Source organism: Anabrus simplex, chromosome 1, assembly GCF_040414725.1.
Source record: "Anabrus simplex isolate iqAnaSimp1 chromosome 1, ASM4041472v1, whole genome shotgun sequence".
Lineage (NCBI taxonomy): Eukaryota > Metazoa > Arthropoda > Insecta > Orthoptera > Tettigoniidae > Anabrus > Anabrus simplex.
The window spans coordinates 9,571,629-9,715,807 of NC_090265.1; positions in this window are offsets into that span (position 1 = coordinate 9,571,629).

The following is a 144,179-nucleotide window of genomic DNA, read 5'->3' on the forward strand; positions in this document are numbered from 1 at the left end:
ACCTTGCGCCATGCGACTTCTACCTATTGCATGCACTGAGAAAGTATCTTCGGGGTGCTCATTTTCAAAGTGGTCAAGAAGTGAGCGGTGCAATTTCGTGTACCTTTAGAGACTATCAAGAAAGGGCTTCGCGGAGTGTTTTTTTATGGATGGCCAGACACTGTTACCTAGCAACTGTGCAGGCTGTGATGTATGATATGGATGGATGGCCAGACACTGTTACCTAGCAACTGTGCAGGCTGTGATGTAAGATATGGATGGATGGCCAGACAATGCTACAAAGCAACTGTGCAGGCTGTGATGTAAGATATGGATGGATGTCCGGACAATGCTACCAAGCAACTGTGCAGGCTGTGATGTAAGATATGGATGGATGAAGAGACTCTGTTAGCAAGCAACTGTGCAGGCTGTGATGTATGATATGGATGGAAGGCCAGACCCTGTTACCAAGCAACTGTGCAGGCTGTGATGTAAGATATGGATGGATGGCCAGACACTGTTACCAAGCAACTGTGCAGGCTGTGATGTAAGATATGGATGGATGGCCAGACAATGCTACCAAGCAACTGTGCAGGCTGTGATGTAAGATATGGATGGATGGCCAGACAATGCTACCAAGCAACTGTGCAGGCTGTGATGTAAGATATGGATGGATGGCCAGACACTGTTACCAAGCAACTGTGCAGGCTGTGATGTAAGATATGGATGGATGGCCAGACACTGTTACCTAGCAACTGTGCAGGCTGTGATGTAAGATATGGATGGATGGCCAGACACTGTTACCAAGCAACTGTGCAGGCTGTGATGTAAGATATGGATGGATGGCCAGACACTGTTACCTAGCAACTGTGCAGGCTGTGACGTAAGATATGGATGGATGGCCAGACACTGTTACCAAGCAACTGTGCAGGCTGTGATGTAAGGTATGGATGGATGGCCAGACAATGTTACCTAGCAACTGTGCAGGGTGTGATGTAAGATATGGATGGATGGCCAAACAATGTTATCTAGCAAGTGTGCAGGCTGTGATGTAAGGTACGGATGGATGGCCAGACACTGTTACCAAGCAACTGTGCAGGTTTTGATGTAAGATATGGATGGATGGCCAAACAATGTTATCTAGCAACTGTGCAGGCTGTGATGTAAGATATGGATGGATGAAGAGACTCTGTTAGCAAGCAACTGTGCAGGATGTGATGTAAGATATGGATGGAAGGCCAGACAATGCTACCTAGCAACTGTGCAGGCTATGGTGTAAGATATGGATGGATGAAGAGACTCTGTTAGCAAGCAACTGTGCAGGCTGTGATGTAAGATATGGATGGATGGCCAGACACTGTTACCTAGCAACTGTGCAGGCTATGGTGTAAGATATGGATGGATGAAGAGACTCTGTTAGCAAGCAACTGTTCAGGCTGTGATGTAAGATATGGATGGAAGGCCAGACAATGCTACCTAGCAACTGTGCAGGATATGGTGTAAGATATGGATGGAAGGCCAGACAATGCTACCTAGCAACTGTGCAGGCTGTGATGCAAGATATGGATGGAAGGCCAGACACTGTTACCAAGCAACTGTGCAGGCTGTGATGCAAGATATGGATGGAAGGCCAGACAATGCTACCTAGCAACTGTGCAGGCTGTGATGCAAGATATGGATGGATGAAGAGACTCTGTTAGCAAGCAACTGTGCAGGCTGTGATGTAAGATATGGATGGATGGCCAGACAATGCTACCTAGCAACTGTGCAGGCTGTGATGTAAGATATGGATGGAAGGCCAGACAATGCTACCTAGCAACTGTGCAGGCTGTGATGCAAGATATGGATGGAAGGCCAGACACTGTTACCTAGCAACTGTGCAGGCTGTGATGCAAGATATGGATGGAAGGCCAGACAATGCTACCTAGCAACTATGCAGGCTATGGTGTAAGATATGGATGGATGAAGAGACTCTGTTAGCAAGCAACTGTGCAGGCTGTGATGTAAGATATGGATGGATGGCCAGACAATGCTACCTAGCAACTGTGCAGGCTATGGTGTAAGATATGGATGGATGGCCAGACACTGTTACCTAGCAACTGTGCAGGCTGTGACGTAAGATATGGATGGATGGATGGCCAGACACTGCTACCTAGCAACTGTGCAGGCTGTGATGTAAGATATGGATGGATGGCCAGACACTGTTACCTAGCAACTGTGCAGGCTGTGATGTAAGATATGGATGGATGGCCAGACAATGCTACCTAGCAACTGTGCAGGCTGTGATGTAAGATATGGATGGATGGCCAGACACTCTTACCTAGCAACAGTGCAGGCTGTGATGCAAGATATGGATGGCTGGCCAGACAATGCTACCTAGCAACTGTGCAGGCTGTGATGTAAGATATGGATGGATGGCCAGACAATGCTACCAGCAACTGTGCAGGCTGTGATGTAAGATATGGATGGATGGCCAGACACTGTTACCAAGCAACTCTGCAGGCTGTGATGTACGATATGGATGGATGGCCAGACAATGCTACCAAGCAACTGTGCAGGCTGTGATGTAAGATATGGATGGATGGCCAGACAATGCTACCAAGCAACTGTGCAGGCTGTGATGTAAGATATGGATGGATGGCCAGACAATGCTACCAAGCAACTGTGCAGGCTGTGATGTAAGATATGGATGGATGGCCAGACAATGTTATCTAGCAACTGTGCAGGCTGTGATGTAAGATATGGATGGATGGCCAGACAATGCTACCAAGCAACTGTGCAGGCTGTGATGTAAGATATGGATGGATGGCCAGACAATGCTACCAAGCAACTGTGCAGGCTGTGATGTAAGATATGGATGGATGGCCAGACACTGTTACCTTACAATCGTACAGGGTATGTCTCGTGGCTGGTGTCGATTAGGATTTGGTGGCCGTTATTGGATGGTGATGACCGGAAGACAAATTTAAAAAAATGGTTTTACTATAAGGAAAATTGTTTGTTTTTCCTTTTCATAATACGGAAATTTCTACCAAAATATATTTTCCATAAGCCTTTGTTGGTTTTGGTTGGCAGTCAGAGTGGGACCAGTTTGCTTCCAATACGAGGGGCTAAATGTCAGCTGTCGTTGGCAAGTTCCTTCACACGGAATCAGTTTCATGTCAACCAAAGCGGAATACAAAGACCGTTACCACAAACCAGAATCATTGGTGATTTCTCCAACAGGTGTTCGGTGAAGAAATATTAGCCTCTTATTTCCCGACGATGCTCCCCAGAATCCTAAATGAGAGAATCAGGGAGTCCACAAAGACCTCATTATGACCCCATTCTTGTAGGATTTGCTGCAATCTTATCTCTCCAAGGATAATGGATGCTTCAGCCGTTTGGCGTGGGAGCCATTTAATATTCCGCAACGACACTTTGGATATGCCGTCATTTCTCGCGTAAATCCATTCCCGTACACTTGCCTCCTGCCGGATTTCATCTCCTCAGACGCCTAAATGTTGGACATGTTGACAGATATAGTTTTCAGTTTAGATGGCACATTTGCAATTATTCCCGATTTAAGGGGAAGATAGATTCATATTTGTTTGTCTTTAGAATAAACTTCGGTCATCAGCAGCTTCACTAATCTTCACAAATGCAACGAACAAAGTTTGCCTCGTGGTGGCACATTTTTGGGAACCAAATAGCATATGACTCGTTTCGCTTGTCGGGTACAGTAGTTCGATCTGAAAAGAAGGAAAGGCATGTAACTTTGAAACGTTTGTCGTAAACACTATCAATCAATCAATCAATCAATCAATCAATCAATCAATCAATCAATCAATCAATCAATCAATCAATCAATCAATCAATCAATCAATCAATCAATCAATCAATCAATCAATCAATCAATCAATCAATCAATCAATCAATCAATCAATCAATCAATCAATCAATCAATCAATCAATCAATCAATCAATCAATCAATCAATCAATCACACCTCAACTGCATATAGGGTGAACTTCCAGGGAATACATTCCGCATAAAATGTTCACCTTCCCCACATTTTCCAGAAAAAATTAAAATAAAAAATAACAAACCGCCATGACGCAACAGGCTGGGGAGGCTTGGCCTACCAAGCGACCGCTGACTGCAGGTTATGTGGTGACGTGTGGTCGGCACGACGAATCCTCTCGGCCGATATTCTTGTCTTTCTAGCCCGGGGCCGCCATCTCACAGTCGATGGCTCCTCAATTGTAATTACATAGTCTGAGTGGATCTCGAACGAACCCTCATATCCCTGGCCTGGTCGGGAGGATCGACGGCACACTAATCCTACATCGCGGCGTCGGCTAATCATTTCAAATAAGTTCTAAATGCTCATTATTAATTCACTGTCGAGCCATTTTGCGAACACATTAAGGCTTCCCCTCTTTGATCAGCTGTACCTTCTTTTTCATACAGCCGTCACCATCATATACATTATTTCAGTTCCCTTTTGCGGCGCTCACATGTAACCGATCGTGACAAATGAGCATTCAAAACAAAAACAATGGGCATTAGCATTGATGAATTTCACTCTAACTTCACAAATATCGATAATTTCCTTAAAAAATGAGTTTAAATTCCACTGACCTAGCAAACGTCATGGGATAGTCACCTAATAGCGTGTGGGGCCTCCTCTGGCCCTGCGAACTGCCGTGGAACTGAGTCGACAAGTCCCTGGTAGTCCAGGGACGCAGCTGACACCAAATCGTTTGCAGAGCGGCCGCCAATGCTGGTCTGTTCGTGGGTGCAGGATCCATGGCACGGAGCCTGCGTTCCAGGACATCCCAGATATGCTCGATAGGGTTCATATCGGGGCTCCTGGGTGGCCATGGCAGTCGTTGGACCTCCGCTGCATGTTCCTGGAACTATTCCCGGGCGACGTGGGAGCGATGTAGCGGCGCGTTATCATCTTGAAGCACCGCAGAACCGTCTGGGTGCTGGCAGGCCAAAAATGGGTGGAGATGGTCTCCGAGCAGCTCAACATACCGCGTAGTATTCAAAGTCTCTTCCAGAACAACTAGGGGGCCTATTCCGTACCAGGAAAATGCACCCCAGACCATAGCAGAGACACCAGCGCCCTGGACCACACCTTCGAGGCAGGCGGGATCCATCGCTTCATGTGGTCTGCGCCATACACGGTGCCTCCCATCGGCATGGTGCAGTTAAAATCGTGGTTCGTCCGACCATATCACGTTACGCCATTGTTCCAGTGTCCATCCCTGGTGACTGGCGACAAATGCGCGTCGTTGTGCCCGATGACGACAGTGGCACCCGTGTGCGGCGCCAGCTCCTATACCCCATAGTACCCACGTTCCTACAGATTGTCCACTGGGAGACGTGTCTAGCACGGTCTGTGTTGAATTGAGCCGTGATTTGTTGCAGGACTGCCCGTCTCTCACTATTGGCAATCCGTCTTAGATGTCGCCGGACACGGTAATCGAGGGTGGTTGGACGGCCGGTCGTTTGTCTGTTGTGGACGGTGACACCCGCATTCAACCATTCACGATACACCCTGGACACGGTTGATCGCGTGAAGCCGAATTCCCGCACCACTTCCAAAATCACACCTCCCATCCGTCGGGCACCGACCACCATACCCCGTTCGAACGGTGTCAGTTCACGACGACGTTCCATTTTACTCCTATCACATGCACAGCCACTGCTCACAAGGTCTCCTATGCAACTGCCGCTGGCACAGGAGGCGCATGGTACGCAGACAACACACCTGCAGATCAGTGCTCCGCTATCCCATGACGTTTGCTCAGTCACTGTAATTGTACGAAGTGTGCGATTTGCAAATACTGTTGCGCACCATCGTTGCTGTCTAGTTCACATTTTGGCCACTGGGTCGCCTGTTTTGTGTCATATAATATGTTGTAATTATCAGTTAAGAAAGGAATGATAGTAAAAGCAAAATGTACTTCCGGAACATTCGCCAGTGCAATAATGCCATCGCACTTGCTTCCGTTCATAAATGTTAAAAATGAAAGATTACATTAACGGCTAAGTAGATTGATTTGTGTATTCCTTATTTCACCAGAGAGCTACTCCACCACATACTTCATGAACACGCCAGATTTTTCGCACGGGTTTCCTAGTTTATGTATATTATGGATTTTAGTGCCGGGTGTGTCCAGGGACAGATTCGGCATGCCCAGTGCAGGACGCCCACCAGCGACTTAATTATATGGCAGTGTTGTAAGCAACTGGAAAATGACCTCGATAATGTTGTGAGATGGACAGTAGGCAATGGTATGATGATAAACGGGGATAAAAGTCAGGTTGTGAGTTTCACAAATAGGAAACGTCCTCACAGTTTTAATTACTGCGTTGATGGGGTGAAAGTTCCCTTTGGAGATCATTGTAAATACCAAGGTGTTAATATAAGGAAAGATCTTCATTGGGGTAATCACATAAATATGATTGTAAATATAGGGTACAGATATCTGCACATGGTTTTGAGGGTATTTAGGGGTTGTAGTAAGGATGTAAAGGAGAGAGCATATTTGTCTCTGGTGAGACCCCAACAGTATGGTTCCAGTGTATGGAACCCTTACCAGGATTACTTGATTCAAGAACTGGAAAAAATCCAAAGGAAAGCAGCTCGATTTGTTCTGAACGATTTCCAACAAAAGAGTAGCGTTACAAAAATCTTGCAAAATTTGGTCTGGGAAGACTTGTGAGAAAGAAGGCGAGCTGCTCGACTGAGTGGTATGTTCCGAACTTTCAGTGTAGAGATGGCGTGGGAGGACATGAGTAGACGAATAAGGTTGAGTGGTGTCTTTAAAAGTAGGAAAGATCACAATATGAAGATAATGTTGGAATTCAAGAGGAGAAATTGGGATTAAGGAAGGGAGTTAAGGATTGGAATAACTTACCAAGGGAGATGTTCAATAAATTTCCAATTTCTTTGCAATCATTTAAGAAAGGGCTGGGAAAACAACAGATAGGGAATCTGCCACCTGGGCGACTGCCCTAAATGCATATCAGTATTGATTGATTGATTGATTGATTGATTGATTGATTGATTGATTGATTGATTGATTGATTGATTGATTGATAAAATTAATAGGTATTGTCGTCAGATATGATGTAACTGAATTTCTTCGTGTAGACTTAATGCATCGTCGATGGTATGAGATTCATGATATCATAATAAGGATCCTCAAATAATTAAAATAAAATAATTGAGATTTGTTAGAAGTAAGGAAGTAAGTTCCTTTTTATGCGAGATAAGTACCCTTGTTTATCGAAAGTGTATGTTAAAACGACGATGAATTGGGAACCACGTGTGCTTGAATATATTTGTTTCTTCCTTATCTACATAACATACACTTTGAAGTGAGATTTTGATATTAAGTAAGAGCAAAGTAGTGTTTCGAATAATGTGAAATCATTATTGTGTAAAAGATAAATTGTGGCACAAATTAATATTTACTGAATGGCAAAATACCTGAATACGATTTTCGTATATGTGTCTGTGGGATTCAACATCACGTGTACAGGAGGTAATGGTTTCGAAAATCATAAAGTACAGTGATAATAATAAGAAAAATAAATTGATTTTCCGAGTAATTAAAACTCCAATTAACATATTCCGGGGATTTATTTAAGATATTATTTCTTAGTAGAACTGTTATGTAGTTATTTAATTTATATTTGCGTGGTTTTCTATGAATGTGTTTGACATGGACATGATCATATTTTGTGATTGCTCTTTGTTCAACCAGGAGCGTTGGGTGCTCATGTAGTAGTCGTGATATCAGTAACGTTGTGTTCTTTCTTTGATGGGGTTAATGTGGACAATTTCTTGCCAAGTATAGAGATTGCAAACGATTATCGATATATCGGAAATATCGATTTTTGAGAGGGAAATATCGATGTATCAACACCGATATTTTGAGGTGCGATATACTGTCTATATAGATATTTTCTGCCCAATATATCGATATTTCTGTGTAATTCAATACTTTTGGGTACCATTATTTTGATTCTTTATTTCAGGCCCTTTAAATATTTACATACTACTGTTACGAAATTGGATTTTTTATTTCTCAATTCGCTTCGGCAAATGCAGTGATAATATCACAACTGATTCATTGTGCATAGCTTGCAAGTCAATAAACCCGCCAGCCGCAGCATGCCCAGTCATTGTTGTCAGGGAAAGTTGTGGAATATTGTTGGCGGTTAGTGCTGTTCATACTGCATAGTGTTGTTTACATATTTTAGTGGTATATAGTTTTCAACGAGTAGTTTCATAAATGGTTCCAAATAAATGTGTTGTGTGGAGATACTTCACGAAAATCAATAAAACTGAAATTAAGTGTAATACGTGTGCCAAAGTTTGAAAAGTTCTGGCAATACCACAAATATGAGGGCTCATTTGTAGAAAAATACTATAAAACATGAAATACTAAATACTTGAGGCACGAAGGGAATGCTTAAGTCAGTGACAGGGTGCAGCAAACCGCTCTTTACATCTGGAGAGGCTACAACATCCTTAGCAGCGTCTGCGTCTGTACTGCCACTGGGGGCTTCCAACGCTGAGTACTTCTACGGCTATCCACCCATCTACCCGTCAATCATTAGGAGACATTAAGATATTTTCAGGTTAATTTTACTAAATATTCTGGCCCTTTATTGTAGCTACGCGGCGGGATTTCATTTTTAACCATTTTACCGTGTTTTACAAATAATTATTGTACTGTACTTTTCAAACCTATTATGAAGAATGTAGGCCAATATTTTAAATAGCCGTTAGTTGCCTATTTTAAATTCACTCTTCTGGTTTTGTTACAGAGGGTATTTCGCGGCGCTGTATTATCACTGAAGGACTTTTATACTTTATTTGCAAAGATGGCATGCCTCTTTGGGTGGTTGAATGAAATGGATTCCAGCGTCTCATGAAGGAAGCAACTCCACTCTATAAAGTGCCCACCAGAAATACTGTGGAGAGCCTGATTAACAAGCTAAGCAAAAATTTTAAGAAGATGACCAAACACGTAGAATACTTTAAAATTACAATGGATGTTTGGTCTGAGATGATGACAACCACCAGCTTTCTTGGCTTAACCGTTCATTTCATTGAAGAGTCTTCAATCGAGTCAATCGCACTCGGGGTGTTTCAGTGACAGTAATCTCATACTGCCTGCCTTAAATGATTGGGATATCCTCATAGATAAGGTCTTGTGTGTTGTTACAGACAATGAATCCGCAATGGTGAAGGCAGTGGGTGATGCGTTTGGGAAAAATAAGCACATGAGATGTTTGGCTAAACCCATAAATTTATTAGCAGAATCTGCTATCCAGAACACTGAGGGAATACACGATATAATATAAAAGATAAGAGAAATCGTTAAATGGATCAAGCGGTCAGTGAATGTTAACGATCAGTTCAGATAACAACAAAAAATGACAGGAACTTCTGAAGGAGAAGTGCTTAAATAAGTTCTTGACATTAGGCCAGGCTAGAAATCTACATACCCTACTGCATGATTGAACGATTTCTACTTCTGTCCATCGTTGTAAGCAGCGTTCTAGTAACCCGACCAGATTCTCCACCAATACTGTCTTCAGTAGAATTAGAAAATGCCAGAGAAGTAAAAACATGTTGTCTTATTTGGAACGTTTAACAAGAGAAATTTCCGAAGAGAGCTATATGACAGCCAGAATGGCTGTTCCACTGTTGACTTGCTTGTTGCAGTCAATCTCTTCTTCGTGACCGAAACAGCTCATTGGAAACAGCTTGAAAACTAGCATTATCAAGGAATTTGATACTAGGTTTAAAGAAGGAGGCCATGAGCATTTGCTAGCCTTACGTATATTTTTTGACGCTAGATTTAAAAATATCAACTTTTTTGGACACAGCGGCAGCCTCAAGAGCCCTAAATCACATTAAGGAAGTTTTCACTACTTTGTCAGAAAAACCATCGCGACCATCGGCTTCAGAACTCGAGACTGAGAAGGAATCAGGGTTAGATGTGACAGATATATGAGCCCGCTATAAGTCTTTAGCACATAAATCAACAAGAAAAACGGGAACAACAGAACACTCACTAGAGTTACAGTCAGAGACATTTCTGTGACAGGCAGAATGCACTCGAGTTGTGGGAAGACCTGAAGCCAGTTTATCCAAAGGTTTACACGTTGGCGAGGCAATACTTGAGCATTGTAGCGACCTCTTTCCCAGCAGAGAGACTGTTTTCAAAGGCCGATAACACCATCACGGCAAACTGTTATCCAAACTGCTTTTTCTAAGAAGTATTGCGAATTGACCTATAATCATCATCATTTTTTTCATGTACAGATGGAATTGCGGTGCTGAGGAAGAAGTAGGGAAGAAAATGTTTATTCATGTTTATTGATAATTATTAGATGTACTTCGTACACAGATTATACGTTTGTAGTTTCTTCGTAAGGTTTGACGGTGTAAGTTATTAGCTCGTAACTAGGCACCTTGCAGATACGGTATTTCTATGTTCATAACATCTATCGGCTGTAAATGTTTTGTAATGTGTCATTGTAGTGAAAGAATCACGTTACTTTGTCATTGTTTTGAGCCTGTTTCTGATCTGTGTAAAGACTAGCTGATGCACCCGCGCTTCGCTACGGGATTCTCAGAAAGACTGACTTTGTGGTTTCCCTAAGTGAACTCAACATAGGTAATTACAGAAACGCCAGTACGAAAGTAGCGATTAAAAGCAATTTTATCATATAAAATACTCGATCAAATGAAAAACCGCACATTTTCTCACTTTTAACGAACACTACTACGGGGCCGACCTAACGGTCCTAAGTTCTAGAGCTGGAAAGACCAGGCTTTAGACAGCCGTGAACACTCCTCTGCCATTATTCCGTTACATATGCACACTGCTCATTCCGATCAGTGCCTCATAGTAGGGATTGAATAGCTTGAATGCTTTGATGAACCAGTGTGTTACGTACCAGTAGTATCAGAAAATTTATGAACCAGAGGAATGGCATGCTTAAGAACATAGTTATCTAACCCCCAGCTACTTCCCGCCAAAATTCAGGCAGGTTGATGCACTCGATACGACCAGGCGAGTTGGCCGTGTGGTTTGGGGCGCGCAGCTGAGAGCACGCATCCAGGAAATAGTGGATTCGAACCCCACTGTTCGCAGCGCTCAGGATGGTATTCGCTTGTTTCAAATTTTCACACCAGGTAAATGCTTTGGCTGTACCTTAATTAAGGCGACGGCCGCTCCTAACCCTTCCTCTCCCATCGTCCCCATAAGACCTATCTGTGTCGGAGCGACGTAAGGTAAATCTGAAAAACACAATCGGTAAGCAGCACTATCTATGGGAGAGGGACACAAAGCACATTACAACAAACAATGGTCTTTCACATTAAATTATCTTTCGACTTTGTGATATTAGGGCATCTTCCAAAATTATTTATAGTGTAGTCCTTATTCTCCGACATTACATACCCATTTTCTTGTGACTCGGCGCTGATATGGACTTGGTAAAAAACTAAAATTTTCATGAATATCTCTGTGATAATATCCGGTACGGTAACAATGTTATATATATAAATGATCGGTAATTTAATACTATATAAGTTTGGTTATGTAGTATTTATATCGATACGACCACTAATAGCATGCATATTTCAGAATGAAATTTAGGCCTTACCCTAAAATACCATTTCACTTAGCGCGAATGAAATTATTTATGAGTTAGATTATAGTGACTTATTCCCCGAATTTGTATACCGATTATCGTTAAGAAAGGACCGATAATAACATCAATATTTCAGAACAAAATTTTAGGCTTCCACTAAACTACCATTTTCCTCAGCCTGAATACAATTATTTATGGCCTAGATTGTAGCGACTTATTACTCGATATTGCTACGGATTTTCATTAAATTCTCTTCAGTTGTTTTCTCGTGATGCATGTACAGACAGACAGACAGACAGACAGACAGACAGACAGACAGACAGACAGACAGACAGACAGACAGACAGACAGACAGACAGACAGACAGACAGACAGACAGACAGACAGACAGGTATAACGGAAAATTAAAAAGTGCATTTTCTTGTCACTGTGGACATGGCTGATTCAAAAATACCATGTTTATTTAATTCTGGTCAATGTACAGACAAAATTCTTATTTTATATATATATATAACGAATTCTGTAATCACTGTGTTAAATGGCAAACTGGACCAGTGTTTTAAAACGGATACATCGGTGATATATCGATATTTTGGAGACCGATATATGAATGACATCGATATTTTAATACCGATGTATCGAATAACCGATATATCGATATTCTAAAAGTTTGCTATCACAAGCCAAGTATACTTTTATTTGAAAGGAGTCTTTTGAATGTTGCAATTGATGCTTTCACGGTCGGTACATGCAGACATGTTCTGTGCGGCTCATGCCGTGTGAAGCTCTTTACGTTTGGCAGAGAACTGTGCTCTGCATCATCAGAAGAAAATCTCGACTGTCCACGAGAAAGGATTCTTAAACAATGACTTTTAAACATTTAGACGTTATACTAGAAGTGGAAATGGTACGTTCATTCGTCACCAGATGGCTCCCCGCACTTGGCACAGCGCTAGCTAGAATAGCGAATAGCGAATGAGCAACATCCTTCAATGAAGTTCACTATGGAGATGGAGTCGTACGGATGCCTTTCTCCTTGTACGTTCTAGTAAGATAGAAACGGGACGGCTCCTTTGTACATACCGTCTGTCGTAAGCCTATCCACACAATTTGCTATCTTCATGCATATTCTCACCACCATCCAGCATTCTCACAACACCCGCCAAGACGGTTAGACGAATTTGTGAGGCATCAAATATCCAGGTAGAGATGGACACGTTCAGCGGTAATAGCTACAGCGATTTGCAGATTCGGAATCCTTCATCCCAGAGAAACGACCAAGCAAGGCTCCCAGAAGGAAGAAGTCAAGGGAACTGCCTACTTTCCTTACATTCACAACACCACAGATCGAATTTCCAAGGTCCTCCGCAAACACAAGATAAAAGCCGTGTTTGGTACCGCCACTAAAATTGCTCATAGTCTAGGTAAAACCAAGGACAAATTGACCCCACTTTTACAACCTTGTGGTATATGATATTCCCTGTACTTGCGGCAAAGTATACATCGGCCAAACATGCCGGTCCATTGGTATCTGTACCAAAGAACACGAACGTAATATTCGTCTCAACCAACCTGACAAATTGGCAATAGCTGAGCACGCTCTATCGTCGGGTCATGATGCCATGTTCCAAAATGCTCGACATCTTACCCACACTAGACACTACAGGTCCAGGATTATACGGGCTGCTGTGGAAATACGTAGAAATCCTAACAAATTCAACAGGGACACTGGCTGTCAATTAAATAATACCTGGCTGCCAACCATCAAGGAATTATGTAGGTAGTTTCCTTCCCTGTCCCTTCACTATTGTTATTTCGTCTCCGTGATTTCCAAATTCGTACGTTCTTCATCGCCAGATGTCATAATATGTTACGTACACATGTTATGTGGCCCTCTTAGACTGATTCTGATGGCTCGGTGAGTTTCCGCTGTGCCACGACCGGGGAGCCATCTGGTGACGAATGAAAGTACCATTTCCACTTCTATTATAACAACTAAACTTCAAAATGTCATTGTTTAAGAAGCCTTTCTCGTGGACAGTCGAGATTTTCTTCTGATGACGCAGAGCAAACTTCTCTGCCAAACGTAAAGAATTTCACTTTATTTTCTTGACACGGCATAAGCCCAAAAGCCTATACAGTACCATGTCTATAAGTCTTCTTGATTTTAAATATTCCATATTTACTCGTCATTTCAATTGAGAGAGGAAAGACAAACTTATATCGAATGAACTTCTGGTATTCTTTGCTTTATTATTTTGCCCAGAATAAGGTAAATACATTTTTAAAGCCATCATTGGATTACCTAAATTTATTCTTGATTTTTAAGCACTTGACTAGATATCATTTCAAATTGACATGTAATTCCGAGTGAATATAATTTTAGTTGAAGTTTTGAGATTTTATAAAGCAATTTCTTTCATATTTCACTTAACATTAGATTAGTGTATGATTTTGAAGTTGTGAATCATGGTGGCGACATCTTTGAGTCATGCTCAGAAGTAACTCCACACAGTAAAACTTGCGATAAAGAGCATAGTTAATGGCTCTGTAAAAAAGCTGTATTTAACTTCGTACTTTGGCGGAATGCATTATATTAATTCCGAACGTTGATATGATGTAACTTCTTATAACTGGTTTAATCATAAATATTTACATTGGGTTTACATCGTACCGACACAGATAGGTCTTATGGGGGCGATAGGATAGGAAAGGGCTAGAAGAGGGAAGGAGGCGACCGTTGCTTTAATTAAGGTAGAGTCCCAGCATTTGCCTGGTGTGAATTAATCAATCAATCAATCAATCAATTAATCATTCACTACGGAACTGCACTTAGGGCAATCGCCCAGGTCTGTTGCTTTCGTAGCCTCTTCTTGAATGATTTCAAAGAAAATGGGAAACCGTGGAAAACCATCCTCAAGGCAGCCGACAGTGGGGTTCGAACCAACTATGCCCCGAATGCAAGATCACAGCTAGTCGTCCTTTAATGAATTGCATAAATCAACCTTTGCAAACATACCAACGAGTTTTTATTTCACCTACTAAGCAAATTTTGAGAATACTACAGCGTAGAATTTTACATCGATCTACAGTAAACCCCAGGGATAATAAGACTGATCCCACGTGAGTTACCGGGGAAGCTATGGATATAAATAAGCTAGGCTGGAGCGCTTCGACGGAACATATACATTTTAAAATCAACTCTAAAATATTTGGAAACGAAATCTTGAGCTTCGACAAGTAAACAAGAAGTATCTAATACAGGCAGAGTGTTCAGACGAAAACGAACACCCAGTCCCCCAGGCACAGGGATTGACATACACAGATGAAAATATCATCAACCAGGTCATGAATCAAACCCTGGGTCCTCTAAACCAAAGGCAGATAACTGACAATTCAGCCAAGTTGGCCGGCGTGATGGGTGTTTTTTCAGGAGTAAATACAACTGGGCAACCATCTTCTATTAAGACGCAGTAAACTTCGAAAAGGAAGGTATTAGAGAAAGAAAGGTAAAGGTCATGAAAGTGACGATCTCGGAGAGAACAAGATTTGAGGAATCGAGGGTGGATAGGAAACTTAACACACGCAGTTTCCATTTTAGTCACCTCTTACGACAGGCAGCGGATGCTGATGGTGTGTTCTACTGCATCGCCCCTCCCAAACCAACCTCCCCACACAGTGGGTATTCAGCCAATTGACCGGACTACAAGAGTGTTGTTGTCGGGAAAAATAAAAAAAAGCATTTTTTGTATAAATTCACCTTTAAAGTCCTAATCGTATGTTCTAGAGTTCCGGGTTGTCCGAAGTGTATCTAAACAGTGCCATGAGACAAAATGTGCAAGAGAAGTGTAACAATTGCAACTGTGCAGGCTGTGATGTAGGGTGTCGTTGGATGGTCCGACAATGTTACCTAGCACTGTGTTGGTTATATCTAATGGCTGATGGTTATCTGATATTAGCAGCCGTTGATTGATAGCCATGACCGGGAGATGTATAACACGTACAGTATTTAAAATCATTTTATTTTCTATGGGAAAATTGACACCTTTTAGTCATCACACTTTCATGGCGCCACCGTTGGTGTCCTGTGGAGCACGACATTCAAATTTCACGGACACAGACAGCAAAAAGCTTCACGTTATTACATAACAAGCTACTGTGCGCTGGAGCAACTACGCTCCCAGTTCGTACAGCTCCTTACAACTTAGTTCTTTTTCTTGGAAATGCGAAAGCTCAGATTGCGAAATGTAGAGGTCACATAAACCCCCCACATCAAGCTCTGTCTCCAGCGTCGTCCTACAGATGTAATTTCAGATCCAAGACGCCACGGAAGTACCTGAGCGCTAGTGTTACGGCAGGCGAGATAATCCGAGCCTCTCACACGAGCCATAAGTGAGATGAACGACGCGACGTCATGTCTTGTACACATAATTGTGCTCTAAGACACTTGAAATAAAGAGGACGTAATAAGTTTAAGAGTCCACAGTTCTAGCCCTTCAAGCAATCAACTCAATGCTGTCCCAGAGATTCCAGCTGCGATATTTAGGTAAATAAAAATAATAAATTATGAGAATATATTATTTAATTGGTCCTAAAAATTACAATCATGGCGACGATGGGATAGGTAAGGCCTAGGATTTGGAAGGAATTGGCCGTGGCTTTAATTAAGCTACATCCCCAGAATTTGACTGGTGTGAAAATGGGAAACCACGGAAAATCATCTTCAGGGCTGCCGACAGTGGGATTCGAACCCACTATGGCCGGGTGGAAATTCACGGCCGCGCGCCTCTAACCGCTCGACCAACTCGCCCGGTAATCATTTTCTTAATCATCCTTATGCGGTCAATTAGATTAAGTGTGTGCCTTTTTCTACCACTACGAGCGCTGATAGGTGTCAATGTATTCTTTATCTTTATCACCACTACGAGAGGTTATGTCAATCAATGTCTTGTTTCATATTATCACCACTACGAGTTGTAATGTGGGTCAAAGTCCTGTTTCATTTTATCACCACTACGAGCGGTAATGTGGGTCAATGTACTGTTTAACTTAATCACCACTACGAGCGCTAATGTAGTTCAGTGCTTCGCATACACAACGCAGTGGATACACTTGCTCTACTGTATACACCACAGAGCTTGATAGCTGCAGTCGTTACGTGCGGCCAGCATTCGGGAGATAGTGGCTTCGAATCCAACAGTCGCAGCCCTGAAGTTGGTTTGCGTGGTTTCCCATCTTCACACCAGGCAAATGCTGAGGCTGTACCTTAATTAAAGCCACGGCCTCTTCCTTCCCACTCCTAGCCGTTTCCTCTCCAATCGTCGCCATAAGACCTATCTGTATCGGTGCGACGTTAAGCAAGTTAACAAAAAATACTGTATACATCACTCGTTAAAAATACGATTGGTATTCCTACAGAAACTACGCTACTTTATAGCGAACACATTGAACACGCTGCCAATACGGCAGACTATTGCTGATCGCTACCGTACTGCATTAGATCATCTCAGGCGGTCATGTAGCAATATATCTCTCGGCAAATGAGTCGCCCGCCGTGCATGTTTCCCTGACACACGGAGCGAGCCAAAAAAAGGAAAAGACCCTGTAGAAACCTGTGCAGGCAATGTGTATAAAGAGGTAGTCTTGGGAGTTGTTAGTGAAAGTCGTGAACCCATGTTGTGATTTTGTTGTGTTGGTAGTTGGTTGATATGGTAATGGAGCAGTCTTCTCCTTCTTCCTGGCAGTTTGTTAGAGTGTGTAATGTGTAAATGAGCAGTGCACACAGCTGAGAGCATCTCGTGTGTGCGTGGTTACAAAAATGTATTAACTTGGATATGATTTGGTCCGACTTCTTGCCTGAATAGTCAGCGTTGAGGCCTCTTCAGCGGGTACCGGGCTCGATTCCCGGCCGGGTCGGGGATTTTAAACTCGTCTGATTATATTTTCTGGCTCGGGAACCTGGTGTTTGTCCTAACACTCTCCTCCTCATTATCAGACAATCCATTACTCTAACAACGACCAGAGAAACTCGCATTGTGATTAAACCCCTACATACCGGGTTACGTCAGGAAAGGCATCTGGCCGGGTAGTAGGGCCAAATACACATGTGTGATACAGTTCGCACCCGTGACCCTACAGGTGTAGGTAAAGAGTCAGAAGAAGAAGTAACTTGAACATAACTTTGGACTGGGGTCTATCTTTAACACTAGTGCCGCCAGAATATATTCTATACCTGGAAACGCTGATGCGATCGTTTTGAAAGCTATTGACATTATTATATTTTCGCTCTTGATACCCCACTTACTGATTATTATCCTTTTGGTCCCGTCTAAGTGCATTGCTTTATGAGGTTCAATATTTATTTATCAACAAAAAGACGCCACGCACTCGTTACACCAGAAGCATGCAGCTTTAAACATACAGTAAGTCCTGGAATTTCTTTCAAGAGGTATGGCGAGCAATACAACCAGGTTTCATCTTCCCAGTCTGCTGCTGTCCACTCCCGAATCACATCAGTTCCTAATAGCGCATTATCTGGCCATGTGAGGCTTTTACCTTGGTTGTCGAGCCCCTACGATACCGTGCTTTACTGGTTACTGTCTCTAAGGCTGTAATACAGTATAATAATTGTTGCTCTATGTACACTCGGTCAGTAGCGCCATTTTCTACTATGCGCTTCCTTCCTGTAACTATAGCAACCATTGTTGCTCTATGTACACTCGGTCAGTAGCGTCATCTTCACACTATGCGCTTCCTTCCTGTAACTAGAGCAACCATTGTTGCTCTATGTACACTCGGTCAGTGGCGTCATTTTCTACTATGCGCTTCCTTCCTGTAACTATAGCAACCATTGTTGCTCTATGTACACTCGGTCAGTAGCGTCATTTTCTACTGTGTGCTTTTTTCCTGTAACTATAGCAACCATTGTTGCTCTATTTACACTCGGTCAGTAGCGTCATCTTCTACTGTGTGCTTCCTTCCTGTAACTATAGCAATAATTGTTGCTCTATGTACACTCGTTCAGTAGCGTCATTTTCTACTGTGTGCTTTTTTCCTGTAACTATAGCAATAATTGTTGCTCTATCTACAGTCGGTCAGTAGCGTCATCTTCTACTGTGTGCTTTTTTCCTGTAACTATAGCAATAATTGTTGCTCTATTTACACTCGGTCAGTAGCGTCATCTTCTACTGTGTGCTTTTTTCCTGTAACTATAGCAACCATTGTTGCTCTATTTACACTCGGTCAGTAGCGTCATCTTCTACTGTGTGCTTTTTTCCTGTAACTATAGCAACCATTGTTGCTCTATGTACACTTGGTCAGTAGCGTCATCTTCTACTGTGTGCTTTTTTCCTGTAACTATAGCAACCATTGTTGCTCTATTTACACTCGGTCAGTAGCGTCATCTTCTACTGTGTGCTTTTTTCCTGTAACTATAGCAACCATTGTTGCTCTATGTACACTTGGTCAGTAGCGTCATCTTCACACTATGCGCTTCCTTCCTGTAACTATAGCAACCATTGTTGCTCTATGTACACTCGGTCAGTAGCGTCATCTTCTACTGTGTGCTTTTTTCCTGTAACTATAGCAACCATTGTTGCTCTATTTACACTCGGTCAGTAGCGTCATCTTCTACTGTGTGCTTTTTTCCTGTAACTATAGCAACCATTGTTGCTCTATGTACACTTGGTCAGTAGCGTCATCTTCTACTGTGTGCTTTTTTCCTGTAACTATAGCAACCATTGTTGCTCTATTTACACTCGGTCAGTAGCGTCATCTTCTACTGTGTGCTTTTTTCCTGTAACTATAGCAACCATTGTTGCTCTATGTACACTTGGTCAGTAGCGTCATCTTCTACTGTGTGCTTTTTTCCTGTAACTATAGCAACCATTGTTGCTCTATTTACACTTGGTCAGTAGCGTCATCTTCTACTGTGTGCTTTTTTCCTGTAACTATAGCAACCATTGTTGCTCTATGTACAGTCGGTCAGTAGCGTCATCTTCTACTGTGTGCTTCCTTCCTGTAACTATAGCAATAATTGTTGCTCTATGCACACTCGTTCAGTAGCGTCATCTTCCCACTGTGCGTTTCCTTCCTGGAACTAAGATCTTGAGGTAGTCTGGTGTCAAGTGAACCCTCTCCTACTCCTCAGTCCAGAATAAAAATCCTTGGAATAGTCGCAAAACGAGCCCAGGGCCTTGCAGTAAGAGACAGGCACGCTAATCTACAACGCAGGGATCGGTAATACTTACAATAGTGTTTAGATCACTATTGTAACCAGGCTTCTCCAGCCCTACTAATTTAATATAATATCATTTTACGCGATATCATTTGATATCAAGTTTATCCGCCATCGGCAATTTTTCGTAATAACATATTTATTCTACGTCAATCATTTGTAATCAAGGCCTTTTGTAATCATATTGTATATATGATAACATCGTTTTATTATTTAAATTATTATATTATGTAGGATAGGCATTCATTATGTTGTAAATACGGTCAATATGTTGAGACATAGTTGTTTTCATTTCATCTCGTATTTGTGTATACGGAGGGTTATTCTTGAAGCTGGGGATTTTGCGTGACTCATGGGTTTGGGGAAGACAGTAAACAGCGACCCGTGCGCGAGGCTTGCATACCAGCAGAGTACATCATCGCCACGCCTACTGCACTCCACAAGAAAGAAGAGAAGGGGAGATGATAATGCGATCTACGAATCAGATGTTTCGTTATATAGAGATCTGAGATTGAGCTGCTACCAAGAGTGGGGGAGCCCGGTGATATTATCAAGTGCGGAGCGAGATACTTACGGATACTCCATCACTAGTACTTCTACTGTGAACATCTACTTTGAACGACGTGATTTGATTTTTGAAACAGTATGTGGTCGCTCCGCGACATAGTAATTTTTGTACAATGTGTTATCGCTTCGATACAGTACTTACGTGCGGTAATGTTATCGGATCTGCGTGAGACGAAACAAGCTTACGGCTTGTGTTATTTTCAGTAAATATTGTGGACGAAGAACTATGTTTAGTTCAAGTCTACGGAAATTGGTACAAGTCTGTACCGTATAAATAGTATAGCTCAGTTGGATTGAGATTTCTACTAATATGGAAAAATTCATATCTCTGAATTTTCTCCTCATACGATCAACGCTGATCAGTTTTTACAAGTATAGGGCCAATGTCTAATTTAAAGACTAAGCAAGTAGGGAGTGCTAGTCCAGATAGCCCGTACCATATCAGAGAAGGAAGGAAGGATGTCCATGGAACAAATTCTACATCGAGAAGGAGAGAACGAGTAACCACGGAAAGCAGATGACTTCAACGGAAGCTGCAATTGGTGAGCTTCAATTAGATAAAGCAAGCAATATTAAATTCAGTAAAGTAAATTATAAATTCCTCCACGCTTTAAGGAACTTGTCCGATTCATCTAATTTTTTTGTGTAATAAATTAATTTGTATTTTATATTGCGTTAATTTTCTTTCTTAAGCGATACTTAATGGTTAATTATTTAAAATCCTGCCCCTGTGATTTAAGTATAAGTCTCTATGCTAGTAAATATAAATTTTGGTTTACAGTTTTATTTAAAACTGTAACCCTGGCGCCTAAACATTACATAGAGAAATGGGAAACCATAGAATGTTAATTGTTTTTATTTGCGTGGCAATTTGCGGGTAAGCCACAAATAGTTTATTTAATATTCATGTGTCCCAAGATAATAACTTTCATCTCCCCAAGTGTTTTGATGGGGGGACGAACAGTTACACTATTATATTCACAAGTTCTAGAATTTCTTTCATTTTCTCAAAATCCCTGAGCCTTACTATTCTTTAGTGGACGCACTAAATTTTTCTTTCGATTTTAAGGAAGATGTTATCTTCCTTGTGAGTTTGTGTTATCTGCACCCCATGCATGTCGTAAGATTACCCACTCCCTCCTCTCCTAAGCCCAAAACGTTCCCATTATTCCGTGTAGCAGACTAATTCTTCCATTGCTCACGAATTTATAATTACTTTTTCTCTCTGTTGTCTTCCTTTATTTATTAAATTCTTTAGTTGTCACTTCAACGGAGTGGAATACGTAAGGAAGAGTTTTACACGACGTATTGCTTGTGTTCTCCTCCTGTCCTGATCACTGTATTTATTAATATGGAATTAATTGTTCCTATTTTTTGGTTTCAGTTAGTAACTTTCGTTCACGAAAGCTCTGGCCATTTATTCTTCGATCTGTTTGTCATTCTCATAAACCTCTTTTCGATTCATATTTACTTAATTCAACCTTTTCTTCATCTTCCATCTTTGACTTATACAAATATCATAACTAGTATGAGGACTCTATATCGATGTGGAAGGAAGAATTGTATGAATTTTTCCTTCTACGCTTCCTGAGAAAGTTGCACGATATTTTTTTTCACTTAATCTCCAGACAAATAATAAACTATGTCATTTTCTTTCTTTCCAATAACAATTAGTGAAGAAGGCAACCGTCTCAGCAGGCGATGCAGTGGACCTAAACAGACTACGGGACAGAATTAACATACGCAAAGGAATAGTTAACAATCATCTTGAATTATATTAAGCAAATGAAACTTTATTTTCTTTTTCCGAATTATTTCCTAAATCTTTATTTCATTTCGTCCTTTCCTTATTTCTTAACGTACATTTCTTCCACTTTTCAGCATTCTATATATGTTTGAAATGTTATTTTCATTCCATCGTTCTGCCGGTGTACTGTCAATCCTTCACCTTCAACGGGGTCGTGAGCATATGGCGAAAGAACGCCGCTTATCGCTGCATGTCATCTAGTAACTGACCATAAACCTGTTGAACACTTATCTTGGCACCATCATTAATGATCAATAGGATGAAGGGAAGTCCCGCATCGGAAAAGTTAGGATCGTGTGCAACAAAATGGGAAAACTGTTTAAAAGTCGTGACTTAACGCTAGTAACAAAAATGTGACTCCTTCGCTCTTATGTATTTTCGATTGTCTCTTATGGTGTTGAAACATGGACTTTATCGAAGTCGCTGAGTAAAATATTAGAGGCCTTTGAGATGTGGCTATACCGTAGGATGGTAAGAGTGTCGTGGACAAATCGCATCACTTCGGAGAATGAGGACAGATAAGGAAAAGGGTACGATGCCTCAACACATCATGAGAAACAGAAGCAGGTAACATCTACTGCAAGAAATCCTGCAGGGAATGAGAGGTTTTGCTAGCAGACGAAACGCTCAGAGACTGGACTCTCAACATATGAGCAGCTCATAACAGAGGAAACACCGCCAAGATGGTTGCCTTCATCTCGAACGGATAGGGACCAGAAGAAGAAGAATATTCACTAGATACAGTTCAACTCTCATAGTCTATCTGGTGGTCTTCAAGTCGTCTAGTCTAACACAGTACTTACCCGGTTCGAGGTGGTAGTGGAGTATGGATCAGCAGAGTCCAATCACGAGATTGCCATGCGTTCAAATCTGTTTACTATTTGCTTCACGTAGCACCGACACAGATAGGTCTTATGGTGACGATGGGATAGGAAAGGCCAAGGAATGGGAAGGAAACGGCCGTGGGATTAATCAAGGTACAGCCCCAGTATTTCCCTGGTGTGAAAATGTGAAACCACATTCAGGACTGCCGACAGTGGGATTCGAACCCACTATCTTCCGGACGCAAGCTCAAAGCTATGCGCCACCAACTCGCCCGGTGGATTCAATTTTAACCATTCTACAACGTTCATAGTGAGTGTAGATATATGAAGCTGTTTATGATGGTTCCTCCGTCAGATGGAGACGTTCATCCAAGCAGACGCCTGCTGTTATTCGATATGAGTGGGCTATGTGTCGACTTCGGATTTCACCCTCTTTCCGCCTCATCATCATCTTGATACATCCCTATGTGCAGGTCACCCGTAGGAGTCAACTATAAAGACCTGAAGCAGGCCCCTCTGAAGGTCACACGACATAATCATCATCATTATGATCATCATCGTCATCAAGGATCACTGTACTTTGTAACATATAATTTCTACAACGAAACTCACCATCTCAGCAATAAGAGAACCTTGAAATCAACTCTCATTAGATGGTCCAAGTCCCATGCTCTCCCCTTGAAGTACTCTCACATTAATTGTCACCGTTTTCTTCATTAATACACAGCTTCAGCTCCTCTCATTACTTAACCTCCTCTCCTTTCTTAATTCAGAACACAGAGAGAATATGTTACTACTGAGCTGATCTCTGTTATCTCGCTTGTGAATACCGCTTGGATTTACTCTCATCTTTTCATTCCTTAGGAAGCCAAATATACTGGCTTCCGCTTCTTCTCTCTACACGTGAAGGTAAATGTAGAACGTTGAACGTCTCAGATATTGTCTGTTTAACATCCTTCCGTATTCCTCTCGCTCTCCCTTTAGTTCCATTCTCTCGTCTTTCTTCGTTTCTCTTCCTTCTTTCCCCAAAGTTGAGATTTTAACCATAAATGTGCTTTTTACTTATCAATACTAAGAAAAATGCGATTGAATGGGTGGATAAATGTGTAGAAAGTGGAAACCAGGGAACTGAACTAGGAGAAGCATTATCTCATGCTGTGGTAATTAAGAGGATAGTTCCGCAAGGTACTATTGTAGGACCACTGGAATTTCTTATATACGGATATAATATTTTTATTCTGCAACCTCTTTTCCCCCATCAGTGGGGTCAGGGGTGTGAACGGTGTCACACATATGTGTATTTCGCCATCTTTTAGGGCTCGATGCCCTTCCTGTCGCCAACCGTGTTTGGAGGAATGTAATCACTCTGGGCATTAGTAGTGTGGTGTATTGTCTGACTATGAACGTACCTTGTAGTGCTCCCAATCTTCGCCAAACAAAGAATCTCTTCTAGGACGGTGAATACGCTTCTTCTGTGGGACTGGGCATTGCAGCTTCTTATTTGATAAAGTGTAGCGTGTCGCCGTGCTGCCAGGAACCAAGTACGTGTACAAGTGTTTCAATTTCATTGAGGCATCCGCCAGAACGCTTGCAATTCCTGCTCCTAACGGGCACAACCTCAGCAAATCTCCAAGGTTTGTTTTTTATCTACTCAGATTATGACTCGCTTTCCAAATTCTGAAATTCACTAACTAAATTCACTAACTAAATCACTCAATCAGGAAAAAAGCAGGTGTATATTTTTTTTTTTTAATTTCTGCAGTAATCTACCAAGATTGATACTCTCGATCTTAAGACACTAAAGGCATAAGCCATTTCGTCATAGTATTGAAAAAAGGCAAATATTATTTCCAGATAATTCAGGAATACCAAACAGTCACCAGTGAGAACCAGATATGTTGAGTTATCTTGTTAATATTCTGAATATTGACAATAAAATTTGCTTCAATAAGGTAAGTCAGTTTCTCTTGTGTCTAGTATATTTTCTGTTGATATTGTGGACGTGGACTTAATTGTCTTGAAAATGAATCATTGGTAGTGAATTTACACAGTTGCCTTTGTTAAAGAGAGGTGTTATATCTTGCTAGCTAACACTACACAAAATGCGAATTACACCACTTTGGTTTTGACTGGTCCTCGTCAGAAAATAATGGCTCATTAATGTTGGACAAGTCAGTTTCATTCACGATCCAAATCATATACTTCATTAATATTTTGAATTGAACAAGATGAAACACAAACCACTATTTAATAGAAGTCGTAAAGGTCCGAATCGGGAAATTTTGACATTTTCACATTTTTACTTTATTAACATTTGAATCATTGTTTAATGTGGCATTGGTTTCATTAACGTGTTAGAATATTTACTATCTTAAACAATTTATTTAATATATTGGTGCACGTCTATTTCAAGACACGTATTGCGGGGACTGTTCACTCTACAAGGCTGTGGTTTGGCGCTGTTTGAGGAGAAATATCTGTTTTATTAGTTGTTCACCCTGCATGAGCTGCAATCACAAGATGCAGTATTGGTTTTGCTGATCTTTACTGAAATATTTACTTTTAAATGAAATTTACTCAAAATCACTATTTCCGAAACAAATGCTCCCTTTTCTCAGAAACTTCCGGGGTGCATTTCCATAAAATGTTTGTGATACTCTTGTGGCAGTGTGGATGTATTTTGGCTGTCATTGATTGAATAGTTTATGTCTTATAAAATAATACCTGCAGAAAAAATAAAAATGGGTATTATTAGAAAATCGTAACATTTTAGTACCACATAATTTCAAACTGTTCTACACCAGTGGATGCAAAAGACATGGGTTAATATCATATTAAAGAGTCGTACTTCTACACTTAATGGCTACTGAGGAAATGGTTCCTTTATTCAGCTGCATTAACATTGACGAAGTACAGCAATACGACTCCCCTTAAGGAGCTGTTTCATATGACACAGAATGGTTTGACAACATCTGCTGATTTCGTATTGCTTAAAAACAAACAATTATCCTCCAGAAAACTTTAACGTTTTTGTACTTATCTTATTATTGTCTGGGATGAATAAAATAAAATGTGATCTGCAAAGGTTATTTCAAATTTCCGAGTTATTATGTTTAGCCTCACCTTGTGATGACAATCCACTTTATGTCTCAATGATAAAACAAAATATGGATTATGAAGTCAGATATTTTTCTGTGCAAATTCTTATATTATTCCAGACGCATGCGAAAACAATATACACTAAGTACTTTCGCTCTGTCAAGTTATGGTAGTTTTACAGATTATCTGTTAAAACAGTAATGAAGGAAGCTATTTCTCAAGAAACTGTCATTCAGCACGATTTTTTAAATATTTATCCCATCACTGATCACGAGACATATAAAAGCTCGAAGAGTTGTTATTCCGTTGTTGTGTTATATTGTTGAGTGTTCCATTACAAATCGTGAGCAGATAGTTCACGGCGTGGAGCGATCACAGGAGTTCATCATATGAGTTATCGGTCTTGTCCGAGTGCACAGCAATAGTGCGTTGTGATAGCTGAATCTGAGAACATGGAACGGATGTGTAAGGCGACTTTCGTGGGTGCAAATCGAAGTGAAAGCAGAAAAACATTAATAAGATAACGGAAGGAACGCCCGCTCGTGGTAAGGACTGTCCCTGTGAGGACAAGGGACTTTTGTAAATATGCGGGTATTAGTGAAGTGTAATAATTAATTGTCGAGTATATTTGTGTATGGACTAACTAATCAACGTCGATTAAATAATATAAAATAAAACAATCAGTGTTTTATTCGTTACACTATGTTCGTAAATGGGGTGAAAATTTCAGCTGGTAAGTTTCAAAGCGAGGAGAAGTCCTGGTGCGCACTGACGTGACTGTGAGTTTGCATTCTGGAGGTAATGGGCTCGAGCACCACTGTTGGTACTGCAGCTGTACATTAATCAAAGCCACGGTCAATTCCTTCCCTTTCCTACCCCATCGTCACCATAAGGCCTATCTGTATTGATAAGCAAATGATGAAAAAAGTCCTCTTACCTTTAATTGTTAATTTGATTGAGTGATGGTGATCGCTGTATATATCTGCATTAACGATGTTGGAAGTAAAGTTTTATGTTGTGGCCCTCACCTGGAAAAGATTCAAAGTAAAGCAGAATTATGCGTTCTGGATGATTTTTCGACAAAACAGTAGTGCTATGAAAATGCTGCAAACGTTTGGCAGGGAAGACTTTGGAGTAAGGAGACTATATGCTTGATTAAGCGATATGCTTCGAGCTGTAGGTGGAGAGATGTTGTGGAATGACATTCGTGGAAGAATAACCATGAACTAAATTCTTGAACATAGATAAATTTGGAATGAAGGGGGACAAAATGGAGCATATATTCCGTCACCAGAACGGGAATTATTAATCGTCTTGTAGATAACTTTGTAGACATTACATCATTGTTCTGGTAACGTACACCAACATGGGTCACTGACGGGTGTTGTTGCTGGGAGCTCTCCCCTCCGGGACAATGGAACACTGCGGCAGAAGAATTAAACTTCCGTGTTTGGAACAGTCCTAAGAATTCCGGTAGAATGTAATATCTAGGTTTTCATACAAATATTTAAATTTTTATGGTAGGAGCCTCGCTAATACTCTAACATGAACGTAGTTTCCTGTTATCGAACGTAATGTACGAATTCTGCCTTAATGGTCTTTTGTTAAATACAAGGAAGCTCGAAGGACGTACACGCGTTAACCCCTTCACGTTTGAATTAGGTGACTAGTTTTTCTTTAATTTTAAAAATGTATTTCATTCTCTATTCAGTCACCCGGTTGAATGGAGTAGCCCGGCCCCTCTAGCCCTTTGTATTTTCCCTCAACGTAGGTTAATATTGTTTTTCTCTTTACGTTTGAGATGAAGTAAATATGGGCCTTCTGTTCTTACGGTTTCGGATCTGTTGATCCTTGTATTCATGCTTCCTAAATAGTGTACTCCAGCTTTAAGCAATACACTAATACCCCGGAGCGCAAACGGACCTGCTAGGTCTAATAATATTAAGGATAAAGTTAAGGCCGGCTGAAAGGAGCTAGGAGCTACGGCTCCATCTAGTATCGTTTGCCTTATACTGGCCAGCCGAACGGTACCCACTTAAGTATACTACTTAAAAACTGTTGTGTAAAATTTGGCAGAAAATTCAAGTGATTGTAACCACTTGGGGCGTCACCCCAAGGTGTTGGGTCCCCGTTTGTTACGTGTCCCACCCGAGGTTCTAACCTAGACTTTTTCTGAATTGTAAGTTAGTAGATGGGTTTAATGTGTAATTCTGTCACATCCATTCCATTTTATTCTGAACTGTGCCGATAGCTCACATCTTCTATCACATTACCACGTGATGGAAAGAGAAAGAAAACATAACCTTCTTCCAAGATTTATTCCGCTGCTTGTCTGCCCATTGAACCCAGGAGCTTCCTATTTCTCATTGAGCCCCGGAAACACTGCAACAATAACAATATTAATAATATATAAAATTGTTATAATAGTATATTGTTATTATCCCTCTCAGAAAGAAACCAGAATCTGTAACATTTTGGAGCAAGGGAGTCAAAAATGTCCACTACAAAGTGAAAGAATTACTTTCCACTCATAGTTCCTTTTATGCTATTTAATGCATTCTGAATCAAGTAAGCGATGTTAATTAAGTTTCTAGCAATGAAGGAATTCCGTTCACAAAAATACGCCATGAGAAAACATGCCACTCATTTTTATAATAAACTACAGACAGACACAAGATATACGTACGTAGTAACCTTCCATTGTTGATAAACTAACCATTCTCACATTTGCCAAATTTTCGACAACAAAAAAGCGCATTTTGCGCAAACCCTGAAATATCACAATGTATCTATACGTACTAAATCGAGTCTGTCCGTTAGTGATATAAATTTACACGTTTCCACTGATTAGAACCAAAATATGTTGCGCCAAGGCACACGAGGTGCTCACTGGGTCGTAGACGTAGTTACATAATCATAGATGTGGTCATAATATGTGTTATCCAGCGAGAAGAATTCATGTGTTCACGCCATTTTTCATACCGAAGCCCTTCAAGAATTGGCTGGACAAACGAACAGGATGGAATTTAAAACTCATGATACAATCTAGAGATTTATTCTCTGAAAAAACCACAGTAACACAAAATGTTTGTAAAGACTCATTTTTCATGAACCAAAAGAAACTTGCGTTTGTTGATTATGTCACTCACTTTGTGAAATATATCGGATAAGTTGGTGACAACAAGGACAGATCTGAATCACGGAATACTGGAAACACCGGTACTCTATATATTTTAAGAATTTTTATTTAATTTTTGTAGCATTTGGGCTTTCGACTGGAATAATGTATTAATAGAAGGCGTGAACGAAAAGTTGCGTTTAAGAGCGTTGCTCTAGGAAGATGCAACGTAGCGCCACTACGATACGGGTGCTTAAGCACGGTTATGTAGGAAAATCCAGAAAGAGGTAAGGCAAGGCTGCAGTTTTTCCCCTCTCCCGTTCAATGTTTACATAGAACAGGCTGTAAAGGAAATCAAAGAGGTATTTGGATAGGGAATCACAATCTAATAAGAGGAATAAAATTCTTGAGATTTGCCGATGATATTGTTATTTTATCTGTGACTGCAGAAGATCTGGAGAAATTGCTGAATGGTATGGACGGAGTCTTGGGTAAGCAGTACAACATGAAAATAAATAAGTCCAAAACAAAGGTAAAGGAACGAAGGCAGGTGATGGAGGATATATTAGAATAGGAAACGAGGTCTTAAACAAAGTAGATGGAATGAAATGGCGTATGGCTTTTAGTGCCGGGAGTGTCCGAAGACAACTTCGGCTCGCCAGGTGCAGGTCTTTCGATTTGACTCCTGTAGGCGACCTGCGCGTCGTCGTGATGATGATGATGAAATGATGATGAAGACAACATATACGCCTAGCCCCGTGCCAGCGAAATTAACCAATGATGGTTAAAATTCACGACCCTGCGGGGAATCGAACCCGGGACCCCTGTGACCAAAGGCCAGCACGCTAACCATTTAGCCATGGAGCCGGACAAAGTAGATGAATATTGTAACTTGGGTAGTAACTAACGATGGCATAAGAAAGGATGACATACAATGCAGACTAGCAAAAGCAAGGAAGATCTTTTTTAAGAAAACAAATTTGCTCATTTCGAATATTGATACAGGAATTAGAAAGATGTTTCTGAAGACTTTCTTTTACAGCGTGGCATTGTATGGAAGTGAAATATGGGCGATAATTAGCTGAGAATGAAAGAGAATAGAAGGTTTTGGAATTTGGTGTTACAGAGGAATGGTGCAGGTGAGGTGGATAGATCGAATCACGAGTGAAGGGATACTGAAGCGCATTGGTGAGGGGAGATCGATTGGGCTAAATTTGACGACAAGAAGGGATTGAATGCTAGGACACATCTTAAGACACCCAGGACTTGTTCAGTTGGTTTTAGAAGAAAGTGCATGCGGTAAAAACGGTTCGGGTAGAATACGACAAGCAGATTAGAGCAGATGTAGGATGCAATATTTAGTTAGAAATGAAAAGTTTACCACAGGATAGGGTGGCACGGTAGGGTGCATCAACCCATTCTATGGACTGATAACTCAAGCATCAGCATGTAGACAAAGGGGTTAGTATGGCAATCGTGTCGTGCTGGGACCACGTGAACTGTGGCGACGTTATTACCAAATGCGTCCAAACAGGACCAACGTGCTGTTGTTCTGTTCTTGACTGGCGAACGACAAACGCTGGTGATATCCTTCCGAGAAGGAATAATGTGAATGGAACTACATGTCTGTGGTCTGGTGCACCAATTTTCGTGCGGGTTGCGTTTCGACGCAAGACGCCGGTCGATCCGGCAGGCCAGCCTCATCCATTACGGACAACAACAAGCGGGCGGACCATACGTCGCTAGCGATGGATCTCGACGCCAGTGGTGAACGCTTGCTGTCAGACAAGGCGGTTAAGGCATTCCTTCACGCACCACGCACAGTGTTTTACCACACGGGTATCTTCAACCCGCTGAGGTGAGTGCCTTAATGCTCACGCCCATGTTGCCTGATTGGCGTCGCGACTCAGTAAGTTATTCAAATCCCTAACTCCCCTTCCTATAAAAGAATATTCGCCCCAATTTGTCCTCTTCTATTCCAACTTTATCTAATATTGTGATCTTTTCTACTTTTCAAGACACCACTCGATGTTTTTCGTCTACTGATGTCCTCCCCGCCAACTCTCCGCTGACAGTTCGGAACATACCACTTAGTCGAGCAGCTCGTCTCCTTTCTCCCAACTCTTCACAGCCGAAACGTTGCAAATTTTTTGTAACGCTACGCTTTTCTAGGAAATTGCCCAGAACAAATCGAGCTGCTTTCCTTTTGATTTTTTCCAGTTCCTGAATCAAGTAATCCTGGTAAGGATCACATACGCTGGAACCACACTCTAGTTGGGGTCATATGCCCTCTCTTTACATCTTTACTATAACCCCTAAATACCCTCATAACCAAGTGCAGAGATCTGCACCCTTTATTTACAATCATATTTATGTGATTACCCCAATGAGGATCTTTCCTTATATTAAGATATAGGTATTTACAATGACCACCAAAGGGAACTTTCACCCCATCAATGCAGTAATTAAAACTGAGAGGACTTTTCCTATTTGTGAAACTCACAACCTGACTTTTAACCCCGTTTATCAAAATACCATTGCCTGCTGTCCATTTCAAAACATTATCGAGGTCATTTTTCAGTTGCTCACAATCTTGTAATTTGTTTATTAGTCTGTACGGATAACATAATATGGAAAAGCCTTATCTCTGATTCCACTTCTTTACGCATATCATTGATATATATAAGAAAACACAAAGGTCCAATAATACTGTCTTGAGGAATTCCCCACTTAATTATTACATTGTTTGATAAAGCTTCGCCTACTGTAATTCGCTGAGTTCTATTTTCTAGAGACAGGGCCACCCATTCAGTCACTCTTTCCTCAAGTCCAATTGCACTCGTTTTGGCCAGTAGTCTCCCATGATTTACCCTATCAAATGCCTTAGGTAGGTCAATCACGACAAAATCCAATTGACCTCCTGATTCCAAGATATCTGCTATATCTTACTGGAATCCTACAAGCTGGACTTCAGTGGAATAAACTTTCCTGAACCCAAACATACTTCTATCAAACCAGTTGTTTAATTCGCAAACATGTCTTATATTGTACCGGGCGGTACACCTCGACGCCGCTAATTCAAACATTGCGCCAGTCGAAACTCCTCTACTGGAGAAAGCCTGAACTTCAATAACCATATTAATTCTAAGGTTTCTCGGAAGATGTCTCTACTGTAAATTTGGAAGTGTTCTGAACTATGTCTGTTTCAATGTGTATTTGTTCGCTCTGTAGTAAGAAGTGTGAACATTCTCTTCTAGATGGCACTACTTAAGAACTACAATTGTGCACCCTAGTGCGAAGTGAAGGAACTTTTTTTGCATAAATTTGGTATTCATAAGTTTGTTCTTTGTTAAATTTCTTTCAGTCATTGTTTGGGTTGGCAGTACAACCCTTCTCTTTCCGCCAGTTTTGAATTTGACCAATGAGTAATTTCTGTAATTAATTTTCCACCAATCCTAGATGTCTTCTTCAGTTTTGACTTGTAATCTTTAGCCGACCAATAAAAATTTTGTGGGCGGGTTGTAATCATTCACGAAACGTCTCGAATTTTCCGCGAGGGTATATAAACTGCAGATTTTCTGGTCTCCGGGCCACTTCAGTAATATCTCTCCTTGTGTGATTATGTAGCAGGGGGCGGGAAGCGCATCTTTCTTCGGGCAGCAGTTTATCTATAAGGTAATGGCCATTTTATAACTTCATTTCTTGCTAACTCAGCAGTTTAACCCGCAGGGCAGGTTCGAAACCTTTCTAATGTAACCTATCTTTAAAATGTAATAGACATTTGGTAAATTTTGGCTTTTTAACTATAAATTGGGATAGAGAGTGCCTAACCCTCTCGAGCTCCCACTCATGTTGTTCTGAGGTGACTACGTTTTCATTTCCATTTTTCCTCCCTTCGTAATGTAAATAAGTTTTCTTATCGTGTCACCTCCGTAGTATGGGATTAGCCCTTGCATAAGCGGCCTAGTGCCAAATAGGTTTTAAAATGTATTAGGAGTGCAAGTTACGCCTATATTCAACTCAGAATTTTGGGCCATGTAATTGACCTGTTTCTTTACTGAATAGGCCTCAGTAGGTTAGGTATTATTACCCCTGTTCTTGTGTGCCTGGAGGGCAGATTGAAGGTGGAGTTTGGTGTGGCCTTTGAATAGGCTTGAACTTTGAGAGCGGGTTTGCTCTTTCTTAAAAGTGGATTTTCTGTGTGCCTCGAGGAGGCTTTACTGGGTAATAGGGAGCAAGTGCTCCTTGGCATGATTGGGGTTTTCTGCCCCTTTGTTGAACTTTGTACATAGGTAAAGTTGGGCTCATTGCTCAAGGATTGCGTGTCTGGGGCTCGAAACCCAAATCCAGTAACAAACTGTAATTGTACTTTCTTAAATTGTTGATATGCTACTTGGTACCTGTTATATTCTGTTATTTCTTTATCTTGAAAAGAAAATATAACCTTTGTTAAAGTTTCAAATTAACTTTAATTTCGTAAGTTGAGACCTATTCCCACCCGCACCTTCTTTCACCTCTGCTGTTCCACAGATACCTCGGAACAGTGGAATAAACTTTCCTGAAAAACATTCTTCTATCAAACCAGTTGTTTAATTCGCAAACATGTCTTATATAATCAGAATGAATGTTTTCCAAAAGCTTACATGCAATGCATGTCAAACTGACTGGCCTTTAATTTTCTGCTTTATGTCTATCACCCTTTCCTTTATACACAGGGGCTACTATAGCAACTCTCCATTCATCTGGTATAGCTCCTTCATAAAAAAATTAATTAAATAAGTACTTGAGATATGGTACTATACCCCAACCCATTGTCTGTAGTACATCCCCCGAAGCCTTATCAATTGCAGCTGCTTTTCTAGTTTTCAAATATGTATCTTACTGCAAATGTCATTGCTGTCATAGGTAAATTTTAATACTTCTTTAGTATTAGTCACTTCCTCTATCTGGACATTATCCATGTAACCAACAATCTTTACATACTGCTGACTGAATACTTCTGCCTTTTGAAGATCCTCACATACACACTCCCCTTGTTCATTAATGATTCCTGTAATGTCCTTCTTGGAACCTGTTTATGCCTTAAAATACATGTACATTCTCTTCCATTTTTCACAATTTTTTTCGTTAGGGGCTTTACGTCGCACCGACACAGATAGGTCTTATGGCGACGATGGGATAGGAAAGGCCTAGGAGTTGGAAGGAAGCGGCCGTGGCCTTAATTAAGGTACAGCCCCAGGCACGGCCAACTCGCCAGGTTCACTAAAATTTGGATCGAGGAATATTACTTCCATTTCGATATAGGGTAAGGAAATTGAAACTAAATTTTAGGTCTTACTCTCGAAATATTGTACTATTTTCACGTCTCTATTTGATTCATATCTTTAGAAAAATTTTAATCATATGCAAATTACCTCACTTGAAGGATAACGAGGATAAACACACGGAAAATCTATTTCCAATTTCATCAAAATTGGTTAGAAATTAACGGAGATATGGTACCATAAAACAGTTTGATGCACAGGTATGCTAGCCTTTACATGTCCAGTGAAAGCCCCTCCCGAGTCCGGTGAAGGCTAGATTTTGAAATGTTCTCGCTCAGAAGGGTTAAAATATCATGGAATATCTATGATACAATGTTGTGATTTATTCTGTGTTGTTTTCAGTCGGCGGATGCTATTCTATGAGACAAGGTAGCGAGTTATTGTCTGGAATGAGTACTGAGTGATTGATTTCACGTGCGTATTACTTGCCTTAAGCGTATGTGCCATAATTTCGCATTCTTCTTTGTTTCTTCACTCTACAGTAAAATGATACCTGCTTTCATTACGTATATACGTGACTAAGTGCCGACATGTTTGTTGTTGCAGGGCGTATTTTACTCAGACCTTCCTATATCTTGTGCAGAGAGGTAACCGTGGTAATACACAGATCCGTTAACACTTGACCAGTGGCGTGATCTACCAAGGCTATCACTGAAGCCCAAACCTCAAATCCAATGTTGGAAATCTAAAGCACATTACAATGTAAGCATCTGACGCATTGTGTTCCATTTAGAACACTTAAAAGAGACGAGAAAAACGTCGCACGTATTTCTGAGAGCAAAGCACCGGAGATTGATATTGCAGCCCAGACTCTCGTCCCTCTCCCCTCGACTCTTCTCATTTCAATAAGTGATGCATGGGATGCGCTACAGCGTGCTGTATTTCGGATGTTGTCACTTTACTGCACATCTTCTATAACGAGGTGCATTCGTAAATACGCCGAAGATGCAGAAAAGAAAATATAATAACTGCATAACAGAGTTGTTTGTATGAAACAAAAACTAATACTGTTCGCCGAAGTTCGTCTGTAGAAGGCGGACGTTTGTTTGGACATTCGGCTGCATTCCGACCAGATTCTCCATAGATGAAAATGATGTCTGTGTGTTCGTCCCCGCTGAACACACCATTCATTGCAGACAGCAAATGTAGTCTTGCATGGTACAGCCTACTACTATGCGGTCGAAAACGAGGCTTACTAATAAAAGGGGCTTCAGTAGGCAGGTGTCCGACTCGTTGGCTGAACGGTCAGCGTACTGCCCTTCGGTTCAGAGGGTCCCAGGTTCGATTCCCGGCCGGGTCGGGGATTTTAACCTTAATTGGTTAATTCCATTGGCACGGGGGCTGGGTGTATGTGATGTCTTCATCATCATTTCATCCTCATCACGACGCGCAGGTCCCCTACGGGAGTCAAATAGAAAGACGTGCACCTGGCGAGCCGAACCCGACCTGGGATATCCCGGCACTAAAAGCCATACGACATGTGATGTCAGTAGACGGGTTGCTGTGCAACAGGCTGCGTCCGCTTGAGGTGACCTGCCTTCTGGTAGTAGTACCCCTGTGAAAATCACTTATTACACATCCCATTTAACATTAGTGCCTGCAGGACATTTATAATTAAAAAATACTTCGGTCGCGGACCGCCTGGTATTCTGTGTATCATCCGGAAAATCAGGGTATTTTTCGGGCAGGGTTAAGAACCCTGTAGTTGTATCAAATCGTATGCACAACACCTACACTACTTGACATACAATTCTGTATACAGTATATAATTCCGGAAAGAAGCAGGGGTTACATTAGCTAGGACAATTATAAAATTGTGGCTTGCTCTGTAGACTCTTATATACATTACGATTCTGAGAGGAATATTTGTTATTACATGGCACTTTAACGGCATATAACAAAATAGCAAAATACGGTCATTTAAATGCACACAAGAGGGATTACAGATATCTAGTTACAATATCCTGAAAATGGCAGTAAAATTATTAAAAGATGGATATGATTAAAAATATAGGAGTAGAATTATTATTATTATTATTATTATTATTATTATTATTATTATTATTATTATTATTATTATTATTATTATTATACACGTTATTTATCTGACTTTAATTCTGGTTATTGTAATAAGTGATCAAGAGCATGAAATGATCCCGAAAGCTTAACTGAATCACCAATCACCACTGATCTGCATTTAGGGCAATCGCCCAGGTGGCAAATGCCCTACCTGTCATTTTCCTAGCCTTTCCATAAATAAATGCGAAGTATTTGCAAATTTATTGAACATCTACCTTAATACATTATTCCAATCCCTTCCTCCTCATCCTACAAACGAATATTTGCTTCAATTTGTCCTCCTGAATTCCAACTTTATTTTGATCTTCCCTAGTTTTAAAAACACCACTCAAACTTATTCGTCAACTCATGTTATTGCACGCCATCTCTCTATTAACAGCTCGGAACATACCACTTAGTCCAGCAGCTCGTCTCCTTTCTCTTAACTCTTTCGAGCCCAAACACTGTAACATTTTTGTAACGCTACTCTTTCAAATGAAATCACCCCGAACAATTCGAGCTGCTTTTATTTGGATTTTTCTAACTATCAAGTAATCCTGGTGAGGGTCCCCTACACTGGAACCATACTGTAGTTAGGAGTCTTAGCAGATAGTGATATATCCTCTCCTTTACATCCTTACTACAGCCCCTAAATACTCTCCAAACATTTATTTAAATCCCATTTATGTGATTAACCCATGAAGATATTTGCTTATATTAACACGTACGTACTTAACAGTGATTCCCATAAGGAAGTTCCTGCCCATCAACGCAGTAATTAAAACTATTAGTGAAACTCACAATATGACATTTAACCCCATTTGAGGATCAATCTATCCATCTCTTTAATGTCTGTTTTCTTGTGTCTGCCAGCTTTCCAGTGTACTAACAGACTCCAATAAGCAGAATGCTATGCCTTTCATTTACTGCATCAATCTCTCAACTCACATTAAGGATGAAAGCAGTGTAAATATGTTTCGCTCCGCTTTACTGACGTTAGGTTGTAAAAATTTATTTCATTTGTAACCTTATTGTGTCATTTTATTTTTGTTCACTGATGTTGCGTGCTTTCATTTTGCTGAATAACATCGAATGCAGTGCAAATATCTGCTTGATTTTTAAAGCTAAATTACATTAATGTCACTTTTATTCAAAGCAGGTTCGTTTATGATATTTAAATGGACAGACTGTAAATAGGATTTAATATAAAATGGAGTGTATTTGATAGGAGGATATATATTAAACTGAGGTGGTTAAAAATGCTACTAATGTTGATCACTGATGATAAATTTCATTTCGGGCAATTGACTGCTTGACACTCTTGTGGTACATGGTGGGTCTGCGAATCTTTCAGTTCCCGTTAACTGTGTATCCTTATCGCCATTCTTAAAATTCGAAATGCCTGATTTAAGTGGCAGCGGCACGGGATGTACAGAGCAAGGCTATGCTCCTTTCAGAAGACATTCGCTTCAAAGTTATTTCGGACTACGATTTGAATAACGATGCGGGAATACATTTACTGTATTCTAAGCCCACAATGTGCGTAAGAGTAAAAATACATCCGAGGGAGTAATTCACAGTCCAGGGCATTTTTAAAGCAAGTATGAGTAGTATAATTGGATGGTTCGGCCGCCTCCTCCTCCTCCGGCTCTCGGAAGAGGCCTCCTCCTCAGCCAGTGGCCTTCCAGTGGCCACCTCCTCCTCCTCCTCAGCCAGTGGCCTCCCAGTGGCCTCCTCCACCTCAGCCAGAGGCCTCTTCCAGTGCTGCCAACTTAACCTAACTAGCGCGAGATAAACAAAGCCACGTGCTTTTTGACAGACAACAACGCATCGCTAACCTCAGTACTGCCATCTTGACGGGCCTAAACCTTAGTGGTACCAACTTAACCTCACTAGCGCGAGGTAAACAAAGCCACGTGCTTTTTGACAGCCACGTGCTTTTGACAGATTTGTAAACAAAGCCACGTGCTTTTTGACAGACAACAACGCATCGCTAACCTCAGTACTGCCATCTTGACGGGCCTAAACCTCACTAGTGCCAACTTAACCTAACTAGCATGAGGTAAACAAACCCACGTGTTTTGTGACAGCCACGTGCTTTTTGACAGACAACAACGCATCGCTAACCTCAGTACTGCCATCTTGACGGGCCTAAACCTTAGTGGTACCAACTTAACCTCACTAGCGCGAGGTAAACAAAGCCACGTGCTTTTTGACAGCCACGTGCTTTTGACAGATTTGTAAACAAAGCCACGTGCTTTTTGACAGCTGTCATCGACAACAACGCATCGCTAACCTCAGTACTGCCATCTTGACGGGCCTAAACCTTAGTGGTACCAACTTAACCTCACTAGCGCGAGGTAAACAAAGCCACGTGTTTTTTGACAGCCACGTGCTTTTTGACAGATTTGTAAACAAAGCCACGTGCTTTTTGACAGACAACAACGCATCGCAAACCTCAGTACTGCCATCTTGACGGGAATAAACCTTAGTGGTACCAACTTAACCTCACTAGCTCGAGATAAACAAATCCACATGCTTTTTGACAGCCACGTGCTTTTTTGATAGCTGTCATCTGCCATCTTTGAGCACAGTGCTGCCCTCTTTAGCTACTTACCTTTGAAATGTGGTGGCGGATAATTTGAAAAAATGCTTTTCGACATGCAGCCATCTTTAATCCAGAGAGAACAGTGCTACCCTCTATGTGGTGGCGGCAAATTCCACGTGCTCTTGTTTGAAAACATACTCACGTGCTTTTTTTTGACAGCTGTCATCCGCCATCTTTAATCCAGAGAGAACAGTGCTGCCCTCTATGTGGTGGCGGCAAATTCCACGTGCTCTTGTTTGAAAACATACTCACGTGCTTTTTTGACAGCTGTCATCTGCCATCTTTAATCTATAGAGCACAGTGCTGCCCTCTATGTGGTGGCGGCAAATTGAAAAATTCCACGTAGAAACAAAGCCATGTGCTTTTTTGACAGCTGTCATCTGCCATCTTTGAGAACAGTGCTGCCCTCTATGTGGTGACGGCAAATTCCACGTAGAAACATACTCACATGCTTTTTTTGACAGCTGTCATCCGCCATCTTTGAGAACAGTGCTGCCCTCTATGTGGTGGCGGCAAATTGAAAAATTCCACGTAGAAACAAAGCTATGTGCTTTTTTTGACAGCTGTCATCCACCATCTTTAATCCAGAGAGAACAGTGCTGCCCTCTATATGGTGACGGCAAATTCCACGTGGAAACAAAGCCATGTGCTTTTTTGACAGCTGTCATCTGCCATCTTTGAGAACAGTGCTGCCCTCTATGTGGTGACGGCAAATTCCACGTAGAAACATACTCACATGCTTTTTTTGACAGCTGTCATCCGCCATCTTTGAGAACAGTGCTGCCCTCTATGTGGTGGCGGCAAATTGAAAAATTCCACGTAGAAACAAAGCTATGTGCTTTTTTTGACAGCTGTCATCCACCATCTTTAATCCAGAGAGAACAGTGCTGCCCTCTATATGGTGACGGCAAATTCCACGTGGAAACAAAGCCATGTGCTTTTTTGACAGCTGTCATCTGCCATCTTTGAGAACAGTGCTGCCCTCTATGTGGTGGCGGCAAATTGAAAAATTCCACGTGCTCTTGTTTGAAAACAAAGCTTTTAATCCAGAGAGAACAGTGCTGCCCCGGTGGTGGCAAATTCTACGTGCTTTACAAAGCTATGTGCTTTTTTTGACAAAAAAAAATTCTGCTCTCGAGATACTTACCGAACTATACTCACGAAACTGCTCATCACCTTCTTTCTTCTATGAGTAATAAACAAAAACTCTATCCTGCAAATAAGGAGCGGGAGGAAGGTGATACCTAACCTAAAATAAAAGAATATGCCAATTCTACATTATTTATTTACATCTTGTATGTACAAGTTTTATCTCGAATCATTTCACCCTAGCGTACTTCTCGATGCAATTCTTGAATGTACAAGTTTAGACTTGCCGTACCAGCGTTCCTCTCCCGAATTGTGATGTAAGACAGCGTAACGTAAGTACACACACCTCTAGCATAATGTTTATGTAAAGTAGTACTTATCAATACTACTATGCCCCCAGGCTAGCGTGTTGGTAGAATTTGGAATGACAAACCGTTTACAATCATCGCTATTAAGGGCTACCTTACTAATTAAATGAGTGTACAACTGGTGCTTCTTGCTTCTAATGACAGACATTTGCTTATGCAAAACAGGTGGATTACTTTTAATGCAATTGTTATAGTTTTCAAAACTTAGCTGATTCTGAACGACATTCTTTTTAACCCCCTTCAATCTCTTTATTTGTAATTCATTTAAGAGTTTTATGCAATATGACTTGGATTTAGTACCTACAAATGAATCGATAATATTCCCAGCACATTCATCTTTCATTTTACCTAGAACCTTTTTGTTCACTAGCGGTAGATGATATTGATTATCTGCAGGATAGTTACTCGTATCAAACCTACCCAAGTCAGGCTTTATATCATTGTAATAGTCATCAGTTTTGATTTGATAAATAAACGAATCGGTATCTGTGTAGAGCAATTGCGCATTATGCGCGTACTTCTTCATCATATAATCGTAATGGAATTCATACATGAGTGTTTTAGCCAATTCAAGTACTGTGAAGCCGACGTAGGTAGGTTTGTCATACTTAACCTTGACACGATTCATCTGTATAATAACTAAATTCTCATGTATGATGGTGCAGCTGTGGAAATTTGGTTTACTTATTAAATAGTTAGCACCATACCTTTTCTTAATATTATCCCAGTTTGTAATCAATTTTACATCAACGCGTTTGTCAACATTCTCCATAGTCTTACCAAACACACTATTATTCATGAGCTTGTAGAAATCTTTTTCAAACTCGTTAACCGCATTCGTTCTTAAATTATTGTTCAGATCGATATATGGCTTTAGCCACGGTGACTGATTAAATTCTAGTACGCGATGAATTTTGGATAACTTCAAACCATGCTGCAAACACTGTTTTAAATTTCGGTAATGAATGATATACTTAGATTTATCGCATAAATTAGCAATGAGCATTTTCGTCGTTGATGCAATGTACGGGGACTTCATATTTTCAGGGCAGAACGGTAGGTCATTATGAGAAGTGTGTAACTCTTTCGGATACTGTAAGTCAACTTCGAGGAAATAACCTTTATCAGCTTCATCGCCTAGGGCGTGTAGCTGTAAAGCATCAATTTCGCACTGCGTCAGCCAGCGGAAACCACTCACCGGTAGATGCTGACTCATCGCCCACCCATACTGATTATTAGCATCCAGATAAACGATATACTGAGATTCCTGACTGGTATCGAAACTCGGCATGTACTTATTATTAGCACTCGAATACCGGCCGCTACACTGACTCAGACCGCCTCGAATGGATGCTTTTATAAAGTGCACCATATCGATATCCGTTAGCAGCTCCAAATTCACACGCGTGTATTTTAACATCGCGTCCCAACTTAACCCAGGTGCAGTAAAATACTGACATGGGTCAAGGCTGTAGGTGTTCATGCAAACACAGCGAAAATTTTCAAAAACATCAGCTAACAAAAGTACATCTGTCTTTAAATATAAATCGGAGTATTCACCTAGCGTTTGAATGTGGAACTGCTCCCAGATATGTTGTGCATGTAAATAGTCATCATCACTAATATCTGCTGAATTCAGCGAGCTGTAAAAGGATTGTTTCGATGGTAAGGCACGTTCTTCGAGGCGGTCTAAGCAGTCGAGATATTCGTAACAAAAAACACCCTTACGCCGAAGTAAATTAAACTGCGTTTCTTCAGGGAAAACGCGTCGAATTTCTGTAAATTGTTCAGGCTGTAAATGACTAGAAAGTTTATCGAGGCTACTCGCCATAAAGCGAAACGAGTCAAGGAATCTCAGTTTTATAGAATGCTCAGCATCTACTTTTACAGACTTTGCAAACGCAATGTACCGCTCTTTATTCTGAGGGATTATATCTACTTTTTCATCCGAAGCTCCAAATTGTGAAATGATGAAATGAGAGTCGTAACCAGATAAGTTATGAAAAATTACAGGGATAAATTTAGGAACTCTATACTTAAGATTACAGCTATAATGAGCGGCACATCTGTAGAAACCAGTTAAATGATCATGATCAAAAACTTTAGGGTCATTTTCGGAAAATTCCCCATCACAAATGCTACACTTTGTAGCACGTTCATGATCATTTAACTGAATGTCGGTGAGTGGCTTCATAGGAATATTACTATTCAGAATACGACCGAGACGAACTGCATCACTTTCAAGTCTTTCTAAAAATACTTTAGCAGCATCATGTCCTCGATACAGCTCTAACTTGTTAAGCGTACTATCGTAACTACACTTGATGTAATACGCGAAGCTATACGGGACATGCATGTGCGTAGTATTAGTGAAAGAGTTGTCAGGATTAGGTGAGCATGTGTTGCATGGCGTGAGGATGGCTTCAAAGTCTGCATAAATCACGAACGGTACCCACATCTGCTTGTGAAAATTTGTAAATTTTAAAACATTATTGCCTGTAGTAGGTATCTCTGTACGTACATGATTGCAGTCATTCTTGGAATGCTTCGTTAACTGATCTTCATTTCTGAAATACTGCAAGCATCCATCACATAGCCACTTTTTGTTACACCTGTTTGACAACTGACTGCCAACAAGTCTACTCAGATTTTTAATCCAGCAAAAGTGGCTATTCTCACTGTTTTCAATATAGAGTAAATTAACGTGAGTACTCTTCTTATGACATGTATAATACAGAGGACCTACTACAGACTTTTTCTCTACACCATACACATTAATACTAATGTTATTTAGTTCCTCAAAGCGCTTAATATCCTTTATCTGCACAGGAAATTCTATACTATCGAAATTTAGCTGCGTTGAATAGTGTGGATACGATGATGTTCTATACGCTACATTCGATTTAGCAGGATTTAAAGCCGACATCACCGCCCATGCGAAACATGCTTCGTCATTGTTTTGGATGTTTACAACAGCTTCTTTTCGCTGAATCCATGCCGGCAGCTCGATGTACGATGAACCTCGCATGGGATTGTACTTATTGATGTTAACTTCTAGATACATTATCTCAACTAAAGCCCACCCTGATTCCTTTTCCTGAAATTCCTCGCTCTTAGTTGAAATAATGTTAGAGACATCCCTAAGTACATCACCAAAATTAGTCGACTCACTTATGACAAAATTCTTCGTATTAAATGATTTAATGTCCGTTATTTCGGATTCATCCGTGCTTTTAATGTACAAGGCGAAAAGTTCAAAATTAACTTTAAATAAACTATGATTGGACAAAGATTTAGCAAGAAGCTGTTGTACATCCGGTTGAACGCAATTTAAAAAGTTTGAAGTGCTCTGAAACTTTTGACTGGTGCGAATTCGGTAACTAGCAATCCTACTTTTAAATGCTGTATTAATTTCCTCGATGTTTGCGTTACTACCACTTCTACACGCATTATTTTTATGCGCATTACTCCGTAAGTGTCCCTGAAAATGCGAAGATGGTACATCAGTGTTACAGTGCTCGCAGTGAATAGTTTGAAGTTCATTTTTCCTAGGTTTTTTACTACTAGTACTTTCTACAGCTACATCAGTAGCTGCACGCTTTTTCCCTACTACTACTACCTGAGGGCAAGTAGATATTTGATGTACCTCTGCTAAGTGAGCCTGGTATTGCTCTACATTAGCGAAGTACAGCCCGCAAACATCACATAAAGCAGATGTTATGCTAGGGTGTTTTGCTTTTATATGACGTGCGAGGTTATCCTGTCTTACGAACGTTGCCTTACACTGTTCGCAGGGGAACATAGTTGGGTTATAGTCGCAAGCAGATAGCTGATGATGTTTTGTTTTTACATGGCGTGCAAGGTTGTCACGTCTTGTGAACATTGCCTTACACAGCTCGCATGGGAACATAGTGTCTTCTCTTTCTTCGAATAAAGTGTTTAGGTGAACAGCGTATGCAACAAGTTCTGAAAAGAGAACAACCAATAGAGATTAGCCTAAAGTTGCGATGTTCAACCTATAGAGGTTGGACATGGCTGTGAGTTAGGCCTATAGCATGAGGATTGAAGAGAACGACTAAAGTTACGATGTTCGGAAGAAACCAAGTTTCAACCTGTTGAGGACAGACATAGCTACGTGTGCGTGTTTGAAATTATACCACGTCTATAGTATGTTGATTAAAGAGAACAACTATTTATGATTAGCTTAAAGTTACGATGTTCGGAAGAAACCAACTTTCAACCTGTTGAGGGCAGACATAGCTATGTGTGCGTGTTTGAAATTATACTACGTCTATAGTATGTAGATTAAAGAGAACAACTATTTATCAATAGACTAAAGTTACGATGTTCGGAAGAAACCAAGTTTAAGCCTGTTGAGGACGGACATAGCTATGTACGCACCTCGTCTATAGTATGTAGATTAAAGAGAACAACTATTTATCAATAGACTAAAGTTACGATGTTCGGAAGAAACCAAGTTTCAGCCCGTTGAGGGCAGACATAGCTATGTGTACGTGTTTGAAATTATACCACGTCTATAGTATGTTGATTAAAGAGAACAACTATTTATGATTAGCTTAAAGTTACGATGTTCGGAAGAAACCAAGTTTCAGCCTGCTGAGGTCAGACATAGCTATGCGTGCGTGTTTGAAATTATAAGATTAACCTCTTCTATGACATGCAGATTAAAGAAAATAACTATTTGTCAATAGACTAAAGTTACGATGTTCGGAAGAAACCAAGTTTCAACCCGTTGAGGTCAGACATAGCTATGTGTGCGTGTTTGAAATTATACCACGTCTATAGCGTGAGGATTAAAGAGAACAACTATTTATCAATAGACTAAAGTTACGATGTTCGGAAGAAACCAAGTTTAAGCCTGTTGAGGATGGACATAGCTATGTACGCACCTCATCTATAGTATGTAGATTAAAGAGAACAACTACTTATCAATAGACTAAAGTTACGATGTTCGGAAGAAACCAAGTTTCAACACGTTGAGGGCAGACATAGCTATGTGTACGTGTTTGAAATTATACCACGTCTATAGTATGTTGATTAAAGAGAACAACTATTTATGATTAGCTTAAAGTTACGATGTTCGGAAGAAACCAAGTTTCAGCCTGCTGAGGTCAGACATAGCTATGCGTGCGTGTTTGAAATTATAAGATTAACCTCTTCTATGACATGCAGATTAAAGAAAATAACTATTTGTCAATAGACTAAAGTTACGATGTTCGGAAGAAACCAAGTTTCAACCCGTTGAGGTCAGACATAGCTATGTGTGCGTGTTTGAAATTATACCACGTCTATAGCGTGAGGATTAAAGAGAACAACTATTTATGATTAGCTTAAAGTTACGATGTTCGGAAGAAACCAAGTTTAAGCCTGTTGAGGACGGACATAGCTATGTACGCACCTCGTCTATAGTATGTAGATTAAAGAGAACATCTATTTATCAATAGACTAAAGTTACGATGTTCGGAAGAAACCAAGTTTCAGCCCGTTGAGGGCAGACATAGCTATGTGTACGTGTTTGAAATTATACCACGTCTATAGTATGTTGATTAAAGAGAACAACTATTTATGATTAGCTTAAAGTTACGGAAGAAACCAAGTTTCAGCCTGTTGAGGGCAGACATAGCTATGTACGCACCTCGTCTATAGCGTGAGGATTAAAGAGAACAACTATTTATCAATAGACTAAAGTTACGATGTTTTAGAAGAAACCAAGTTTCAACGAATAGAGGTCAGACATACCTTAAAATCTTCGCGCTGCAAACTGTTACTCGGATGTATAAAATGCGTGCGTTCAAGCCTGAAACTCGAATGATAATATTCTGGTCGTACCTAAAAAAAGAAAAAACATATATGAATGTAGTGTAGGGTACATCATCTAACCTAATTATCTTTACAACTCAAAGTTCGAAAACATACCTTTAAAAAAAATGCACGTGCTGCAGGCTGTTACTGGGATGAATAAAATTGTTGCGTACTTTCGAACGGTACCTAAAAAGAAAAGAACATATATGAATGTAGATGTCTAGCGTAGAAGTTGCTTTGCAAATAAAAAAAAAAGTAATTAACAGTTCTACCTTACCTTAAGCTGAAGAATAATATTCACTGCAGACGGGAGATGCGTGTGTACGTAATAAACGCATACAGAGAACTGTGAGCACTTCGCGCAGACTGCTGCGGCTAAATATTCTGCTTGTTACCAAGCGGATATGATAATCGCTGAGCTGACAACTGCGGTACAGTCGGAACGAATGCAAACAAGAGCTCCTACCTGCAGGCTGACGTATTCAAACCTCCTGTTGATACCGAGGTGTCAGAATTTAAGAGTTCGATCCTTGGAAAGTTAGCGTGTGATGCTCGACTTCTCGAGGGTACATACGCGGTATTCCTTACCTGTAGGTATTGAGCTAAAGCTAGATCATGTAATGACGATCGCGCAGGCCCCTCGCCTAGCATTTACGGCTTCCAGTTCGAACCCGCTATCTTCCGAAGTAGCGAGAATGATTGAAGAGTGTTTGAGGGTGATTCATTTGTTGGATGGAGGCGTTAAGCTGCCTTCTTCGGTAGGAGTAGGCTATGTCGGGATATCGATTTAAAATCCTAGTCAGGAAGGGCAGCCGGTCGTATAAAACTATGGTGTGAGGCGGGGTGTGCAAAAAAAGCTAGCAATAAGTAAGGGCTGTTGATGGGGACGTTAAACCTTGTGCAGACTCCTTCGAAAATGATTTTTTGAGTACATGACTTGACGGTGATTCATTTGTCGGATGGAGGCAATAAGCCTTGTGCAGGCTTCTTCTAGTCAGGAGTAGGCTATGTATCGGTACCGGGATATCTAGTTATAAAACCCGCTACAACAAATTTATCGCGTATACTGCGATTTAAAATCCTAGTCAGGAAGGGCAGCCGGTCGTATGGTGTGAGGCGGGGTGTGCAAAAAACCTAGCAATAAGTAAGGGCTGTTGATGGGGACGTTAAACCTTGTGCAGACTCCTTCGAAAATGATTTTTTGAGTACATGACTTGATGCTGATTCATTTGTCGGATGGAGGCAATAAGCCTTGTGCAGGCTTCTTCTAGTCAGGAGTAGGCTATGTATCGGTACCGGGATATCTAGTTATAAAACCCGCTACAACAAATTTATCACGTATACTGCGATTTAAAATCCTAGTCAGGAAGGGCAGCCGGTCGTATGGTGTGAGGCGGGGTGTGCGAAAAAAAGCCAGCATTAAGTAAGGGCTGTTGATAGGAGGCGTTAAACCATGTGCAAGCTCCTTCACCAGGAGAAGCCTACATGCCGGTACCGTGCAGGTTCTTTCGATAGGAGTAGGCACTGTGTGTGTTTTAACCTCTCCGTACAATCATGATAGTTTACGTTAGGAACTTACATAGGCTAAATGCTACACATTCCGTGGCAGAGCCAGGAATCGAACTCGGACCTCCGAGGGTAGCAGCTAACTACTGCACTACAGAGGTGGACTATTTCAGAATATTTTACAACCTTAATTAGTACTGTGTTTTAAGAGCTTGAATAGTACTCACATAATAAGACGTTCGCGAGTTACAAGCCGCTTATCAGTGTCCTCGCTCAAGGTCGAGGCGGAAGATACGTATACAATTTCAGCTAACACATGCATTCCACACAACTCGCTCAGAATGACTGTGCCGATACTTCGAGGACTGTAGAACGAATCTATAGCCTACAGTATGCATGCCTCTCACCCGGTAGTCTCGGGTTCGATTCTCTTGGGGATAAAAATGTGTTTAAATCACATGAATGTGTTGAGTTGTCCTTCCTGATGCAAAACTAGCAGTATCTAACCTCATAGTTTTACGACCGGTTGCCCTTCCTGACAACTCGGATTAAGAATCTGTTTTACAACGTCTAACACGGGGAATCGGGGATTTACAGCTAGATGCACTTCTTAGATTTTAAATCACGAACTATTGTTTTACGGCCGGATGTCCTTCCTGACTAAGATTTTAAATCGCAAGAATTTGTTTTTAAGACTAGTCGCCCTCCCTGATGCAAAACTAGCAGTATCTAAGCTCTTGGTTGCCCTTCCTGACAACTCGGATTAAGAATCTGTCGAGAATCGGGGGATTTACAGCTAGCTTAGATTTTAAATCACGAACTAACAAGAGCACGTGGAATTTACCGCCACCGGGGCAGCACTGTTCTCTCTGGATTAAAAGCTTTGTTCCCAAACAAGAGCACGTGGAATTTGCCGTCACCGGGGCAGCACGGTGATTAAAGATGGTGGATGACAGCTGCACATGGCTTTGTTTCCACGTGGAATTTGCTGTCACCGGGGCAGCACGGTGATTAAAGATGGCGGATGACAGCTGCACATGGCTTTGTTTCCACGTGGAATTTGCTGTCACCGGGGCAGCACGGTGATTAAAGATGGCGGATGACAGCTGCACATGGCTTTGTTTCCACGTGGAATATGCCGTCACCACATAGAGGGCAGCACTGTTCTCTCTGGATTAAAGATGGCGGATGACAGCTGTCAAAAAAGCACGTGAGTATGCTTTCAAACAAGAGCACGTGGAATTTTTCAATTTGCCGCCACCACATAGAGGGCAGCACTGTTCTCTCTGGATTAAAGATGGCGGATGACAGCTGTCAAAAAAGCACGTGAGTATGTTTTCAAACAAGAGCACGTGGAATTTGCCGCCGCCGGGGCAGCACTGTTCTCTCTGGATTAAAGATGGCGGATGACAGCTGTCAAAAAAAAGCACGTGAGTATGTTTTCAAACAAGAGCACGTGGAATTTGCCGCCACCACATAGAGGGCAGCACTGTTCTCTCTGGATTAAAGATGGCGGATGACAGCTGTCAAAAAAGCACGTGAGTATGTTTTCAAACAAGAGCACGTGGAATTTTTCAATTTGCCGCCACCACATTTCAAAGGTAAGTAGCTAAAGAGGGCAGCACTGTGCTCTATAGATTAAAGATGGTAGATGACAGCTGTCAAAAAAGCACGTGAGTATGTTTTCAAACAAGAGCACGTGGAATTTGCCGCCACCACATAGAGGGCAGCACTGTTCTCTCTGGATTAAAGATGGCGGATGACAGCTGTCAAAAAAGCACGTGAGTATGTTTTCAAACAAGAGCACGTGGAATTTTTCAATTTGCCGCCACCACATAGAGGGCAGCACTGTGCTCTATAGATTAAAGATGGCAGATGACAGCTGTCAAAAAAGCACGTGAGTATGTTTTCAAACAAGAGCACGTGGAATTTGCCGCCACCACATAGAGGGCAGCACTGTTCTCTCTGGATTAAAGATGGCGGATGACAGCTGTCAAAAAAAAGCACGTGAGTATGTTTTCAAACAAGAGCACGTGGAATTTGCCGCCACCACATAGAGGGTAGCACTGTTCTCTCTGGATTAAAGATGGCTGCATGTCGAAAAGCATTTTTTCAAATTATCCGCCACCACATTTCAAAGGTAAGTAGCTAAAGAGGGCAGCACTGTGCTCAAAGATGGCAGATGACAGCTATCAAAAAAGCACGTGGCTGTCAAAAAGCATGTGGATTTGTTTATCTCGAGCTAGTGAGGTTAAGTTGGTACCACTAAGGTTTATTCCCGTCAAGATGGCAGTACTGAGGTTTGCGATGCGTTGTTGTCTGTCAAAAAGCACGTGGCTTTGTTTACAAATCTGTCAAAAAGCACGTGGCTGTCAAAAAACACGTGGCTTTGTTTACCTCGCGCTAGTGAGGTTAAGTTGGTACCACTAAGGTTTAGGCCCGTCAAGATGGCAGTACTGAGGTTAGCGATGCGTTGTTGTCGATGACAGCTGTCAAAAAGCACGTGGCTTTGTTTACAAATCTGTCAAAAGCACGTGGCTGTCAAAAAGCACGTGGCTTTGTTTACCTCGCGCTAGTGAGGTTAAGTTGGTACCACTAAGGTTTAGGCCCGTCAAGATGGCAGTACTGAGGTTAGCGATGCGTTGTTGTCTGTCAAAAAGCACGTGGCTGTCAAAAAACACGTGGGTTTGTTTACCTCATGCTAGTTAGGTTAAGTTGGCACTAGTGAGGTTTAGGCCCGTCAAGATGGCAGTACTGAGGTTAGCGATGCGTTGTTGTCTGTCAAAAAGCACGTGGCTTTGTTTACAAATCTGTCAAAAGCACGTGGCTGTCAAAAAGCACGTGGCTTTGTTTACCTCGCGCTAGTGAGGTTAAGTTGGTACCACTAAGGTTTAGGCCCGTCAAGATGGCAGTACTGAGGTTAGCGATGCGTTGTTGTCTGTCAAAAAGCACGTGGCTTTGTTTATCTCGCGCTAGTTAGGTTAAGTTGGCAGCACTGGAAGAGGCCTCTGGCTGAGGTGGAGGAGGCCACTGGGAGGCCACTGGCTGAGGAGGAGGAGGAGGTGGCCACTGGGAGGCCACTGGCTGAGGAGGAGGAGGAGGTGGCCACTGGAAGGCCACTGGCTGAGGAGGAGGAGGAGGCCACTGGCTGAGGAGGAGGCCTCTTCCGAGAGCCGGAGGAGGAGGAGGCGGCCGAACCATCCAATTATACTACTAGTATGCTCCTTACAATTTCCAATTGCGATTTTTGTCTTCAAACTTTTACAACTCTTTGCCATGCATAAGATTATTCTTGTGACAGAGTTTTCATGAGATTTACCTAAAAGTTTCAGAAAATATTTGAATACGTACACGAATTAAGAGTATTTCTGAATTTTAGTGTCAGTGGAACTTTACCTCCAAATTTTTCCTCCTAAATTAACACGAAACTAGATTTTAGATTATTTAATGAACAATGAGTAATTCAGAAAGCGATATCTCTCATATTTATACCTGACTGGAAATGCGGCAAAAGCGGAGATGTTCTTAAATATATGAGCAATTTAGAGAAGGTGGCCAAATCGTAACCCAAAAAGGTAAAAATTCTCTGGCATCGAGCATTTGTCAATAACTTTGCACTCAGTTGACAAATGGACTTCAAATTATGTTAATACGGGCTTGTGTTTCAAATTTGCATTTGATAATCAGTGGATTGTAGGAGTTCAACATTTCAGTTATGACTCGCATTTAGTGGAAGTACAACTGTGACGCCAAGTTCTATTTCTACAAATCAGAGTCAAGAAGTAAGAGGTCCAACTCTTCGAGAAAGTATCGGCTAAAGAAAGGGATAGGCCCTGAACGGCTCAGAAAGGAAGAAGGGTGGTGTGTTAGGGAATGACAGCTTCAGAGTTGTCAGAGCCCCTGGTAGCCCTTGTGACATATCGCAACTACTGGCTGCGTCTACTCCAAGAAGTATTATTATTGTTATTATTTCTTCCTTATGTCCATTCAAACAGCCCGTTTAAACTTGTTCTATGATTTTCCGCTTCTTAACGAAACCTCGACGCAAGAGCCCCGAAGGGCTATGGCCTACCAAGTAACCCCTCCTCACCCAGAGGCCTGAAAATTACGAGGTGTCGTGTGGTCAGCACGGCGCATCCTCTCGCCCGTTACTCTTGGCTTTTTTGACCGGCGCCACCATCACACCGTCAGATAGCTCCTCAATTGTAATAATGTAGGCAGAGTGGACCTCGAACCACCCTCAGATCCATGACCTGGCTGGGAATGGAACCCGAGGTGTCCGGGTAAGAGGCAGACACACTACCCCTACACAACGGGGCTTCGCCTCTTTATCTTCCCAAAATCTCTTCATGAATGCACAGTCTTGCACCTTGTGTCCCATGGACCACTTCCTACCAGTTTTCTTTTTGGGATTCTCCACGAATTTGTGCTTGTTCTAGAAGCTTCTGGATCTTTTATGATATTGATTTCTAGGAGATCCGCATTAGTCTCCTCTAGCCAGTTTATGTTCATCTTCTTTGAGTTAATTCCATTAAATAACCTTTTTTGAGTCTGTCGTTTTCCGTGTATAGCAATGGCCAATAGAATTTCAGGTGTCTCTTGCGTACGGCATCAGTGACTCTTCACTTAATGGATAGAGGTGCGCTGTTCTCCACTTTACCCTCTTGAGGGAACGCACATATTCCGGAGAATTTTCATCTGTTTCTTTTTAGTTTCTATAAATTTGAAGTGACCTCCAAGGGATCTGCGGCGTATAAAGCTTCCGGCAAAACAAGTGTTTTGTAATGCCGTAATTTTGTACAACGCGATATGACTCTCTTGTTAGTAATGCGAAGCTAATGGAGTTTAGTGGCTCTTTACATGTTTGCACTTCCGTCTAGTCCCGAAGGTATTATGTTTACTCCAAGTTACTTGCAGAGTGACACCTGTGAAATTGTGCCGTTTGTCATATCTAATGAAGTATTTCTGCTATGTTCAAGTAGATTTTAATGGTAGTATTTATTTCATTTATTTATTTTTTAAAGTTATTAATTTTTCTTAAATTATAGGTATAAGTCTAGGGTAGTAGATGCAAAAAAGATAGATGCACGGAAGTAAGATTTATAAACTAATACCAATTACTATACAACTAAACAGGCAAATTAGTTAGCGCTATCTCTCCGTTCTCAATGTTCAATCACACTATTGAATCACCTGACACTTAAAGTTTTAAGAAAGAAAAATATCTAGTGGTCCTTTCCTTCGCTATGTTGATGTAGATTTTATTACATGATGTTTTAGTTTGTTTATTTACATATTTACTTATTTATTTATTATGTCCTTTATTTATAAATACATCTCCCGGTCATTGCCATCCATCCATACATACGTTTCATCGCAGCCTGTACGGTTGCTATGGTTACACATCCCTCACAGGTTTTGTCACGTCACGTTACATGAAGTTTCGTATGACCCACACCTATAAGACATGCATATATCAGCTATTACTTTTACCTCGCACATTAGGGTGTATACCTAACTCCATACTGGGATCGCTCTACGATCGATATACCGTCCCCCACTACCACCGACGATCACAGATTGAAACACTGACTTTGGCACGCCGTTAATTAACTTAGATAACAGTAATACAGCGCAGTAGAGGGAGTTTAATGTTATCTGACAGCCTACCAGATGTTTCATGAAACACATATTGCATAACACACTCAACTGGCTGTTACAGCCTTCAGTGAAAATTTATAATGCCCACAACAATAACGGATAACCTGCGAATTCACTAGAGTAAGATGATTATGGAAGTTGTTTGGACATGTATTTCTTTTATAAAGTACAACTTTATCGTTCAGTTATTTCTATACACATTCACATCTGTTTTATCCCGACATTAACACTGATAACAGTTTCATCACTTTTCCTCAAATCACCTTGTAACTGTTCCCTCTCGTCATAACTTTTGGGGAGATCAAAGTTATGAATTTATTATACAAAAAATGAGATGAATCGGAAAAGTTTCCTTAAAGCGTGGAGGAATTTATAATTTACTGAATTTACTATTGCTTGCTTTATCTAATTGAAGCTCACCAATTGCAGCTTCCGTTGAAGTCATCTGATTTCCGTGGTTACTCGTTCTCTCCTTCTCGATGTAGACTTTGCTCCATGGACATCCTTCCTTCCTTCTCTGATATGGTACGGGCTATCTGGACTAGCAGTCCCTGCTTGCCTAGTCTTTAAAATAGACCATGGCCCTATACTTGTAAAAACTGATCAGCGTTGGTCGTATGAGGAGAAAATTCAGAGATATGAATTTTTCCATGTTAGTAGAAATCTCAAACCAACTGAGCTATAGTATTTATACGGTACCGACTTGTACCAAATTCCGTAGACTTCAACTAAACATAGTTCTTCGTCCACAATATTTACTGAATATCACACAAGCCATACGCTTGTTTCGTTTCTCGTAGATCCGATAACATAACCGCACCTAAGTACTGTATCGAAGAGATAACACATTGTAAAAAAGTAACTATGTCGCGGAGCGACCACACACTGTTTCAAAAATCAAATCACGTCGTTCAAAGTAGATGTTCACAGTAGAAGTAGTAGTGATGGAGTATCCGTAGTTAGGTTGTAAGGTTGTCAGGTCGTAAGGTCCCGTTTTCGTGTTGAGAATCAGTATATATCCGGGCTCACCCCCACTCTTGGTAACAGTTCAATCTCAAAACTCATATACAACGAGGTATCTGATTCGATAGATCGAAGCATCAACTCCCCTCCTCTTCTTCCTCGACAAGTCCAGAAGGCGTGGCGATGATATAGCTGACCAGCTTGCAAGCCTCGCGCACGGGTCGCGGTTTACTAGCCTTGGTCATAAAATAAACCCATGACGCACGCAAAATCCCAAGCTTCAAGAATAACCCTCCGTATACACAAACATGAGATGAAATGAAAACAACTATGTCTCAACATATTGACCGTATTTACAACATAATGAATTCTTATCCTACATAATATAATAATTTAAATACTAAAACGATGTTATTATATATACAATATGATTCCAAAAAGCCTTGATTACAAATGATTGACGTTGAATAAATATGTTATTACAAATAATTGCCGATGGCGCATAAACTTGATATCAAATGATATCGCTTAAAATGATATTATATTAAATTAGTAGGGCTGGAGAAGCCTGGACGGTTACATACGCCCTCCTGTTATTTACAGATATAACATACATGAATATAACACACTACAACAAAACGGCTGATATATACATCATTACATCTTACAAACACTTAATAAAAACATACATAATCAGATCTTGTATCTCACTGTAGAGTGTCTGTTTCAACGATACCAGATAACATTCGTAATAATTCCTGCCGATTTTCTTGCGAAAGTTTGTCAGCGACACACATAATACTTACAACAACAGGTAAATAACACTATCTTTGCACTTCACCATCAAAGTGTTCGGCAGTTCCAGGTTATAATAATATATACACCACACACACACACACACACGTAATCACACGTGGATTACCTCTCTTAGATGGCCGCAAGCAATTTCTTGTTTTAATTGCAAAAAATATATATACTACTTAGAAAATTATTGCATTAATTTCCTTCTCCAGTTTCAAAAGAAAATCCCAAGTTACTCATGGCTTCTACAATAGTGTCAGGTCTAGGCTGACAACCTATACATGAATTCACGTTTTCCATCTCAAGTACATTTAATGTTATCAAAACAACATCTGGGAGACATTACACTTAATTCGCAGAAATATATCGTCTCAGACAGCGAATATTATAAGTGGCCAACATGACACGATTACCATCTTTCAATCTGTATGCACAAGGACCAACCCGACAATGAATCTGGAATGGACCCTGATACAACAAAAAGAATTTCCTCGTCACCTTCTCTTCACTGGACCAGAGCATGGGAACACGTAACAGAACAGAATCTCCTACCTGAAATTCGTCTAACACCTGACGTTTCTGCTGTCTGCTACGCTTCTCAGCCGCTTTAATCAAATTCTCTCTCGCTAATCTGACATATATCTGAGAGTCCCGCTGAGGTTCCTGTGTAATACCTAGTACTTTTGTCAGCTCATTCCTTGGATTGCTGCCAAAATGAACCTCTAATGGGGTGAATTTCATACTATCATGCTGAACCATGTTAATCCACTTCTCAATCAACGCTAAAGAACCAACCCACGCAGTGTGCTTGTCATGAACTAAAGATCGAAACATCCTACTTAATTCCTTCATCGTGCGTTCACACATATTCCCTTGCGGATTCCTAATTGAGGAAAAACATGTGTGATACCCAACTCTGTCATCACAGCCTTCCACTTCTTCGATGTAAATTGAGATCCGCTATCAGATAATAAGCCGGCCCCGTGGTGTAGGGGTAGCGTGCCTGCTTCTTACCCGGAGGCCCTGGGTTCGATTCCCGGCCAGGTCAGGGATTTTTACCTGGACCTGAGCGCTGGTTCGAGGTCCACTCAGCCTACGTGATTAGAATTGAGGAGCTATCTGACGGTGAGATAGCGGCCCCGGTCTAGAAAGCCAAGAATAACGGCAGAGAGGATTCATCGTGCTGACCACACGACACCTCGTCATCTGCAGGCCTTCGGGCTGAGCAGCGGTCGCATGGTAGGCCAAGGCCCTTCAAGGGCTGTAGTGCCATGGGGTTTGGTTTGGTTTTTATCAGATAATAACCTACTAGGCGTACCTAATTCCTGAACATACTTGTCACTAATAATCTTACTGCAACTAAGACCTGTCGCTTTTCTCAATAAAAGATTGACACACAGACTACTCGAAACTTCAATAATGCCATCCTCTAACATAGCTTCAATTTGATTGTCTACTGCTTTAGCATATTTATGTGGTATCGGATATCTCGGTCCAGCGAATATACTTTTATCCAGCACTGAAAATGAGTGTTCATACACATGTGTTTTGCCAGGTTTCGATGAAAATACCTCCTTGTGTTCTCTCAACACATACAACAATCGGTCCCTCTGACCTTCTTCCAAATTGCTACTATCTACCGCTTCTCTCAAAGCATCATCGTGGTTCTCCTCTAACCACAATTCACATAACTTAAAATCCTCTCTCTTTTCTTCATCTTTTGAAACCTCATTAACACACCACATGTTACAAACCTCCACTTTCGTCTGAACTTCGGCATCCCACGTGACTTTAACATCCTCATTATCCCACCTTAAATATACTATCGCCTCATTGTAATCTAGCCGAGCTGAGTATAAACTTAGCCAGTCAGATCCCAAGATAACATCAAATATAAGATTCGGAATAACAAGACAGATCTGAATTTTCGACTTCCCGTTAATACAAATAGGTATGGCAACTTGTTTACATATTTGCTTGGATCTTTTACCTACAGCAGTGACGATCTATGTGGACTTCACAGGCATTTCCTCAATGTCAATATTCTCCTTCTTGCTGTCCTCATACCACTTCAAACTTACACATGATCTTTGACTGCCTGAATCCAATAAAGCCTGATACTGCGCCCTCCATATAACGATCGTAACAACGGGGTTATCACTTTTACTAGCAACTATGACTTGATCCGCTTCCACCTCCCGTAATAACTCATCTCTAACATCGAGAACATAATCCATGTGCGTCATTACACAATTTCTCGCAACATGTTCTGAAGACTGATAATCTGATCTCTCATTACCGTCTACTATCAGTTTAAATTACTGTGTCTCCTTGTATCCTGATTTCGGCTGGTACTTTCCTCTACATTGCGTTCCCTCTGAACATTCCTATTTTGCTGGTGTGACTGATTACCTACAGGTTGTTGTCTCGGTTGAAACTGACCTCGGTGATTGTGTTCTTGTCTTCTGGGTGGTGTCTGATTGTTTGTGTGCTCTCGTGTACTACTAGTATTTCCTAACGCATCGAAACTTGCCAGCAGTCTTTCCATTCCCTGAATAGACTCTATCTGTTGCATACAGCTGGCTTCGCGGATTTTGTTCGGAAAATGTCTGAGTAATAACTTTACAATATCTCTTTCCGCTGACATCCCATCTACGTTTTTACAAATCATTACGTGGGCTAAAAATTATTCGGTCATAGAAACTCCTTCGTGTGGCCTAAATTTCCCAAAGACAATGCGTTCTCTTTCTCCGCTTTGTATAGCTTCACTCCAAAATTTTTCCGTGAAATATTTCTGGAATTCTACCATACTGGTCATGTTGCTCTTATACACCGCAAACCATGATTTCGCCCAATAAAAGCTTTACCAATTATCTCTAACGCTTCTTCCCATTCAATGATTCCTTCTTCTATTCGCTTTTCAAACCGTTTCTTAACAGTGTTTAAAAAATCTAAAGGGTTTGTCTGCCTCCCATTGAATTTAGGTAAATCAGTTTCATATATGAAATTTGTACCATGGCACTGACTTCCTATATTACCTTGCTTTTCTCTGATTTCTTTACGTATTTGTGCCTCCGACCTAGCAATACGTTCATTAATTCTTTTCTCTCTAGTTTCTACGTCATTTGCAATGTGTTCCTGTCTTTCCTTGGTGGCTCTAATTTCAATAGCATATTCCTCTGCTTTCTTAAACTTTTCATTAAATATTTTAGCATTAATCTCTACCTTACCACACAGATCATCGTATTGTTGTTGTACTTCTTCTATAACTTTACTAACTTCTCCTACTTGTTCCTGAATTTTACAATTAATTGCTGTGATCTGCTGGTCTACTTCTCACCTATGTTCAGTTAACTTACTTTCTACCACTTTCTCATGCTGGCTACGTCTCATCTCCTGTTCCGCTAACTGATTCTCAAAAAGTTTCTGCTGCTCTAGTGCTTCATCTAATCTATGATCTAAAGCATCCATTCTAGCATTAACTTCTCTGCTAATTTCGGTTTTCGTCTTCTGTACTTCCTTCTTGATTTCATTCGTTTGCTCAAATAACCCTTGCATCATCACAAACAGTTGTTCAATATTCTTATCACTATTCGTATTACTTTTCTCGCCCTCCATCCTAGCTACATCAGATTCTGTACTATTTTCCATGTTCCCACCATTCTCTACCGATTTATCTACTTCAATACTTTCATCAACAACATTCCTAGAATTCAGCGTCTCGCCTCCCTTTACTAAGATTCGGCTACGTAATTTCATGTCCTTTTCACCTTGTGCAGCCATGATTCCCCCAAAATCACACATACAAATTATATGGACACTCACTTAAACCCCACAAACACAGACTCTACTTTTACTGACTTCTTTCCACGAATACTTAATGGTTTTCGAGCTCCACGTTGGTGCAACAAATGTAACTGTTCCCTCTCGTCATAACTCTTGGGGAGATGAAAGTTATTATCTTGGGACACATGAATATTAAATAAACTATTTTGGCTTGCCCGCAAATTGCCACGCAAATAGAAACAATTAACATTCCATGGTTCCCCATTTCTTTATGTAATGTTTGGGCGCCATGGTTACAGTTTTAAATAAAGCTGTAAACCAAAATTTATATTTACTAGCATAGAGACTTATACTTAAATCACAGGGGTAGGATTTTAAATAATTAACCATTAAGTATCGCTTAAGAAAGAAAATTAACGCAATATAAAATACAAATGAGTTTATTATACAAAAAAATGAGATGAATCGGAAAAGTTTCCTTAAAGCGTGGAGGAATTTATAATTTACTGAATTTACTATTGCTTGCTTTATCTAATTGAAGCTTACCAATTGCAGCTTCCGTTGAAGTCATCTGGTATCCGTGGTTACTCGTTCTCTCCTTCCGATGTAGACTTTGCCCCATGGACATCCTTCCTTCCTTCTCTGATATGGTACGGGCTATCTGGACTAGCAGTCCCTGCTTGCCTAGTCTTTAAAATAGACCTTGGCCCTATACTTGTAAAAACTGATCAGCGTTGATCGTATGAGGAGAAAATTCAGAGATATGAATTTTTCCATGTTAGTAGAAATCTCAAACCAACTGAGCTATAGTATTTATACGGTACCGACTTGTACCAAATTCCGTAGACTTCAACTAAACATAGTTCTTCGTCCACAATATTTACTGAATATCACACAAGCCATACGCTTGTTTCGTTTCTCGTAGATCCGATAACATAACCGCACCTAAGTACTGTATCGAAGCGATAACACATTGTAAAAAAGTAACTATGTCGCGGAGCGACCACACACTGTTTCAAAAATCAAATCACGTCGTTCAAAGTAGATGTTCACAGTAGAAGTAGTAGTGATGGAGTATCCGTAGTTAGGTTGTAAGGTTGTCAGGTCGTAAGGTCCCGTTCTCGTGTTGAGAATCAGTATATATCCGGGCTCACCCCCACTCTTGGTAACAGTTCAATCTCAAAACTCATATACAACGAGGTATCCGATTCGATAGATCGAAGCATCAACTCCCCTCCTCTTCTTCCTCGACAAGTCCAGAAGGCGTGGCGATGATATAGCTGACCAGCTTGCAAGCCTCGCGCACGGGTCGCGGTTTACTAGCCTTGGTCATAAAATAAACCCATGACGCACGCAAAATCCCAAGCTTCAAGAATAACCCTCCGTATACACAAACATGAGATGAAATGAAAACAACTATGTCTCAACATATTGACCGTATTTACAACATAATGAATTCTTATCCTACATAATATAATAATTTAAATACTAAAACGATGTTATTATATATACAATATGATTCCAAAAAGCCTTGATTACAAATGATTGACGTTGAATAAATATGTTATTACAAATAATTGCCGATGGCGGATAAAGTTGATATCAAATGATATCGCGTAAAATGATATTATATTAAATTAGTAGGGCTGGAGAAGCCTGGACGGTTACAACTTTAACACTGACAAGTTGAGTTTTGCGTAGTCGCTTCTCAGCCCCAGTGAGAAGTGTATGAGTTTTGAGACCAAACGACTTAATTAATATACACGTTGTTACGGTACTAATATAATATCATTAAGTGTATGGCTCTTAGCATTACCACACAGAGACGCCATACATTGTTTGTCATGTGAAGACAGATTTGGGGAGTTCTCATTGTAATAGAAAGCCCCTTGCCTACTAGTAGTCTCAGTCGAGTTTTAATTACAATGGCTGACATTCACTCTCCACCTGCCTGTCTCAGAGTTTGTCCCCAAGGGCTTAAAAGATCTGCCAAAGGACGGTACACGAACATGACAGCAATATTAATGCATTACTGAGTTTATAAATGCGTGTCTGCGTAAATACAAAGTAAGAAATGCTCTGATATGTTAATGTTGAACTATATAATGTAGGGGGCCCATGTTTTGTCCCCTTAGCATATTTGGACTTGCAGAAATTAAGCAATATTATGTACAAGGCTAGAAATTGGTACATATATTGCAGTATATATTCTCCACTTACGAGTACGTTACAGTGGAACTGTTATAACGTAAGGTAGTCAATATTTGACATTGTGCCACACTCAAATGGCACGCTAATAAGTATGATGTTTCTTATAGTTAAACGAAATCTTACGGCCTCAATTCAATTGACTTATGTACTTCTGCCGATGTACTGGTGTGGGCAGCACACTAGTTTGTAAAGACGGAAGGTCGTTGCTTTTACGAGACGAGTGTGTTATCTCTTAATTGCACTTCTTTGCCTTGTTTTATTTGTGATGTATTAACCATGGAGCCCTCGCCGATACAAGTAGCCTTCCTATGTTTTAAATGGCATTTTAACTTATTGAAATACCAGGTCATATTTGCATCCTACTTATTGTCTTGGCCTTTTAATATTGCAGGTACCTGCAAATGTTGTTTTAACTTTTATATTATGATGTTGTCCCGGTATTCTTCAGTTTTAACCATAGCTGATTGATATATACTCTTGAGCTCTGCTGCACGAATGAATGTGTGCGTGCTGATGTGTTGTGATTATGAAGTGTTGGTAACTGGGTCTCGATCTTGTTATATTAATGTGCACTGCGTGCTATGATATTTCGCCAGCTATTGTATGAATGCCCCCCGTCTCGAACTGAACTTCATTCACGTCGTACGGAGCGCTTGTGGTAATGAGTTTGTGTACGGGATTCCTACGATCTCGTTGTTAAAGTATTTGTGTGGTGCACGCTGTTACTTAATTTACACGAGGCCTGATTGGTGACCAGGTGAGTCACGGTGCATGAATTAATTTCGACTTTATAAGTGGAGAGGCCGCTCGTATTGTTGGTTGTTACCGGCGTGTGTGTGAATGCTGGGATGTATGTTGATGAGTGAGGAGGGGCGGAAAGATTATATATCAGCCAGCTCAATTTTTTTTAAATCTTGTTTCAGTACCTCATGTTTATTCTTGGTACGAGATTATTTATTTTTGCCATGTCCCCGCCTTGGGCTTTTATTTGCCCAAGGGGCCGCCGTGTTTACCTTTAGTAGTTTTAGTTACGCGCATGCCTGCGATTCCTGTGGTTCAGAGGTGTTGATCTCTGTCCCATGCTGATACCTTCATTCTTTTAATTTTCTTCTCCGTTTTGTACCCCATGACGGGCGTGGGAATGAATGAACCATGTCTATTGTTGTGTCGAGAATAAGATGTACACATTCCTACGTTGAAAATTAAATGAGTTTCGTGAAAGAACGACCGAGTTAGGCCGTGTTAATAGTAACAGTATTGCTGATAATGTAATGCGGCAGAAATTAAGACATGGAGCTTGTCACAATTGTCCTTATTATTCTTTGAGTGAGCTCCTACAACGTTGTAAAAACCACTGAAGAAGGTACGTTCACTTTGAAATTCTTTTCCCTTTTTAATCATTGGCTTCAATTTTCTTGTTTGTTTTCATCTTATTTTAATTTATAATAAACCCTTATTTAAATTTTATCGGTATTTCATTGGTTGTGTGTTTGAGTCATATCCTTTATTGATTGATGATTAAATCGTTTCCAGTTCAGGGCTGAGTCAATCGCCTTTCCTAGTTGCGATCCGGGCCTCGAATTATCCGACGTATGTGTTTAACGCGTAGGGTGTGCGTTGCAACATAAACATGAATACCACAAAAAATTGAACTACCAAAAATGTGTCCGTGATTTTTTTTCTCCATCAAATTTATGAAAAGTACAATTAATTTAATATATTTGTCCTTTGTAGCCTTACCAAACACTGCCTCTATAATAAATTACTTACTTGCAGGCTATTTATGAAGACTGTTTTATTTCTATTACTTTTAAGACAGTCTTATACATCGCCCGTGGGATGTTCAATGATTTACTTGCACAGTTTATTCCGCCGAAATAAACTACTATGTGAACCTCGTAGATAGAGAAGATGAACGTGTAACAAGAATACGTCGTTCGCGACACACCACACATCCTGAACGGAGTGGAAAGGTCACTACTACGTCGTTGTGAACAATGAATCGAAGTCGGAGGGGGCTAAATTGAACATCTAGTGTAATCTAACAATTGGGCGGACTGTTCCCTTCGTTCAGCATTTTATTCGATTTACAATGTGAAGGAATACAGAATCGTAGTGAGGCGGCGTTGCGTCTTGAAGCTTGTTAAATAATAAAGAACGTTACTGCAACCAACAGACGAGACGGGAAACGATCTGGTACATTCCTTGACTGAGAAGTGTGCGTTAATTACACTGTGTGTGCAATTACGGCTGTTTAATAAGCGAACTGTGGATATTACCTGCAAGAGACAAGGAGAATCCTGCGCGAGGACACCGAGGAAACATGTGTATACGCGCGGAGCATTATCTCTGTCTGCATCACACGCCGCACTCTCCCTGCCGCCCCTTCTCTTCCCTGAAGCATGTCACTGGCTTGCGCTCTGACACAGTAAATACAGAGAGTTCGTCAATTTGAATCGCGTGTCCAAAAGTGACAAAGTTACTTCATTCTCTAGAAAAGAAACATTTTCTCCGCCAGTCCGATTGCGCCATCGCTCTTAAGACGAACACTTGGTTTCCTTTTTGTCGGTATAGTTCTGATACACGCTGTAAACATACATATTGATAACAAACGGCAATGTTTTAGGGAATTCAATCTGAACACCACTGTAAGTTCACAGATAAACTAGCTAAACGACAGAAAGGGAATCTGCCACCTGGGCGACTGCCCTAAATGTAGATCAGTAGTGATTTTTGATATCAATCAATCAATCAATCAATCAATCAATCAATCAATCAATCAATCAATCAATCAATCAATCAATCAATCAATCAATCAATCAATCAATCAATCAATCAATCAATCAATCAATCAATCAATCAATCAATCAATCAATCAATCAATCAATCAATCAATCAATCAATCAATCAATCAATCAATCAATCAATCAATCAATCAATCAATCAATCAATCAATCGATCGATCGATCAAGATCTGCATTTAGGGCAGTCGCCCAGGTGGCAGATTCCCTATCTGTTGCTTTCCTAGCCTTTTCCGAAATGATTTCAAAGAAATTGGAAATTTATTGAACATCTCCCTTGGTAAGTTATTCCAATCTCTAACTCCGCTACCTATACATGAAAGTTTGCCCCAATTTGTCCTCTCGAATTCAAACTTTATCTTCATATTGTGATCTTCCGTACTTGTAAAGACACAACTAGAACTTAATCGTCTACTAATGTCATTCCACGCCATCTCTCCGCTGACAGCTTGGAACATACCACTTAGTCGGGCAGCTCGTTTTCTTTCTCCAAATTCTTCCCAGCCCAAACATTGTAACATTGTTTTACGCTACTCTTTTGTCGGAAATCACCCAGAACCAATCGAGCTGCCTTTCTTTGGATTTTTTCCAGTTCTTGAATCAAGTAATCCTGATGAGGATTACATACACAGGAACCATACTCTAGTTGCGGTCTTACCAGAGACTTATATGCCCTCTCCTTTACATCCTTAACTTGACCCCTAAATACCCTCATGATGGAACCGTCGCTTCAAGTATCACCGTATGTGAGGACTATCTACTTTATTCTCCTGATAAAACGAACAGGACCTAAGGTGGGTGCATTTAGTATCGCGATATACATAGGAAGACAGAGTTTGATTAAAATGAGGGGAAATTGTAATATTGATATTGGGAAACACTTCTCAAGTGTACGAAGTTTCATAACAATTAATTAGGTCACAGATAAGTCTGAGGTCTACTTGTGAATTTAGAATGTGAGGTAGGAAATAGAGCAATTTACTTTTACGTTGCGCCGACACAGACAGGTCTTGTGGCGACGATGGTACAGGATAGGGCTGTGGACTTGATTAAGGTACAGCCGGACAATTTATGTGGAATGCCACCGAAAACCCTCATCAGGGCTGCCGACAGTGTGGTTCGAACCCACTGTCTCCCGAATACTGGATCCTGGCTGAACTTTAGGAACTCCAGCTGGGTGTACGAAATGCAATATTATGAACAAAGACAGAAAGGAGTAGGAAATAAGACTCACTTTCTTTGAAGAACGACTGAAATTAAACACTCCCGTATTCGGTACTTATGTTTCATTTGTGTTCGGTGGTGCGGGCGTCGTCATATTCTCCAGTTTGTCGATTGCTCCCGTTGAAAGACATCAAAGGTGACATTCAATAGAAATAGCAGGCTTATTCCACTAAAATGAGTGAAAACTCGTGCGCCATCTACTAATTACTAACTGTGTGCTTTTAAACCTTGCTGAAAACATTTCTGTCGTGTACTACGGCATGAATTCTATATAACCTTTTTTAAATCAAATATTCGCTCACCTGGGTATATACGATCTTAAACACAGAATTAATAGGGAGAGCGGTATACAATCCTATCAAACTTGTATGCTTCAAGGAACGAAGAGAGTTCCCTCAAGTACAATGGCATTACTATTCTGTTCTCTGACAGAATATTTATAAATCAAATTTAATGAACTCTTTCGACGTTAATTTGGTCGCCAATAAGAACCAGGTTTCTAGCAAAGAGGAGGGCAGGTTTTCATATGCTCAAAAATGTGCACATCTTCTAGTGGCTGAACGGAATGATCCATATAAAGCTGGTGGTTTTAAAAGTGGCTTATCTTTTCTCATACTGTAGGAATTCTGACGAAAGATTTTTGTATTAAATTATTATTACTAATATTATTAATAAATACATCGCAATTGGGAAATATCACGGTAGCAATTGTTACTTACAGTAGTGTGATAGTAAGGCAAAGTTGAAACATAATTAAAGTACAACAAGAAATTCCAAGAAAGAAAATACGACAAGAAATACTACTGGTCTAACATTCTAACTCCAGCATCATCCTAGAAAATTCGCAATTTGCATTGCAACTTCGAGAGTTTACTTCTGAGGAGTATAGCCATAGTCAATGTGTCCTTCCCCACCCTCAATTCCGATATATAAGGTCATCACTGCTGGACAAAGAGAATGTGGAAGAGTAAATAGCGCACGCAATCCTCAGACGAGAGACACAATCGTATGCTGGAGACGACAAGTGCTTGGCAAGCGGTTCGTTACTGGCCAAGGGCTTTTGGGCGCCTTTTCAAAAACATTTAATGTTATTTCACTCTGCAATTGATTACATAAGGAGATGCACAAATGTAGCGAAGTCGAACTTATGAGGTGTGATATCCAGTTCATTATGGGTATAAATATTTTGCTCTCCTATTTTCAAGAAAACGGCAAAGGTTTTCAGAGCGCGGCACGGTGAAGCGCTCGGACTGTGGCAGCAGAGCCCTGAGGGTGCGCGAGGCTTCTCAGGGGAAGGAAGTGTACACCCCTCCACGTCTTATATTAATATTACTTACAGATTAATTCCAAAACATTTTACGAAACAATGAATTCCATTATACTGATTATTTAAAAGATTCACTTCTACAAAGAAGCCAAAATAAAGATTCGCAATATAACGATAACGTGACGGCGCTATTTCTAGCAATGCAAAGTCATCTCCGTACAGGCTACGAAGGCCCTGGGATGGGTTCAAGGTAAAGGCTTCCACTACCCTTAACCTCGGCACTTGATGGGGTGGAGTGGTTAGCTCTACGCCCGGCGGTACTATTTCCAGGGTGGTCAAACTGAATTGATAAATACTTTGTCGTGCTTTGAAATTTGATCAAGAAGAGATACAATTCGGGAGAGCGGAATAACAGTGCAGTGTCATAGTAGCCGGGATTGCATTAGCTGTTAGCCTGTTAATGTGTGGGCATAAATGCCATTGTATTGTAGTGTAGTTAATTAATGTTGTACTGCAAACAGATTCAGCCAGTGTCATCGTATTGTTATTATTATTATTATTATTATTATTATTATTATTATTATTATTATTATTATTATTATTATTATTATTATTATTATTATTATTACCGGATTTTGGTGGTTCCGCAGAGGTGAAAGAAGGTGCGGGATGGAATGGGTCTAACTACAAGTTCAAAAAATGAATTAAAATTTCAACAAAGGTTATATTTTCAAAACTTAACAATGGTAACATAGAATTTGAAAACTTAACAAGTCAACAAGAAGCCAAAATCAGGTACAAAGAAATCACAAGATTTCGGGGGTTATTACAAGATCTGGGCTTCGAGCCCCAAGTATAAATTCTGAGCTCTCAGCTCACAACAACAAAAATACTAAAGGGCAGAACACCCTTAATTTCATGGAGCATTAGCTCCCAACCTTACATCTCACGCCTCTCTGAGGCCCTTTGACCACAACACTATAAAGAGCTGTCGCGCTCTCTATCTGTCAGGCCTATTAAAGGCATACCCGACCTTACAAATCAATTGCCTCTACCGCACCAAATGAAACAGGGGTATTAGTACCCAATCTACTGAGCCTCGGCCGAAAAAGAACAGGATAATTAAATGGCCCAAAATACAAATTGACTGGAGGCGTAGCTTGCACTTATACATTACACTATTAAAACCTACTCGGCTCTAGGCCGCTTACACAAGGGCTAATCCCATACTAGGGAGGTGACTCGTATAAGAAAACTTTATTACATTAAGAAAGAAGAAAATCGGTTATGAAAAAGTAGTCACCTCAAAGCAATATGAGTGGGAGCTCGAATGGGTTAGGCACTATCACAATTTGTAGTTAAAGAGACGGAATTTTTACCAAATGTCTTTACATTTTAAAGGTAGGTTACATGAGAAAAGTTTCGAACCTGTCACGTGGGTTAAACTGCTGAGCTAGCAAGAAATAAAGTTATTAAACGGCCATTACCTTGTTGATGAACTGCTGCCCGAAGAAAGAGGCGCTTCCCGCCCCCTGCTACATATTCACACACTAAGCAAGATGTCGATGGAGTGGCAACGAGCCATGAACCTCAGTAGTTTTATACCCACAAGGAAGCTTCGAGACCTTCGAGACCCCCTCCCTTTATTGGCTAACATCAAAAGTTACACACAACATGAACAAGAAACCTAGGATTGGAGGAAAATTAATTTAGAAAATTCGGGATTGGCTGAATTCAAAACTGGCGGAAACAGAGATGAATATTGCCAACCCAAAACATGAAAGAAAGAAATTTAACAAAGACCAAACTTATGGATACAAAGTTTCTTCAAAAACAGTCCCTTCACTTCGCACCAGAGTGCACAATCGTAATCTTTTCTCTGTAGAGACATCTAGAAGAGAATGTCCACACTTCTTGATACAGGGCAAAACAAACACAAATCGAAATAGACACCGTTCAGAACACTTCAAAATTACAAAATTTACTGTGGTGACATCTTCTGGGCAACTATAGAGTTGCTTCAGTTATTAAAATTCAGGGTTTCTCCTGTAGAGGATTACTTGTAGGCGCACAATTTAAATTTGCGGGGTCGGGGTGTACCAACCGGTACAATTATTATTATTATTATTATTATTATTATTATTATTATTATTATTATTATTATACTTCATTATATATAATTCACAATTTTATAATTGGGTTTATGAGCTTCTTCGGTGCAATGTACATGGAAGAAGTACTATTTAGTACATTCGCATATATGCTTCATACATATCGGCATATACTTACATTGTTGACAAATAGACTTGATATATTTATGAGATATTTACTATATATAAACGGCCAAAATTTTTAGTGGACGAATTCCATTAGCCCACTGTATACGGTGGATGGTTCATGCCAATGGCAAGTGGCCAGGATTGCTGCTTTTTGTAATTCTCTGTAAGTGAGAAAGTGGAGATTAAGGGCTTCACTTCTCCTGTGTAGTGTCTTTGATATAATACCATTACATAGAATCACTACTGGAATTATGATAACATTGTTGAGTTTCCACATGATTTTTATCTCTGTGGCCAGATCTGTGTATTTGGAAATCTTCTCCGTGTGAGTTGATTCAAGGTTGTGAGTATTAGGGCATGCTATGTCAATTATGAAGCAGTTTTTCTTGTTTTTATCTACAAAAGTTATATCTGGTCTATTGCAGGAAATAGTTTTACCAGTGATGATACTTCTATCCCAGTAAATTTCGAAATTTTCACTCTCCAAGACTGATTGGGGTTTGTACTTCCAATATGCTGTGGTACAATGGATTAGGTTATTATTATTATTATTATTATTATTATTATTATTATTATTATTATTATTATTCTACTTATTATTATTATTATTCATATAAATCTATCAGGCTGCTGGTCAGTGAAAGCTGGACCGATTGGGCAGTAGAAAGAGATGGCCGTACAGCCCTGCCACAGTAATATGTCACGAACCGTCACTGCTACAGGCAAACGGATTGCTGCGAAACATGTTCATCTCCATCTGCAACAGTGTCATGGTAAATCACTATGTATGAGCCCACATTCGGAAGTTGGGCGGTTCGAATTCTACGGCCAGCAGCCCTGGAAAAGCTTTTCCTTTATTTTCCATTACCGCAGCAGGGTAATACTTAGTACTTAAATTAATTAAGGCCAAGGCCACTTCTTTCCCATCCTTGCCTCGCCGAGAACTTTCAGTGTGTCAGCGCGATGTGAAACTTGAATATTTCGATTGTCTCTGAAGACACCACACTTCAAATGAGTCTCTCGTCCTAGACGAATGTTTCAGTAACGAAAAATCTCGCTTTCAAGTTTACCCAAACTTACGCTGAAGAGTTTTCCTTGAAGGGTTACGTTAAAAATGGTGCTTAATTAAATTAATCTGCCAAGAACAATGACGAATTTTAGAAGTAATTATCAACGAAATGAACAATATTGACCCATATTTACTACAGCAAACTTTCAGAAACGTGCAAGTATATACATACATATGACGACCGCCGAAAACAGTGCGGGAAAGCAATTATCTCAGAGACACGGTGTGTTTTGAAATGTATTGAATGATCGTGACTATCATAAAAGAGAAATAACAAATTATTAAAAGCCAGCCATTTGTCTTGCACTGGAAATCTACATAAGCTATATGTTAAAAGAGTTTGCTAGAAACGACTTTGCCAAATTCGCCCGTCCGTTCCACCGGGTCGATTTCTTTCATTTGTGTTTCATTCTGCCCGGAATTACGTGCCGGTGAATCACGACACATTAATAGTGCAGCCAACGTTGAGTAATCACAAAATGAAATCATTAAAATGTCACTCCAATAACTGCAGGCGAAGGCTTACCCTCACCATAATACATTCAGTACTTAGCGGCTGACACTTGCGATGTTCGTCCTTAGTAATAGCATTGCATGCACCCATACGTGATTAGCATGTGTCAAGCCAGCGAGTATACACTTCTTGTGATCACGGAAGAATAATATTTTCTGATACATAACCCTACATACTTTAACTCTACCGAGCTTCAAAGTTTATTCAATAGGTTGCGGAATGTTCCTAGTAACTTTTATGGTTCTTACAGAGATAATGTGTACGTACAAAGGAACCCCATCATGATATTGATGTTAGGAATTGTCTGAGAACACCTATCAAAGAATAATCTAGCAACACTGAGTGTCATAAGTTCTCTACCTGGGAGATAGGCTCCTTGGAGACGAACTAATGAGCTCACAAAACATGCTTCTCTACAGGAGAACTGCCATTTAAAATCCCGTTGCTTTCTACGACACAACATCAAGCTCTACTTCAAGAACTGCAGGATAAACAAGCGAATGTATGGAAAGGATTTTACCAAAGAGACGGTATCATGACGTCAGAGTGCATAAATTCCCACTACGGCATACAAAAAGGACGTTTCTTATTAAATGTTCATAAAATGATTGAAAAGGGCAAGCAAAGCAATATGCATTTCAACCTGACCTATTTATAACGAATGCTGCTGAGTAGTGCGGGTCCTCTAGTAGTAGGGTGCTCGTAGGAAATGGGAGAATGCGTAAGCGTCACAACCCTAATGCCGTCGGCGTAGGGAAAGCACATTGTTATCCAAGGAAGTTCTGATACGAAATATGAAAGTGAGGAGGAATACCGGACTTTTAGTCGCTTGTAACGAGAGGCAGCGAATACTGTGAATGTATTCTACACACTGACTCTCCCCTCATATTTGCTGAGTTAGCATGGTACATTTCGATTGGTTGTACCGGCTTTGATTGTAATGTCTTTCCCAAACTTGGGATTTTTCAGGACGATAAACATATTCTGCTATATGGAACTGCTGGTAACTCCTCCCGCGATGTTCGTGTTTCAGAGTTTCGAAATATATAACACACATTTGAAAATATGTCAAAAGAGGAAATGGAAATAAATTCGTTTCTGTGTACTTTGGTAACTTTTTAAACTAATTGTGAATTGTTGATATCGAATCATAATTTTATAAATTAATCAAACTCTAAAATCATCGATAAGTGCCGTAGGATAAATAACATTACTGGTAACGCTATTGCGAGCATACATGTATAACTTTCTCGGACTTCCAACCCTCGAGATAGTTACATATAATTAACCATGATTAAAATATTCAGTTTCCAAATTAATCCGTTCTATGACTTCCTGTAATACTAGAGTTTAGGCCAAAGCTTGAATGCTGCAATGTACTGCTGTGGTAACCATATTGTCAAGAGAAAATTCCTTTGATTGTTGCTTACATGTGTTCAGAATTCAAATTTTGAAGGTAATCTGGTTGCAGTCACTTCATTTATTGATTTAAAAATGACGTAAGTTACGAAAATATGATGACCATAAGCAATCATTTGACACTGATTGATCGAGTTGAGGTTAATTCTCCAGAAAATTAATCGCTAGATTCTATCGTAGATATTCCCTGATATTTTAAGTTCCATGTTATTCGTTTTTCCAGTCTGCCCCTTAAGAATGGTGGTGTGGAAAATGAGTTCAAAACATAAAACGATCTACCCCTGTATAACATATGACCATTTTAATTTTATTAAATCTTCGACAAAGTGACTCCCTGCCCCATGAGCTATACTGCTCCTGTTCAGTAGATTTGTGTAACGAGCAAGCAACTTAGATATAGATAAGTAATCCAGAAAGGAGTGAGGCAAGGCTGCATTTACTTATTTATTTATTTATTTATTTATTTATTTATTTAGCGTATGGCAACACATTGGAATATGTAGCAATATATAAATCATATACATACTAAAATAACTAGAGCCTTATTACTATTGGACATGAAACAGAGTATACAATGACAGTGTATGCACTTATATAGTGGGAATCAATTTGTCTATCGAGTTAACAGCATCTGGAGTGAACGATAGAGAGTCCTTCAGACCTCCCGAGTACACTGCTGCACAATGTGTTGGATGGTCTGGGGAGTCGCTCCAAAAACACAAGATGGATCAGGAATTTTGCTCCATTTGTAGAGGAAGTAATTACATACTTCATGGTTTGTACGAATCCTGATGGCAGTTTTCCACGTACGTCGAGGCATATCAAAACCAGCTGGTTTAGTTTGCGTATTTAAAAAAGTTTACAATGTCTGGTGGTGCATGTTGCGTCCAGTTTTTCTTCCCAATGATCATTTATATTGAAGCCCGTATTGAAAAGTTCAACAGCAGATTTAATTGCTGGATGTCTGGATTTTAACCTGCCAGATATTGCACTTGGAATGTAGTCATGAATTGGAAGGTCTGGGTGGTCCAATATTTTCTTATATTCACGTGACAAAGCATCCTGTCTTCTCAGCGCAAGTGGATGAATGTGACTTAAAGTTGGAAGCCAAAATGTTGGTGTAGTTTTTAGACAATCTGTGATTGTACGCATTGTGGATGTCGAGTTTACTGGTATGGTTCCTGTTCAGCAAGACTGGATATTCTGCTGTGCTATAGACTAGTCCCACTGCAGAGCAACGAAGTGTTGCAGCTGTTCATCCCCATGTAGTTGTTCCTGGAACAGGCTGCAGTTTGTCCCCTCCCCTTTTCAAATTTTACACAGAATAGGCGATAAAGGAAATAAAAGTGGAGTTTGGAAAGAGAATCAAAGTCCAAGGAGAGGAAATCAAAACCCCGAGATTTGCTGATGATATGGTTATTTTATCTGACTCTGCAAAAGATCTGGAGAAATTGCTGAATGGTATGGACAGAACCATGGGTAAGGAGTAAAGGATGAAAATAAATGTCATAAAGCAAATGAATGGCGTGCAGTGGAAGAAAGTCACATGATGCAGGAAATATCAGATTAGGAAAAGAGGTCATAAAGGAAGTACTGTTATTTGGATATTAAAATAATTAACAATGGAAGAAGTAAGAAGAAGTTCCTTGTCATGAAAAGAAATTTGTTCACCTCGAACATTGATATAGGAATCGGGCCGATGACCTAGATGTTAGGCCCCTTTAAACAACAAGGCATTGTATGGAAGCGAAAAATGGACGATAATTAGCTCAGAAAGAAGAAGAGTAGAGGCTTTGGAATGTGGTGTTACAGAAGAATGCTCAAGGTGAGATGCACAGATCGAATCACGAATGAGGAGAAACTCAATCGAAGTGGAGAGAGGATATCGATTTCTCTAAATGTGACGACAAGGAGGCATAGAATGATAGGACACATCCTAAAGACACCCAGAACTTGTTCAGTTGGTTTTCGATGGAAGTCTAGGTGGCAATAACGGTAAACATAGGTATGAATATGACAAGCGGATTAGAGCGGATGTAGGATGTACTAGTTGTGCACAAATGAAAAGTTTACCGCAGGTTAGGTTGGCATGGAGAGTTGCATCAAACAAGAACAGATAAGTAAATACTCCTTGTTAGTAAAAAGTGGACAGCAGATCAGCAATAACTTCATTCACTTTTTATTTTGCCAACTGACATGTAGTCTAATACATTTCCGTAACATATAGGGTGCTTTTGTTTATGCAGAACACAACTAAATGGCCGGTGACGTATAGTTTTTGCACTTAATATTTAATATATTCATGTTAATCACAAATCTATGAAGTTGCCTTTTGCTTTGTGGCCTAGTGTAGGACGGTGTACCACTTCACTTTCGCAGTATCTGAACACTTCACATGATATGCAGCGTACTTGTCATGTTTGTAGCAGAGCGTGTGCGTGCAGGTCTCTTTCTCCTCGCCAAACATGAACTCACCCCTGAAGCCGGTTTGTTTGTACAATTTAATTCCTCCACTTCAGTGGGTGTACTACATTCTTTGCTCGTGTAACGATTCGAATCTCTTATGTTAGGATCTGTATTACCTGTTTGAATTAAAATTTTGTAGATATCTGTATTGTGAAGATTGATATTTCAGCAAGTCTTTTGCAGATTTAGAGTTACTCTTATGCGTTTAGTGTAAGCTTTAGTTTGAGGTTATTTAGTTCCCGTTAAGCTTCGTCGTTGTGCTAGCACAGATGACTTGGGAAGTATTCGAACCTTTGGAAGAAATAATAAAACTCAGGTTATTTATTTAAAAACTGTCTCCCATTGGAGATAGCCCGATGGCACCCAGATTACTCATAAAATTTACCTATTTATCAATGTATAAAATTTCCATTTATGTATGTCATGGACTAAAATTTGGTACGATTTCCTCAGCACCACGATGAAAGTTTCATCTCCTAAATATTGACGAAATGCGAATTTCTTCCGAAACGATTCCAAGATTTTCGGAATAACACTGCGGGACTTTTAGACGTTCAGATAACATTTTTCCTTGAAGTATTCATTTATATGCATTTACGCGTCGCGCTGTTGGTATGTACAGTACACCATTCCAATTGGGACTCTCCCCGATCAGCGTAGCGAACCAGGAAACTGTGGGTTCAGCGCTAATATCGGTCATTTCCTTTTCACACCTCCTCACATGGATGCCAATGAGGACTGATAATGACATCGGGAGTGTCACTGTGCATCTCAGAAGTGCAGATATCTATGGATTGTACATGAATATTGCTCCTGTCCTCACCAGTTTCCACTCCCGCCTCTAGGGGTGCAATGGGTGTCTTACCCCCACAGTACTTGTCATGTGTGTACCAAGTTTGGTTGAATTATATTTTGGAACATGCACACCTACATCTATAATCTCGGTCATTTTGGAAAATTTCTTTTCAGCCATGCCTATGGCGACTGAATTTGGACTGATCGACATCAGGAGTGTAACAATTAATCTCAGTTACCCGAAAAACTATGGATTCAAAACTATATTAATTTGTTGCTTATCACCCCATCCTACACTCACCCCTATGGGTGCTAGGGGTGTCCAAACCCCACAGAGTTTGACTGCACATAGTGAGCGATAAGTGTACCAGGTTTGGTTGAACTTGCTCTAGTAGTTTAGGGGAAGGTATGGAGTACACACGTACATTTATATACAGTAAATAATGAAATATCCAACTGTATGCATTTGCGCGTCACGCGGTAGATATGTAAACAGTCAATAGGACTGCCACTGATCAAGCTGCTGTCGTAGCTTCCATCTGTCTGAAGCAACAATCCATTATCGCCAACTTCTCATTCGTCATGTGCAATGAGTGACATAATAAATACCCTGAGCCGACTTACATTTCACTCCCTTACTGCAAAGTAGATCGAAATTCATATTGATGTAAAAATAATTGATTTATTTCTGACAGAATTACACTGGTCAGAGCTGCAAAATGTGTGCATTTCTTTTCCTCCACCTTGGGTCTCTTCTGTATTGACATCACATTATTATTATCATTATTATTATTTATTTTCCATAAATTGGACATGAACTTTCCAGGCGTGGTAGATACCACATATGTATTGTTACGTCCTCAGCATGCCGTAGCCCCTATCGGTGCATCCTGGAAGGGACAACCGGGGAGCTCCCACTCAGCCTGGAGCGCATGGTTGGCATTTCCGTGTATTGTTCTCGTCGCCTGGATTTCCTGCGAGTTTCTTGGAGATTTAACGGGAATGTTCCACCTCTGCTGGAGCTAGAGTCAGTGTTGTGCTCCGTATAGCATTCAGTGTGAGACTCAGAGTGTTGGTGTTCAGTCGCTGGGCTGACGGCTACAGAGGCCTTGGCTGTGTCTAGTGTCTCACTGAGGTCTAAACCAGAACCTGTTCGTGTGTGTGTCGGAGTATCCAGAGGGTGGCTGGCCTGGAGACGGCGTGCAGAACGGAAGACTGGGTACTAGCTGATAGTACTGTGTGTTAGTGTATTTTTGCGGACTGAGGATCTCTGTGAGTCAGCGAGTAGACCCAATATCGTTAGTGTGAAGATAAATGGAGCTGTGTGAATGTTCGCTGTTGTGAGTATCGTCCTGCTGTTGAATACTGTTGAGCTGTTTACTTGTTCACAGCAAATGACTGTGTGTATTACTGGTCTGTCTGTGGAGTGGAAACAAGCAGTAGTTATCATGTGTAGTTTAACCCGTAGGCCTGTCTTCAAAACCAGTGGTCTATACTCAGCTGCTATATTAGGTGACTAGACTTGGAGAACTGAAGGTAGGGTTATAACCATCCGAGGTATAGGAACGGACCGGACCCTCTGCTGTGCCATAAAGAAGAGAGACTTGTAAAAAGACAGTTAACAAATGTGGCCGTTCATACTTGAATAGAACTGTGTGCGCGCACTTATTGGGTCATCCTGAAATAAATTAGAGCAGTAAAGGAGATGCTGTTTCATTCGTAACAATATGTTTACATAAACTCTACTGAGGATTTACAGAACAATGTTAAACTGACACTCCAAACATTCTACTGTTAGAATATTAATTATCTCGAATTATACTACACATGTTAATGGTAACTATCGTTGTTTTACAATTTGCTTAAGGTCGCAGCGACACAGGTAGACCTTATGGCGACGATGGGACATGAAAGGGCTATCAGCGGGAAAGAATCGGCCGCGGCCTTAATTAAGGTTCAGCCCCAGCATTTGCCTGGTGTGTAAATGGCAAAGCAACGAAAACCATCTTTAGAGCTGCCGTCAGTGGGGTTTGAACCCACAATGCAAACTCAAAGCTGTGCGCCTCTAACCGCATGGCCAGCTCCAGAGTAACAAGACTCAACCATTCCTACCCTCACTCATTTTCCTGTACACACACTCTTCCGAGCTCATACTCGTTCATTACCACCCCCGCATTAACTATATTTGAACACATCATTCGTGAAATACCAATGTATACAAGTTGTACATACATCACATATGCGTAGTATTGGGAACGCTGATTAGCATATCGCATGTGATGAGTCCATTCTGTGTTAGCAGTGTTCTGAATTCCATCAACTGCTCTTTAGCCTGCCACATTTGAAGTATGACTTATAAATGACGAAAGTGTTACCGGTGTCGTGAAATACGTCGCCTATGTAGAATAATCCATTAATGGTCCTCCCGAGGAAGTCCAGTTCTGTTTTGAATACTGTACAGCTGCCGTTCAGATGAAACTACGGGTACATGTGGAATAGTAAATAAAATAGTATCTGAATGTAGTGAGGAGCTTTGTGCTTCAATCAACAGAGCGGACGTCAAGCGTCCCGGCACGTAGCAATAAACGGAGAGGGACGGTGATCTTCAAAGAGGCACTTTACTGACCTCCTAATTTGCAGAAGACTGCTCCTGAATACGGAGCGCTCCCTTCTCCCGTTCGCTCCAAGAAACATTCCGAACATGTGTATGGCTGCTGCTATACCTAGCAGGGGAACATCTCTTCGTAACATAGCTAGTGACAAGTTCGCAATGGTAAGATTTCCTCTGGGGCCACATTAATGGGTTTTCTCCAGAAGTTTTATTATTAATAGATTCCGAAATGTTAGTAAATTTGAATTAAAATTAACGTGGTTATTAGGAACTGTCATCTAGCCCGTTATTCCGTTACGTAGCAAGAGTAACATATGTTCTAGGTGTTCTGATGGGCCGTAACCCTAAAGACTCATAACACAATAGTTACCTAGGATAGACTATACTTGTTACCCGCTACTATAACTCATTACGGCCTACAATTCCGAAGTCTATTAAATACAACGAGTATACACAGTAGGCGTTATTTTTATCTCCATCAATTACAGAGATGAATCAGTACTTTATTTAGATAAAAGTTCCCTGTAAGTATAAACCGGTTTCGATGGGGTCCCATGTGAGTTGAATGTATGAGGACAGCTTACTAGGAGAATACAGTACACAATCATGAAGGGTAAGAGAAATTATCACAACGGCTAGACTCAGTTTCTAATGATTTAAAGTTATAGAACTACAAGGGGGCTACCGAAATAGTTACAAGTAGAGGATTGTGGCGGCGTTCAGTTAACTAAGAGGTGTTTACTGACTGAATGCTGAAAGACATAACAGACAATAATGAAGTTGTATGTATGTGAGATAACGCAATTAATCTCAGAATATTTTTATAATATTTTGATTGTTACTGGAAAATAATACAGACAAAATGTTATTGATGGTTAAATTCTAAAAATACGTATGTACCTTCACAGAATTTTCTCTGTATGCTCTTTTGCCCAGCAACTCTTCCAGAACAGAGAGATTTAACTACGCGGTTTTTAGGTCGAAAGACCAACTAATTCTAAATTACTTGGCTCTTTACGAATCTGAATACACTCGAGCAAAATCAAAAGGTGTTCCAGTACGATTAGTTTCACCGATTTTACTGACGTTACCTTTCAAAATCTGTGAGTTCCATAGAAAGGGTACAGTTTTAGAGTCACTCTCTCATTGCCTGAATATGCATTTACGTATTTCTCATGTTCACACCAGGAAAATCGTGGTCACTGTTCCTCTTTCCCAACTCCTAGACCTTTCCTATCCGCCGTCGCCACACGACCTGTCTGAGTCGGTGAGACGTGAAACATTGTAACAAAATGTATAGCAAAGCAAAGTCATCTCCGTACAGGCCATGAAGGCCCATGGAGGGGTGGAATGTAAAGGATTCCACTATCCGTAACCACGGAACTTGATGGAGTAGAGTGGTTAGCTCTACGCCCGGCCGCCTTTGCCCCCAGGAATTAACCTGGTACTCATTTTTGGTGTAGGCTGAGTGAACCTCAGGGCCATGTGCACCTCCGGAAGTGGAAATCTTTTTTCTTAAATTTTACGACTTCCTGACGGGGATTCGAATGCACGTCCTTCCGGGCGAGCCGAGCACGCCTTTACCGCCTCGGCCAGGCAGCCCCTAACAAAATTTAGGGAGTAATATAATTCAGCAGTCCTGATGTGCCAAGCTATCAGTGCTCCTCCCGAAGGCCTGCAGATTATGAGGTGATGCGTGATCAGCGGGTTGAAACTTCTCCGCCATTACTCTTGGGTTTCGAGACCGGGTCGCTACCTCGCGGCCATCTAGCTCCCCATTTTCTCCCATGCATGTTGAGTGGACCTAGAAACAGCTCTTAGTTAATGCCAAAATGCCTGACCTGGGCGAATGTCGAACACGAGACATCCCAGTAAGAGAACACTACCAACGCATAGACAGTGGAACCGGTTCGATATGAAATTGCTTCTTGTGACCTTTGAGTAGGTACCTTATCTATATTCATTTCATGTCTGCCTTCCCGCTACGTTCCAAAATGTCAGGACTAATTGGATCTATTCCTGCTGTTTTAGGGCACTGTAGTTTTATTTACTGTCCTCTTAACTTTCTCCGGTTTGATTTCATAGACAACATTGTTGTCCTCTTCATTAGCTACGTAATTCGTCGTTTACGCAAGTAAATTTCATTTGAGATAGATTTTCATTTAAATATCCATTTTTGTATTTATAGAGATCACATGATCACAATAAAACACTTATGTTTTATTTTATTTTATTTTCTACGATTCCGTATTTCTGTACAGATCCTGCTTTTTTATTCAAAAGATGCCCACCGTTGTATATCTAATAAGTTGGGATGAGTGTCTCAGACGTTAGAGGCGCTGGCCTTCTGAACCCAGTTTCACAGGTTCGATTCTGGCTCAGTCCGGAGGTATTTGAAGGTGCTGAAATACGTCACCTTTGTGTTGATTGATTTACCGGCACTTAAAAAAACACCTGCGGGATAAAATTTCTGCCCGCTGGCGTCTCCTAAAATCTTCAAATGTAGTTATTGGGACGTAGAAACAATCACATTATTATTAAAGTCCATCAGTGAAAGATTTCCTTGAAGGTTATACTCACTTAAAATTCAAGGATAGATATCTAATTTGTGTTTTCCTTCACTGTTGTGTCTGTTACGTCATCAGCCCAGAGGCAGGTTGGATCCTCAAATAGCACCACCAAAGTTTATGCGGTTATAAGGAAACCGCAAAAACCAATGGCAGCACCAAAATGAGGCGTACTAGGCAAGACGAGGAGTGAGGTAGTTTGCCATTGCTTTCCTCACTGCGTCAGAAAGTGGTATTGCAGCACGACTGACCCTATGAGCAACACCTTTCATGACACTCAGATGCACTAGTCGTGGTCTGAATGTCATTACTCAGCACCACCCACACCCCAGCAGCTTCCATATTGTCACAGTCATGGATGATAGTGAGACTTCCGTGAAAGCTACACTTTACTCTGGCCTGTGCCAAGGGATGGATACAAAAGTACTGTATCCATCAAGAAGTGGCAGCAGGCAAATTTTCCTTCACAACGCAATGCTTACAATAGATTCTCCGGTTAATAATTTTCCTTCACATGATACCATTATTAACCGGAGAATCTATTGTAAGCATTGCGTATCAACAAATCCTCATCCCCGTTAGACATTACGGTATTATAAATACAATACGGTTTGTTTTCCTGGATAAGCGTTTTATATTTTGCGTGAAATCTATTAATTTTGTACAACTAGCAAGTATGACACGCCGGATGAAATACGGGAATTGAATACGTAGGTAATTTATAAATATGTATTGCATATAATTAAGGGATTAACGTGTGCGAAGGGGAACACGACAAATCACTCAAAATACACATAATTATTACATCAGCATGGTCGTGTTCGGATTAACGAGTCAGTTATTTAATTTATCGCCAGTACAGGCTGGATCGAATATTCACCACCACATCTTTCCACGGGATGTTTTAAGGGGATTTGTTGTTGTTGTTGTTGCTGTTGTTGCTTGGGTCATCAGTACATAAACCGTTCTGATGCAGTCTCCATTCCACCCTATCATGCGCTAAACTATTCATTTCTCAGTAACTACTGCATCCTACATCTACTCCAGTCTGCTTGTCATATTCATACCTTGATGTACCGCTACCGATTTTACAGCCTTCACTTCCCTCAAACAATAACTGTACAAGTCCTGCGCCCCGTGTGTTGTGTCCTTTCATATGAAGATACTTGTCATAATTCGGATAAATCCTAGTGATTTCGTATTGAAGAATTCTGAGATAATTACTGTGCACAACCTCAATAGCTACAGTATATCGAGCTGCAAGGATTCCAAACAGCAGTAGCGTAATACTATTCGGGTTAGTGACATCTGCCTGACTGTAGAGGGGGTAGGGGAAGACGGAGGGGTTATAACTCAATGCAGAGGAGGGAGACAAATTGCTATATTTAATTGGTCTTTACGTCTATTAGAAAATGTATGAGAATGGAAGAAACGAACCGGATTCTTCGTCCATGAAGAGATACATGATTTAGAAGAGAACGCAAGCTCTCGAACGATCGATATAATTGCGTACAACAGTGTAGGATACATAATAACTAGAGGCACCTGTTTGTGTTGAAATTTTTTGCCTAATTTCGTCATTTTTAACAGTTATTCGGTAATTTGTAGCTATTTTTATGTTATTTCGTCAATAATATCGCTATTTTTTCCACTTTCCAGCAATAACATGTGAGCCAAAAACTTAGTTGATAACACATTTGCATTATAACAACGTTGTATATATACGTGAGTTGTGCTTCTGCTTAGAACAAATACAATATTGCACATTATATCAAAGCATGCAAATTTGGAAAAGATGTATCAGCTGTCACTTTAACAAGTAGGCCCTAGTCTAAGTATATAATTTACACACCAGTCTGAAGAAGGGGAGATGCCATGAGTTCCATATTTCCGGGAGTCAGAGCTGTTCTCCTGTCAGACATTACATTACAACACATTGAGAATGCCCTCTCACTATTAACATTACTGGCTGATCACGAAGATACTCATGAGTTCCACCCAGTGATCACATGAATAGGCAGGAGTTTAGCTTTAGTGGGTTTGTCTCCTTATTTGTATTTCAAGAATTTAATGTATACATGCTTTCACTTCCGTGTGTTAAGGAAGATGTATTTTGCCCGTACAACACATTGGTTCAATGCACTAAGTTTGAACCACACCCCCGCCCTTACCAAACGCTAACTTAGCACAAACGAATGTATCGGGAGATCTGAGATGTAGATTGAGACTAAAAAAGCCAAAGTACACAGCCTTGAACTGGAAAAGACCCTCATTACCAATGAGGAATGTTAAGAGACTATTACTACAAGGAATAAAATTCAATTAAACTTAAATGAGGGTTTATTGATATCGTAAAATAAAAACAAAAGTAAAGAATAAAGCCAATCAATTAAAAATATGAGGAAAAGGTACATACATGAGTAGACTTTGTTCAGTCGATGTTGTAGCATGGTCTAACTCGAGGTAAAGTTAAACTTACGACGAGCTCACTCGTTTATATTGAGAATCATAATGCAATATGCCACTTCCAATATATGACACAGAGATCAATTAGGTCTAATGGCCTCTTTCCACGAGTTCAATACCATCATTTACATACTCATTTCAACTCAATCATCTCATCAACATTGACCGTCTAAGCTCCCACACCTGTCAGATCGTCGCCATAAGACCTATCTGTAACGGGAGTTAACGTTATACAGTACGTTCTCGGAACTTTCAGATTACATTTGTGTGCTTTATTTCGTTATAAAATAATCAAGGTAATTCAACGTCTTGACAGTTTAAAATGAATCTTCCTCGGTTCGTAGACATCATTTCCCGACATCTCTCTAGTTTATTCTGGACTAGAAGAATTTCCATATTTTCCTTTCGATGATTACTGGGCTGACTTTACCCCCTGAGTATTCTGTCTTTTTCGGTGTTCTGCGGTGTTTGAGAAGAGTAAGACGTCATCCACGAACCTATCCTGTAAGAAGACTAAAACTCTTTGTGCTTTGAATTTCCGTACGAATATTTGAAGTACGATTTGTAAGAGGAATCGAGAGATTGGCTTGTCTTGTCATCGGAGAGTGGTCCGGTGATTTTGATTTACAAGGGAGTTTATTATGCTAGTTTCACAACTTCTTGGTTCAAAGCTCATACCTCCATATATCGGGGCTGCTTGGTTAAGGCGGTAAAGGCGTGCTTCTTTCACCCAGGAGGATGTGAGTTATATTTACCGCCAGGAAGTTGAAAAATTTATGAAAAGATATATCCACTTCAGAAGATGAAGATGGTCCTGAGGTTCACTAAGCCTACATAAAAAGTGAGTAGCAGGTTGAATCATTGGGGCACCACTCCACGCCATCATGTGGCGAGGTTACGGATAGTGGAAGACTTTAACTTCGACCACTCTAAGGGGCTTCATGGCCTGCACGGACATGAAATGTGAAATCATGTCCATCAGTCCGACCAACAGACGAGAGGAGAAGCGATGTGGTGCATTGACAAGTGTGTGTTCTTGCACTGTGTGCGCAGTTTGCCTGCAAGAGACAAGTACAATCCTGTGAGAGTTGATGTGCATGCGCGTGGAGCATTATCTCTGTCTCCATCATACACGTCATGCACGACAGCGGCTGCCGCTCTGGCACATCGCGCGCCTGGAAGTGGCCCTTTTCTTCCTTTGGCCGATACCTTCATTTTTCGAAGTGACGGATCCTAGTGTTATATAGAGGATGTTTGTCTAGTTGTACTTCCTCTTAAAACAATAATCACCACCACCACCTCATCCGAAAAGTTGTGCAACGCAACGCGACAAAATATGCGATGGAACTGTAACCATGGCAACCGTGCAGGCTGTGGTGGCAATCTGAAGAATGGCCGTCACCGGGAGACATATTTATGATCATTTGATCTTCGCTAAAGGGATGGAGGTTCCTTTTAGGCTATCTCTGTAGTACCAAGCCTCTTTTCATGAACTCATTAGAAACTGAGTCTAACCATCGCCGCCTTGGTCCTACCCTCCACTAACGGGTCAGTTATTCTCTGAAGTAACCCCCGTCATCTATTCACCACCAAAGCCGATTTGCCAGTAGGAATGGGTTTATTTTCAACTTAGCCTTCATGTCCTTGTCAGTATAGGTCGCATGTCCACCACCACGTGCGGTGCAGCTCCATTGTGTTGGAACCTTATCCAGGAGTAGCACATGTTCCAACAACGGAGGGAGTTCTTCCACGAGATCTAGCAGCTCCCGTCAGATGGCTCTCCAAGAAATGGGGAGCAACGAGGTTAGAACCCATGATGTCCCACCATACGGTTACGCCCCTTTCTACCTGAAAAGCTGCCTGTCGTATCCAATGGGGAATATGCACATTGCCAAGATGCATTGTATGGCGATTATGGGTTGCATACTGTGGGGCCGTAACTAACATGGTCACTAACATGCCGGGATCAGTGCCCATGAGCTGAAGAACGAGCAACCATTACCATGCGGATGGTACGGCCGCAACCGATGGGTGTAGAATAACAGTGGAACAAAGGTTCGGCTTGTTTTCTTGTGCAAGGCAATGACCTGAGTGGTACGCCGGATATCGCCCAGCATATTCAGCAGATGTCACGTGACGATATGTTGTTTCTATTCCTGGTACTCAGTTGCACCCACATGTTGTCCTGCCTGGCGGTTGTCGTTCAGCCGGATAATGTTCGCAATACGGGCGTTGGTGTGGTATGCATTCGGTATTTCCTTTTCATAGATATAACAAATATCCACATACGCTTCGCTGTAATACGTCACGGGGGAGTGTTGTGGTGTGTCCCCGATGCTATATACCTTCTTGTCGTACAACGGGGTACCTGTGTCATACGGAGCTTGCAACTCATACGACACAGCTAACTGCAATTTTAGCTGCACGTGTCCTCTCGAAGTTCAGCCATGCTCCATACACTATTCCATGATAGCGACGGCCAATTTCAACACCACTGCGGAAACTATTAAGTATGCAGCCTTGACACATCCTATTCAATTAGCGGTATGTCGATCATTACTTACGTGGGATTCGAACCTCCCTACCAGCAGTCCTATAACACTCCGACCGCGCCCCAGCCAATTTGCCTATTGCATACAGCGCAGTGCGCATTGTCCCTAATGTGTGTCTGTACGCGTTGTACGGGTCACTCCATAATTATTTAATAGTCGTGCCCAAGATTCTCATAACTTAAAAAACATGTGCCGTTATATAATACCGGATTAGGGACAGGGACCCATCTTTTATGGAATTGTAGTAAACACGGTGTGTTGAATAACGCTAGATCTCTAGGAACCCGGTGTATCTCGTGTGGAATGAACGTTTAGGCAAACACAAGCGAAAACAAAGGAGGCCCGAAATGGAACCCTGAGGTACGCCCACTAGACAATTTCATCGAAAACACCATAAAATGATACTAAACGAGATCTCCGTTTCAAGACTACTTAGATCCCAGAGAAAGCTGTAAGCTCTTGTATGCAATGTATGAAGTCTCTGAATGGGCAAAGCACGGATTGAACTAAAAATCATTAAACATTTGGGAAGGAAAACTTCAGGAACTGGTCGAATATTGCAACGGCTGGTAAGACCACTGACTGTAAGCAGAAATTTCACTGCTGATCTATTACCGTAGTCTTTTTCAGACAGATCATTACGAGGGAATGAGAGATACCATCTGCCGCAAGAAACGAATTTCATAGTTAAACCGTATTGTTGGCCTCAATAAGAAATAAGGTCTAAGTGATTGAGCGACTCCACCTTTGAAATACAAAACAATATTCCCTTACTTTTTTATTTCTTAATTTTTTATTTTCTTAAAAGAAAAAAGGGAATGCTGTATTGTATTTTAAAAGTGGAGTCACTCAATCAATTGGACATTGTTTCTTATAGATACCATCTGGCCAAGCAGACTGGGTATGCATGAACATAAATAATTCGATTATATTTTCAGAGTAAGATAAAGTAGGAGAAGTGAAATCAAATATATCGAGGTTCCTTTGGTTCATGTAACGACGAGTACCTTCGGGTATCCTGTAAGAATTTGTCACTGGTGAACATTTTCAAAAATATTCGGTTTATTGCTTTTCATAAATGAATGACGATGTAATTTGCGAACGCCTTTTTAGCATTTACTAGGGACGGTTTATGCCATAATGTGGACCAGGTTAGCAGTTTACTAAACATAGAGAGCATGTGTTAACTCTGGCATCTCGTATTACCAGTTCGTTTCAATTACGCAGGATGCAATACGTTTCATTGAGTTCAGAGTTTCTAGCTTTGATATTATGCGTTCTGTTTGCCACAGATATTACTTTGACTGGTTTGCTGGATGTTTCCCTCATGTTTCAAACAACTCAAAAATAATTAAATTTCGTGACTTAATCAGGGATGTTTTACTGAGGGAGTACCTCATACCAGGGGTTTTAATCACATCCCTCTGAAAGGCTTCGGAATTAGATTCCCTGAATTTAATCCATTTCTTTCATTTCTAAGCATGAATCACATCATGTCCATATCATGCCACTCGCTGAGTTCTGTCTTCATTTCTGCAGGGTAGCATTACAGTTTGAAGCTATGGTATCGAGAGTTGAATTGTAATATGCGGCGCGCTGTGTATTGTTGTCAGATTTCCGGGCTCCATGGCTAAACGTTTAGCGTGCTGTCCTTCAGTCACCACAGCGATCCCGCGTTCGATTCCCGGCAGGGTCTGGAATTTTACCAATCATTGGTTAATTTCGCTGGCACGATGGCTGGATATATGTGTCGTCTTCATCACGAAACACCTGCACTTGGATATCCTCGGGCCCTCCCGTCATTAAACGCCATACTCCATTTCATTTTTCGTTGTCAGATTGCATGAGTCAAGTGCATCGTCAATGACCGCATTGTTCAAGGATCATAGTCAAATATCACCTGCAAGTATTGAATAATAGTATGGGGGCGAGCACAATCATGCAAGAGGATGACGCCGTCCGACAGAATTTCAGGGCGTTTTGAATTTATGGCACGTCGCAATTTCTGCAAAGTGTCATGATAGTGCTGAGCCACCAGAAGATTAACTACACTTCTGTGCTTATTTATTTATTTATTTATTTCGTGTCAGAGTGTTGAGAAATTTAAAAATATAAATAAGGTATTATATACAAATAAAACAGAATACATTTTATGTCACAAAACATGTTTCACACAATGTCTGCCCAGAAATGGGTAACAGAAATTCCCTTTCCAGTGGCTTGAATCAAGTCTTGAAGTGTACTTGTGTGCTTGTCTCGATTTCTAGAGCTGGACGAACACACCAGGGCAGACTGCGCACCATCAAAGACATAACCCAACAACTGTGTGCTTCGCTGAGTTGCTACTGTGCAGTTCCCCTACCACAGTTATGACAGTATCGATAGGAAACAACAATGTTGCCAGCTTTCGCACGGAATGTATGTTATGGCAGGTGTTCCCCTTATAAGTATCCACTAGAAATTCATCCATGAAACCAATTTTGGGCGAATAGAAGATTCATACAAACAATGATTAGTAACAGTTCGTTCATGAAAGAAACTGTGACTTACGGCAGAATTAGGCAGGGGAAGCGTAAAACATTTTACATGTAATACAGCTACTCATCCTCTTCTCTTACACTCTCTATCGCTTTCTATCTAAATTAAATCCAGAAATAGAGATAGCATACTCAGGGGCGTAACGGTCCAGCCTGCGAAAATGAAACTTCGAGCCTCTTCAAGTAGAACGTAAAACATATGAATAACTTACTATACATTTCATTATAGAAGTAGTATAAGTTTTCTGAAAAAAACGGGTATTGTTGGTTATTTTCATATAATAAAAAATAATGTTTAATCGGTTTTGTAACGCTACTATGGAACTTAACCTTTCGAACTATTTGGAAATTTGTGTCAGTATATCATTCCTTAACTTACGAGGAAGTGCAGCTGAACTCTACCTGTTGGCCTGACTATTAAGAAAGCCTTCATCCGGTTTGTGGCCGCTATTCGTAACTGCGACAATGTGGAAAATAATCTGATACAAAAAGACTACTGACCTTTGTTGTCTTGAGTAAGATGGAGTCCATATAGAATTAATTTTCACGTTCATCGCGGAAGATGAAACACAAATGTTTGGATTATGATCCTGGTTAAGTATCTTACTAGAGTTCATTCTTGAAAAACCCTTTTCATGTGTGCTAGGCGCCAGAATGTTTTACTCAGTTTTATTTAACTTTGGGCAAATTGTTTTTCCTATGCCCTTGTAGTTAGGTTATTTCATTATGTTACATCAGATTAATTATGTAAGTATTGATTCCTGAACCTTAAATTTAATGACCTAGCATGGTTATTGTCATATTTTAAATCAAAAATATTATGTACATCCATTCCCTATGTCAATTACATCTGCATACGTATACAAACTATATCTCGAGTTCATAATTATCCCAGTGGGAACCCTTAATAACCCTTAGGACCAATTTTTTTTCTGTTAACATGATTCCTAGTAAAATTTTGAAGCTCTGTTATAATTCTAATTCTTGTTTAAAGCTTCTAAAACGTCTACCGATGTTCATTATATGTGAAGTTAGGCCTATTAATATATCGTCACATTCATTTCTACTGTATTTATATTGATGTAAATCATCTAAATTATCAGCTGTCTTAGAGCTAGTTTACAGTACATTGTATGATTCCTTGTGTATTGTTCACGTTTGTTGCCTGATACTGCCATTTATTTTGATGATGATTTGTTTTTCCCCATTCGCTTCTTTGTTAAGATCTACTGATGTTGCTGGTTGTAAAGGGTCATTAGCAGTTGACAAAGTATTATTCGAAGAAAACTATTAGCGATCTGAACTGTGATAACCCCTAAATTGTCTCCTCCCCGCACAACGTTTCGGCAGTGAGATTTGAATAACTATTAGCGATCTGAACTATGAGAACCCCTAAAGTGTTTCCTACCCGCACAACAATTCTGCAGTGAGATTTCCATAACTATTAGCGATCTGAACTGTGATAACACCTTAAGTGTCTCCTACCCGCACAACGCGTCTGCTGTGAGATTTGCATAACAATTAGCGATCTGAACTGTGATAACCAGTAGAGTGTCTCCTACCCACACAATACTCCTGCAGTGAGATTTGAATAACTATTAGGGATGGGAACTATGAGAACCCTTAAAGTGTCACCTACCCGCACAACACTTCTGCAGTGGGATTTCCATAACTATTAGCGATCTGAACTGTGATAACACCTTAAGTGTCTCCTACCCGCACAACGCGTCTGCTGTGAGATTTGCATAACAATTAGCGATCTGAACCATGAGAACCCCTAAAGTGTCTCCTACCCGCAAAACGCTTCTACAGTGAGATTTCCATAACTCTTAGCGATCTGAACTGTGATAACCAGTAGAGTGTCTCCTACCCGCACAATACTTCTGCAGTGAGATTTGAATAACTATTAGGGATGGGAACTATGAGAACCCCTAAAGTGCCACCTACCCTCACAACACTTCTGCAGTGGGATTTCCATAACTATTAGCGGTCTGAAGTGTCATAAGCCATAAAGTGTCTCCTACCCGCACAACGCTTCTGCAGTGAGATTTGCATAACAACCAGCGATCTGAACTGTGATAACCCGTAGAGTGTCTCCTAACCGCACGAAACTTCTGCAGTGAGAATTGCATAACTATTAGAGATCTTATTTATTTATTTAGCGTATGGCTAGTACATAACTCTACATACAAATATTCAAAAATATAACAAACAATATAACACCTTAAACAATCAACCAATCTCTAAAAGAGTTCATAAACTTAAATCCAAGCTGATTCCTGCCCGTGGTGCCCCTGCTAAGGTAGTTGGAATTAAATTTCCATTACTGAACTGAACATCAGAACTTGGCGATCAGACTGTCTCTCGAGATCTCCTGACCAATAGTACACAAACGAATTACAGCTCACAGAAGCTCTTTTCAGAGCCAATCAACCAACCCTTGGGTCCTGTGTTAAGAGTCCTTGAAATTAACATAGATGGCATGAGTAAATCTAAGGCCGACTATTTGTCCAAACTGTCATTAGAAAATAACATTAGAGATCTGAACTATGAGAACCGCTAAAGTGTCTCCTACCCGCATAACGCTTCTGCAGTGAGATTTGCATAACTGTTAGCGATGTGAACTGTGATAACCCCTAAAGTGTCTTCTAACCTACGTAACTGTACAGCGGCTAGATCACACTTGCGCCTTATTCAAATAATATTACATTCTAACATATTCGTGCGAATACCGGGTGTATGCGTCAGTCTTTTCCGGTCTCACTAAGAGATGGTGCCAGCGAACACTACGCAGCGTATGAAATTGACACATATGCCAGTTTGTTCGTCAGACATAACCGATTAACACACAAAAGTTGAGTCCGCCAAACTCTAGCGTCTGTGCTGCATCGTTCATTGACCATGTCGATGTTTGTGCCTGAAAAAGAACAATTGCAGCACGCGTTGATTTTCTTATTTAATTAAAAGGAAAAGTCTGTGGAAAGCCATCGTTTGCTGATAGATACATGGTGAACACGCTCCATTGATGTGAGACGTGGTTTTATCACGGTCCAAGTAGCGTCATTTTATACACCATAGGTTATGATTTTCATTTCCGTGTTGACGTATTCCTAACATACTAGGGTTGAGGGATGTTCCACCATTCAACACAATCTTAATTATTTGAAATTTATTAAGCGAAGACCGGTTTCGACTCCCTTGGAGCCATCATCAGTTCTTGCGGAATAAGTAAATCAAAGAGACATCTGATAATAAATAATAAATAATAAATAATAAATAATAAATAATAAATAAAATTTAAATTGTCAGAATATTCGAATATTGCACCGCGCAGGGCGCGAACTCCGTACTTTACGAGGACGTGACCCCATAGCGCAAGTTCTAGTCCTTGCGATTAGTTGTGGAGACCCCGAACGGGAAGCAAGCTTTATTTCAAACTTACTCGTGAAGATGCCCTAGATAGCGTTACCATGCAAGGCAGAGTGAGATAATGGAGATCGCGAGAGGGTGACAGAGAGGTTTGAATTTGTCACGTGAAGCGAGTAGTTCCAACTACACGTACCCAAGGGCGAGAACTTCAGGCCTGGCAAAACGCTGTTAGATCAAGTTATTTCCGTACGAGTAACAGTTCTATCATATGGAGAGCTACTTACACCAAGGCGGTGACAAGCAAGGCCGTTGGCGGCCGGTACACAAAGGCAGTCCGTAGAGAGAACGGGAATGCACTGGCCCTAACGGAAACGGGCATTTACTATAAAGGGAGGCTGGAAGGTTATGACTGAAAGACCGGCGCGGAGTGCGTGTCACGCGTATCGAATCTCGGGACAATGTGCGTATAATATAGTGCTTTAAACAAAGCAATTATAAAGTTGTAAATAGAAAATAGACTAGCTCCTCCTAGCGCATGCAGTGAGTAGATGTTACCTGAACTTGATCCAGTTCGTCATTTTAGTGCCGTTCGCGGAAAGTTAGCTGCCTAATGAACTTCTTGTGAGCGAGTTTTCATACCATAATAGGCTCTACACTCGATCGAACTTATATCATAAATAGGAGATTTAATTTAGCAGTCTCTCCTTGGTCGCAACACTCAGCCGCCAGTTTCCAGGACTTGTTGTTTAGCAAGAGAGAAAAAGACGGCAACAGCGATTGCGTTCCCTGGACTCGAGTGCCAGGCTTCCAGATTCGATGACCGCAGCTCTATGATGTGCTAACTCTACAGCGTGGCCCCGAACGATGTGCGGAGGCAATGGCGGAGGACATCAGATGAGTTAAACTTCAAAATAAGCATGACTTATAATTCTAGACTCGAGTCACGGCCTTTTCTTTTTAAATTATGTAAATATTTAATTACGTAAGTTTCAATGCCATAAGCATGTTTATTTCATGTGTAGATTATTTAATTTAACTTGGGCTGACGATAAGCGGCAGTCTTGTATTGTATTGGCTTTGTCTAAGATGGTATGAGGGTAAGAATAGTTTTATAGTCTTTACGTGTTTAATACGTAGTTCTTTTAAGCGCCAATTTGGACACTAAGGCTATTTGATGTGGTTGTCTTCAGAAATGTCTGAGGGTCAGCTCACCTCTAGAGTTTACAACGGGTAACTCGGTATCCAATACTAGATAGTTAATATTGTCAGGATGTGCATGATTTGCATGGAGCATGATTTTCAGCTTAGAGCCAAAGCAATGAGATATTTATACCGTTGTAAATGAGCGAGGATCTTTTAGAGTCATATACAACATACTAATCCGTAGCCGAGTGTGACTTTAGAAACCACAGAGGGTAGATGTGAGGCTAGAATGAGCCCAGATATGTGTGTGTATAACCGCCATGAGGTAATAGTGGAATTAGCTGTGAGAAGGCTTTGATAACAGGCACAGAGCGAACCGAGATATTAGTGGAACTAACCGAAAGAAGTCTAAGATACTGTGCCCAGAGCGAGCCAAGTTTCGATCTTGTATAATCAAGATGTGAGGCGCGAGAAGTGCTAATGAGTGTAGCCTATCCTCCAGAGAGAATCGCTGTACATGCGAAGTACGAGTTACTGCGAGCTCAGGTGTGGTGTATTATCTGACGCAATTTTATGGAATGCATAGGGGGTTTATTCGTGTTGCTTTCTGTGTCAGTGCGATGGTAGTTGTATCTCGTTCCGTGAACCATGTGGATAAAGGTCTGTAAGGAACGCAGGTAGTTTCCATGTCGACTGCCCGAGCCGTTGTAAATGAATGGGCTCGGGCAGTCGACATGGAAACTACCTGAACAAGGCAAAGTGGGTATTTTCGTATTGAAAGTTATTTCCGCTGGACACTCTCTCCCACAGCTCAGCTGATATCGCCAAGCATAGCCGGCAAAAACCTTCAACGTGCGCGGAATACAGATGCTGTTATCCAGAGATATCGAGGGCCCGTGTTCTAGACCAGGGCATCAACTGTTTTAATACGTTTTCCTCCTTCAGGAAGTGTGTTATTACACCTCGTAGGTTATTCTCGTGTGCAGCGTTATATAATTGGGTTACAGCGTGAGTTGGATTTTTGGCTGTGAGTTTCCACCCTCTTCAGATTATCCCGGCGGATGCCGTGATATTAAATACAGTGTTCTTTTTGGGGGCACATATTTCATTCCCAAGTCATTGTTTTGTTATGTGTTTACCGACTATCTCAGATTTGTTTATCCAGCCCGAGATGTGCGAGTCTATAATTATGTGTCACGCGCAGTGACGATCACGATCGAGGCTTCGTGCTAGCCGCAGATTTTACTAATTATTCCCTCCGTAAAACACAAAGATACCACCGTACTTCCACACATGATGTTTATAATTTGGGTTCGATTAATATTCTGCGACGATGGTTTCCCTTAAAATCTTGTATATTTAACTTTTTTATTTTATTTTCGGATTAATAATGCGTTCAAAAGCGATTTGTTAATAAATTTGTTCAACCCATAATTTGCACGTCTTCTCATTTATGAAATATATATCCTAGAACCACTCCTGTTGATTTAAGCTAATTTTTATTGACGTCGTGATCCATTTATTTCACCCGAACACTCCACACAGCTTCTCTGATGAACTAGGCCAACATTTTAGGGACAGGGGAAGGTACAGTTTCGATGATTTATATGTTGTGATTTCATTGAGACTGATATTGCGCGCTCTGGTAGACCACGAAAGAGTTATGAACTCTTGAAGTCCGACGAAACCGTTAATGCACAACGCCATCGCCAACATCAAAGGATGACCGTATTGGGCCAGCAGACAAGCCAAAGTGATTTTGGTACACGACAATCCGCCGTCTTACACAGCAAAGCCAGGGAAAAGCACCTTCAAATCGCTTGTGTGGGACATTCTTCCGCACCCGCCGCACTGCCCCGAATTGGCACCGTCTGACTATCACCTCTTCGCCTCAATGGGGCACGCAGTCGCAGAGCAGCACTTCAGCAACTTGGAAAATGGCTCGAGTAATGGTTTGCAGCAAAAGACACGCAGTTTTTCTGGCATGGTATTCATAACTTACTTGAAAGATGGGCGAAGTGTGTAGAAGCCGAGGGCCGATATTTTGAATAAGGGAGAAATGAATTTCGCTTGAAAGTTACATATTTTCTTTACCACAAACACCGGTACACCTGGTAATTCCCATTTGGAGAGGAAATTAATGGTTATGGCAAGGATGTATTGTAAATGGCAAATAAACCACTGCTAAGTCCAAAATTGGATTAGAGTTTCAGTGGATGGGACCCTCAGTGCTTCATTCGATAAGTGGATATAATACAAAATAGCAACTCGGGTTATTTGCGACAAACCAGTAGTGTTACAAAAATGTTTCAAACTTTGGTCCAGGAAGTCTTTGGAGTAAGGAGACCAGCTTATCGGCTAAGTGGCATGTTCCGAGCTGTCAGTGGAGAGATGGTGTGGAATGACACTTCTACACAAATAAGATTGAGTGGTGTTTTTAAAAGTAGAAAACATGAAATATGAAATTAAAGCTGGAAATCAAGAAGGCAAACTGAGGAAAGTATTCAGTTACAGGAAGAATAGGCGGTGTACCTGTAGTTTGCTATGGAATTCAACATTGTATAGACATGACGTAGTGTATGTAAACATTATGAGTAAGGTTTTATTAATTGCTTCATATCACAGGTATTTAAATATATTTTAGGCGCCACCACCTAAACTACCCTTTCATCTAGCGTGAATAAAGTTATTTTTATTCTAGACTGTAGTGCTTTATCCTCCGACTTAACATACCGACTTTCGTTAAATTCACTTTACTCACTTTCTCGTGGATCGGCTTGGATATTGATGTGACAACAAAAATGAAATTGATGAATATCTCTCTTATCAACGCCGATACGGTAAAAATATTTAAACATAAATGATCATAAATTTAATTATATATACGTTTTGTTATACAGAATTGATCGATGGGACCACCATGAACAGAAATTTTGAGAATTGTATTTTAGGCACCTTCCCCTAAACCACCATTGAAATAAGCGCGAATAAAATTACTTATAGTGTAGATTATATTGTTTCATACCGCCGACCTTACGTACCAATTTTCATTAAATTCTCTTCGGCCATTTCCTCGTGACGCGCGTACATACATACAGATAGAGATGACGGAACATGATGTAGTGTATTTCCTTGTTACCGTGGTCGCGATTGATTCTTCTTAAACTCTGACCAATGTGTAGACAAAACTCTTATTTTAATATAGGCATATGTGGATGACTTAGGGTTTGGAATAATTTACCAAGGGAGTTGTTTGATGAGCCCTAAATGTAGAGAAGTACCAAGATATTCTACAGAACAGAAGATCGATGCGAAGCGGTTGAAGTGTTCTAACACATGACTCAACTGAACGTGCGCCATCAAAAATATTTCCCATCAAGGAAGTGCTCATTACCAATCAAGTACGGTCCATGGAAGACCACTTCTCTAAATATCGAAGGGAACGAATTGCAATTTGTGGAATGTTCGAGAGAATTGCTCCATTGGAGGCAGTCAATTGTTCGATAAAGAATAAGAGAGAGATTCTGAGTTCCAAGTTCCGTCTGGATGATATTAGAGTTGCGAGCTCTCAAAGAAAATTGAATTATAAAACAGTTCGGTGAGCGACTGAGGAAGACCGTGACCGCCGTGGAATGGTGGGTTCACTCTAGTTTCGGACGATTATATTGAAAGAAGAGTGACTTTTAATACACGAAAAGATTTTTGTTCGAGAGAAATGTAATTCCTCTTTTCAATGTCGCAACGGGAAATGAAATGGGATCCATAAAACTTGATTTCACGGAAATTTGGTACAAACTTGACAACAGGGAATCACGAAATTTATACATTTAAGGTGGAACCCCCCCTTGAGTGACTTAGACGGGAATGGAAGCTCGGACGGACAACGAAACAGCCCGTTAAATGGACAATATTCTAAGGTTAAGGCTAAGGTTAGAAATACATAAATTAGTGCCTGTAATTTTGCTCTATAGCGTTGTGTGTTCACTAGCCGCTAGACGGCACCGTGGTAGGATTCAGCGTTTATCAGATCAGTACAGCTTGTGCCATTCTCTGTTTGTGCCAAGCAAGAACTGCGTTCCGTAATCACTTTTTTGTAGACTGAGGGTGTGAGCTGAAATTCATAGACAACTTTCAGCACAATACGGCGAAATTTCTGCGGAATATTTTAAGGCACATTTAACTGGTTTCATCTTTTTGTGCAAATAACACGTGAGCAAAATTCTCTGTGCTGTCACGATAATAACCTCAAAAGTCTATTAATTAATGGACGTTCGTGTAATTAGGACCGATAATATTTTTGATCTTCGCAAGTTTGGTCACCCCTTGTCTGAGGCATGGTCAGCCAGGAAGCTGACTTACGGTTGAAGGAGAAAGAGGAAAACAACTCACATTCCTTGTGCGGCGACAAATAAGTGGCCACTGAGACGCTGCTAAGTACCGATTAACTATGTAGTTGAGTTTTAACATTGTTTCATTTTTAAATACTTTCTATTTTATTTAGTGTTTGTTTAAATCTTTGCAGGTCTGAACTGCCAGAGAGTGTGTAATTTGGACCCTTGCAACAATTGTAATAATTATGTTTCTTGCTGGTGATTCTAATGTACCTTTATTTATAAACTGAGGCCGGCCCTGCGCTGAACGTGTAGCGTGGCTTTCTCTTACCCAGAAGACCAGGTTTCGATTTCCGGCCAAGTAAGGGACTTTTACCTGGATCTGAGGGCTGGGTTGAGGTAAACTCAGCCTACGTGACTACAATTGAGGAGCTATCTGACGGTTTTATCTTATAAGCGTTATAAAAGCAACCGGATTCAGTGCAATAATTGCAAAAAGAGGGCTCATGAACTGTGCGCCATAATTTAGGATACGGTACACACTTTTATTGTCCTACTTGACAAAATTCATAGTGTAGTAATTTATTGCATACTATTTCATGAAGATGAACATAGGGAAGACTAAGGTGATGAAAATAGGAAAAGCTTTTTGCAGATGATGTTATTCTGTATAGAGTAATAAATAAGTCACTACATAGTGAGCAACATCAAAATGACCTCGATAATGTTGTGAGATGGACAGCAGGCAATGGTATCTTGATAAACGGGGTTAAAAGTCAGGTTGAGAGTTTCACAAATATAAAAAGTCCTCTCAGTTTTGATTACTGCGTTCATGGGGTGAAACTTCCTTTTGGGGATCATTGTAAGTATCTAGGTGTTAATATAAGGAAAGATCTTCATTGGGGTAATAACATAAATATGATTGTAAATAAAGGGTACAGATCTCTGCACATGGTTATGAGGGTGTTTAGAGGTTGTAGTAAGGATGTAAAGGAGAGGGCATATAAGTCTCTGGTAAGACCCCAACTAGAGCATGGTTCCAGTGTATGGGACCCTCACCATGATTACCTGATTCAAGAACTGGAAAATTTTCAAAGAAAAGCAGCTCGATTTGTTCTGGGTGATTTCCGACAAAAGAGTAGCGTAAAAATCTTTTGCGAAGTCTGGGCTGCGAAGACTTGTGAGAAAGGAGACGAGCTGCTCGACTAAATGGTATGTTCCGAACTGTCAGTAGAGAGATGGAATGGAATGACATAAATAAACGAATAAGTTCCAAAGGCGTCTTTAAAAGTAGGAAATATGAAGAAAAAGATGGAATTCAAGAGAAAAAATTGGCGCTAATGTACGTTTATAGGAAGGGGAGTTAAGGATTGGAATAACTTATCAAGGGACGTATTCAATAAATTTCCAAATTCTTTGGAATCATTTAAGAAAATGGTCGGAAAGCAGAAGATAGGGAATCTGCTACCTGGGCGACTGTTCTAAATGCAGATCAGTAGTGAGTGATGAAAGGAGTAAATGCTGTTAGTGTAATATTACAGGGAAAGGAATTGGGTGAAGTAAAGTAGTCCACTTAACATTGAATGGAGGCTGTACAGAAGCATAATATCTTTGGGAAAGGTGAGAGGGCTATTGACATCTAACGCAATCTCTATTTATTTAAGAAGTGGTTCGCAAAGAGTTTTTGTGGAGTGCGATATCTGATGGAGCTCAAATATGGACATTAAGTAAGAAACAAACAAAGTATTTGCAAAGTTTTCAAAGATGTGGATGAGAATGGAAAAAAGTGAAGTTGTAACCGTCCAGGCTTCTCCAGCCCTACTAATTTAATATATCATTTTAGGCGATATCATTTGATATCAAGTTTATCCGCCATCGGCAATTATTTGTAATAACATATTTATTCAACGTCAATCATTTGTAATCAAGGCATTTTGGAATCATATTGTATATATATGATAACATCGTTTTATTATTTAAATTATTATATTATGTAGGATAAGAATTCATTATGTTGTAAATACGGTCAATATGTTGAGACATAGTTGTTTTCATTTCATCTCATATTTGTGTATACGGAGGGTTATTCTTGAAGCTTGGGATTTTGCGCGAGTCATGGGTTTATTTTATGACCAAGGCTAGTAAACAGCGACCCGTGCGCGAGGCTTGCAAGCTGGTCAGCTATATCATCGCCAAGCCTTCTGGACTTGTCGAGTAAGAAGAGAAAGGGGAGTTGATGCTTCGATCTATCGAATCAGATACTTCGTTGTATATGAGTTTTGAGATTGAACTGTTACCAAGAGTGGGGGTGAGCCCGGATATATACTGATTCTCAACACGAGAACGGGACCTTACGACCTGACAACCTTACAACCTAACTACGTGAACTCCATCACTAGTACTTCTACTGTGAACATCTACTTTGAACGACGTGATATGATATTTGAAACAGTGTGTGGTCGCTCCGCGACAGACTTATTTTTGTACAATGTATTATCGCTTCGATACAGTACTTAGGTGCGGTTATGTTATCGGATCTACGTGAAACGAAACAAGCTTACGGCTTGTCTGATATTCAGTAAATATTATGGACGAAGAACTATGTTTAGTTCAAGTCTACGGAATTTTGGTACAAGTCTGTACCGTATAAATAGTATAGCTCAGTTGGATTGAGATTTCTACTAATATGGAAAAATTCATATCTCTGAATTTTCTCCTCATACGATCAACGCTGATCAGTTTTTACAAGTATAGGGCCAATGTCTAATTTAAAGACTAGGCAAGTAGGGAGTGTTAGTCCAGATAGCCCGTACCATATCAGAGAAGGAAGGAAGGATGTCCATGGAGCAAAGTCTATATCGAGAAGAAGAGAACGAGTAACTACGGAAACCAGATGACGTCAACGAAAGCTGCAATTGGTGAGCTTCAATTAGATAAAGCAAGAAATAGTAAATTCAGTAAATTATAAATTCCTCCACGCTTTAAGGAAACTTTTCCGATTCATCTCATTTTTTTGTATAATAAATTCATTTGTATTTTATATTGCGTTAATTTTCTTTCTTAAGCGATACTTAATGGTTAATTATTTAAAATCCTACCCCTGTGATTTAAGTGTAAGTCTCTATGCTAGTAAATATAAATTTAGGTTTACAGTTTTATTTAAAACTGTAACCATGGCGCCCAAACATTACATAGAGAAATGGGGAACCATGGAATGTTTATTGTTTCTATTTGCGTGGCAATTTGCGGGCAAGCCACAAATAGTTTATTTAATATTCATGTGTCTCAAGATAACAACTTTCATCTCCACAAGTGTCTTGACGAGGTGGAACAGTTACATTTGTCGCACCAACGTGGAGCTCAAAAACCATTAAGTATTCGTGGAAAGAAGGCAGTAAAAGTAGAATCTGTGTTTGTGGGGGTTAAGTAAGTGTCCATATAATTTGTATGTGTGATTGTGGGGGAATCATGGCTGCACAAGGTGAAGAGGACATGAAATTACGTAGCGGAAACTTAGTAAAGGGAGGCGAGACGCCGAATTCTAGGAATGTTGTAGATGAAAGTATTGAAGTAGATAAAACGGTAGAGAGTGGTGGGAGCATATAAAATAGCACAGAATCTGATGTAGCTAGGATGGAGGGCGAGAAAGGTAATACGAATAGTGAAATGAATATTCGGCAACTGTCTTTAATGATGCAAGGGATATTAGAGCAAACGAAAGGGATAGATAAAATTAGGAAAGTGATAGGTGATATTAGGAAGGAAGCGAAAGGGATAAATGAAAGTAAGAAGGAAGTAGAGAAAAAGCAGACAGAGATTAAAGAAAATAGAAAGGAGATCGAACAGACTAAAACCGAAAGTAGCAGGGAATTTAATGCTAAGATGGATGTTTTAAATGGTAGTAGTAAACGTGAGCACACAAACTATCAGACACCACCCAGAAGACAAGAACACAATCACCATGGTCAGTTTCAACCGAGACAACAACCTGTAGGTAATCAGTCACACCAGCAAAATAGGAATGTTCAGAGGGAACGCAATGTAGAGGAAGGTACAAGCCGAAATCAGGATACAAGGAGACAAAGTAATTTAAACTGATAGTAGATGGTAATGAGAGATCAGATCATCAGTCTTCAGTACATGTTGCGAGAAATTGTGTAATGACGCACATGGATTATGATCTCGATGTTAGAGATGAGTTATTACGGGAGGTTGAAGTGAATCAAGTCGAAGTTGGTAGTAAAAGTGAGAACCCGTTGTTACGATCGTTATATGGAGGGCGCAGTATCAGACTTTATTGGATTCAGGCAGTCAATGATCATGTGTAAGTTCGAAGTGGTATGAGGACAGAAAGAAGGGGAATATTGACATTGAAGAAATGCCTGTGAAGTCCATATATATCGTCACTGCTGTAGGTAAACGATCCAAGCAAAAATGTAAACAAGTTGCCATACCTATTTGTATTAACGGGAAGTCGAAAATTCAGATATGTCTTGTTATTCCGAATCTTATGTTTGATGTTATCTTGGGATCTGACTGGCTAAGTTTATACTCAGCTCGGTTAGATTACAATGATGCGATAGTATATTTAAGGTGGGATAATGAGGATGTTAAAGTCACGTGGGATGCCGAAGTTCAGACGAAAGTGGAGGTTTGTAACATGTGGTGTGTTAATGGATACTGAATATCTCGGAAGAAGAGCGGGAGAGAAGAAGAGAAAGGATGAAGAGGCTCTGGGAGGAGAAGAAGAAAATGCAATCCGTGAAGGAGCTGTCCGTGGTCCTACAGAGGCCGTAACGCAAGAAGAAGAAGAAGAATGTGGTGTGTTAATGAGGTTTCAAAAGATGAAGAAGAGAGAGAGGATTTTAATTTGTGTGAAGTGTTGTTAGAGGAGAACCACGATGATGCTTTGAGAGAAGCGGTAGATAGTAGCAATTTGGAAGAAGGTCAGAGGGACCGATTGTTGTATGTGTTGAGAGAACACAAGGAGGTATTTTCATCGAAACCTGGCAAAACACATGTGTATGAACACTCATTTTCAGTGCTGGATAAAAGTATAGTCGCTGGACCGAGATATCCGATACCACATAAATATGCTAAAGCGGTAGACAGTCAAACTGGAGCTAAGTTAGAGGATGGTATTATTGAAGTTTCGAGTAGTCAGTGTGTCAATCTTTTATTCAGACAAGCGACAGGTCTTAGTTGCAGTAAGATTATTAGTGACAGGTATGTTCAGGAATTAGGTACGCCTAGCAGGGTATTATCTGATAGCGTATCTCAATTTACAGCGAAGAAGTGGAAGGCTGTGGTGACAGAGTTAGGTATCACACATGTTTTTTCCTCAATTAGGAATGCGCAAGGGAATATGTGTGAACGCACGATGAAGGAATTAGGTAGGATGTTTCGATCTTTAGTTCATGAAAAGCCCACTGCGTGGGTCGGTTCTTTAGCGTTGATTGAGAAATGGATTAATATTGTTCAGCATGATAGTACGAAATTCACCCCATTAGAGGTTCATTTTGGCAGCAATCCAAGGAATGAGCTGACAAAAGTACTAGGTATTACACAGGAACCTCAGCGGGACTCTCAGATATATGTCAGATTAGCGAGAGAGAATTTGATTAAAGCGGCTGAGAAGCGTAGCAGACAGCAGAAACGTCAGGTGTTAGACGAATTTCAGGTAGGAGATTCTGTTCTGTTACGTGTTCCCATGCTCTCGTCCAGTGAAGAGAAGGTGACGAAGAAATTATTTTTGTTGTATCAGGGTCCATTCCAGATTCATTGTCGGGTTGGTCCTTGTGCATACAGATTGAAAGATGGTAATCGTGTCATGTTGGTCACTTATAATATTCGCTCTCTGAGACGATATATTTCTGAGAATTAAGTGTAATGTCTCCCCGATGTTGTTTTGACAACATTAAATGTACTTGAGTTGGAAAACGTGAATTCATGTATAGGTTGTGAACCTAGACCTGACACCATTGTAGAAGCCATGAGTAACTTGGGATATTTGTTTTGGAAACTGCAGAAGGAAATTAATGCAATAATTTTCTAAGTGTATACATTTTTTTGCAATGAAAAAAAGAAATTCCTTGCTGCCATCTAAGAGAGGTAATCCACGTGTGATTACGTGTGTGTGTGGTGTATATATTATGATAAACTGGAATTGCCGAACACTTTGATGGTGAAGTGCAAAGATAGAGTTATTTACCTGTTGTTGTAAATATTATGAGTGTCGCTGACAAACTTTCGCAAGAAAATTGGCAGGATTTATTACTAATGTTATCTGGTATCGTTGAAACAGACACTCCACAGTGAGATACAAGATTTGATTATGTATGTTTTTTACTAAGTGTTTGTCAGATGTAACGATGTATATATCAGCCATTTTGTTGTAGTGTGTTATTTTCATATATGTTAAATCTGTAAATAACAGGAGGGCGTATGAAACCGTCCAGGCTTCTCCAGCCCTACTAATTTAATATAATATCATTTTACGCGATATCATTTGATATCAAGTTTATCCGCCATCGGCAATTATTTGTAATAACATATTTATTCAACGTCAATCATTTGTAATCAAGGCATTTTGGAATCATATTGTATATATGATAACATCGTTTTATTATTTAAATTATTATATTATGTAGGATAAGAATTCATTATGTTGTAAATAAGGTCAATATGTTGAGACATAGTTGTTTTCATTTCATCTCATATTTGTGTATACGGAGGGTTATTCTTGAAGCTTGGGATTTTGCGTGAGTCATGGGTTTATTTTATGACCAAGGCTAGTAAACAGCGACCCGTGCGCGAGGCTTGCAAGCTGGTCAGCTATATCATCGCCAAGCCTTCTGGACTTGTCGAGGAAGAAGAGAAAGGGGAGTTGATGCTTCGATCTATCGAATCAGATACTTCGTTGTATATGTGTTTTGAGATTGAACTGTTACCAAGAGTGCGGGTGAGCCCGGATATATACTGATTCTCAACACGAGAACGGGACCTTACGACCTGACAACCTTACAACCTAACTACGTGAACTCCATCACTAGTACTTCTACTGTGAACATCTACTTTGAACGACGTGATATGATATTTGAAACAGTGTGTGGTCGCTCCGCGACAGACTTATTTTTGTACAATGTATTATCGCTTCGATACAGTACTTAGGTGCGGTTATGTTATCGGATCTACGTGAAACGAAACAAGCTTACGGCTTGTGTGATATTCAGTAAATATTATGGACGAAGAACTATGTTTAGTTCAAGTCTATGGAATTTTGGTACAAGTCTGTACCGTATAAATAGTATAGCTCAGTTGGATTGAGATTTCTACTAATATGGAAAAATTCATATCTCTGAATTTTCTCCTCATACGATCAACGCTGATCAGTTTTTACAAGTATAGGGCCAATGTCTAATTTAAAGACTAGGCAAGTAGGGAGTGTTAGTCCAGATAGCCCGTACCATATCAGAGAAGGAAGGAAGGATGTCCATGGAGCAAAGTCTATATCGAGAAGAAGAGAACGAGTAACTACGGAAACCAGATGACGTCAACGAAAGCTGCAATTGGTGAGCTTCAATTAGATAAAGCAAGAAATAGTAAATTCAGTAAATTATAAATTCCTCCACGCTTTAAGGAAACTTTTCCGATTCATCTCATTTTTTTGTATAATAAATTCATTTGTATTTTATATTGCGTTAATTTTCTTTCTTAAGCGATACTTAATGGTTAATTATTTAAAATCCTACCCCTGTGATTTAAGTGTAAGTCTCTATGCTAGTAAATATAAATTTAGGTTTACAGTTTTATTTAAAACTGTATCCATGGCGCCCAAACATTACATAGAGAAATGGGGAACCATGGAATGTTTATTGTTTCTATTTGCGTGGCAATTTGCGGGCAAGCCACAAATAGTTTATTTAATATTCATGTGTCTCAAGATAACAACTTTCATCTCCACAAGTGTCTTGACGAGGTGGAACAGTTACAAAGTGGACAGATAAAGTGAGCAATTATGAAGTTCTAAGGAAAGTAGGAGAGAAGAAACACCTAATGAAAACTATAAGGAAGGCGAAAATATCCTGGCAGGGTCACATACTACGTAGAAATGGTCTTCAATACAGCATGATGGGGTGGAAAAGAGGAGGAAGAGGAAGGTTTGGAGATGTCAAACAAGAGTGAAGCTGCGAACAAGTGAAGCAAGATGCCTAGGACAGAATATGATGGAGGATATCCAGCTGATACCTGTCTCAAGACATATTCATAGAAGAAGTATTTCATAAGAAATACATTCAATAGAATATAAGTGTTTATATTTACCGGTCCAAGAAGTTACGCGATCACCTGTTTTAAGTTTCATGCTATCAGTCTAAATTACACGATTACAAATTATAGAATAAATGCTTCTTTAACCAAACCATTTTACTAGGTTGTGCATAGAATTTCAGAAATGTTCATTACAATCATTAGAGCTATAAACGTTTAAAGCAAGGTGGTCGAAATTTTTCCCCTACTAGCGAACTGCTACTTCAACTTATTATCCTGTAAAGATTGAGAAGCCGCATGGGAATTCCGCGACATGTGAGCAGAAGTGCGAAGTCTTAAAATATATTCTCATTATATATCTTCATTCAGTGACAGAAAATAAAATATGAACCAGTCCAAAGAATATGTACTTGTGTGACCCTAGAAACAGAATGGACTGACTGCGTAATATTTTAGTGATGTTTCGTCGCTACGGCTTTGGACACGCTCTACTACGAAAGTCAGATAAACAGCCAGCTACGTAGACTGCAGTTTTCAAACTAGAAATCAAATATTTTCCTGCGTACTACCAACGGATTTTTATTATGGTATTGTTATGCGGAAGATGTAGTAACATTTTTATTGCTTTGGAAAAAAATTTACAGAAAATGTGGAGATATTTAGCGCGATGTATTCGTGTTCCCCGATGCTTTTGTTTGTTTACCACTGTTACTTTATAAATCGTATAACCCGAGTCCAATTGTAGACTATTATCACGCTGCAATGTGGAAGTTCAGGTGAAGAAAAGGATTACGACTGAAATCTACATATACGAAGGAATGTTGAAAGTAATTAAACATGTGACGAAACTCAGAACTTGTAGTAGAAAATTAAAAGGTTGGAAACGTTGCCTGGACCCAAGATTCAGGTTATGTATCTTATCAATCGTACCTATCACATAATTCGTACAACATGATATAACATTTTTGTCTAATAGTAATTACGAGGATGCGCGCTAAGGCCAAGGTAATGTTTGTGTGCGTAGTCATTGCCACCGCATACCGCGTATGTATTGTTGCTAATTTAATAAGTATTTAGTTTATTTTCTCCAAGACAATGTTAGAACATTTATCTCACTTCAGTGTAAATGAAGTGCCGGCCCCGTGGTGTAGGGATAGCGTGCCTGCCTCTCCCCCGGAGGCCCCGGGTTCGATTTCCTGCCAGGTCAGGGATTTTCTCTCGACCCGAGGGCTGGTTCGAGGTCCACTCAGCCTACGTGATTAGAACTGAGGAGCTATCTGACTGTGAAATGGCCGGCCCGGTCTCGGAAACCCAGAATAACGGCCGACAGGATGCGGCCCCCCGCAATCTGCAGGCCTTCGGGCTGAGCAGCGGTCGGTGGGCAGGCCAAAGCCCTATCGAGGGCGTTAAGTGCCGTGGTAAATAAATATAACCGTAACGTACTCATTAGACGGACGAATCACCGTGAACAACGCCGAGAGGTTTCCAATAGGACCCGCACTCTATTGATTAGGAAACGTGTAATATCAGCTTTAATACCCAGCCGCCTAATGTTTAGAAGGTGAAATATCTTTGGATTGTTGGGACTCCAACCTATGAAATAAACAAGTAGCATTACCAAGAAATGACGTCGTAAACATTATGGCTACATATTGAGATTGTAGTTGAAGTGGTTGCGTGAAAGTCATGTAGTTAGCAGCAACAATTTGCTAGCTTGGGAAGTCTTTAAAAATTATGTGATAGCTGAACACGGAGCATGATATATTTTACAAATATATACATATAACATATAACATATAACAGATAACATATAACATATAACATATAACATATAACATATAACATATAACATATAACATATAACAAGTTATTTTTCGTAAAACATGATGCAGATATAAATTCATCACTATGTGTAGCCACCTTCATTCTTACAGCAGCGTCACTTAAACAAGCAAAGACCCAGCTCCAAGTTCGGACACAAACTAAAGGCGCAATACACGTCCAGATGCGTGAGGAAACTGTCGCATGAAGTACAGGCCCAGGGAAAAAAGTCCAATCGGAGATAAGCTGTTATTGCAATGTTTCCTGTTGTTACCACCAGTGTTCGTATTTAATCAACTCTGAATTCAGCTCGGATGGAGCCGTGGAAACTGCGAGTAAATAGTATGCATTTATTTTATTTGAATTTAATAAATCTGTTGTACAACAGAGCACAAACTTTCCAAAATACAGAACACCTATACAGACACATTCAATATTTGAGGTCTGCTCTGGTGGGCCACAATAATAACGTAAATGTGTGTCGGATGGTCAGCTGAGTATAGGGGAATTCGATTCCCTCCTCAGCCACCCTCAAAGTCGTTTTATATGGTTTCCAACTTCTCCTCCAGCTGAATGGTGGTACCTAACTTAAGGCCACGGCCGCTTCCTTCCCTCTTCCTTGTCTTTCCGTTCCAGTCTTTCCATCCCCCTGTTCAGCATAACAGGTGAGGTCGCCTGATCGAGGTACTGGTAATTGTCCCCAGTTGTATCCTCGACCCAATACCTCATGCTCCAGGATACTGCCCTTGAGGCGGTAGAGGAGGGATCCCTCGCTGAGTCCGAGGGAAAAGGCAACCCTGGAGCGGAAACGGATTAAGAAAGGAAGAAGAAGAAGAAGAAGAATATTTTAAGGAGAAGTATAAATTCGGTAATGAAACTAAATTCTACATTAAATCAAAATGTGCAGCGTATTATTTAATTCTAAGAATGAACAACATAATTAAAAATATTTACATATTACGAAATGAAATATCGTATGGCTTTTAGTACCGAGAGTGTACGAGGACAGGTGCAGGTCATTTCATTTTACGCCCGTAGGCGACCTGCGCGTCGTGATGAGGATGGAATGATGAAGACACATATACTCACCCCCTTGCCAGTGAAATTAACCGATTATGGTAAAAATTCCCCACCCTACCGGGAATCGAACCCATTTATCCATGGAGCCCGACATTATACTAAGTAATAACCTAATATATAGTTCTTACAGGTATATTAAAACAGTATTACATTTTCACATCAGGCAAATGCTGGGGCTGTACCTTAATTAAGGCCACGGCCGCTTCCTTCCAACTCCTAGGCCTTTCCTATCCCATCGTCGCCATAAGACCTATCTGTGTCGGAGCGACGTAAAGCAACTAGCAAAAAAAAAAAACATTATTACGTACGTCCTATTATTAAATTGCTCTTGAATTTGTCTAACTATTCCTCAAGCGTACAACCATTCAGTCAGCTCTCCTCACTGAGTAGTCTGAGCAGGTGACCTTTAATCTTGATAACGACCTGGGGTCTCTAACCAGAGCTGCCGGTGATATTATTTGCGGTGCGCACAGGAAGAGAAACAAATGAGGTAAAACGGGTATTTAGTCCGAGTACTGGGACTAAAAGTCTGATAATTGTACTCAGATTATGGAGAGAATTAACGAATGAACAGTCTAATATTCCTTTCACATTGGTTCTATTTAATTCTTCTTCTTTTGATTATTGTTATTAATCACAATAGTCGTATCAGTGCACTGTATTATAACATAACCTGTTTCGGACTCTAACGTGCATCATCAGAGCTAAAACTATTCACTGCACAGCATTTAAATCTACACTGACTGAGCAAATGTCATGGGATAGCGAAGCACTGATGCGCAGGTGTGTTGTCTGCGCGCCACATGGCCCCTGTGCCGCGGCAGTTGTATAGGAGACCTTGTGAGCAGTGGCTGTGCATGTGACAGGTGTAACATGGAACGTCGTCGTGAGCTGACACCGTTGAAACGGGGTATGGTGGTCGGTGCCCGACGGATGGGAAGTGAGATTTCGGAAGTGGGGCGGAAATTCGGCTTCACACGATCAACCGTGTCCAGGGTGTATCGTGAATGGCTGAATGCGGGTGTCACCGTCCACAACAGACGAACGACCGGCCATCCAGCCACCCTCGATGTCGTGACCGGCGACATCTGAGACGGATTATCAGTAGTGACAGACGGGCAACCGTGCAACAAATCACGGCTCAATTCAACACAGGCCGTGCTATTCACGTCTCGCAGTGGACAATCCATAGGAACATGGGTTCTATAGGGTATGGGAGCCGGCGCCGCACACGGGTGCCACTGTTAACTCAACGTCATTGGGCACAACGACGCCCATTTGCTGCCAGTCACCATGGATGGACACTGGAACAATGGCGTAACGTGACATGGTCGGACGAATCACGATTTCAGCTGCACCGTGCGGATGGGAGGCACCGTGTATGGCGCAGACCACATGAAGGGATGGATCCCGCCCGCCTCGTAGGTGTGGTCCAGGGCGCTGGTGTCTCTGTTATGGTCTGGAGTGCATTTTCGTGGTATGGAATGGGCCCGCCAGTTGGTCTGGAGAGAGTTTGAATGGTACGCGGTATGTTGAGCTGCTCGGAGACCATCTCCACCCATGTTTGGCCTTTCACCGCCCAGACGGTTCTGCGGTGTTTAAAGATGAAAACGCGCCGTCACAGCGCGCCCACCTCGCCCGGGAATGGTTCCAGGAACATGCAGTAGAGGTCCAACGACTGCCATGGCCACCCATGAGTCCCGATATGAACCCTATCGAGCATATCTGAGATGTCCTGATACGCAGGCTCCGTGCCATGGATCCTGCACCCACGAACAGACCAGCATTGGCGGCCGCTCTGCGAAAGATTTGGTGTCAGCTGCGTCCAGAGGACTACCAGGGACTTGTCGACTCACTTCCACGGCGTCTCACTGCAGTTCGCAGGGCCTGAGGAGGCCCCACACCGTATTAGTTGACTATCCCATGACAACTGCTAAGTCAGTGTACATGAGTGTGTATTAAAAATAAAATTATTTAAAATGGAGTTCTGTTGTTGTTGTTGTTTATTTTTAGTACTCGACCAACACGGCTCAATTCTAACTCATTCTCAATTTCAAGACAATCAATAGTTTTAACACTGATGATGGACCTTAAAGTCCGAAAACCGGCTATGTAATACGTAGGCAAGTCCATAAGCATCTGCAATGTTGCTCTAATTATCTTTAGGTTGGCTCTATGGCGCTGTGTGATCATCAGCCGCTAGATGGCACCGTTGTCTACGTCTGTGGTATCAGCGTTATCAGATCCTGCGCTGTTCCGATATTAAGATGGCCGTGCCGCTTTCTGTTTGCGCCAAGGACGAACAGCATTCCATAATCCGTTTTTTTTTTGTTCTGAAGTTATAGCAGGAGCGGAAATTCATATAAGACTTTCAGAGCAATATGGGGACAATGTTTTACCACAGCAAGACGTTCACCAGTGGACTGAACAGTTCAAAAGTGGTCGCACGAGCATGACGGATGAGAAAAGATCCGGGCGTCCATCTGAATAACAGACGAGTGACAGTCGATGACGTGGCAAACCACACGCACACTAGGCACGGTTTAACGTTCACAACATTTGTTCGAGATGGGTTCCAAAACAAGTCAATGAAGAGCAGAAGCGCACCTACCGGACGAACGTCAAACATTTTCGAAACGGATCATCACTGGAGATGAAACATGGGTTCACCAGTTCGAACCAAAGAGCAAACATAAAAGCGTGGAATGGAAGCATCGGCTGAGGTAACACATTGCCCCCTAATGTGCTGAAAATATTCTACGAAGTTTTCATCCTGGTAGAGGCTCAGTCTACAAGAAACGGATTACGGAATGTTGAAATCTACAACAGACGCAGTCAACGGTGCCGTGTAGGGACTGGTGAGCACACAACGCCAAACATAATGATAATAATACTATCATCAGCGCTGTTCTTAATATGGCTTAGATTTTTTATAATGATTATAATTGGTATCATATAGGAGTGTATGCATTTTAAATTTCTGTTTCTTCTTTCTTAATCCGTTTACCGTAGAGAGTTCGAGCTCAGCGAGGGATCCCACCTCTACAGCCTCAAGGACAGTGCCATGCAGCTTGAGACTTTGGGTTGGGGGATAGATCTGGGGTGGAGGACCAGTATTTCGCCCAAGTGACTTTTGGGGGAATGAGAAAATCGGAAGGGATCGACAAGGAAGCAGCCGTATCCTTAAGTTATGTACCATCCCGGCATTTGCATGGTGGAGAAGTGGGAAGACGCGGAAAACCACTTTGAGGACAGCTGAGGAGGGAATCGAAACACACCTCCGCTCATTTGACTTCCAGAGGCAGAGTGGACCGCGTTCCAACCTCCGTACCGCTTTTCATATTTCGTGGCGGAGGAGGGAATCGAACCCGGGCCTCCGGGTTGACACCTAATCACACTATCCACTACACCACACAGGCGGACTGAAATGTTACTGAACACACTGCACAATGTTGATCTGGATACTTCGTTTTCAAAAGTAACAGAATGCCGACAGTTAGCTCGAGGAACTTTGAAATTCATATCGAATAGAAAACATGTATTACCCATGTCGCAGTTATAGCATGTGAATTATTTTACTCCGAAGTTCTAAAGTAGTTATAACAACGTTACAGGTTATAAAAATGAGCAATTTCCATATTTCTCATAACTAAGATAACTTACGCCGGCCCCGTGGTGTAGGGGTAGCGTGCCTGCCTCTCACCCGGAGGCCCCGGGTTCGATTCCCGGCCAGGTCAGGGATTTTTACCTGGACCTGAGGGCTGGTTCGAGGTCCACTCAGCCTACGTGATTAGAATTGAGGAGCTATCTGACGGTGAGATAGCGGCCCCGGTCTAGAAAACCAAGAATAACGGACGAGAGGATTCGTCGTGCTGACTCCACGACACCTCGTAATCTGCAGGCCTTCGGGCTGAGCAGCGGTCGCTTGGTAGGCCATGGCCCTTCAAGGGCTGTAGTGCCATGGGGTTTGGTTTGTAAGATAACTTACAAATTGATTTTTGTTATCTCAGTTTCTAGAACATACACCTGCATCTTGGACTCCAGTTTGGCTCTAACAAGTTTATTCTTCTTTGCTTCTTCGAATGGGCTAGAAAGGTAAAAAAATAGCTTTTACCTAACAAGTGATTGGTTTCACGTTCTTAAGAGCTTTCTTCCTAACCCATATCTGCTATATTTTATGGATTTGTAGTTGTTTAGCTGCTTTTGATCTCTTTGGTCTCTGTCCTTTCTTATGTTAAATCCGTGCGTCTTCCTGTAGCATTTTCCGAAAAGTTTGTCTGTGCTGGATATGGGATTCAGAGATTTTGAAGGTTTGAAGATCTTGTTTAACTTGTTGTCAGGAGCTGGCTCTGTGGATGGCGTTGGTCAGTCTTGACAAGTTCATTCTGTCAAGGTGAACATAGAACTTGACCTTACTCTTGATGATGGTGTCCATTAGAGTTTCCTGCTTTAGGCATTGATCATAGTCCTGAGTGACCTTTATCCATTTATGATCCTTGGGCCTGAGATATTTATAAGGATAGTTCTTCCCTGAACTCTAGTTTCCGTACGGGTTTTGCTCCCTTGATGGTTAGGGTTTGAGCGGCATAGAGGACCTCAGGTCTGATTACAGCGTTAAAGTGTCTTAATTTCGAATTGATGGATATAGATTTCTTCTGGTAAACTTTTCTGTATTGGTTGTATGCAATATCCAGTATCCTTATCCTTTCTTCAAATGCTCCGTTTTTGTCGCCATAAGACCTATCTGCGACATAAAGCAACTAGCAAAAAAAAAAGAAAAAAAACAATGCTTCGTTTGTTTTGAGATCTTGACTGATCCATTCCCAAAATATTTAAATTCTCTGACTTTACGGACCCTGTTGCAGGAAAGAAGTTACTCTGGTGCAGTGTCACGAACGCTGTTTTCTCGTAAGCCAACTGAAGTCGAGTCTTGGTGGCTATGGACTGGAGTGTATTTATCTGCTATTTCAATCGAATCTGCTAGTATAGCTACATCATCTGCGAAAGCGATACAATCCACTCGGATATTGATTTTGTGTTTCCTGTTTATTACTCTTAGACCTGTTTCAGGGAGTGTTTTCCTCCATTCTCGGATTATTTTTTCTAATACCTAATTAAACAATATGGGTGTATTTCAATCTCCCTGCCTTACTCCCGTTTTAATCTCAAAAGGTTCAGAGATTTTTCCTCTGAACGTGACTTTAGATAGGGTGTTTGTTAGGGTGTTTGTTAGGGTGTTTGTTAGGGTGTTTGTTAGGGTGCACTTGACGATGTTTAATGTCTTACGATCAAGCCCGAGTTCTGAAGAGAACTGCTCTATCCACATAGTCGTAAGCTTTTTTAAAGTCAATATATGTGATCTAGAACTTTATATATTCTTTCCTTGTCTGCGTAGTGATGGGTTTAAGGTTGTGTATTTGCTCCATTCATGATGTGCCCTTCCGGAAACCTGCTTAGTATTCTCCGATTTATTTATATAGCAGACGTTCTAATTCCTTGAGAACTATCTTAGAGAGAATCTTGTGTGTTACCGAGAGAACAGAAATGCCTCTATAATTGTTAACATCGTCTCTATGCTCCTTTCTGTGCAGAAGGTGGATTAGAGGAGCGCTCTACTCTACAGGGAGTTCTTCCTTAATCCAGATGTCTTGTAATTTTTTTGTCAAGATGTCTGTTGTTCTGCTATATTTTGGTCTTCCCCGCTGGCTTTCTCGTTCTTGAGTTCTTTGATTCCTTGACCTCTCGATGTTACTGGAGAATCTAGTTTGATGTCTTCATACAAGAATACTCATTCTAGCGGGCCTTTGTAGGAAACAAAACACAGGTTAAAGTTACTGGCCCAAAAATCAAGATGATGCGGAGGTTTCTTGTATTCTTCTTCTTGAAGTCCTGTTCGATGGATTCAATGGTAACTTCATCAAAGGTCCTTTTCGTCTTTCGGATGACTTTGTAAGTTTTATTTCTTATTTCAATGAAGTAAAGCCAATTTTGTTGACTTTTGGTTTTGTTCCACCTTTCCCACGATTTTTGTCCCCCTCCTAACATTCCTGGTTCCACCATGGTTGCTTATATTTATTCTTAGGAGGGATTACTTCCTGTACGGTTGAGATTACTGCTTTTTGCAGCTGTTCCCATGTTTCAGGAGGTGAATTTCCGATGCGTCCTTTGAAAGTTATGTCTTTGAATTTTACTCTATCATATTCAGGGATGGGTTTCTGTGCTTTCCTCTCGTTAATTTAATGGTTTTTAGGGATAAGGTTTAGTTTCACTTTGGATATGTACTGATCAGAGTCCACTTTGGCCTTCCCGAGTGCTTTAACATACCAAATCTCTTTATCAGATTTGTATGAAATGGCTTCGTCTTCTGAACGTGAACCTGAACCCTGTGGATTTCATTCTGCAAGTATCTGTCAGACGCTTACCATTGTGGTTATTTCTCTTATGCGGTGGGGACTCGCCAACTACATCAGAATAATTATTTTCTCTACCTATTTGTGCGTTGAAATTGCCCATTAAAATGAGAGTATGGTGAAAGAGAATTCTGTGAATTGTTGATTGAAAGTCTTCCCAAAATTGTTCCATAGCCTCAGGCTTTCTGTAATTATCATAATTTACTGGAGCTAGTGTTTCGTTTGTTGGTACTTCGGAAGGACAGAGATGAGATTCTGCTTGAGGTCGAGGCGAATCCTGTGACACCGAGCGAGTTCCCCGTGCGTTTAAGAGCCCACAGCTGTGAGCTCGCATCCGGGACATAGTGGGTTCGAACCTCACTGTCGGCCGCCCTGATGATGGTTTTTCGTGGTTTCCCATTTTTACACCAGGCAAATGCTAGGGCCTTACCTTAATTACGACCACGGCCGCTTCCTTCCCATTCCTAAGACTTTCCTCTCGCATGGTCGCCATAAGACTTATCTGTGTCGGTGCGACGTAAAGCAAACAACATACATATAAAGAATCGTGTGTTTTAGTTTTGTGTCATCTTTGATGCAATAAATCTTGTTCCTAGCATGTTGGTGGCTTTGAGAATTTTCTTCCCTGGTTTGTACCCCTCTGACTCAAAGGAATCCTCGTCTCCAAACCAAGTCTCTTGAACTGTCATTCTTAATATCTGCAGTTGATTCATCAGGTCGGTGACCTCTTTCAACTTCCTTATCCATCTAAGTGAATTCGCGTTGAAAGTCGCTATGTAACGTATATTCTTTAGTCTGAATTGAGATACTTAGCATGACGGCGAGGGCTCCCCGTACTCGGATGGCCCTCTTACACCACCTTGGTTGGTGGCAGTGGATTGAAGACTATCCTTGTTACCACCCGGGGTAGTTTTGATTTCTTGATTGAAATGGATTTTATGTACCTGAATTTACTCAGGACTTGTGATACTGCTTAAGTTGTTAGCCCAAGAGATAGAAAAGTGTCGCCCACGACATGGGGAACAGACAGCGAACTGTTCGCCGTCCGATGCGGGTTCAGGCACGAACGGATTTTTTGACTGAAGACAGTTCCTTCGCTTTGTCAACCGCTGGCACAATTCATTCCGTCAGCCATATTCATTGCGCCAGTTGATCCAAGGGTTTATTATTAGGCAATGCCTTATTCACACCTGTCCTATATATCTACAGGAACATCCCCTATCGGCCATATGGGACGCGCCGTGTCGAGGTTGAGCCTCCCGCCCAGTGTCTCACACGGGGTTATGTCCAGCCCCTATTCAGTTCGGAAGCAGACTTCCGTGTGTGATGAGTGGCTACGTACTATTATTATTATTATTATTATTATTATTATTATTATTATGATTATTATTATTATTATTATTTATTATTATTATTACTCCGGGGTTTCCGTGGAACGCAGAGGTGAAAGGAGGTGCCCCGGTGTGAATGGGTCTAACTACAATGTCAATAATTGAATTTAAAACTTAAACTGAAGGTTATATTTTCAGAACTTCAGACTTAACAATTTTCCTCATGACAATATTACAGGTACAAGGAGCAATCATTAAACAATATTTGGAAAAATCCAAGATTCAGAACCTTAATACTTTGTGCTTTAAGCCCCTAGTTTTACAATTATACAAAAGGAAGATGTATTATTTGGTGAAGGGCAGAAATCCCCTAATTCATGGAGCACTTGCTCCCAATATCGAATATCCAGCCTTCCAGAGGCACTCTTTACAATTACAAAATTTTGGAAAACAGCGAACAGGCTCTCAGTTTCTTCTAGCCTATTCAAGGCAATATCAGAAATTACTACCACTCGCCCATCAAGGCACAACAAATTGAAAGGTCATGTTATACTGGGGTATCTAGTACCCAACCCACAGGGCCTTCGCGGAAAAGAACACAAACTGAACGTAGGAGTATTCCTGCACTCATAGATATGAACACTGAAACAACCTAAGGGGCTCTAGGTCGATGAAACAGGGGCAATTCCCAAATACTGAGGTGACTCGTATATAAATTATTTTACTACATTACAGAATGAAAACCAGTTATAAACACGTATCACCTCACACCAAGATGAAGGGGAGCTCGAGAGGGTAATTCACTCTCTATCCCCGCTTTACAGTTAAAGAGTTTGCGAAGTTTTTACATTAACCGAAAGAAGACTTACATTTTAGAAAAGTTGGTTACATAGTTAAAGATTCGGACCTTCCCCTCGGGTTAAACTGCGGAGGTAGCAAGAAAGAAAAGTTATGTGGCCATTGCCTTGTAGAAGTTGTAGCAGCTGACGAAAGAGGCCGCCCGCCTCCTGTTTTGATACAAGCACTCAGTAAGATGACGATCAATTGGCCAAGAGACGTGAAAACCCGCAGTTTATAAACCCTTAGGGAAGGTTCGAGATCCTTCACGACTAAACCAGCCACGCCCTCTAAATTTTATTGGTCCATTTCAAAATTACACTCAGAATCGAAGAAGAAGCCTGTGATAGATTGAAAATGAATTACAGAATTATTTGATTGGCTAGATTCAAAATTGGCGGAAATAAAAGCGAAATATTGCCACACCAAAATAAATGAACATCAATCAGTTAAAAAAAAACTAGAAATACAAAACTTCGTTAAATATTAAGTTCTTCCACCTTGCACCAGGGTGCATGACCATAGTTTTTAGTAGTGACATCTGTAGAAGAATGTCCAAAGTTCTTGATGAATGGCAAACAAAACAAGGATAAAATCACTCAGTTTAGGCAACTGCACAATAGCAAAATTATATCATATTTCTGTGATGACATGTTCTGAGTAATGTTCTAAGTTGGTGTAGTTTCAGATTCACTGGTTTACCACTAGAGGAGTTCATTTAGGCGCTAGTTTTAAATGCGCGGCGTTGAGGTGTTCCTCCTGGTACAATTATTATTATTATTATTATTATTATTATTATTATTATTATTATTATTATTATTTCTTCATAACGTTGAAAACTGTTTTCTTTTCTTATTTTATACCCGTCGATCTATCATTTACCTTAGGGAGAGGGACCAGGGATGCAATTGTGTGTCTGCGGATGATGGCCGAAAAATCTTTGGAGGTAAATAGAGAAATATACATTTGTTTTGTCGACTGAGAAAAAGCATTTGGAAGAATTGACTGGTGTATGCTGATTCTGAACGATACTGGTGTAGATTGGAAAGGTAGAAAGTTGATAAAGCAATTGTATATGGGCCAGAACGTGGTAGTTTAAGTAGAAGACGATCAAACTGAAGAAATACATATTGGAAGAGGGGTGAGACAGGGTTGTCGTATGTCACCGACACTTTTCAATAAATATGCTGAAAATGTAATCAATGAGGTCTTTTAAAAATCAAAAGGACTTGTACCGGGGGAGAAAGAAGAAAAACCATCAAATATTATGACATGTGTGTTCCAGCTGAAACGGAAGAAGAGTTCCAGGTAATGATGGTGAATATTATAAGTGTGGGTAAGGATTTTGGAATAGAACTGAACATTCTCAAGGTGAAAGTGATGAAAGTAGGACAAGTCGACGACACAATGAATATATCAATAGATGAATAGCATTAGAGCAGGTTCACTCATTCCAGTATATGGAAATCTCGATAACTTCCAGCGGAAGTTGTACAGAGGATTTCAGACGCAGAATATACATGGGGAAGAGGATTTTCGGGAGAGATAAAAGTTTTCTGACAGCTATAAGTGTACCAATTAAACTTAGGAAGAGGTTTGAGAAATATTTTATGTGGAGTGCAGTGTCTTATGGTTCGTAACCGTGGACAGTCAGACATAAAGAATTAAAACATTTAGAAAGTTTTGAAATGTGGTTATGGAGAAGAATGGAGAAATTGAAATGGACCGGTAGAGTACGAAATGAGGAGGTGCTGAGCAGGGTAGGAGATTAGAGGATCTTTATGATGACGATAAAGGAGATGGAAACATCTAGGATTGGTCACATATTATCTAGAAATAGTTTACTACAGAGAATCATGGAGGAAAGTTTGAAACGTTGACAGATGTGAAGAGAGGAAAAAGTTAGAAGCAAATGAAGGAAGATGCTCAGGACAGAGAGAACTTGAGGACAACCACTTGATACATGTCTAAGAAAAGATTTACTGAAAGAAGAAGTTATCCCATGTTCCGCAATTAAATTGTAATAATAAATTTAACACGTTATGGTTACATAGTCAGTGTTGGGGGCGGGATGTGGCGTATTTTCATCGCTGCTAAAGGCATAACAAAATGTGAATTGTAGAATGCTCGGCACAGGCTTTCACAATGCTCGGCTGACCACAGATTATCGGCTATCGGCTTTACGTCAATGAACCTGCAATGCTCACTGCTTCTTTCCTACCGTGGTAAAGTCGTCATGCTGAGAACTCTTTATACGAGTGAAATGCCGGATCTATTATTAAACTCCATCGCCATCAAAAAGCAAGTTCTTCCTGAACAGCCTGGCTTTTGTACCCATCAGGTAATGCCAATAAAACCCATTTTGAAAAGGTTTTGAAAACATTTCATAAAAATTACTGGGGTACTTTTTACTCCTATGCTGCTTACGACACAATCGGACGCTGTGGATTTTTGGTCCAATTCATCAGTGTTGTTCCTCATTTAAACGTCTCTAATATTATCACTAACATACTGAGCAACAGATACTGTATTTGCAGGTCTCCACCGGTACTTCAGAGAGTGCAGTATTTAAACTAAGCGTGAACTTCCGCAAGGACCTGCCTTAGGCCCCATTCTCTTCAATATATATACAAAAATGACTTGCCAGAAATCAAGTTCATGAAATTCATTCATGGTGATTTAGTAATTTTCTCTAAACCGGGTACAACACTTTCACAATTTCTGAAGAAGCTGAGGACCCTTGAACATGGCAGTGAAATCGATTACCTAGGAGTAATATTAGAGAGTTAACTGACTTACAAGACGGCACTCTTCGAAAGCTACAGTGAATATTAAAATACGGAATGACATAGAGTACTCCATACAATAAGAGTTACTTATTGGAAAGTAATATTCGGTGCACTGCTCTGTTCATTGCTATTTTGTTGCTTAATATTTCTCCTCAACCTGCCTAAGCGTGGCCATATTTAAATAATAGATACCGAACAAATTCAAGCACTGCATCTCATTGATGGTTGTCAACACTCACTGGCCTCATGTAAATAAATAAATAAATAAATAAATAAATAAATAAATAAATAAATAAATAAATAAATAAATAAATAAATAAATAAATAAATAAATAAATAAATAAATAAATAAATAAATAAATAAAAAAATAAATAAATAAACACTGAACACATAAGTAAATACATAAATAAATAGATAAGTAAATATAAAAATAAAAAGTAAATATAATCATATATAGGAAGACGAATATTAGAGACTGGAATTTCTTCTCGAGGGAAATGTTGGGTGAATTTCCAAGTTCTTCGAATTGATTTTAGAAAAGTCTGGTCATGATACTGAATCTGCCATTTGGGACCTAAATGCACATAATTGATTGATTGATTGATTGATTGATTGATTGATTGATTGATTGATTGATTGATTGATTGATTGATTGATTGATTGATTGATTGATTGATTGATTGATTGATTGATTGAGTTTTTTACTGATGTAACATGAAAGTGATGGATATGGTTGACTACAGATTCATCTCTGATTGAATATAGATTGTGTTTGCGGAGCACTGTATCTTCTGATACAGGCTAGAAAAAAAATGTTAGTTAGCTTGATCTGCTTTAGTTCAGCGGCATCCCATCGATTGGTGGAGAGTGCAGTGAAAGTAAATTACCGGGCCAATACCGTAGATAATTCTTTTGCAACAACTCTGACTTCTTCTTATCAATGAGGGTGACATTGCACTAAACTTTTCGAACGATAATAATAAGAATTAGCAGCAGAAGAAGAAAATGATAATAATTATAATGTTAGATGTGGAGAGGTCTGATGCTAGTGTTTCTATTTGGCGCCCATTGGATTACATTGATTTCAACTTTTCCTAACGTGTACCTTAATACGAACTTTACCTCCATTACTCACACTGCACTCCGCCCTCACTACTTTAATGAAACATCTCTTGAATTTGTTAGCTCCTACCTCACTGACCGGCTGCAACGAGTATCAGAGGGAACGGTGTAGTCACAATGGCATAAAAAGTTAATAGGAATCCCACAGGGGTCAGTTTTGGGCCCACGTTTTTGTTGTTAATGTAAACGGCACAGGGGACGCATTGAAATATAGCAAGTACCAAGGTAGACGATCTTCAGATTTTGTATCACTCATGTCCACAATACATAAATGTAGCCATTGACAGAGTGAAATTTGAATTACGACGAATAAATGACTATGGCAAAAGTAACAGGTCGTTAATAAATCCTAACAAAACTCAGACTATAATCTTTGGTACAAAAAATCTCAACTTGTTAATAAGGTATACATATACCCCTATTGTACGTCAGTAAGAATCTTAGGTGTTATAGTGACAGAGACGCTAAACTCGACTGAACATGCCGTAAAGTTCAGAAATTCTTTTTGCCTCTCAAACGCTACTCCACTATACCTCCAAAACATCTTAAAATACAGCTGGTAAAATCCCTAATCTTATCAGTTCTTGACTACTGCAACACTGTATTTACGGACATATCTGCAGATAGTAACACGATGCTCTAAGGGAGTTTAAACACGAGTATTACATTTATATTTAAGCTGCGATATGATTGTCATGGCTTCGTGCTCATGAGCGTTGCAATCTCAACATGTTGTCCCTTCTGCTTGGAGTTCTAAACTCAGGTGTACCGAGTTATCTCTCACTTCTACTATCTCAACCACGATATACTATCTGGCTCCTGATTAACAATATCTTGTAGTCACTGGCGCTAGGCTGCGGAATAGCCTTCCTCCTACCTTTAGATATTCTCGTAGCAGAATTAGGATGGATTGCCGAAATCACTTGCTGAATACTCCTAGCTTGTAAGATGAGAGAAGTGTGAATGAGGGTATTTTGCTAAAAATTATGAGTGTTAGAGGTGAAGCTTTCACGGTGTGAAGAACTATTTAGTTTAATTTCCGGGTTGAACCGTGTAGTAGTTGTCTGTACATCACGTACAAAGAGTACTGCAATGTATTCGAAACGTCAACAAACTGGGCGTGACGTACACGGTTCAACCAGGAAATTAAACTAAATAATTATCAATGTATTTGCTAGTTATAGGTTTTTACTGTGTTTCCTTCTTTTATTATTAGTACTGTTACATGATAATGATTATCATGTTCATTTATACTGACATGTTGAACATTATATCATTATTTCCATCTCCATAATTGCTATTGGTACTATATTATTTAACTTTATTTAAAAATATATTTCCGTTAATTATTCTAAATGCTGTAGTTAAGTGTAAGAGAGAACTAACTTCGATATGAATGAACATGAATTACTTAGTAACTGATCTACACCAACTCATTGGCTCCCGCTTATATCCGGAATAATGCCATGTTACTTACGCAGGTCCACCGCTCCCATCAAGGAATTCAATAAAATCTTAAGGAACCCCGATCTACCTGTACATGAAGATCTACGAACTATAAACCAAAACAGATTACGTTCACACCATCCAACTTTACGTAGCCCCTTAGACATGGTTGCTAGAAGCTACAACCCAACTACAGAGTGGAAAATACTGTGGGAAGCAGCAACGGAGATCCACCTGCACAGTATGTTGTCGAATGCCAAACTTCCAAGTGGATTCCAACTACCACGTAAAACATGGTCTGCTCTGAACAGAATAAGAACAGGCCATGGCAGATGCAGAGACGTGCTGTTTTAATGGAACAAGTTGCCGACACCCGCCTGTGACTGTGGAGCTGCACGACAAAGCATACATCATATTGTTAGAGAGTGTGAAACGCGGGCATACACAGGCAGCAAAGTGGATTTCCTGATGACAACTTCAGAAGCAATACAGTGGATCAGTGAACTTGACATTCAGTTGTAGGGAGCCTTTTCTTGTTCATTGTTTTCTTGTTATGTAAATATGTATATAATTTATTTCTGAACTCAACTTGATTGTTTGAGCCATACGCTGAATAAAACTTAGTAACTCGCAATCATTGACGCGTTTACGCAACGTAAACAACACTGTACAAATACGCGATTGATTTAATTGATTTGATAGAATTTGATGATGTTCTTGTAGAAAAAACACGTTATTCTTTGTTTAATAGTGTGTATTTTTACAGGTAAGTTATAATTTATATTGAAAGTGTGCGTTTGACGGACCGGAAATAATATAAATGTTTGACAATTTTACTTAATAGGTTTTGAGGTATGCCCGAGCATGAAATAAGCTATTAGAACATATGAGAGATGGGTTATTAGAAATCAAGTTAATTCGTTTGATTAGAACATCTCCACATTTGAACGTAAATTCGTAAATCCATTTGGTTCACAAAGGGAAGTAAGGAGATTCGAGCTCCGTACTTCCTCCCTTTGTTTAACTGACACTTTGATCTTTGGAACAAAACAATTGTTGCACATCGTAGCTGGAAAACTCCGAGACTCGCTTTGTTTATGCAATAGCTAGCGGATTGAAGTTTGAAAACCAAACAAATGTTCCGCTTGTCGTCAGTCGATCAGAGTGCAATGTCTCCCCTTGTTGTTGTTTCTACAGCAATCGTAAATCCTGCTCTGGAAGGGGAGGCCACTGCATTGCTGGGAGGGAGTATCACATACACACACGAGGGTCGAAAACTTTTTATCTCGCGAATTTATCGTCCCTTGGCTTGACGCGTTAGGTCCGTTGCAACGGCCCATTTAGCTCTAACAGGACTCTTCTTTATCCTCAAAATTTAGTGCACATTTAGTGTGACCCTTCGTAAGCCCGCGGAAGGCCGATGACGCTATGGTTATCAAGACTAACGACGGGCGTAACGGAGATTCATGATATGTTCCCTCGGCGGGAAGTTCTATTACCTCAGCCACTACAATCAGATCGCATTCTTTCAATTACTGACTAATAAAGTGCTTGGTCCGACCACAGAGTATCGGGCGTTTAACTGTTTAACTATGCACCGAGTTCAGAGAGATTTAGCTGTACTTTAACCAGTAATACTTTCTCTTTAATTAACTCATTCCTTCCATGTGAAGGGCGAACAACTGGTTACGCACATAGCCTGAAGGAAATGCTAATAATTCTGTTCGAAATAGGAAAACTGTCAATTAGTTTGAAGTGTAAGAATATCATCGTTTCCTAAACACCATATAGAACAAAGGACATTCGCAGAAGTTTCATTGTTGGAGACAAAATATCAGATTTAAGTCAAACTAAGAGCGTTGACTGGCTGAGTGGCTCAGACGGTTGAGGCGCTGGCCTTTGAGCCCAACTTGGCAGGTTCGAACCTGACTCAGACCCGCGGTATCCGAAAGTGCTCAAATACGCCAACTTCGTGTCGGTGTATTTATTCGCAAGTAAAAATCTCCTGCGGGAAAAATTCAGTTTCCGAAAACCGTAGAAGTAGTTAGCGGAACGAAAAGCCGATAATATTATAATCTGTGGTTATCGCTCAACCCACTGTAAACTGTAGTATTAAGGCATCTGAATTACTTAAGCTTCGTGTAAATTTGTGTGTGACGATGCTCGATTTAGCATTTTAAACTAGTATTATTCTTGTAATATATTAGTCCCAAGTAATTGCCTGTCGTACCCTTGTTGTAGTCGTAGTTGTTGCTGTTGTTATTGGGTAATTATATTTTATCTTTACTTCATATCACACTTTGGTAAGTTACCATTACTGCGGCAATGCCTCCGAATTGCAATGTATCTGTCAATAATAATAATAATAATAATAATAATAATAATAATAATAATAATAATAATAATAATAATAATAATAAGATAATAGGAATAATATAACTCTGGTACCCTCTCATGCGTAACCATGCTTACTTAACAGTGTTCATATGAGAAATTCTGTGTCTTATCTTAGAAAATATGGTTTTGGGGTAGAACTAACATGACACAAAAACAAAACAATTTCCTGTATGGAAATATCGAACTGTCGCAAAATATAACTTATTTTTCTTGAGGTCATGGCCCTCCATTAACAGTCGTTGATTTCAGACGACCGCCAGCTAGAAGTCATAGCCTGTAACACTGTCTGCACGGTTGCTAGGTAACACTGTAAACCGTAACTTACATAACAAAGTTCACGGTTGCTACCTTAAACTTCCGTCATACATGTTGTTACATGGTACATTACTTCCGTAACATGAATTTTCGGACTAGTTCCCTTTATTATTAACACAAGTACAGTGCCGTGCATTCGCACAGAAACTCCCTCCTCAAGATTCATTCAGCCTCGCGGCACGCAACGGGAACATGCTTAGGGCAAAGCGACTTAAAGCAAATAATCCGTGTTTTGGGTTTTAAGGCAATACAGTCTTGTTATTAATAATGAAAATCTTGTTTGAGCATTATCCTTACTATTTTACTCAGTTACGACCAAGAAGGGAAAGATCCCACCAACTCCGAAAATATATCAGAGCTGAAATAATGATTGGGAAAAGAAACCACTAATAGAATATTGCTTTTGTGGCTGTAATGAATAAGTATGTAATTGTAAGTTACTTCATCCAACTTTAATCTGGTTGCTATGAAATTGTTTTGATTTTCCAAAACTTGAATAGTTCCCTTCTTGGTCTCACCGTCCAATTGTTCACCAATGTCAGAGTCGAGTGATGTGCTGTTTGTAGACACTCAGAGAAACCACAAACAACTTATCCTCGACCCAGACAAATTGGCCATTTGCCGCAAAAGTCCAGGATGAGCATGAATCGAAATCGGGACTCTCTATGTTTAATAACAAAACGCTGACCCCTGTGTTGAGCCTGAAAAGTCTTGTCAGGAGCGGCTCAAATTGAAGGCAGTCAAGAACAGTGATACAATCACAATTTATCTTCCTGCCAATACTCAGACAGTAACAGGTCAGAACGCAGGAACTGTCCTCTAGCCCGTTCTTCCCTTATGTAGCAAGAGTAACATAAAATCTAGGGGTTGTGATGGGTCGTAATACAACCGTCGTGTAGGGTAGACTTCCTGCTTCAATAATTTTGCATTAAAACCGCGTAGTGCCCAAACATTTCGCAGTCTAGTAACCATGGTCGTTTGCCGCCTGGAACTAAGATAATGCACCTCTCAGCTACACGTAACATTGTGGCAACTAAACAATTGGATCGTGGTTTCTATGGCATTGTGTAATTCAGTATGGAGCTGCACATATGTACGGTACAGGCTCTCTGTTGAATACAATACCGCGCGCCTTGAGTCTCCGCTTATTGTTAGCAGCTGGGAACACGACTTGCCTGCCTAGGCTGAGGTAGACTGCCAGTGCGTGGTCCAGGTAGCAGCTTTTTGTATGACAATCAATGAGGCGGTCGAACATGCATTTAGGACCGTCATAAGGATGGCAGATTCCCCATCAATCGTTCATACAGTTTTCCTAAACGATTTTTAAGAACTCGTAAATTGACCCAGCTTCCCCATGATAAATGATTGAAAACACTAAAACCCCTTCCTTGTGTATATAGAACAGACGAAAAAGAAAATCAAAGAGGAATTCGCAAAGGGAATCACTATCCAAGGACAGGAAATCATAACCCTGAGATTTGACGAGAATATGTTTATTTTATCTTAGACTGTAGATGATCTTGAGAAACTACTCAATGTTGTGGGCGGAGTCCTGCGAAAGGGGTGCAAGATGAAAACATATAAATCCAAATCAAATGTGAAGGAGTGCTGTCGAAAGAAGTTCGATAAGGGGGGAAGATGAGATTAAGAAACGAAGGCTTGAAGCAAGTAGATGAATATTGTCACTGGGGTAGTAAAATATCTGACGATGGCATAAACTACGGCATGCAAGGAAGGCCAATTTGCTCAATTCGAACATAGAAGAGTTATAGGAATTAGAAATATGTTTTTGAAGACCTTCGTCTGGAGCGTGGCATTGTTTGGAAGTGAAACATGGAGCATAACTAGCTCACAAAGAAAGGGATTAGAAGCTTTCGAAGTGTGGTGTTATGGAAGAATGCTGAATATTATATTGAGAATTCAATCACGAATGAAGTGTTACTGAATCGAATTGGTGAGCAGAGTTCGAATTGGCTAAAGTTGGCGAGAAGAAGGGCACATCTTAAGACACCCAGGGATTGTTCAGTTGCTTATTCAGAGACGTGAAGGCGGCAAGAACGGTAGAAGTAGGTCAAGTTGTGAGTATGACAACCAGTTTAGAGGAGATGTACGATGCAGAAGTTACGTGGAAATGAAAAGGTTAGCACAAGATAGGGTGGCACGGAAAGCTCCATCAAAACAGTCTATTGTCCGGTGACTCAAACAAGAAGAACAAATTAATCTTTTCCCCAATTTGTTGCCTTATGTTCGTATGTAAATCATTTCTAATTTCAACTGCATCTTACTTGTTACTAACTTCATACCATCTCCCCAGTCAGCTCGGAGCCTCCGCAGCCCAATGTTTGCAACATTTTCGTAGGGCTGTTCTTTTGTCGGAAATCAACCAGAAGGATCCTTTCCACTTCTCGTATGAAGTAATGCTGGTGAGGGGTTCTCACACAAGTGGTGTACGCCCTCCTCTTGATATCGTCACTACGACCTCTAAATACTGTCATGACAATATGGGGAGGCAGGTAACCTTCATATCAACCTCCTTAATGTGATTTCCTCCTTCTGACACGTAGAAATTTAGAGACAACCCCGCTGCGGCTGCACCTTCCTTCCCCATCGCCGCCACAAGACGTCAAGTAAGTTGTTACAGTCATCGCCAAGAGGTAGTTTCACGCCGTCATTGTTTTCCTGCTGGTGAACCTTACAAGCTGACTTTTCATCCGGTTTACCATCGTATAATTGTCTGCTGTCCATCTGAGAAAATTGTGTAGGTACTTGTGTGGTCGCTAACAGACCGTAACCTTCTTACTTCTCTATACAGTATAAAATCACCTGAAAAAGCTTTAGGTTTGATTCCAAATCTTCAGTCATAACGTTTATAATAGGGCACATATCACCTTCTCTGAGTCTTAGCTAGGACGAGAGAGATGTTATGTATTTTTGGTTTCATGACTTGAAAAGTCTACCTCATAAGAAGGCAGGAGTCTGAATGACGCGCACCACTAGTTAGCGAAAGGAAATTGCAAGCCTTCTTCCCTCATTAAAAACTATTTCAGTTGTGGCCAGTAGTATACTAGAGAGTGCAAAAGTAGCTGCAGTATACGGTTAGTGTTATAAGCTACAGTACTCGATGACCAGGATTCTATACCTCATACTGCCACAAATCTAGGAATGATAGGAGGGATGGTGTGTGCTGAAAGTAGCAGCACCTAGTGATGAGGACGATCCGTAGGGCAAATGTTCAAAGAGATTCTTGACATGAGTATATAACCGCGTGACCTGGCGTGACGCAACAAAACGTGTAACGGAAGTGACATCACAATAGTAAAATTGGAAACGTTATTGCTAACTGTAGCAATGATCACAGATCCTTCTGTCGATGGTTTACAGACTTCCAGCGTGTCCTCATCCCGGGGTGGTGCAAGGCACAGGTGAGAACCATTTTACCAGCCCTCCTACAATTATTAAAGTTATCAGGAATCGAATATGAACCATCGAGAAGGGTAGCTAATAACACTAACCGTTACGTTACGGAGGCGAGCAGTCTTGGTAATAGTTTTACATGCATCCCCCACGTCGCGTAGCTCTTGTCATGTCGGTGTACCAGCATTGAGGTACTCACAATGTCCAACATGTGCCTGAACACGCCGCCTCATTGAACAGTCCAGGTATCGTCAGCAAGCTTGTTCCAGAACCTGCTCAAGTATCAGCGACGCCATCAAACCAAACTTATATAAAGCATAATGTCTTTCCGTTTCTTATACAAATCCATATTGATCCACCAATCTCAACCAAATATTGTATACTTTTAGAACCCTGAGGCTGACCCCATATACAAGGAATTCTAATATCCCTCTCGATCGCCTAGATTTAGGCACTTTGGCACATTAACGTAGGCTAATATAGGCGAAATAATTTGTCGCAAGGATGAGGCAAAGCTCATTTTAAGCATCACAACGCGCAGAACAAAACTAGATCAGACCCTACCGGCCCCAGAACTAGGTCTTAAGGACCTAAAACCAACCGTTATGGGAATATTGGCATAACACTATCGACCAGCCATAACCATAGCAACGGCAGCTCAAGAATTCTACGGTAGAAAACAACCTTGGTGTTCGAAGTAGGCACGTACGTAAATTTAGGATAAACCAAGGAGAGATTCCGCTACATATATGACTGTCTAGAAAAAAGCACTGTGGGGGTAAGCCACCGCTAGGAGTGGCGGTGTTGAGGGGGTGGCATACAAAATAATCTGAGATATTGTCTAATTCATAGGTTTCGGAGCCGCTGAGATGAACATTGACACTTCGCATGTCGTGCAAGTCCAAGTTCAGCTGCATCGGTATGAGGGTCAGATAATGATCCAGATTATGTATTTCTGTGTATGCAACCCTCTGGGCGGGGATGGAAACGGGGTGAAGTATCAATCAACATCACAGGAATATCGAAATCTACAAAAGTATCGTTTCACACATAATTAACAGGTAATAAAGTATCTAAAAGTAAAAAAATCTCTAAGTTCTCGGGCAGCGCCGAGTGATACAGCCAGTGAGAAACAAAACTATCCCCTCTGCCATTACCGCTAATAATTAAAACAAGAAAAACAACAAGAAAAATGAGAAAAACGTGTAACCTCATTACTGTGATACTTACAAAGTTTGAAAATGATGAATTAATTTCCAATCGTTATCTCTATAATTATTCAGAATATTCAAGGTTCTGAAGCCATCGTTTCCAAGAATTTCGTGTGTTTTATTTGCACATTCTCAGTTTTGAAACTGAAATTGAAGGGAACAGAGAAAAAATATGTTATAGGACTTTTAGTGCAAGTACACTTTCATAATTAATAACATTGTTTTCTTTTTTCCTCAGAGTTAACACTGTGAAAACGTAAGTGCTTGTTCAAGTTCACGAATTAAGGTAATGGTCCTCTACATCAACACACTCAGTACTCACAACTACAGCTCACAAAATTCTACTGATGATTGCTGTAACACCCTAAATCAAGACAGCGAGAGTGGCGTGCCCTGACGCGAAGCATTATGATTGGTGCATACACGTAGCAGGATTTTGACACTCACCACGTGGAAGGACTCATGCATGTACCATTCCGGGTATAATATACATAAACAATACATACAAACTCCATACTAAAGAGGTTAATGTGGAGGTCGATCCGTCTCCTATAGAGGAATATCCATCCCTTCCAACCAAGAGAGTGTTTCAGAGGTCACCCGACGAATGGAAGCAGCGAAAGCTCGCAGAATGTGCACGATGGTTTGCACTTGTGCACCTGAACAGCGCCTTTAAGTGCGGTCCAGATGGAGCGAGCCATTTTTGTAGTTGACTACACCGTCAGTATGTGATTGAGACCATTCATATTTCCATATTTCATGAGACTTAATATGTGAATTAACTACTTCTGGGCACGTTTCGGTGATTTTAGTCTCGTTACCGCATTTTCATCTGTACCCTGATGTATTGGAAGGTAACTGGTCCACAGTCTGAGGGCGCTTTGCCGTCTGATGTGAAGAGAGTCGTGGTAACTATTGAATAGGAGTAGAGCGCAATGTACCATATATATTTCTCATTGTGTGGTGAAGTTGGACATCAATGAGACTAGTGTGGGAGCTATTGAGCCATACAGAGGAGCAATATTCAGCTGGTGAATACACTATTTGTACAGCACTTGTTCGTAGTCTACACGCATGTGCGCCCCATGAAGTAGCAGCTAGTCTAGCCAGCTTTTAAGCTTAGGAGCCAGTTTCTCGAGGTAACCTGTCTAAAGTTACACCTACATATTTTTGGTTGGGATTACAATGTAGGGAGTGGTTTCTGTACCCGATCGTAGGTTGGTACTTTGTTAAAATACGAAGAACATTGTATAAAGAATCATGAACCTGCAATTGATAACGATTGATTTATTTGTTTCTGTCGAATCGCTATCGAGAGACTTCTGACTGGAACTTGGAGTCGACTAGCGTAAGTTTCAGTCCATGGAAAGAGAAAAACTGACCGAGTGCCTATGAAACTACTTGGGATTATGAGATGTGGCTTTCAACGCACAATTTATACGAACCTGCTCGTTCTTTCATAGTTTGATCTGTACCAGTGCTTCCTCTTTCAACACACTCTACAGCCGTGAAGCTGTGGATGTCGCTGTTGCTAGGTAACGTCACTTCCCTTACGTCTCGTCACGCGACCACCTCAGTATGAGTTTCAAATAACGCCGCTGACTTGTTTTTAGGGTCTTAGAACAATCATCTTGTGAGCTGCTCGGCAGCCATTTTATTCGCTCCATGTTGATCCATGTCTTCGCTATATGTTCTTTGGACCACGTGGTAGCAGTGGATAACTTTGTTAAACCTCACCTTTACTACACGTAGTGTCTATACGGTGTTGGATGCTCCAAACCTCGAGACAATTGTCGTAATGAAGTCAGATAATTTAAACATGATCTTACGAACTCTAATTTACTCGAGGTAGCAGTGTATACCACGCATAGTTATACATTTGAATTATGAACACTTACACACGCTAATGCAAGCAAGCAAACATTCAGTGGTGTGTAAGTGCGTTGAAACATGTGTTAAATGGTTTATATTGATTGTAAAATATGATAGTAGAAGTCCACGCACAGTCGGATAGGACATTTTCGAACAGTAATGCGAGTTACTTTAGAATGGCCTGCCAAATGCAGAGAAGTAACTTAAAAATTTGTGTAAATATTCAGTCATTTTGTAAATAAGACAATATTCTTGTGTTTCACGAACTGTGATGAGTGCGTTAATCCTTGACATGTTTTGGTCAAAGTGTGACATGTGCACGTCAATATCGCCAAGTAACGTGGTTCATCGTATTGAAGGTCTGTGCGCTTACTTGTAATGCAAAGTGCAAAGCCGACACAGTTGATTATTTTAACGAAGTGGTTTATCTTGTGTTAAGGCAATTATTAACTTTACACTTTTATTAGTCATGGGGTTAGAGATCGATCAACTTGGATGTGAGCGTCTTGCAAGAAAAGTGAAGTGCAATTATTTAAATTGAATTCATCACGCCAGAGTTCATCTGGGATGAGGCATCATGTTATTGACCTGCAGGATTTACGAGGTCCAGATGTCAGCATGAATAGGAGTTCGAGGATGAGTGATAACCCGCATTATGGAGGGGAGCTGAAGTGTAACTCATGCCGAAAGGTACGAATCTAGGAGACCGCCATGACCACATGGCTGGGCAAAACACCAAATGTGAGTTTGTTTCATTCTACTGATTGCTTTTTCCCGAAGTGAAATCATATCGCATTAAATTACCACAAATTCCAGCATAACAATTGATGACAGCGATGATTATGAGTTAAATGGAGATGTTGATCTAACTTATATTTTTCAAATTCTATTGTGAGTGTGAAATTCAGATTTATAACATGGTTTTTGCAAAGTTGTCAATACGTGTTCTTCGGTGACAGTACAATATAAATTAAAGTGAGCTTATTTTGACCAGTTCAGTAACATATAAACATATTTATGAAGTACATGAAGGTGTGATATCAGTAATTTAATCATGTTTGATCTGTTTTCGTAAGGTGACTATGAGTTAACAAATTATATAGTTTAAAGGTATGTAGACATTCAGGTGACTGTGAGTCATAACAAAATGAAGAACATAATTGAGATATAATAAAGAGGAAGTGAAGGCACATTCAAATGTAAAACTTTTGTTTTGTTTTCATTTGAAAGGTAAAGGCGAGGTAATATTATTAATGTGCAACGTTTATGCTGTAGGGAGCTCGTAGCGCCTGTAGCGGAAGAAATCGGTAACGTTTCGGTGATCTTGTCTTGAGCGGTCAGTCCAGGCTGTGTAAGTGTGGGTGTGAAGTAGTGTAGGAACTGTTGTGCAGTGAAGTGAAATGGCGTATGGCTTTTAGTGCCGGAAGTGTCCGAGGACATGTTCGGCTCACCAGGTGGAGGTCTTTCGATTAGACTCCCTTAGGCGACCTGCGCGTCGTGATTAGGATGAAATGATGATGAAGACGTCACATACACCCAGCCACGTGCCAGCGAAATTAACCAATTAAGGTTAAAATTCCTGATCCTTCCGGGAATCGAACCCGGAACCCCCGTGGCCAAAGGGCAGCACGCTAACCATTTAGCCATGGAGCCGGACGTTGTGCAGTGAACTGCCACAACACACAAAGGAACACGCATGAAAAGGAATTACATTTCACACATTTCCTGCTTGTCCACGGGAACCGGACAGACGCAGGAAGTGGATTTCGGCTGTAGAAAGAATAAAGTAGGTACAGTACCTTATTTCATTTGTGACATAAATCACACATTTCACACATACCAAGTCAAGAACATTAAGTACACTTTGAAATAGTACATTTCATTTCAAGTATGCATTGCAGCAGGTTCGTATGCTTACATTCAGGTCCTTCCTTATGCACTTGTCTTGACTGCGCCGAATAATAATAATAATAATAATAATAATAATAATAATAATAATAATAATAATAATAATAATAATAGAAAAGTTTTTCTGCATTTCATTGCAGATGGAACTCCATGGGAACCCACCAAATACTGCGTCATTTGCAACGAACATTTTTTTGCTAGTTCCTTTACGTCGCACCGACACAGATAGGTTTTATAGCGACGACGGGACAGGAAAGGGCTAGGAATGGGAAGGAAGCGTCCATGGCCTTAAGTAAGGTACAGCCCCATAATTTGCCTGGTGTCAAAGTGGAAAACCACGGAAAACCATCTTCATGGCTGCCGACACTGGGTTTCGAACCCATTATCTCCCGAATACTGGATACTGGCCGCACTTAAGCGACTGCAGCTATCGAGCTCGGTGAACATTTTGTTGGAGGAAGACCAAGTAATATTGAAAATCATCCATCATATATACCATCTGTGTTTCATGAGGGCTTTAAGAAAAAACTGAAAATAGAATGTGATGCATTCCGGTTTGAAAGAACGAGTAAACGAATGAAATACTCAAATATACATACGTCTTCTAATCAGGGAACTCATGAATTTATTGTGAAAAACGAACGTGACAAACTACGTGAATCGGTCCAAGCAGCATTTCAGATTGAAGCAACGACTTTCGAACTCACTTGTGTTTTTAATGGGAATGATGTAGGCACACAGTGCTACTCAAGCACAGTATCTCCAAGTATAGAAACTAAAATTTTAAATAGAGTGGAGGAGGCACTGTCCGAGTTCAAGACTTTGAATGAGGAACTTCGAAAACAACTCAGTTTAAAGGACAGTGAAATTGAACAATTGAAGCAAAGCTTGAAGGAGCTAAGGACATCGTCTAAAGAAGAAATTATCTCTCGGACTGATGACCTCGAGCAGTACCAAAGGAGAGACAATCTGCGAGTGTTTGGTGTGCCTGAGACTGAAGGGGAAGACACTGACCATCTTGTACTGGATGTTGCACGAAAAATAGGAGCTGACATTCAGTTAGCCGATATTTCGCGCAGCCACCGTGTTGGTCCGAAGGCGGGGCAGAAACCTCGCCCGATAATAGTTAAATTTGTGTCATACAGAGATCGCAGCAGACTGTTTCATAATAAGAGGAAGCTTAAAGGGAGTGGGGTCACCATCCGGGAAGATCTGACGACCTGCCGGCTGAGCATCCTTCGTGCAGCAGTGGAGCTCCACGGACTGCGTAACGTGTGGACGAAAGACTGCAAGGTCATCATTCGAAAACCACACGGCAGCAAAATCCGAGCAACACGGATGGAACACATCGCATTGTAAATATTAAGATAACATTATTTTCCATAGTTATGAAACTCCGTTGCCCACTATTCTGAACTGTAACTTTGAAATTTCAGTATTGCTATATTTGTATATACATTTCCTATTCGTAACACTTCATTTTTAATTTTAATTAACTTTTGAATTTAACCAAATACGTGTATTTGCGTTCTTATTTTTTAGGATTAGTATTAATGTAATATTTTTAAATAGTTTCAATACTTTACCAGTAATATATACTTCATTAATTTAAGACAAGACACCCCTAGTTTAGTTGTCCTTTAAAACTATTAGGTAATTTTATGCACAGTTAATTCATTACCTGCACCCCTGTACTTCAGTTAACGATAATTTTCTCCTAGCCCCTAGTGTTTATTTGTCTATTTTGGTGATTTACATTCTACCAAGTTGGTTACTGTCACGAGTCACAATGGACATTCCTCTGACGTCACCTGTTTATCTCAGCAGCCACCAGGCCATGTGCCCTCTCCTTTCCTTCCGCTGTCCCCGCTCCCCCCACCCTCTAGTTCCAACCCTGACCAAAGTACCGCTAACATTCTTAAGAACTTCGTCTCGCAACATCCTAGAGCCCTTCACGTCTGCCATATAAACGGCCAAAGCTTATTAGCTGCCAATCGAATGGATGAGCTTACAGAAATATTCACCCCAGTTGTTTTCCATGTCCTACTAGTGTCTGAGTCATGGTTGACAGATAAGAGCTCGTCTTCTTTGTGTCAACTTGAAGGCTACTCGCTTCTGAGAAATGACCGCACACACAAGCGAGGTGGAGGGGTATGTGGCTATTTCTTAACCAGCCTCAAACCCAAAATGTTAGGTCATTCACCAGGCAGGTATGAGAGAAAACCAGAATACATGTTCGTAGAAATAACAGCGAACGGGATTAAAGCACTTGTAGGAGTAGTTTACAAACCTCCGAATATAGGCCACTTAGAAGACTTTGAAGCTGACTTAACTGAACTGCTGCCAGACTATCCCCACACAATAATTATGGGAGATTTTAATACGGACATAATTGACGTAACTTCTCCCGAAACCACGCGACTTAAAACATTGTTTCAATCCTATAATATGGCCATCTTGCCTCTCTCTCCAACTCACCACACATCTCATTCGCACACTCTGTTAGATCTTATAGTTACCAGCAATTCAGACAGAATTCTCAATGTTGGTCAAACCTCTGTACCTGGTATTTCTGCACATGACGCAATATACATCTCGTATGACCTCCGACCACCGAAACGCTCCCAGAAATTTATTACCTATCGACCATTGAAAAATATAAATAAAAATAGACTCTTCCAGGACGCAAGCAACATACCCTGGCATAACATAATGACATATAACAAACTAGACGACAAAATTACTTTCTTTAACAGCAAAGTAACGGAATTATTTGACAAGCATGCCCCAAAGCGGCGAGCGAGAATATCTAAAGAACCCTCTCCGTGGTTAAATGACGACATTAGACAACTAATGAAACAAAGAGACTGCGCCCACAGACAATACAAAAATGACCCTAGTGTACAAAATTTTGACGAATATAGGAAGTTACGAAACAAGACAACACAACAAATACGGAATGCTAAACTGCGGCACGCTTACAGTTTAATTACGCCTAACGGTAGAACAGCGACGACATTGTGGAAATCTATTAATAACCTTGGACTTACGAAGAACAAAAACAAAGACGAAATTACAGTACCTCTCGAGGCTCTTAACGAGTACTTTATTACTAGTTCCTCCGCAGTACGACCTGTCTACAAACAGAAACTTATGAACCATTACGATACACACCCCACCCCTGACAGAGATAAATTCTATTTCAGTCACGTGACACCCCTCCAAGTCAGGAAAGCAGTCCTTAGGATAAGCACAAAAGCGAAAGGAATTGATGACATTGGGACTGACATGGTGAAACTAATTCTTGATTTTATATTACCAACTTTAACCCATATAATCAATTTCTCTCTTCTATACTCCACATATCCAACTCTCTGGAAGAAGGCTATTGTGCTACCTCTTCCGAAAAGTCAAACGCCTTCGAACGAGGGAGACTATCGTCCAATATGCATTTTATCAGCTTTATCTAAAATCTTAGAATATATCGTCCATAAACAAATGTCAGAGTACCTTCAAACGCACAATCTCCTTAATCCTTTCCAGTCCGGTTTCCGACAAGGACATAGTACAACTACAGCCTTACTCAAAGTGACTGAGGACGTTCGACAGGAAATAGACAGAGGACGAGTCACAGTTCTAGTACTACTAGATTACAGTAAAGCTTTTGACAGCGTAGACATTGACATATTACTTGTAAAACTGAAGGCTCTACATTTTTCTCAAAGTACGATTGCTTGGATGCATTCCTATCTTTACGGACGTCAACAATGTGTGAAAGGTAATAATGGAATTGTTTCATCGTGGCGTCACGTGAATAGAGGAGTCCCTCAAGGCTCTGTACTTGGACCACTTCTTTTCGCACTCTTTGTGAATGACATATCATCGAATTTAAAACATTGCAAATACCACATGTACGCTGACGACCTTCAACTCTACACAGACTCTACAGCACAAGACCTTCAGGAAAATATAGACTTACTAAACATTGACTTACAGACTGTTAGTGAATGGTCTGCTGCCCACGGCCTGCAATTGAACCCTACAAAGTCACAAGTAATCGTTCATGGCCACCAAAATCAAATGGCAAGTATCAATAAACGTCCATTGCCGAGAGTAATCCTTCAGAATGTCGCAATTCCTTGTGTACCACAAGTGAAGAACCTCGGCGTTATCATGGACGAACGCATGACTTGGTCTGGACATATCTCACATATCTGCCAGAAGGTTTTCTCTGCTCTTCATTCTTTATATAAATATAAATACATATTTCCGATAAAACTTAAGCAGAAATTAATCGAGGCTCTTGTAATGCCACATTTCGACTATTGCGATGTTGTTTCCAATGATGTGGGGCCATTGCTGTCCCTAACGCTGCAACGCGCTCAAAACGCATGTGTGAGGTATATATGTAATCTAAGAAAATATGACCACGTATCATCATCTTTCCTAGAACTAGAGTGGTCGCGACTCGACGTTCGTCGTAATCATCATACTCTGTCTCTCCTCCACCGAGTCCTTACTACATCTTCCCCAACTTACCTTTCTTCGCGTTTTCATTATTTCTCAAATGTGCATAACAGAGGTACACGGGCTCAAACATCAAACCTGCTCGTCATTCCTCACCATCGAACTGCAACATATAATAACTCATTTTCTGTGTTTGCCGCCCGAGAATGGAATCGCTTACCGGATGACGTCAGAGGAATACCAACCACCAGGTCATTTAAAAGAGCGTTAAGAGGTACAGCAGGATACGAATGAACTGTGCATTTCTAGTCCTTTACTGATGGTGTGAGTACATTATTACTACTAGCTATTATTATTATTATTATTATTATTATTATTATTATTATTATTATTGCTATTATTATTATTATTATTAGGCCTATTATTATTGTTGTAAGTATGTTTATCTCACTGGGGTGGAATTTTATTTCTGTTATAAAATATTTAGATTGTCTTTAACTGTGCTATACTTAGTATTAATTACGGTAGTGTTAACTTTGATTCTATGTACAAATTGGTTTAGTGTATGAGAAGGCCAAATGGCCTTAACTACGCCAATAAAGACATTTATCTATCTATCTATCTATCTATCCATAAAGGTTGTGGTGCCAACACCCTCCTGGACATATGCAGAGGATTTCATGGATACCAGAGCATAAAAAGTGAGGCAGAGTTAAAGGTTTTAACAAGTGTTTCATTTAAAACATTCATTTTTTTACTTCCATTCTTTGTTTCCAAAGTGTCAATAAATATAAGTAAGAAACATGTTTGTTTACCCTTTTTAATGAAAATGTCACCAATCAGCCTTTTTTGCCTTGGGAGGCATATTTGGTGTACATCGGACTACTGCTGCGCGAATGTTTTGTACCGCTCTCGGAGTAATCAAGAAAAACACTTCTAATTTTATTTTCTGGCCTAGCAAACTCTCTACACTGTATTGGGAGCTCTAACAGCGCTAATATTACATACAAGCTATTTTGAAGTTTGTCTTGCCGCAAATTTGTCTTACTAAATCCTGAGTCAGAATTGCAGTACTGTATAATGGCACATACAGTAGGTGTTTAAGCGCCCTCCTGCACCAGCCACACAGTCACAGTTTGATTCAACACAGTCTCGTTGATTCTCAAGCTGTAATAGAAATTCGAAGTATTACAGACTTCACTGACTCACATAAAATTAAAATGTCAAATACAATACTGTGTGTTCAACAATAATGAGCTAACATAATTACCTCAATTGTAACCTTGTACGGGCTTTTCCTAACACTCGTCTGTCTTATGACGAAGCCAGTAAGTGTACAACGAGAAACAGATCGTCTTTCTCCAACTTGTAACACCTGGCCACTGTCAACTAGTTTCTGCGCTTTATTCGTTGTTGACTTGCGACTATTTTGGAATTGTATGTACTCAAACCCATACTGTATTACAACTTCCATTGCACTACTTCATATCCTGACGACAAGATGCAGAGATGCTTTTGGCGTAACTATTACGCAAGTCTTCACTTCAGCGGAACGCACTCTCACCGAATTAATTCTCGGAACTCCGCCAGAGCGCACACGTTCGCTATAGCACAGATGTCTGCTGGATTTGTGGTACAATGCTTTTTTTGTCAAGATTTTTGCTTTTCGTAATATATATTTATGCTTGGATGTTGTTCTTTTCTTTCTCATTTAAGTTATAACCCTCTCTTTGTGTATCTAGCCATACTATGCACTGATTATTACATTTTAAACATTATAGTACCTAGATTTAATGCTTACGTACATTCCTAATTCCATTTAGGACACAATATATAGAGTTAATGGTATTTATTTTCCTGTTGAGAAGTTGAACACAGTCGACTGCCAACTGAAGCATCATAAGCTAAAAGGAAATTTATACCCTTTGGCGTTGTTCTCGGGTCTACTATCCACCGTTGATTACTCACCACACGTTTCGATACGGTTACTGATGTGAGGGAAGGTTGTTATGTCCAGTGAAAAAATAATAACAGTACTTTTTTATACAATGTTCTTTGTATAATGGTGTATCACCATCTTGCCCTTGCTGGATACCTACAGGTGTATCAGGACTGTAGAACTCAGGGATGCTCTTCGTGTTATGTTAAGAACAATGGTACAGTCGAATTCGCGGACAAAATGACGTTACTGTGTTACATCTGGGCGCACGATTCAAATTGACGAACTTGCCTCATTTCCTACGCCAGAGAACCAGCCGCTGCCTGTTGCTGTGCGACACAGGGGTACAATGCATAAGAATCTCGTTCGTTTCGCAGCCCAAGTGGGCAGTGTTATTAGAACCCCGCAGAGAGAGAAGCGGAACTTCTACCAAGTGTACAGGCAGCTTCCCAGATCGTTCGCGACACATAGTCACTACTTCACCGTTCTCATGTGTGTATCGAAGTAGGAGAAGGACATATTGAACATCCACTGTAATCAAACCATTGGGGATGTTGTTTCATTCCACTTACAATATTGTGAGCGAGAGAGTAGACAATCGTGGCACGGCATCTTTGAGCATATTAAATAATAAAGAACGAGCTTGAATGAGTGACTCGGACGGTTGAGGCGCTGGCCTTCCGACCCCAACTTGACAAGTTCGATCCTGACGCAGTCCGAAGGTGTTTGAAGGTGCTCAAATATGTCAGCCTCGCGTTGGTAGATTTACTGGAATATAAAAGAACTCCTGCTGGACTACATTTCGGCATCACGGCGTCTGCAAACCCCGTAAACATATTAGTGGTATGACCAGCCAATATTATTTTTATTTATAAAGAAAGTTACTGCGACCAGGAGACGAAAGCAGAAACAATCTTGTGCATTCCTTGCTGTGTGTGCAGTCACAGTGGATATTGCCTGCAGGGGACAAGGAGAATCCTTCCTCTCTCCTTATGTACTCCAATTCCCCTCCCGCCCCTTCACTTCCCAGAAGCAGGGCAGCGGTTTGTGAATACCGGCGTCAATTTGATCCCGCGCCCGGAAGTAAAAATACAACCTCCTTTCCTCGAAATGTAAAATCTTCTCCGCCAAACCGATTGCACCATCTCTCTTAACATAACACGAAGGGCATCCCAGATTTATCTTTGTCGGCTGCTACAGCCTGTATTATCTCTTGGAGCCTTTAGCTGTATTTGCTTTAGATCCGAATTAAGCTGATGTTCTCGAATGGAAATGTGGCCGTTATGGCGAGAGAAGTTGAAAATACCGCTAACTACCACATCAGCAAAATACACGGTATGTCGCGGACAGACTGAATATTCATATGACGCAACTCGTGCTCAGACATGCTAAATGATGCGGCATTGTCCACACTGTTCCGAGTTGCAGAATTTGAACTGCAATTCACTCTGATGATAACCGATGAGGATTTTAAAAGAACCTTCATCCAGGTGGTCAATACTTGGCAGTACCAGAAATGCTCCTTTTTGGAACGTCAAGAAATGTAAATACGGCTCACCAGGGAACATACTGTCCACGCGCCGGCTACGAGGACAGCTCAAGTGGGATTTACTTCTCGGGGAAGCATCGAAGTTACAAGATCGACTAAGCATCACTTCAAGTGTTGGGAAAGGGATTTTAGACAGTAATAAGTTAGAATGCAAACGGATTTCACCAAGGAGCAAGTGTATTCTACCCAGAGAACGCTTCAGCAGTGTAACTTTCATATACTGTACATAGCGATCTGAGCTATCAGAACCCCTAAGGTTTCTTCTACCCGCGCAACGGTTCTGTAGTGAGGCTTGAATATACATAGCGGTCTGAGCTATCACAACCCCTAAGGTTTCTTTTACCTGCGCAACCATTCTGTAGTGAGGCTTGCATATGCAGAGCGAACTGAGCTATCAGCACCCCTAAAATGTCCTCTACACGCACTACCGTTCCGCATTGTGATTTGCATAAGTATTAGCGATATGAATAGATTCCGGATTTTAGTTACCCATAGGTTGAAATGCCGACTTACTTAATTGAGTCTCAGGTATACCCTACCTTGTACAACGGATATGCTATGAGTGTTGCATACAAAAGGCACTAGGAAAGTTTAACAACGTGAGTGAACGTTTTAGACTTTTCAAAATAATTTCCACCACACTCAATACACTTCTCCATACGTCGAAACCAGTCAGTGAACCAACTCTGCCACTTTTCTTCGGTTACATTTTCACATTCTTGATCCCATGCTACCAGAAGCTCCTCCTCGGATGCAAAACGCCGCCCTTTCAGCTTCATCTTAACTTCTGGGAAGAGTGCGAAGTCACATGGGGCAAGGACTCTATGGAGGGTGATCAAGCACAGTCAACCCGGATCTGGCAAGAAAATCCATTGGTTCATTAGCACGATGTGCCGGAGCATTGTTGTGATGCAAGAGCCAATTGTTGAGTCGTGAACTTGGACGGAGCTGCCTGAGAGCCAGGATGACTTGAGGCAGACAAGTCTCACTGTACCACTTCCTAGTAACTGTCCTTTGTGTTTCTAGCACAACCCGAGTCAGGATGCCCCGTTTAGTGAAGAATACTGCAATCATCCTTTTGCTCACTGACCTTGACTTTCGCACAGGCACAGGAGTACCCTCATTTACAAACAGCAACACCTTTTTCTGAGATTTTGTTGGGACATCGTGATACTAAGCCAAGTTTAGTCTCCTGTAACGATGCTATTGATGTTACGGGAAGTCCCATTTCAAACTATTTAGTATTTTCGGCACCATTTCACTGGATGTGCCCTTTGTTCCTCTGAAAGTGAATGGGCACCCAACGAGAACAAACCTTGCTAACATGGGGATGGTCATGTAGAATTGAAAGAATAGCTGGTGCAGGGATGTGGACGGTCTCATCTACCTGCCGTTACGTCAACCACCTACCTTGCTCCAACATTTTCCTCACAGCTTCAATGTTTTCCTCAGTCACTGATTCAGATGGTCGCCCAGAACGAGGATCGTCTTCAACCTCGAAATTTCCCCTCTGGAACTCTTTGTACCAGGGGAAAATTGATGTCCGATGCGGACAGTCTTTCCCCAGTACAGGAGTAATTTCTACCAGGCACTGGTCAACAGTTAATCTACGAGCAAAATTGTAGCGGATAATTGCGCGATATTCACCTTTAGATCACACTGACACCTTAACTTGCTTTCAATCCCACTTCTCGGTAACAACTGGTGCGAAGGTCGCGCCTTTCTGCCTTCTAGACCGGTTTTACCCCCTTCGTGACAGGGGTGACCACTCAACCGTGTTTGTTTTACAAAACTTTCCTAGTGCCCTTTGTATATTTTAGAGGTTCAGCCTATAGTAATCCTTTCCCCGCTCAAAAGCATTATAACTGCCTGCCTGATAAAAATCCACGTTACACGGGCGTCCAGTTATCAGAGCATGCTACAGAAAGGACGTAATCAGACTAATATTCGCGGTAGACTAGAGATCAAAACAGATGGATGATTGACTTCAGATAGAGATTTAAAATTTTATCCCATATCGAAGGTTTGGTAATAGAAAATCACGCTATCAAAGTAATGCGACTTGTCCAGACAGAAAAGTATTCATAGATCAGTCTTCGTGAAATTACATTTTCTTTGTACATTCTTTGCTCAAAAACACACGACTGAATGGCTGTAAATCTATTAGAAGGAAAAGGAGTTCTTGCAAACTGCCTGTAAGAATTGTACAACCATCCCCAGGCAAGCAAAGGGCAAGTGTATGAATATTCCTTCTGCCTTAGCACGGAAGATCATTCGCTCATGCAGTAACATAAGGAATGGGAACTTTGCACTCCAACATCTCCACAACACGAAAAGTATAGAATCATGGATACGTTTATTTTGTTTCACACCTCTCAGTAGTATCTTTCGACATGCATCGGATAGTGATATTGCATCCTTTGATTCCATCCACAGCTGAGATAAAAGGGTCCCGATGAATCCAAAGAAAAATGAGTCTATCCAAAGTAGAAAGGTAAGACTTGTCAATTGTGAGGAAATGAGAGTCATTCTAGATCTCACAAATATAATACTAATAATATTATTCTGTTAACAAGGATGCACCAAAACGGAAAGTTCTTGAGAATTAAATACCTTTATATGTACAACATAATTATGGAAAATTATTGGAAGCCACAATATAGAATTAAACATGAACATACACCTGGAAGAAGACTGAGGTGTAAAGGTTACCTTCGTATCATCGAGTACTACTACAAATGTGCCTCCAGTACACTACAATTTTTATTTGCTACATTTTTTAACCAGTTGCCCTCAGAAATGACACACGTGAGACCAAAATATCAGGTAAAACATGTAAAATTACGAATCGTATAAAATAACATTACAATTTAAATATTTGCCCGTGAATTAGAAAGGTATGACAGGTTTTCCTATTTTGAATTATACATTTAGGGATTGATAAAAACTCGGAACAGAGGACGAAATGGCCGCGTGTAAAATATTGTTATGATGATGTAAACCTACAAACCTTGTAAACAGTGAGGATTGCAACAATGTATAAAGCTTTGAAACAAATTCATTACATTAAGTGCTTTGCAGATGTA